General features: G+C 40.8%; 2 protein-coding genes across 7 annotated transcripts; both read right to left on the bottom strand.

Moving 5' to 3' along the window:
• Window positions 1–72,490: 72,490 nt before the first annotated feature.
• On the bottom strand, window positions 72,491–92,284 carry LOC130874605 (dimethylaniline monooxygenase [N-oxide-forming] 4-like). Of its 2 annotated transcripts, none has more exons than XM_057769995.1 (10): window positions 92,064–92,284; window positions 90,518–90,655; window positions 88,167–88,307; window positions 86,643–86,831; window positions 85,509–85,671; window positions 83,314–83,456; window positions 80,381–80,568; window positions 77,908–78,260; window positions 73,850–73,919; window positions 72,491–73,165 (listed from the first exon to the last, which is right to left on the bottom strand). In XM_057769995.1, exons 3-10 carry the CDS (start codon window positions 88,296–88,298, stop codon window positions 72,733–72,735), a joined length of 1,671 nt encoding a protein of 556 aa, XP_057625978.1. In that variant the 5' UTR covers window positions 88,299–88,307; window positions 90,518–90,655; window positions 92,064–92,284; the 3' UTR covers window positions 72,491–72,732. The 2 variants fall into 2 exon arrangements, with proteins under 2 accessions (XP_057625978.1, XP_057625979.1); XM_057769996.1 differs by having other exon boundaries at window positions 90,518–90,651.
• A 5,746-nt stretch (window positions 92,285–98,030) lies between these two features.
• On the bottom strand, window positions 98,031–133,315 carry LOC130874446 (flavin-containing monooxygenase 1). 5 transcript variants are annotated; one of them, XM_057769792.1, is made up of 11 exons: window positions 133,203–133,315; window positions 132,275–132,502; window positions 128,854–129,049; window positions 123,808–123,943; window positions 113,096–113,284; window positions 111,424–111,586; window positions 108,126–108,268; window positions 104,896–105,095; window positions 102,047–102,402; window positions 101,497–101,569; window positions 98,031–98,780 (listed from the first exon to the last, which is right to left on the bottom strand). In XM_057769792.1, the coding sequence occupies exons 4-11, from the start codon at window positions 123,937–123,939 to the stop codon at window positions 98,438–98,440; spliced, it is 1,599 nt and encodes a 532-aa protein (XP_057625775.1). In that variant the 5' UTR covers window positions 123,940–123,943; window positions 128,854–129,049; window positions 132,275–132,502; window positions 133,203–133,315; the 3' UTR covers window positions 98,031–98,437. The 5 variants fall into 5 exon arrangements, with proteins under 5 accessions (XP_057625775.1, XP_057625774.1, XP_057625773.1 ...); XM_057769791.1 differs by lacking the exon at window positions 132,275–132,502 and having other exon boundaries at window positions 128,828–129,049; XM_057769790.1 differs by lacking the exon at window positions 132,275–132,502.
• Window positions 133,316–137,300: the final 3,985 nt, after the last annotated feature.

The following is a 137,300-nucleotide window of genomic DNA, read 5'->3' as shown; positions in this document are numbered from 1 at the left end:
TCATCTCTCCATGCATGCAATTGGCAGGAAACACTGCACGATAAAGAAATACAATGTAATAAAATTGTTTTTAGAAAACATTGCTTTTAAAACACTTTTTGCATTAGCCTGATGACTCAGTGGATAAAGCATTTGCTGTGCCAGGGTTAGGACTGGAATTTGGATTCCCAGAACCCATATAACTGTCAAGTATATGTCAAGCATGGCAGTCATCTTTGATTACCATCACTGAGAAAACATACATGGGGTTCCCAGGGCAAGCTGCCATCTGTGTGCTCTGGATTCAGTTGAAAAACCTGCCTCAACGAATAAGGTAGAGAGCAATCTCAGACCTCCACATGCATGGCACACATGTGCACGTGTACTCATACACATGGCATGCATGTGAACACACGTACATGTACACATACCACATACATATATAGGTATGAACGTGTACACATACCAAAAAGAAAAATTTTTTCATATGGCCTCAAACTCAGAGAGATTCACCTGCGTGTGCCTCCTGGTACTGGGATTAAAGGTGTGCATGCACCACCACCTGGCTTGAAAAAACTTTTTTTTTTTTGGTGGTGTTGGTTTTCCAAGATAGGAGATCCACCTGCCCCTGCCTCCTGAGTGCTGGGATGAAAGGCGTAGGACACCGCAATTGGCTAATGAAACATTTGTACAACTCCCAATCTAGGTAAATTTACCACAACAAAAATGTTTTCATGAGAAATTAAAAGAAAACTTGTTTAATTCTCAGCATGACTTTTTAAGCAGTAATTTTAGGATAGCACTAAATTTTCGATTGGAAATTGAAAATTGAAATGTGAAATTAGGCAAATTGGTTTTCAATTGAAAACAAACTGACTCACCAAACAGTGGTGATGTGGGATTCCCCTCTGTATGCTGTGAATACCAGTGGTTAATAAAGAAGCTGTTTTGGGCCTGTGATAAGGTAGAGCAGAACTTGGTGGGAAAACTAAATAGAATGCTGGGAGAAAGGAGGTAGACTCAAGGAAGACGTGTAGCCCTGCTGGAGACAGACGCTGGAACTTTACCCAGTAAGCCACAGCCACGTGGTGATACACAGCTTAATAGATATGGGTTAAATTAAGACGTAAGAGTTAGCCAATAAGAAGCTAGAGCTAATGGGCCAAGCAGTGATTTAATTAATACAGTTTCTGTGTGGTATTTTGGTTCTGGGTGGCTGGGACGAACAAGCAGCCCTCCTACAACACAATAATTATCTATTTCCTATTTTCCTTCTATTTCCTAAGTGTTTACTTAGCTGGATGTAGTGGCACAAACCTTTAATCCCAGTGTTTGGGAGACAGAGTTAGGTGGATCTCTGTGAGTTTGAGGCCAGCTTGGCCTACATCTTGAGTTCCAGGACAGGCAGGACTACATAGAAAGACCCTGTCTCAAAAAAAAAAAAAAAAAAAAAAAAAAAAAAAAAAAAAGTAAGTAAAACTTAACTAATTAATTAAATGTTTAGTTTATCTTTGGCTTGTTCTAGAAAGCTGGAGGCACTAAAAATGTATGAGACAGTAGGTCACAAATAAAACAATCAAGATGGAAGTGGTGGTGCACACCCTTAGTCCCAGCACTCTGGAGGCAGAGCCAGGTGGATCTTTGTGAGTTTAAAGCCAGCCTTAATGTAGCAAGTTCCAGGCCTGCTAGGGTTATGTAGTGAAACACTGACTCAAACAAACAAACAAGCAAACAAACAAACTAATTAATAAGATGATGAAGACGGAATCCCAGCACTTGGAAACTTGGAAGGCGAGACAGGACAATGGTAACTGGCAGGCCAGCCTGGGCTATATAGAAAGACTTAGATTCAAACAAATCCACGATGTCTCATACTTAGTAAAACTAGAAACATGATCAACTGGATATAATTAAAGACATACTATCCAAACACTATATGAAAATGTAACCTCATACATGACTGCGGATGTTGCAAGTTTGGAAATGAAGACAAGAACAATATTGTCATTGGGGCTGGAGAGAAGGCTCATGGGTTCCTACATCTCCTCTAGTGAAACCCAAGTTAGGTTTCTAACACCCATATCAGGTGGCTCACATCGTTGGTGTGAGCTCCTAGCGATCTTCTTGACTGAGTACCTTGAACACGTGTGGCACACTTGTGCATTCATGCACACACACGATAAAATTTAAAAAGAAACTGCCTTTTGCCAAATATGTTTTATGTAAAGTGTTACAATGCATTCATATATATGCACACATTTACAATATATTTAAAGTAAGATAATACTTTTATTTGCCAATTATTAATTAGCAAAAACCCATTTTAATTGAATAAAAGATACATTTTGGCTAAAAGTATTCATTTGCCCATGCCGTGTCTTAATATATTCTGAAGTAACTGGCATTTAGTCTCCACTCAGAGTTTGCCTAACATCATCTTAGCTGAGAGAAGCTGAATTCTTGAGTGGTGAGTACCAAGTGAAGAGGGTTTAGTGCTGTTAGGGAGTGAGAACATCATCTGGAACGTTTAGTCCCTGGGGGCTGGAGGAGGAAAGGAGGGGAGGAAGAAGAGAGGGAAGATGGGGAAGACTTGATTCACAGTTTTGCCTTAAGCATTCTTAAGTGAGTTGGCCTGAGGCAGGAAGTGAGTCATGGTGTAAGACTGAGATCCAAAGGGGATGATCACAGAGAAGGGGTTCAGGTGGAGCAAATGCAGAGAAGAAAACAGTTGAAAGGAATATAGGTGGTAGTGATTGGAGACACAGAAACAAATGCTTTTAAAACATTTTTAGGTCAGAAAAGAGAGACTTAAGATAACACTGACGAGCCTTCTTCCTTCTGTCCCCTTTCTTCTTTGGGCACATAACACCATCCAGCTCAGTCTGTCTGGCGCTGGGGGCAAACCCTCAGGGCAAGTAGGCAGGCGAGACCTCCTTTGTCTCACTGGCCCGCCTGCACCAACCAAGGTAGGCGCTTTGTTTACGAACTACCCAACCTGCACGGAGATCTGATCTCGGCACCAGGAGAGACAGCAGGGCGGTGAGTTTGTGACCAGTGGCGGCGGAAGCAGCCCTGGACAGGGAACTCTGAAGTTCCTCATCCCCTCCCTATACTCCCCGGGCTCCCTGCAGGGGCTCTACCCCCCCATACTGCCTCTCTCTTCTTGTCCCACCCAGCTTGCATCCAGAACCCTTCTTCCTTCTGTCCCCTTTCCTCTTTGGGCACATAACACCATCCAGCTCAGTCTGTCTGGCGCTGGGGGCAAACCCTCAGGGCAAGTAGGCAGGCGAGACCTCCTTTGTCTCACTGGCCCGCCTGCACCAACCAAGGTAGGCGCTTTGTTTACGAACTACCCAACCTGCACGGAGATCTGATCTCGGCACCAGGAGAGACAGCAGGGCGGTGAGTTTGTGACCAGTGGCGGCGGAAGCAGCCCTGGACAGGGAACTCTGAAGTTCCTCATCCCCTCCCTATACTCCCCGGGCTCCCTGCAGGGGCTCTACCCCCCCATACTGCCTCTCTCTTCTTGTCCCACCCAGCTTGCATCCAGAACCCTTCTTCCTTCTGTCCCCTTTCCTCTTTGGACACATAACACCATCCAGCTCAGTCTGTCTGGCGCTGGGGGCAAACCCTCAGGGCAAGTAGGCAGGTGAGACCTCCTTTGTCTCACTGGCCCGCCTGCACCAACCAAGGTAGGCGCTTTGTTTACGAACTACCCAACCTGCACGGAGATCTGATCTCGGCACCAGGAGAGACAGCAGGGCGGTGAGTTTGTGACCAGTGGCGGCGGAAGCAGCCCTGGACAGGGAACTCTGAAGTCCCTCATCCCCCTCCCTATACTCCCCGGGCTCCCTGCAGGGGCTCTACCCCCCCATACTGCCTCTCTCTTCTTGTCCCACCCAGCTTGCATCCAGAACCCTTCTTCCTTCTGTCCCCTTTCCTCTTTGGGCACATAACACCATCCAGCTCAGTCTGTCTGGCGCTGGGGGCAAATCCTCAGGGCAAGTAGGCAGGTGAGACCTCCTTTGTCTCACTGGCCTGCCTGCAACAAGCAAGGAGAGACATCACTATAACACCAGGAGACTAGCACTGCAGAGAGCCATCACTGGGAAGGTACATCAGTAGGCAAGGAGACCTGATCCGGTAAAAGAAGATCCAGAGGGGAGCATTCAGAGAAAGAGATGGGCAGGCGCCAATGCAAGAATTCACCTAACAATCTGAAAAACTATATGAAACCACCAGAACCCAGCGACCTCCCAACAGGTGGACATGAACACCTTAATCATGAAGAAGTAGATAAAATTGACTTTATGAAAGTGATTGACGCCCTTAAACAACATGTAAAAAATGCCCTTATAGAAATGGATGAGAAGTATAACAGAAAGTTTGAAGAATTGAGTAAATCAGTGAATGATACCCTAGGAAACCAAGGAAAAACAATCAAACAGATAATGGAAACAGTTCAAGACTTAAAAACTGAAATGGAGGCAAAGAAGAAAACACAAACAGAAGGTCAGCTGGACAGGGAAAATCTAGGTAAACGAATAGAGACTACAGAAGCAAGCATAACCAACAGAATACAAGAGATAGAAGAAAGAATCTCAGATTCTGAAGATACCATAGAGAAAATAAACACGCTGATCAAAGAAAACAGCAAGGCCAACAAATTCTCATCACAAAACATTCAGGAAATATGGGACACAATAAAAAGACCAAACCTAAGAATAATAGGAATAGAAGAAGGAGAAGAAGCGCAGCTCAACGGTCCAGAAAATATATTTAATAAAATTATAGAAGAAAACTTTCCCAACCTAAAGAAAGATATACCTATGAAGATTCAAGAAGCATACAGAACACCGAATAGGCTGGATCAAAAAAAAACATCCTCTCGCCATATAATAATCAAAACACAAAGCATACAGAATAAAGAAAGAATACTAAGAGCAGCAAAGGAAAAAGGCCAAGTTACTTATAAAGGTAAACCTATCAGACTTACACCTGACTTCTCTATGGAAACCATGAAAGCCAGAAGGTCCTGGATAGATGTACTGCAGAAACTAAGAGACCATGGATGCAAGCCCAGACTACTATACCCAGCCAAGCTTTCGTTCACTATAAATGGAGAAAACAAAATTTTCCAGGATAAAAACAAATTTAAACAATACGTAGCCACAAATCCAGCCTTACAGAAAGTAATAGAAGGAAATTCACTAACCAAGGAGTCCAACAATGACCACAATATCTCAGACAACTAGAGACCCTTCACCAGCGCAACACAAAGAAGGGGAACACACAAAATTTCCAACTTAAAAAATGACCGGAGTTAACAACCACTGGTCATTAATATCACTTAATGTCAATGGACTCAACTCTCCTATAAAAAGGCACAGACTAAGAGATTGGATACGAAAACAGGATCCAACATTCTGCTGTTTACAAGAAACACACCTCAACCACAAAGACAGGCACCTACTCAGAATAAAGGGTTGGGATAAGGCTTATCAAGTAAATGGACCTAAGAAACAAGCAGGGGTGGCCATACTAATTTCTAACAAAGTTGACTTCAAACTTAAATCAATCAGGAGAGATGGAGAGGGACATTTTCTACTCATAACAGGAACAATTCATCAGGATGAAGTCTCAATCCTGAATATCTATGCCCCTAATATAAAAGCACCCACGTACGTAAAAGAAACATTGTTAAAACTCAAGGCAGCCATCAAACCGCACACATTAATAGTAGGAGACTTTAATACTCCTCTCTCACCAATGGACAGGTCAAGTAGACAGAAACCTAACAGAGAAATAAGAGAATTAATGGAGGTAATGAATCAAATGGACTTAACAGACATCTATAGAATATTCCACCCAAATAGGAAAGAATATACCTTCTTCTCTGCAGCTCATGGAACCTTCTCAAAAATCGACCACATACTCGGTAACAAAGCAAACATCCACAGTTACAAAAAAATATTAATAACCACCTGTATCTTATCAGATCACCATGGATTAAAGCTAGAATTCTGCAACAATGCTACCCCCAGAAAGCCTACAAACTCATGGAAACTGAATAGTCAACTACTGAACCATTCCTGGATTAAGGAAGAAATAAAGAAAGAAATTAAACTCTTCCTTGAAGACAATGAAAATAAAGAAACAACATACTCAAACCTATGGGACACTATGAAAGCAGTTCTGAGAGGAAAGTTCATAGCACTAACTGCCCACTTAAAGAAAACAGAGAAAGCACACATTGGAGACTTAACAGCCCACCTGAAAGCTCTAGAAAAAAAAAGAAGCAGACTCACCTAGAAGGGGTAGAAGACTGGAAATAATCAAACTGAGGGCTGAAATCAACAAAATAGAGACACAGAAAACAATTGAAAGAATCAATGAATCAAAAAGCTGGTTCCTGGAGAAAATCAACAAGATTGATAAACCCCTATCCAAACTAATCAAACGGCAGAGAGAGAATTTGCAAATTAATAAGATCAGAAATGAAAAGGGAGATATAACCACCGACACAGAGGAAATTCAGAGAATCATTAGATCTTACTACAAAGGCCTGTATGCCACAAAACTGGAAAATGTAAAAGAAATGGACGCTTTTTTAGATAAATACCATTTACCAAAGTTAAACCAGGACCAGGTGAACAACCTAAATAGACCGGTTAGTCGTGAAGAATTAGAAGCTGTTATCAAAAACCTCCCTTCCAAAAAAAGTCCAGGACCAGATGGTTTCAATGCAGAATTCTACCAGAACTTCCAAGAAGACCTAATACCTATTCTCCTTAATGTATTTCACAATATAGAAACAGAAGAGTCATTGCCAAATTCCTTTTATGAAGCTACAGTAACTCTGATACCAAAACCACACAAAGACACAACCAAGAAAGAGAATTACAGGCCAATCTCACTCATGAACATCGACGCAAAAATCCTCAACAAAATTCTGGCAAACCGAATCCAAGAACACATTAGAAAAATTATCCATTATGATCAAGTAGGCTTCATACCAGAGATGCAGGGCTGGTTTAACATACGCAAATCTATCAATGTAATCCATCATATAAATAAACTGAAAGAAAAAAACCATATGATCGTTTCATTAGATGCTGAAAAAGCATTTGACAAAATTCAACATCCCTTTATGATAAAAGTCTTGGAGAGATTAGGGATACAAGGGTCATACCTAAATATAATTAAAGCTATATACAGCAAGCCGACAGCTAATATCAAATTAAATGGAGAGAAACTTAAAGCCATCCCACTAAAATCAGGAACACGCCAAGGCTGTCCACTCTCTCCATACCTCTTCAATATAGTTCTCGAAGTTTTAGCAATAGCAATAAGACAACATAAGGGGATAAAGGGGATTCAAATTGGAAAGGAAGAAGTTAAACTTGCATTATTTGCAGATGATATGATAGTGTACATGAGCGACCCCAAAAACTCCTCCAAAGAACTCCTACAGCTGATAAACGCCTTTAGTAATGTGGCAGGATACAAGATCAACTCCAAAAAATCAGTCGCCCTCTTATACACAAAGGATCTGGAAGCAGAGAGAGAAATAAGAGAATCATCACCTTTCACGATAGCCACAAACAGCATAAAATATCTTGGGGTAACTCTAACCAAGGAAGTGAAAGATCTATTTGACAAAAACTTTAAGGCATTGAAGAAAGAAATTGAAGAGGATACCAGAAAATGGAAGGATCTCCCTTGCTCTTGGATTGGGAGAATCAACATAGTAAAAATGGCAATTCTACCAAGGGCAATTTATAGATTCAATGCAATCCCCATTAAAATCCCATCAAAATTCTTCACAGATCTTGAAAGGACAATAATCAACTTTATATGGAGAAACAAAAAACCCAGGATAGCCAAAACAATCTTATACAATAAAGGAACTTCTGGAGGCATTACCATCCCTGACTTCAAACTCTATTACAGAGCTACAGTAATGAAAACAGCGTGGTACTGGCATAAAAACAGAGAAGTCGACCAATGGAATCGTATAGAAGACCCGGATTTTAACCCACAAACCTATGAACAACTGATTTTTGATAAAGGAGCTAAAAGTATACAATGGAAGAAAGAAAGCATCTTCAACAAATGGTGCTGGCACAATTGGATGTCAACCTGTAGAAGAATGAAAATAGACCCATATCTATCACCATGCACAAAACTCAAGTCCAAATGGATCAAAGACCTCAATATCAATCTGAACACACTGAACCTGATAGAAGAGAAAATGGGAAGTACCCTACAACATATGGGCACTGGAGATCGCTTCCTATGTATAACCCCAGCAGCACAGACATTAAGGACAACATTGAATAAATGGGACCTCCTGAAACTGAGAAGCTTCTGTAAAGCAAAGGACACTGTCATTAAGACAAAAAGGCAGCCTACTGACTGGGAGAAGATCTTCACCAACCCCGCAGCAGACAAAGGTCTGATCTCCAAAATATATAAAGAACTCAAGAAACTAGACTTTAAAAGGATAATTAACCCAATTAAAAAATGGGGCACTGAACTGAACAGAGAATTCTCAACAGAAGAAGTTAAAATGGCCAAAAGATACTTAAGGTCATGCTCAACCTCCTTAGCGATCAGAGAAATGCAAATCAAAACAACTTTGAGATATCATCTTACACCTGTCAGAATGGCTAAAATCAAAAACACCAAGGATAGCCTTTGCTGGAGAGGTTGTGGAGAAAGGGGTACCCTCATCCATTGCTGGTGGGACTGCAAACTTGTGCAACCACTTTGGAAATCAGTGTGGCGGTTTCTCAGAAAAATTGGGATCAACCTACCCCTGGACCCAGCAATACCACTCTTGGGAATATACCCAAGAGATGCCCTATCATATGACAAAAGCATTTGTCCAACTATGTTCATAGCAGCATTATTTGTAATAGCCAGAACCTGGAAGCAACCTAGATGCCCTTCAATGGAAGAATGGATGAAGAAAGTGTGGAATATATACACATTAGAGTACTACTCTGCGGTAAAAAACAATGACTTCTCGAATTTTGCATGCAAATGGATGGAAATAGAAAATACGATCCTTAGTGAGGTAACCCAGACCCAAAAAGAAGAACATGGGATGTACTCACTCATAATTGGTTTCTAGCCATGGATAGGGGCCACTGAGTCTATAATTTGTGATCCTAAAGAAGCTAAACAAGAGGGTAAACCCAAGGGAAAACATATAGATATCCTCCCAGCTATGGGAAATAGTCATGACTGATGGGCAAAAAATTGGAACCTTGGGGGTGGGGTGGGATGGGGATGAGGGGTGATGGGGAGAGAAAAGTGTGAAGGAGAGGATGAGGGGAACTGGGGGAATCGGGGTGAATGGGGATAAAGAAAGGTTGGATAGGGGAGCAGGGAAACTCATACCTTAGGTAAGGGAGCCACCTAAGGGGTGACAAGAGACTTGAACTTGGAATGGCTACCAGATGCCCAGGGCAATGTCCCCAGTTAGTTCATTGGGGCACCTGAGGATAGGGAACCTGAAATGAACCTATCCTATAATCTTACTGATGAATATCTTGCATATCGCCATAGAACCTTCATCTAGCGATGGATGGAGATAGAGCCAGAGACCCACACTGGAGCACCGGACTGAGCTCCCAAGGTTATAATGAGGAGCAGAAGGAGAGAGAACATGAACAAGGAAGTCAGGACCATGAGGGGTGCACCCAACCACTGAGACAGTGGGGCCGATCTATTGGGAGCTCACCAAGGTCAGCTGGACTGCTACTGAAAAAAACATGGGATAAAACCGGACTCTCGGAATGTGGCGGACAATGAGAGCTGACGAGAGGCCAAGGAGAATGGCACAGGAACTTTCATCTGGCGATGGATCGAGAGAGAGACAGAGACCCAATTTGGATCAACCGTCTGAGCTCTTAAGGTCCAAATGAAGAGCAGAAGGAGGGAGAACATGAGCAAGGAAATCAGGACCACGAGGCGTGCACCCACCCACAGTGACAGTGGAACTGATCTATTGGGAGCTCTCCAAGGCCAGCTGGACTGGGACTGAATAAGCATGGGTTGAAACTGGACTCTCTGAACATGGCGGACAATGAAGGCTGATGAGAAGCCAAGGACAATGGCACTAGGTTTCGATCCTAATACATGAACTGGCTTTGTGGGAGCTTAGCCTGTTTTGATGCTCACCTTCCTGGGCCTGGATGGAAGTGGGAGGACCTTGGTCTTCCTGTAGGGCAGGGAATTTGGACTGCTCTTCAGTAGCGAGAGGGAGGGGGAATGGACTGGGGGGAGGAGAAGAGGAGTGGGGTTAGGGGAGGGGAGAGGGGGGAGGGGGCAATGTGTGGGAGGAGGGGAGGGAAATGGGAAACGGGGAGCAGTTGGAAATTTTAATTAAAAAAGAATAAAAATTTTTAAAAAAAAAAAAAAAAAAAAAAAAAAAAAAAAAAAAAGATAACACTGACGAATGTACTTACAGCGCTTAATTATTTCTGAAATTACAAGCCTGGCTGCTGCGTCTAGCATTTTTCCAAGAATAAGGATCCTTTATTTATTTCCTGCCCGACCTATTGTACAAGCAGTAAGCAAGTGAAGCTACCCAGTTTCAAATCTTTCCTGGCTCCATGGTAACCAGACATTTTGAGCGATGTCTTTGAGAGAAAAGGGAATTTCCTGTGCTACAAGTCTGTAGCCCATGCCTAGTTCAGTTCTTGTTTATTAGTTTCTTTGTATTCTCCATCCTTATTTCTGTTGGGGCTAATTAAATGGTTATTTCAGAAATACTTCTTTGAGTTGATTAGAATCTCATTGAGATAATTGCTTCAAATGGGAATTAGCTCAATACTCAGTGCGGCGCCATTGTTAACTTCACATGGCACACAGTCTCGGTTGGAAAGAAGAGAAAATGGGATTGGTGACTGAAAGCACTGAAAAGCTTTGTAAGTATCTAACACCCTGGGCAAATTAAACTCAACTGTAACTATTCATTCCAGTCTTCAGTATTGCCTCTGTAAAATTTATTTCTTTATTGTGTGTGTGTATGTATGTGTGCTGCATGTGTACAGGCAATCTTAGAGTCCACAAGATCACATATCATTGCATATATGAAGAAATCAGAGAAGGAATCAGGGTTCTCCTTCCGCTGTAGGTTCTGGGGACCACACTCCAGTTGTCAGGCTTACCTGGCAAGTGCTTTCGCCCACTGAACCATCATACTTTTAATTTTGGAAATCTCAGTCATAGTGACTAATAAAATAGTGATATACATTAATATACATGTAACTATGCCACCTACCCAACCTGAGAGGATGCTGGCAAAGTGATCAGCCACCCTGGCTTTCATGGAACCCTTCTGGTTTTAGCACAGAAGGTCTTATGACCCAAGAAACCCCTTGGCCCAGGGCAAAGCAAGACAGTTGTCTCACCTCCGATTCCTGCAGTGGAATGGAGGCAGGAACTGCAGCCTCAGGCCTCATGAAAAGCTCCCCTGTTTTTTGTTATCTGTCCGAAAATATGCTCTGAGATCACTAGCAGAGAGCTTTGTCTGGTAGAGAAAGGGCCTATTCATCCAGAGGTAAGCTGGCTGCAGAGAGTTGAGGAGGTAGGCCCTAGCTGCTCAAGGCAGCCATTAGACACACTACCCCATGCTTTGGTCTGGGCTGTCATCGCTCTATTAATTCCTTCTACTATCTTATAGGCACCAAGTTTTGAATGCCTACTGGTGGCCAACGCTGTGTGAAACCTACACGTGTATTTGATACACCAATTTGTAATACAGATTATAAAACCAAGGCTTAGAGATTAAATGATTTGCCTCAAGCTCAGACTGATGCTGGAGCTGGAGCTTGAGCCCGGGTCCAGTGTCACACATCCGCTGCCCGAGTCTCCGTCACCCCAGCAGCGCGTGTCCCATGCTTTTGTGGTATGGGCATACTTGGCACTTTTCTTATTGCCGTAACAAAATACCTAAAGTGAAGAAACTCAAGGAAGGAAGGAAGAATTATTAGGGTTTAGTGTGTTAAGGGCTATGGTACACTCCCTTGTTGCCGAGGGGCCCAGGCCCCAGTGGGTCAGAGAAACTAGAGAGGAGGTATGGATGAGGTGAGCTACTGCAGTGGACACACGGACACACGCAGAAACTTTATCTGGGGGCCAACACTTAGCTCTCCATTTTATTTTTCTCCTTTGGTTGTTCTTCCTGCTTGGTTCCTTCTCTGCCCTGTCTTTACCCGGTTGCTTTCCTTTTTCTTCCTCTCCTCACCTCCTATTTTTTTCCTGATGGTTTGTTTTCTTTCTACCGCTTCCCTGATGTTTTTCTTTCTATATCTTTCCTTTTTATACTTTCTATCTCCATCTCTTATTTTTCTCTTATCCTTTTAATACCTCCTAAAACAAAAATTTCTATGCAAGGAAAGATTATCTCACAGCCATAAGTGACATATCTTCCAAAAGCAATTTGAGATCCTTACATAAGAAAAAAAAATACATTGAGATCACCAGTTACACGTTTTCCTTTGAAGCCCACAAGCAGGTAAACATTGTTCTTTGTGTTAATTTTCCCACCATAACATCTTCACCCCAAAGCAATGATTCTTTTATGATTGATTAACCAAGTTTCAAACAAGCTAAGTCTATTTCAGCCAGTTCCTCTGTGCCATCAGGCAGCTGCTTGTGGTGGCAGTGGAACAGATTTCTATTCTTCATTCTCCTCTAGAGAAACTTTAAACGAGAGGTCAGTTTGCCATCTATTTTCTTTTACACACAACAGGGTCATTTAATTTCCTCTAACAACTTTGTTTTTTTCAAGGTGCATACCCGGGCCTGTGATTAAGTCTGTAAGTCACATGACCAAGGCACTCAGGCCTACCCTTGGGGGTAGGGATGTAAATGGTTCTCTTTAGTCATCTGCCTGTTTTTCACAGATATAATTTGTGGGTCTATAATGTTTGAAACTCCTTGGTCTTATTTTCCATCCATTACAAATCTCATATTTAACAAGAGGGAAGGTGACCACTAGCCTATTTTTGCTCTTTTTTTTTTAATATCTCTTATTAGAGCAATTGGCAGGATAATCTAAACCATTTCCCTAATCATCTCTACTATCTTAACCACCTGTATCTTTTAGGCTAACTCAGAAAGTCCAATTAAATCCTAGATCTAACCAATCATCATTGCTCTTATAAAAATCATCTTCATTATGATCTGGAAGTAAATTACCCAGTGAGGAGTGGGATTTTCTCAAGAATCAATCACACTATACTAGATACAGTGGGATCCTTTTACACAGTAATCACACCAGGCCAAATATGGCAGGAATACAGCCGCCTCAAACAGAAGGAAGCATAATAAAATCAAGGGATGTTCTGGAGACAACCCCCATCCCCAAGCAGAGGAGTTTGCCTTTCCAGGGTTTAGTTTCTTATTCCGTGATGTGTGTCTCTGTGTGTATCTGTGTATGCACGCATGGCAATCTGGGAGGATGTGGTGTGGCCATGTTTGAACAAAAGGGAGACAGTTGGTTAGTATATAGAGACATGTAAAGAGGGCCAGCAAGATGGCTTAGTTGGTAAAGATCCTTGTTACCAACCTTGATGACCTGAATTTGATCCCAGAAATCCACACCGTGGAAGGAGAGGACTAACTCCTGAAAACTGTCCTCTGCCTGCCACTCACAGGTCACGATATGTGCGCTGACCCCACACACAAATGAAGGAATATAATAAATTCACTTAAGAGAGGGTGAAGGACGTTCCAGACAGCGGGGATAGCATGTGGAAAGACTCCCCCAAGCCAGGCATATTTGAAGATTTCAAAGTATTTTAATTAGTAGCTTTGTGGTTTTGATCATAAAAGGGATGTAAAGGGGAAGGACAAAAGAATGAAACTTCAAAGATATTAAAAAACCAGATCCTAAAATATCTGACCAATTGGATATGCGTTGTTGAAGTAGAATAAGGTAGAAAAGACCAATCATTACATAGTGATTTGTTGATTTATTTAGTGGTTCACTTTAAACACCGTTTGTACTACTCAGTGCCTAGCAGACTTCACTGCTACCTGGAACAGAATGACCTGGATAAATAGCTGAAACAATAGGTCGTTGCCCTTAGCAACTTGACCATAAAAGCTTACACCTGTCAACTCTAACATATGCCTTTGAAAACCAAAAGCTCCCATGCTAACTGCCATATAAGCTTCTGCTTGCCTGTTCATCTCACATTGTGATTTTAGAATATTAAATTAAAATGTATCATGGACTTGAGATCTTTCAGGAGCTATCTCATCTTTGTTTCACTGGTGACATCTCTCTTCTATTCCTTTTGGTGTCAGTGTTCTTATTCCAGAAAGAGTCCCATTTCACCCCAGGAATCATAGGATTCTGATAGGTATTAATTGACTTTGGACTGTGTATTAGGTACTGTACTGGCTGCTGGAGTATAAGTGGTTGTAGTTTGAAATGTCTATTTTGTAGGAAGGTAGAGTATGATTTTCCTAGACACAGAAAATACAGCTCTGAGGATCCTGTGTTGATGATCACTACTCAGAGGGGTATGGATGCTACAGTCAGGATAGAGATTCAAGTCCTCATACTGTCTTTATTCCACAGAAACCTCATCAGTACCAGTCTATGAAACTGGGGAATTAGCTTTTCAGTGATATGATTGCAGAAGACTAAGAGTCTAAAATTCCTTTGCAGGAGTTTAGGTATAGAGGAAGGCTCAGGGGACAGGGGGAGGATCTGCCTAGGGAGGAAGTATAGAATAGATAGCTACGGATGGGTGGAGGGGAGGAACTGGAACAGGAGGATCCAATGGGGAGAGGAGGGATATTGGGAGTAGGGGAAAAATACAGGGAGGGACAGCTAAAGCTAAGAGGCCATTTGAAGTGTCATTTGAAAATCTAATATGGTAGAAGCATCTAAAAAATGAATATATGGAACAAGTCTAAGTGGAGTCACCAAATAATGGGAGGAGACAAAGCCCCAACTGGATATTTCTTGCCACCATGTGAAACCTCCAAGGCAAGAAATGGGTGATACCTAATTGAATTCTTAGTCAAAGGGGCCCCATGGAAACTCCCAAAGAACCCAGGAAATATGTTGTTTTTTACAAACTGGTGGTAAGATGAAGCATGGTCCTAAGTGGTCTTAAAACCAGGAGTCAGATATGGGGTAAAAACCTGGAAGATCAAAGATCTGGGAGCAGTTGCCAGTTGCTTCCTTCTCTCATTTGTCAGTCTAAAAGGCCAAGATCCTGCCTACATGCCACCTTATCACTTCCTGTCTCCACCTTCTGAGCGCTTGGATTAGAGGGGTGTGCTACCACTGTCCAGCTTCTATGATTAACTAGTGGTTAGCCCTGCCCTCTGATCTCCAGGCAAGCTTTATTTGTCAGAACACAAACAATATTACATATTTTCCCCCTTTTGGCTAAATAAAAAGCAAAGGTTTTAACTAGCATAGTAAAACTATATACAATAAGTACAGTAACTATATAAAAATACACATAGGCAATAACTACATTAACAATATCTAGTCCATTAACATTTGACAAATTCAGAGAAAATATTCCATCATCTATCCTATCTTTGTGAGTCCAAGGTGTTATACCTAATTCACTTTCCATCCTAACTTGCATTACCAACCCAAAACTATCTTTTTATGTCTCTCAACCTTCTACACTTTATACCTCTTAAACAAGACTAGAAACAAATATTTAGTATAACAACAATAACCTTGATTTTTGTGTCAATATAAAATATTTAAGACTAAAAGTTGCTTTTGTAGTTTAACAATAGATGTAATAATCTATCTTTTTATCCTAGTATATCTATATAAGACTCTACTTTGAAAATAACACTTATGTAACTCATTGAACACAGAGAAGTCAAGCTGATGTGTACCTAAAGCCTTCACCCATACTGACTACTGTTTATGGTACTTGGAGGCCATGAACACTACTTATCTCCAACTGAGACTCACTGGGTATACAAGCCAAACTTAAGAGCAAGTCCCATGCAAGTCAACACAAAAAGAATTCAAGGATATTTTTTGGAGGTTTTTGTCTCATAGTGGTTTGTATGGGAATTTTATTTTATTTTACCTTACATGTCTTTTACTTATATAATATGGTTTCTAGTTTTATGTCTATGGAATTTCTGTATGTATAGATGTGTGTCTCTTTGTGTCTATATGTGTGCTTCCCCCGCCCCTTTTTTGTTTGTTTTGTTCTGTTTTGGTTTGTTTTTATTCAATTTATTTTATATTTATTATTACTGTTATTATTAGAAGCCTGCTCCTTTCTAATGATAGTAAGAAACAGTGTGGAGGTGGGTGGGTGGGTAGGTGGGGGGGACCTGGAAGGAGTTGGGGGAGGTATCTTAGTTTGGATTACTATTGCTGTGATGAAATGTCATGACTAAAGCAACTTAGGGAGGAAAGGGTTATTTGCTTACACTTCCATAGCACTGTTCCTCAATGAAGGAACCCAGGACAGGAACTCAAACAGAGCAGGAACCTGGAGGCAGGAGCTGATGCAGAGGCCACTGAGGGGTGCTGCTTACTGGCTTGTTCCCCATGGCTTGCTCAGCCTGCTTTGTTATAGAGCTCAGGACCACCAGCCCATGGATAGCACCACCCACAATGGACTGGACCCACGTCATCAATCACTAATTAAGAAAATACTTTAAAGCTGGATCTTAAGGAAGCGGTTTCTCAATTGAGATTCCCTTCTGTCAGAAATCTAGCTTGTTCCAAGTTGACACAAAACTAGCCAGGACATGAGGGGAAACCATAATCAGAATATATTATATTAAAAAAGCTATTTTCAATAAAAGTAAAAGTTCCTTTGTAGATATGTGAAATGTCCCCTTCCTAAAATTGAACTGTTGGTCTCCAGAGGTAGACTCTGTGTTTAGAGTACAGTAGGGAAACTTTGAGAGATGAGGGCCTAGTTAGACAAAAGTGGGTTAGAGATGGCAGGTCCTGAAGCATATATTATCCCTGCTCCTGCCTGTATATTCTGGTTTGTAGTCTGGCCAATACCGCAGAGCATCTCCATCAAACCTTCCCTGCTATGGTGGACCAAAAGCCCTGAAACTGTGAACCAAAACCAATCCAGTATGCCTTTCCTTTAGTTATTTCTGCCAAGTACTTTTGCCACAGCATTGAGAAAAATAACTAATACACTATCACCTTTCAGTCTTTCCTAACAAACCATTTGTCTGATGTTTGTGGGTTTATAGCACACACACAATTGTTATTTGTCTGATGTTTGTGGATTTATAGCACACACAATTGTTATCAACCTGAGAAATGAGGGTTCTGTGTGTGGATGAAAGAGCCACCAGTAGGATGTGTTGCACAGGTCTTCTATCGAGGAGAAATGGTTTATTTTGTTAACTCTTGGGAATGCAGGATGAGAAAAGCTTTTGGATATGATCTCTGTTTAGAGTAAATGTCCTCATAAAAGGGAGCTGACTTTCCTGGGTTTCCCTCCCAGAGGCATACACTGCCAAGTGATTGGTTGGTGGGTCATAGAGGTATGGCCATTTCACCTCATCAAATGTCCTGAAGGCCTACCTCAGTTCCAGAGTTCCAGGTGGGGTACACAGACAATGGTCTGTACCCTGTCACTTATACTTTAAATAAATGCTGATTGGCTAGTAGCCAGGCAGGAAGTAGAGGTGGGACAACGAGAATTCTGGGAAGAGGGAAGTTTCAGTCTGCAGTCGTGACCCAGATGCAGAGGAAGCAAGATAGCAAGATGTAACTGCCTCACCAAAAAAGGTACCAAGCCACATGGCTAACACAGACAAGAATTACAGGCTAATATATGTTATAAGAGTTAATAAGAAGCCCGAGCTAATAGACCAATCAGTTTATAACTAATGTAGACTTCTGTGTACTTCTTTGGGACTGAACTATTGCAGAACCGGGTGGGACAGAAAGCTTAGTCAACACATTGGGCTGGCGTTGGATGCTAGATGAGCTTCTTAGTCTAATTCTGCTCCTTTCTATTATGGGACTGGTGTTCTCCAAAGCTCCGCGTGCATAGTTCTGTCTATTCCCTAGCCAGCTAAACCTGCAGTACCACTGTCTACACAATTTGCTCACACCAGAAAGCTGGGCAGTCCCCCAGGCTCTATTCTTCCCTCCATCTGGAGCATCCTCCACATGCAGTTAGTTTCCAGGTCTTTGTTTTTCCATTCCACTTGCCATGATTGTAATCCAAGTCACCATGGCCTGTCACCTAAGGCAGCCAAGGTGGCTGCTGACTTTTCCATCTTTACCTTCATCTAAATGAGTTTTTCCTTGTGATTTTATTGCGTTTTGTGGATTTATTGAGATGTATTTAACACTATACTGTGTAAGTTTAAAGTGTACAAGTTGGTCGATAGTGGCATGTGTGTACACCTGTAAAACTGGTACCATGCTCAGAATGACAAGTGTTTCTGTCCGTATATTATTATTTTAGTAAATCCTAAAAGTTCTTCAAACCACTTGAATATACATGTTCACACACACACACACACACACACACACATATATATTTGTGTGCACTATACACATACACTAAGGAAGTGAAGACAGAAATTCTACCTCCTTTCTCATTTGCATAATGTCTTAAAATTAGAATACAAACAAGTTTCTTCCTTTCTTAAATTCCTTTGACTGTTTCAGCTACCTTTGAATGAAGAAAAATTTCTTTCTCAGAGTTTAGTTTGTTTCCCATCCATCTTTAGAATTTCCTCTGGTAGGACTTTTTATTTTGCCATCTGGTTGGACCTTAAAACCAAATTATACAAAAAACAGAGCAAAACAACTTCTGCAGTATCTTTCCTTCTGGGCCACAGGGCCCTTCGCCTCTGTCTCTCCTGCTCAGCTCCATCTCCTCTAATGTCAATTTTGTGTGCTCTTAAATATTCTTCATGCATGAAGAAAACTTACATATTAATAAGTATCAATTAATTAATCAATAAAATATATTAATAAATATATTTATATATTGTTTTTTGATACAGGGCTTGTCTGTGTAGGCAGGCTGTCCTGGAACTCACTCTGTAGACCAAGCTGGCCTTGAACTCGGAAGATACACTTGCCTCTGCCTCCTGAGTGCTAGGATTAAAGGTATACACCAAAACCACCTGGCAATTTCAAATGAATATGAATATTTAAAATATTTCTTATTAATTCATTGGATGCCTGTTTCTTGTCAGGTTTGTGGAGTGTGTTTCTTAACTTTAATAACAGCTAGAACTGATGCGATCTTCCTTTGTTTGCAGATAGTAAACTGTTACTTCCCCTGGATCGGAAATAAACTCTGTCTCTGTACTGTCATCATGGCAGGTCTCAAAGAAACTGTGTCACTATCTTTGACAAGTGTCTGGACAATGTTCTATTTAATAGACCAAGGTAAGATACTGTTTTCAGGCTCCCTTATACGATTTTGCAGTTTTCCTTCTGTGTATTTACTGCTTTCACTATTAGATGTCTATCTTCCCTATAAAGCTAGCAACTGTATGAAGACAGAGACTTCCATCTGTCCCAGGGCCTAGGACACAGCATATGCATATCATATACTTCTTGAGTGGATACTGAATGGCAATATGCTATGTAGCATGTGCTTGTATAGTTTGGGTTTGAGGTCAGCATGGGATATGTGAGACTATGTCTAAAGAAAAATTACTTAATATTTTTCTTTTCCTTTCTCTCTTCCCCTTTTTCCTTTCTCCTTTGACCGCATCCATTCTATATACTGACCCTTTGAATCATTCTGAGACAAGATCTTGTCTTGGCCAAGCTAGCCTTAAACTTGTGATTCTCCTGCCTCAATCTTCTGGGTCTCTGGGATTACAGGTGTATATAACAATACCTGGCTCACATAATTTTTATTAATGTGCATTAACTTTTCACTTTAATCAGGCTTGATGTAGAAGTCCAACACAACTGAGCCTTCCCCATGTGCATCTGATCATTTGTATTTCCCTCACTTCATCATTCCTTTGTTTGGCTCCTTTGAGCTCTCTTGTAGTTCTTCATAAATACAGAGTAGGTTTCTCTGAACTATAATCTGTCTGTGTTGTGCAACACCAGAACCTGATCCTCCTATCTAGTGTACCCATTAGCCTGCCTCCTTTTATTACTTATTCATTTTTTAAGAAAGGTGTAACTCAGATGACCTTGAACTCAGAATCCTTCTCAGCCTCCTAAGTATCCCGGGATTTTGGGAGTATGCCACCATGTCAGTCTTATCCATGTTACCAACCACCCCAAACTTTTTAGTAATCACTGTTCTACATCTGGGTCATTTTTTTTTTCAAGTTTGGGTATGTGAGAGAGAACATGCAGTATTTGCATCAGTATCACCAGTTCCAACCATTTTTCTGCAGAAGGGTTTCACACTTCTTTATTGGTGAAAAACATTATGTGTGTGTGATTACATGTGCATCATATTCTTTATTCATTTGCCCCTTGATGGGCAACAAGGTTGGATCCATACCTCAGCAGTTGAGAAAGTGCTTCAGTGTACATGGGAGCACAAGGATCTTTGTTCGATTCCATTTGATTTGGAAATACACAGAGAAGTGGGGTAGATGAGTTATATGGTAGATCTACTTTTGGTCACGTACATTTGTTAAAAAATAAACAGGCACATTAAGTGAGTTTAGCAAGTTTAATTGATTCATGTGATTCATATGTTCAATGATTCATGAGTCAAGTAACACCTGGCCACAGTGAGTCACAGAGGAGGCACAACGGGAAATCTTTCATTACGTTTGCTGGAACAAGTAAAAGAAAGAAAACACTTGGTTGGTTAAAGTGGAAGTGGTTAGTTGGCGCTTGATGATGGGCAAGGTCCCTTGTTAGCATTAGTGAGCGATTCCTCAGTGATTAAAACTTACATTTCCATCCATTCTTTTCACTATCCATGTTGTTCTTGGCGTCCTTTCCTTCTGTAAGGATCAAGGTGCTGTAGCCTTCTCAGCCGATAGTCTCCTAGTTAATAACTCTAGGATTATGTTGAATTCTAGCAGGCATTTCTATGGGGACAGGGTTTATGATTGCAGTCTCCTTCCTTTACAAATCAAAGAATAAGGCAAAGCACTTTTAAAAAATGACCATTTCTGAGCAGAGCAATGTTATTCAGGAGGAAATGGGAGCAAAGCAACACAGACCAAAGCTGAGTGAGCCTCTGTTTGGTCCAGACCTTGGGTGCGGTCAGGTCTTATTGAGTTGTTAGTTTCTGGTTTTGACACATTTTATGTAGGATTACTGTATGTAGAGATTTCTCAATACCCCCTGGGCAATTATTCACACATATTCTTGGTGTTGTCCAGCAGAAAAATGACCTGGGGACCTGTCAGGCTAATAAATCTCTGATCCCACCTTCCAGAGTTTATGCTAAAGGGGTTGTTCTAGGAAATTCTGATTTTTGTTTGTTGATTAGTTAATGGGAATGGCGTTTAAAAAATCCTTTATGTGATTCTCATGAACCATTCTGAGGTAATGTACTGGCAACATTGCTCAACATCACAGAGATGCCGAGGAGAGGAATAAACATGACATGAGGAAAACTGGGTCATTTTTTGTCACTTTGTTTGTCACTCTGAGTGACACGAATGCATTTGCTCATCGCACCCCTCTACAAAATGAGGTCAAGTAACTGTTGATGGCAGTAAAGTAAAAATATATGACTGACAAAAAAATGTGTTTGTTTGAGTTCTGGTTTGTGGTTGGAAGAATACATGATGGCATAAACCCTGCTAAGGGGTGGTGAGTTGCTGGCCAAGAAAGGAGGAAATAGAATTGTTTAGAGAGATGTGCCCAGTAGGCCGTCCACATAGAAAATCAGGATTTCATTAACACAAAACAGTATTGATGAGTAGCTCTCTATAAAGAAAATGTTTGGACTTCACCTTTCCTGCAGACAATTCTTTGGCTTCCTTGAAAGAATTGTGGTGATAGAGGATAGGAGATGACTTCACTCATTCAAACATAGATGCAGCATGAATCCTGCTATCGATTGGGTCTAATATGTCTACTAGAGACACAGGTGTTAAGTCTTGGTCACCGGCAGGTATTAGTATTGATAGGTAGCAGAATGTTTAAGAGGCGGGACCTAGTGGAAGGGAGTTAGGCTGTTGGAGGCATACCCTTGAAAGAGACATTGGGACAATGTCTCCTATTCTCCTTCTCCTCTTCCTTCTCCTCCTCTTTTTCTTTCCTTCTTCCTTTTTCTTCCTGGTTACCATGAGGTAAGCATCTCTAAAATTTGCTCTGGCCATAATGTGTTCTTTACCATGAGACCAAAAGTTGTAGGCCAACTGAAAGCCAAAAATGCCTTTCTTTCCTTTAGTTATTCCTTTCGGATATTCTGTCACAGTGACTGTAAGTAGACTAACAACTTCTGAATACAAACATATACATTTGTAAAGGCAGGAAAGGAACAAATACAGATCAAAGGAATGTGTAAGATTGCTTTTGTCTTCTTCAGTTCCAGAATGTGGAATAATGAATGTTAACTGAATTTTTCATAACTAAAAACTTAATTTTTGTTTTTTTTGGAAAATTTAGTTTCACCATTAAGGGTAATCAACAAGTATATTTATTTTTTGTATGTATATGTGTTCATGGCAATGTGTATATGTATGCATGTGTGAATGTATCTGGGCACATGTGCATGCAATTATGTGCACATGGCTAATGTTGGTATCTTTCTCAATTGTTGTCTACCTTATTATTGAAGCAGGATTTCTTAGTTCAACCCAGATTACCCTAATTTGGTAAATATAGCTAACCATCTTGTTTGGGGGACTTCTTTTCTCTAATTCATGAACTTAAAATTATCCATCATACTCAATCGGTATTTATGTGTGTGCTAGAGGTCGGAACTCTGGTCCTCATGTTTGTACAGTAAGTACTTTCTCCACTGAACTACCTCCCTACCATCCCTAATTAACAAATATTACTGTGCTCCTATTGAGTGTTGACAATCAAAAAGAAATAAAAGCACTGATACTTTACTTTTTAAGCCCAAAGGCAAATACTTTATATGCTAAAGTTCTCTAATTTCATTAATGTTTTGTTTTCATAAAAAGGGCAATAATGACCTGCTGCCCTGCGATTTTTGGTTTGTGAGCTTTAAATTTCTAGGTGTTGAGGTTTTATTTTTTTTATTTTTTTATTTTTGGAGAGAATTTTATAGAAACTTTATGGAAGATGGTTGACTTGTAGTTGACTTGGTACAGATATATATATTTATTATTTTTTTTCCAGACAGAATCTCATGTCACTCAGGCTGGCTTCAAATTTGCTATGCAACAGAGGATGGCACTGAACTTCTAATCCTAATTCCTCTACATCCCAAATATTGTGATTAGAGACCTGCCCACCTCAGATGAGTTTAGGACAGACAGTTGACATAGGACTTTTGATGATGAAGTAACCACCCCAGCAAGGGGATGGATTCACTCAGTTTCAGATTTAGGTTGGTTTACTTTTGGATAAAAATTTCCATAATTGATCAAACACATTTTTCCCCAGAAAGAAAGTATGATGAGATATATTGAACCGATGCTGAGTAAAATCTCAGGAAGAGACAAATAACTAAAAATAACAGGACATGATTAATGGTTTTGATTCACAACCTATTTTTATTCTCTGGACTCTGAGCACCCAGATTTATATTTGCAGAGCAAAGAAAAATGAAGTAGAAAAATTTAGTTTTGAAATTTGCTTCTTTCTAATCTTTTATTTTTTTAAGTTCTTAGCTTTATTGAAAGATCATAATTTGAAAACTTGATTTGATTAGTGTATGCATAAAGTTCTGTTTCTATAGGACTAGACGTTGGTATATTTAAAGATTTGCCCCTAATTTTATGAAGTATGACAAAGTTAGTATGGTCATATTATTGTAGAAAAATCTTCATCTCTTAGAGATAATTGTAGAAACGTTTATAGGTAAAATGGTACGGTGTCCTGACTTTGCTTTAAAAATATTCCACTTGGCCTGAGAGATGGCTTAGCTGTTAAGAACCTTTGCTGTTTTTTACAGGGGACTCGAGTTCGTTTTCTAGCAACCACTCATTGGGTGGCTTATAGATAGATACCTGTGACTCCAGCTTGGGATCTGATGTTCTTCTGCTTTCCCTAGACATCCACACTCTTGTGCACACAAACACATAATTAAAATAAATATAGTCAGGCAGTGGTGGCACACGCCTTTAATCCTAGCACTCAGGAGGCAGAGGCAGGTAGATCTCTGTGAGTTTGAGGCCAGCCTGGTCTACAAGAATTAGTTCCAGGACAGGCTCCAAGAACTACAGAGAAAAAAAAAAAAAAAAAAAAAAAAAAAAAAAAAAAAAAAAAAGAACTACAGAGACCTGTCTCGAAAAAAAAAATCTAAAATTAAATTCCATTAAGCAAATAAAAATGGAAAATTAAGAAAGAAAACACATGGAATTAAGTGGCAGAATGTTGATAATAGTTCCAAGGGGGCCTGTGAATGCTTGGGAGTTTATTATACTCCCCTAGTTCATGAATTAAAGAAAAATTCATGATAAAGTATTTACATTTTTTTCTTTGTATCTTACTCCACACATTATTTTCACCTTCTTTTCAAAATTTTTCTTTTCATAAATCTTCTACCTTAGCCATCTTGGCCTGCTGTAACAAAGTATTGCAGCCAGGGTAGGTTAAACAACAGCTATTTCTCACAGTTACAGAGTGTGAGAAGTACAAGATCAAGGCTTGGGGCTAGATACATGGCTCAGTGGTTAAGAGCACTTGTTATTCTTGGGGAAGACCTGTTTTTGATTCTTAGCGCCCAAACAGTGGCTCGCTATCACCCATAACCCCAGGTCCTGGAGATCCAAAAGGTACATACATGGTGCACATACATGTAACTATTCCATATACATAAAATAAAATAAATATAAGAAGAAAAATTCACAAGGCAATTCAGTTCCTGATGAGAGCTTTCTTCTAAGTGTCTGTAGTGGATGTGGAAGATAGCATGGTTCTTCTTGTGGGGCCCTAATATACAGACAGGGCTCCTATCGACTCTTTAATTGCCTGTCCGGAGCCTGCCTTCTAGTTTTACCACGTTAAAGTTAACAAAGGAAATTTAGCAGGCACAGACATTCACTGCATAGTGCCTTGTTCTAGAAGCAGATCTTACACATAAGCAATAGCATCCTTTCCATTCTTTGTTCACAGCATAAATCCAGCATGCATTTGCTGCATCCTTTCCATTCTTTGTTCACAGCATAAATCCAGCATGCATTTGCTGCATGCTTGGTGCTTTGTGCAATTGCTGTGGACACAAGAAAATTCAAAGAAGTTCATGATCTGGTCACCAAGTACAAGTTATACTTTTAAGATTTCTTTATTTTTGTGGTGCTGGTGTTAGAACCCAAGCTTTATGTCTTAGGCAAACACTGTACCACTAAGTTCCATTCCTCTAGCTAACACACATTTGGTATCTTCAATTTCCTTATGGGAAAATGAGAAGACCAGACTCTACGACCTCAGCAATTATCTTTTCTTCTCTTTAGGCACAGCTTCTTGGAAATAAGACTATAATGATCCTTTGTTCAGACTGTGTAAAATAATTAAACACTTATACAGTGCGCAGTCTTGGTATGGCATCGCAGATCTGTTGTCATGGCTGGAAAGAAAATGGCCCCCAAGGGGAGTGGTGCTATTAAGAGGTGTGGCCTTGTTACAGGAAGTGTGTCACTGTGGGGGAGAGTTTTGAAGTTTCCTGTGCTCAGGCTATACTGAGAGTGACTCAGTTCACTTCCTATTGTCTGCAGATCAAGATTTAGAACTCTCAGCTCCTTCTCCAGCACCATGTCTGCCTGTATTCTGACATGTGCTACCGTGGTGGTAATAATAAAGCTCTGAAGCTGTGAGCCACCCCAATTAGATGTTTTCTTTTGTAAGAGTTGCCATGGTCATGGGGTCACTTCTGAGCAACAGAAGCCCGAACTAAGACACCTAAGCTCTTGGGAGGTTGAGTCAGGAAACTCCAGCATTTGAAACTAGCCTGGGTTACATTAACAAGTTCTTATCCCAAAACACAAAGTAAGAAACAGAAACCAAATGACCAAACAAACAACTACATGTGCACTTAAAAATATTTGACCTGTATTTATGGCTAGAAACCAAATATGAGTGAGTACATCCCATGTTCCTCTTTTTGGATCTGGCTTACCTCACTCAGGATAGTGTTTTCTATTTCTGTCATTTGCATGTAAAATTCAAGAAGTCAGTTTTTTACTGCTGAGTAGTACTCTAATATGTATATATTCCATACTTTCTTCATCCATTCTTCCATTGAAGGGCATCTCGGTTGTTTCCAGGTTCTGGCTATTACAAACAATGCTGCTATGAATACAGTTGAGCATATACTTTTGTTGTATGATAGGGCATCTCTTGGGTATATTCCCAAGAGTGGTATTGCTGGGTCCAGGGGTAGGTTGATCCCGAATTTCCCGAGAAACCGCCACACTGCTTTCCAAAGTGGTTGCACAAGTTTGCATTTCCACCAGCAATGGATGAGTGTACCCCGTTCTCCACAACCTCTCCAGCAAAGGCTATCATTGGTGTTTTTCATTTTAGCCATTCTGACAGGTGTAAGATGGTATCTTAAAGTTGTCTTGATTTGCATTTCCCTGATCGCTAAGGAAGTTGAGCATGACCTTAAGTGTCTTTTGGCCATTTGAACTTCTTCTGTTGAGAACTCTCTGTTCAGCCCCTTGCCCCATTTTATAATTGGGTTGATTAGCCTTTTACGGTCTAGTTTCTTGAGTTCTTTATATATTTTGGAGATCAGACCTTTGTCAGTTGCGGGGTTGGTGAAGCTAAATAAGAAGGTAAACCCAAAGAAAAACATATAGACATCCTCCTGGATATTAACCTTCATCAGGCGATGAAAGGAGACAGAGACAGAGTCCCACATTGGAGCACCAGATTACAGCCCCAGGGTCCAAACCAGGAGCAGAAGGAGAGAGAGCACAAGCAAGGAACTCAGGGCCATGAGGGGTGCACCCACATACTGAGACAATGGGGATGTTCTTTCGGGAACTCACCAAGGCCAGCTGGACTGGGTCTGAAAAAGCATGGGATAATACCAGACTCACTGAACATAGCGGACAATGAGGACTGCAGAGAACTCAAGAACAATGACACTGGTTTTTGATCCTACTGCACATACTGGCTTTGTGGGAGCCTAGGCTGTTTGGATGTTCACCTTAATAGACCTGGAAAGAGGTGGGAGGTCCTTGGACTCCCCACAGGGCAGGGAACCCTGACTGCTCTTAGGGCTGATGAGAGAGGGGGAGTTGATTGGGGGGCGGGGAGGGATATGGGAGGTGGTGGCGGGGAAGAGACAGAAATCTTTAATAAATGAATAAATTAAAAAAAATACTTGACCTGAGGCCAGGCGGTGGTGGCGCACGCCTTTAATCCCAGCACTTGGGAGGCAGAGGCAGGCGGATTTCTGTGAGTTCGAGACCAGCCTGGTCTACAAGAGCTAGTTCCAGGACAGGCTCCAAAACCACACAGAAACCCTGTCTCGAAAAAGCAAAAAAAAAAAAAAAAAAAAAAAAAAAAAAAAAAAAAAAAAAAAAAGTACTTGACCTGATGTATGATCTTTTTATGTTTTTTAAAAAATACAAAGAATATATTTTACTTCATCACTGAAAACAAAGACAAAATAAACTTGAAAGTGTTGCCAGATGTAGTGGTGCACACATTTAATCCCAACACTCAAGAGGTAGAGGCAGGCGGATCTCTGAGTTTTAAGTCAACCTGGTCTACAGAGTGAGTTGCAGGCTATGCTGCTCAAAACCAAAACAATACCCCTAAATCACCGCATGTGTATATTTTGTGTGAGAGAGACTCAAAAACTACTTCCAGCTTCACCTGGTTTATAATTTCATTATATATAGTCTGGAAGGCTTTCTTTCCTGAGTTAACATATTTTCGTAGTTATAGTAATCAAATACAGTAATTGCTACCACTTCTGACAGCATATACTAATAATGAACAAAAGGCTAAATTGCACTGTGCAATTAAGCAGATACATGTAGAATAAATACCATGGACTACATCAGTTAGATTTATTATGCAGAATATTTAAATGAAACTGTAACTTGTTCCGCATGAAATCACCCAAGATTAAGAGTTATTAATTCTGTTTACAGTAGCTATTTTCCTGAAAATATAGTCAACACTCATGATTTATATTTTGAATGATCATTATATGAAATGGATGTTTGATTCACACTTTCATAAATCAAGATACTTCTGTGTTACAGAGTAGTATTAACATTTTTCAAGCATTTTTTTCAGGTCCAAATATTTTACCATATGCATCTGGCTAAAGTCTTCAAGAGACACCTTCTTCCCCAGCAATATAACGAAACCAAAAGTACTAAGATATTTTGGCAACAACATGTTTTTCTGGTAGCATGAACATTCAAGGGGTTAAACATATTCTTTTTTTTTTATTTCTCAGGCAGGTTTCTTTAGGTAGCACAGGCTGGCTTTCAACTCACCATCTTTTTGCTTCAGCTCCCTGGATAGCTGGAGCTACAGGCATGTACCACTGAGGTCTTAAATCATCATTCATGTATGTGAAAAATCACAAACACTATAATTGCTTACAATTTTATTTATTAGTATTGCTTGTGTGCATGATATGTGTGTGTGTGTGTGTGTGTGTGTGTGTATAGGTCAAAGGACAGCTATGGTGTTGGTTCTCTCCTTCTATCTTCATGTGGGCTCCAGCATTAGAACCCAGGTGGCCAGGCTTGTGTGGTAAGTACTTTCTTTCACTGAGGCATCTCACTAAGCTATTTTAATTTTATCATAAAATAATTTTTATTCTTCTGAAATATCTATATGTAAGAAAAATTAAGTTACAGATTTGAGATTATTATTTTAATGGTATTAAATAATCAAAGCTTAGGTTATGAACTGTGGCTATGATCCATTTCAAAATTATATTCTTACAAATGATTTTCCCTTGTTTATTTATCTATTTAATTTTTTTTATGTGTATGGATGTTTTGCTTGTATGTATGTTGTGTGCCAAATGTGTGCAGTGCCCATGGAGTCCGGAAGAGTATGTTGGGTTCTGGAAGAGCAGTCAGTGCTCTTATCCACTGAGCTATCTCTTCAGTCCCATTGCAGGTTATTTAAGAAAATACAATTTGATGGGACTAGATAGATGGTGTAGCAGTTAAGAGCACTTACTGCTACTTCAGAGTACTGGGATTCAACTCCCAGCACCCACTGATCAACTCTCTACCTTTCAACATTCTCTAACTCCAATTCTAAGGGATTCAATGCTCTCTTCTGGCTTCTGTTGGCATTACATGCACATGACGCTCTTATGTAAACAAAGCACACATATATTTAAAATAGCTTAGAAAAATATACACTTTAGATAAAGTATTCTAGGTTTTCTGTAACCATTTGGTCCCTTGTAGTATATTCAATAACTATTTCCTCTTAATATACATATATATGCATACATATATATATCTCTATATATGGTATATATAGTGGTATGAGTATATGTGTATGGATAACATATAAAAGTATACATATAAATAATTAACCTTCAACTATTTTTAAGGATAATGCACATGACATTCTTTAAGTCACGATTTTAATGTCATTACTATCACCACCACCACACCATCAGCACCATTACCATCACTGTTTTTTTTTTTTTTTTTAAAGACAGGATTTCACTGTACAGCAGCCTAACCTGGAACTCATTACACAGACAACTGATCCTGAAACTTGCAGTAACCATCCTGTGACAGCCTCATGATACTGGGATTATAGGCAAGAATCACGAGTCATCACCTTAAAACATTATCTTTTTGGGCTGGAGAGATGGATGATTTAGTGGTTAAGAACAGAAGGATGCTCTACCAGAGGATCCAGGTTGAATTCCTGGTAGTCACATGGCAACTCATAACCATCTGTAACACTAGTCCTAAGGGGAGTTGATCTTCTTTTCTGCCCTGTACAAGGCACCACACACATACATGATTCACAGACACACATACAGATAAATACTCACACACATAAAATTAATAAATATTAAAAACACTAGAATAATTTTCTCTTTCCACAATCTGAGTTATAAAACATATATTTTCCAATAGGAGTGATACTTACTCAGAAAAAATGTCCAAATAATTAACAGTCAACTCATCTGTAAAAAATACGTTATTTACCTAAATAAATACTTCATAGAAATAGACTTTTATCTTCCAGCGTTCTTATCCTAGCTTGATCCAAATACAGTGATTTATACAAAGATCTCCAGCTAGCTTACTACATTAACCACAGCATCAAATTTCTTTTAAGCAATTAGAATGATGCTGAGAAGATTTGCTTGAAAGAAAACTAATAATGATTAAAAGAATTTTGTTTTTGAGACAGGATCTGACTATGCAGCCCTAGCTGGCACCAAACTCACAGAGATCCTCCTGCCTCTCCCTCTTCCTCCTAAGTATTAGGATTTAAGGTGCCTGGAACCACTCCCAGGTTTAAAACCTTACATATAGTATCAGAGCTCCATGAATTTTGCAAATTTCCTGCAAGGGTGTAGAGCTTTTACTGTAAAGCATTACTGTGACCTACCCAGAAATTAAGCAGGTTCCTAGACATAGGCTCTAATCTATAGTGGATGCTGCAGGTCACATGATCTTCAGCTGGTATCTCACACTGCCTGGGATCTTATCCTGTGTATGGTTACAGCCATTAAGGTCCCACTCATCCCTTGGTAGTGCCAGCTGCTGGAATATTTACTACGCTGTTGACTTTGTCCTCAAGCTTCAACAAGTGTGGCAACATGTCAAGGGACAGTAATTGTTTTTCTCAGAGCACCGACCCTGTCATGACATGTTACTCTCCACTCTCGGTGTGTTTTCATTTTGTCCTGCTGGAGTGTTAACATAGCTTGACTTTCTTTAAATGTACTTGTCCACTTGACATTGCTTTGATGTCCCAGTTATTAAAACGTGTAATGTAGTGTGATACTTACATCTTGATTGTATCAGGAGTCAACTCAAGCACACATCTGGGGAAGTCTGTGAGGGCATTTCTAACCAGGATTCGCCCTGGGGAGAGCAGAATACCTTTTTGGGGGTGGTTCAGATGTAAAGAGGGCCCAGAAAAATCAGTGCTTAGTCCAAATGCAATGGTAAACTCAATTTCAGGGACACAGGTTTTGTTAAGATTGTAAAAAAAATGCCTGTAGTGGAGCACACGGACTTGATGGCAAAGCAGTGACTGGAGACAAGCTGTTAAACAACCAAGACTTTCATAATAAAAAAAGAAAAACAGCCCTCCTCTAATACTGTTTATTCACCTTCAGCAAGACTGCCTCTCTTCTTCTAACTAGTTTGAAAGGGTACACAGTCCATCATGGCAGGGATGTGTGTGTGTGTATGTGTGTGTATTTGTGTGGGTGTTTGTGCATGTGAGTATAGGTTTCTGCCAAGGCCAGAGGTATTGGGTCCTCTTGGAGATGGAGTAGTTTTGAGCCACCCAAAGTAGGTACTGGGAATTGAACTCAGGTCCTCTTGAAAAGCAGTATATGTTCTTAGCCACTGGGTAGTCTCTTCAGCCCCGCTATGATTACTTTTGATCGTTTGTTGGAAGTTGAAACTAAAAATAAATATTCACATGATTTTTTTTTAATGACTAGGTAAGTTTGGAAAGTACTTCTTCCACCTGCATCTCAGTGAAGTCAGGGGAAGATAATAGTCTCTTCAGAAACACCCCGAAGTCAAAGACTGTGGGCAGGGGAATGCCTAGTTGCAGGAGGAGAGCTTGGTGTTGTGATCAGGTTAGCTAACTAAGACTCAATCGTCCTCCTAATCACTGTGTGTCAGAACTGCTCCTGCTTCAGTGAATCACTGTGCAGGCAGCGAGAGGATAAAATAGATGTGTCAAAATAATCTAATTCTCTTTTTAGGCTGTGTGTATCTTCCGAAGATCCTGCCTGGCTTTGCTTTGGAGAATGATGCTCAGCTGGGCACATCGCTTCTGTGCATCTGTTGATGCTCCTCATGTGAACCCAGTCTCTATCAGAGTTGCTATTGGCTCCTCGATTCAACCTAAAAATGACTTGTAAAAATTTCCAGGAGTCATCAGCCAACTTAAACTCACCTCTTGTGAAGGTCCTGGATGCGCATCCAGGGAATACTGTGAGACCTCCAAGGAACACCTTTGATGACATACACAAGCTGCTGCCGTGGGAATACCTTTGAGGTAATTCATTAGTTAACTACTGCTTCTTCTCCGGAAGGTAATGCAGCTGATAGGCGGGGAAGACGACTCTGTGGCAAACAGTCCTGCTCTTCTAGAGGCAGCAGGAAGAGAAAATTACGTGGCTAGTTGGTGGTGCTTTAAAAAATGATTTTCTCTATCAGAATCTGACTTAAAACAATGCAAATCTGCAGATACTCCTGCCTCAGCCTTTCAAGTGCTGAGATGACCGATGTGCACCCCAATGCCCGGCTGGCATGTCTTCATTTATTTAGCAGATATTTGTTTCTGAGGTTTCTGATCTTTCATTCTGGTCTGGGAAACATACTAGACGAGTGAATGTGTATAGAGATATTTTCAGATAGCAGTACACAACGTCCCAAGCAGGCCTTACTACATCCATAGTGGCATCTGATGGAGGTGGGTCATCTTTCTATCTGTTGTTTCATTGGTTAAGTAATAAAGAAACTGCCTTGGCCACTTTAATAGGACAGAAAATTAGGTAGGCGGAGTAGACAGAACAGAATGCTGGGAGAAAGAAGCCGAGTAAGGAGTCGCCATGATTCTCCCACTCCAGACAGACGCAGGTTAAGATCTTTCCTGGTAAGCCAGCTCGTGGTACTACACAGAATATTAGAAATGGGTTAGATCAATATGTAAGAGCTAGCCAATAAGAGGCTGGAACTAATGGGCCAGGCAGTGATTAAAAGAATACAGTTTCCGTGTAATTATTTTGGGGCATAAGATAGCCATGTGGGCGGCTGGGTGCCGGAGACGCAGCCCTGCCGCTCCTATTACAACAGGCATCCCTTTGTGTCTGTGAGTTCCGCATCTGTGCATTCAGCCAACATAGGATCAAAAATATTGGAAGAAAAATTGCATTGTATTGAACATGTACAAGTGTTGCCCCTTCTCATTATTCCTTAAACTGCACAACTTAGTACCTTTTTACACAACATTTATATTGTGCTGAGTAGCAGACACAATCAAGGGTTGCTTGAGAATATGTGGGAGAATTGCATAGGTTATAAGTGAATACTTTACTTCTTTATATAAGGGACCTGAGCAGTCACAGATTTTGGTATCCTCAAGGGTCCATGGACTCTGAGAGATGGCTGTACTTACAATTATTTACATTATTTTTAAGATTCTTTTAGATGTTGAGGCAATAGTTTGTTTCAATCACGCTCTTATCTATGAAAATATAATTTACAAAAAATATTCCTGAATATCAATTACTTTCCAAAGTAAGTTCACTTCTTTCTTAAAGAATGAGAAAATGTGAATGCTCATGTGGACACAGAACTTACAGTCTCAGTAAAGAATTTGGCATCAATGCTCAGCACCACACCTTCCACACAAGAAACAGGTTTCAATGGTTTGAGGGTCTAATAGCTGGGATATTCTTGCATCCCTAAATAACTTAAAACTTCACCCATGATTTCTTAAATTTTTTTTTTATCTATTTGCTCATTCTTTTAGTGTTTTATTCCCTATAAAGGAGCAGGAGGTGAGAGGATGGTGGTGTATGTGATCATGTGCATCCTGTGGGCTATTTGCATATGAAAATGGCATGCTGAGGGGGTAAGGGTGGTGCTTGTGTCTAAGTTGAAGGTAGCATCTGATTGTGTGTGTGTGTGTATCTGTGAGTGTGTATGTGTGAGTATGTGAATGTATGTGACTTTGTATGTGAGTGTGCGTATGTGAGTGTTGTGTGTCTGCGTATTTCTGCTTGTGTGAGTGTGTTCCATATTGAAGTTCACACATCAGAAGAAAACCAGCACAGCATCCCATTAACTATGGTTCAGTGAGGGCATTTCTTTACGCTTCTGTAACGAAATCCCAAGGGATATGAGAAAATGGTCCTGTTAGCCCAAAACATCGCCTTAGAAACTCATTTAAAAAATGGGCTGTAAGAGATGGATTAGCTCTTAGAGGCTAGACACACAACCAGAACATCAAGGATGGACTCTTAAAGTGTCTCTCCTTCAAAGACATTTATTCAGGCTGGATTTTGTTTGTTTATTTTTGCTTGTTTTATTTTATTTTCTTCATAGGAAACTGGGGGAAAAGCTGTTTACAGCTAAGATAATTTAAATCCCTCAATAAAAAATTGAAAATGTTGAGCTGGGCGGTGGTGGTGCATGCCTTTAATCCCAGAATTTGGGAGGCAGAAGCAGGCAGAGCTCTGTGAGTTCGAGTTGATCCTAGTCTACAAGAGCTAGTTTCAACACAGCTAGGACTGTTATACAGAGAAACCCTGTCTCGAAAAACAAAACCAATCAACCAACCAAACAAACAAAAAATTAAAATGTTGAAAGGGAAAACCTTTTAAAGTAAGGTTAAAATTTATCATTAGTTATACAGTTAATTTAAAGGTAACAAATTGTTTCAGGATATTTGATCACATTGTGCACCCCAAGACCATGCTATTTATTGGAAAAATCGGCTTCCAGTTGTGGTGTGGCTTAGCCATAGCACACACCTTTAATCCAAGAGTTTTCTAATTATTATAAATAGGGTTAAATAAAATCACCCATAGGTTGGGGCTGGAGGGATGACTCAGCCGTTAAGAGCACTGGCTACTCTTCCAGAGGTTCTGAGTTCAATTCTCAGCAGCAACATTATGACTCTCAACCATCTATAATGAGATCTGGTGCCCTCTTCTGGCTTCCAGGCATACATGCAGGCAGAGCACTGAAAAACAAACAAACAAACAAACAAACAAATAAATAAATAAAAGTCAACCATAGACCAAGAGGCAGAGCAAGCAACTAGTTGACCAGGTGGATGTATAGAGAAACACACAGGAAGTAGAAGGGAGAGATATTGAGGTTGAGGAGTCTTTTTGAGATGATGAAGGAGAAAGGTCTCTTTTCAAGATGTTGGCAGAGGAAGGTCAGCCAAATGCTTTCTCTGCTCTCTGAGCCAGCAGGTTTTCATCCCAGAATCTGGCTCCAGAGTCTTTAATGGTAAAATTGAATGACTGAGATTTTGATAAAAACAACAACGTTCACTCTCAGTATTGCTTTGAAGTATGATTTTAAATCAAATACTTGATACAACTTTTCTTTTATTGTAAAACTGGTGAGCCCCTGAAAGAAATGAAAAGTTATTTTGCATTTTTAGTTCAAAACAATTTTTAGGTAACATTTTTATGCCTTTCTATTCTCTTAGCTTGTTAATTGAATATGCCACCCCTTTACATTGTTTGCTTTATAATTACATGAGACTACTGATCAAATATCTATTTCTTGAGGTAAACAGTAATGATCCTTATGTAAGAGGTAGTTTCCACTGAGTTTTACATTAATGAACATTGGCATGCTAAGAATCAGACTTCTGTGTCTTCTCTGGTATATTTTGAAGGACATTTTCTTCAGAAAAAATGGAAAAGCTTTTAGGAAACAGGATCATTTTAACTTTTATTTTCTCCTTGTTTCCCTTTCTTCCTTTTTCCCTCCTTCTCTTTCTTTCTTTTTTTCTTTTCTTTCTTTTTTATTATTTTTGAGACAGGATCTTGTGTAGCTTAATTTGGTCTGGAATTTATGATGTAGTCAAGGATGTTGTCCTGGTCTTTCTGTTCTATCCTCCACATGCTGGGATTACATCATGATACAGGTCTCTCATTGCTATTTTAATTTGTATTCTTTTGATTACTAGAGTTTCTAAAATTATTTTTCATAGATAAGATATCAGATTCTTTCTTCGGTGTTTTTTCCAGTGTAATATTTTATCTAATTTTCAGTAATTTATTTATTTATTTAGGTTTTTGAGACACAGGTTCTCAAGTAGTCCTGGCTGTCCTGGAACTTGCTGTGTGAACCAGGCTAGTCTCAAATTCAGAGATCTGCCTGTCTTTGGAGCCCAAGTGCTGGGATTAAAGGTGTGTGCTACCAATACCTGGTCTGTCTTTTATTTATTGATTTATAGAAATTCTCTATATCTTCTATATCTAGAATTTTAGAGATGACAGATTTTTTTTCCTGGATCTTCTGTAACTCAGGCTATATTAGAACGTGCTTTGTAGCCCAGGGTAAATGCAAATTCCTGGTCTTCCTTCCTCTCTCTCCAAAGTGCACTATCATGCCAGGCAGGCATATAGTCACCTGAGCTGTTTCTTGTCAACTAGTTTTATGATATTCTTCTTTGAGAAATAATTTCTGTTTTTATGTATAAACCTATGGATTTCTGCACGGACAGCATCTTTTCAGACTTCTCCCACTAACACCTTATCTGAGTCAAGTCCACAATGATGCTCTCGCACGTGTGCCTTTAGTTTAGTCTCAGATTACAATTAACTTTGCAACTTACAGGGTATAGTAGGACTCAAATATCTGCCATTCTTTGTATGCGTTACAAACTGTTCCTTACAGCTCCTCAAGATTCCACTGGAATTTTGAAAATATAGTGTGAATATGTGTTAGTTTTAGAAGAACCTAGAGATTTCTGTTTTACATAAATGTGCTATATCTTTTCTGGCCTTTTAATATCTTTAACGAAGGACTATATTTAGGACTTCTGAGTATGGGACATGTTAGGGAAGCATTTAAAGATATGCTTACAAAAGCGAGGTGAATGTTTGGGTACTGTTTGCACGTCCAGCAACAGAAGATATTTTAAGGAAGGGACACTGGTGTATGTGCCTGTAGAGAAATCACACCCCCAAAGTCATTTTGGACAATCTTTGATGACACAAGGAAGATGTTACTGCTGAACTGTGACGTCACCAGTCGGCGAGATCAGGGGGACTTCAGTAGTCTTTATCATAGCTTTGCGGTGTGTCCAGATTTCTCTGAAGTGAGCATCCTCTATGTGCACGATTGTTTCTTTTTTTTTCTCTAAAGAAAATTGTTGGAAGGAAATAGGTTTTGCCTTCGCCACCATCTGACTCTGTATAGGAACACAAAGCAAACAGTTTTTGAACCATCTGATGAACTCATCAAGCGGCGTGCATAACTCATATGCAAATTTCCCAGCTTGACTTGCAGCCTCTTCCATCTGTCAGGATCTTCACAGTTATTTAAGCTGCCTGACTCAGCTAAGCATGAATGAATGTAACTTCACATATTTGCTTTTTTGTGTAACAAATATTTCATCATCAGCTTCTGCATGCCAAGTATTGTACCAGGGCCACCAAAGATTAAGGTACGAGTAAGTGACATTACCTTAGCCCCAAAGGGACTAACAAGACACACAAAGGGACTAACAAGACACACAAAGGCTTTTAGGCCGGCCTGTTTTAACTTCATATTTCTCTACCTCGGTCATCTTAGACTTGGTTTTCAGTTTCTGCTTGCTTCCTCTAACTTGGAATTTCTTCCACTCTCTGGTCACCTCTAAAATTGCTACCTGCTCCTCACAACTTTTGAGAATATCTCTGGTTCTCTGACTTCCTGTAACATCCCACTGGCATTTTAAATGCAGTGCTGACTTGACACAATCTTAACACTGTTTTTTTTTTTTTTAATTATTTTAAACTAATTTCTTGCCAAATAAAGATGGTATCATGGTTGCCATCTATGCTAAACACTGTATTTCTGGTCTCATTGGATAGAAAAAAAATTAAACTCAAGCACTCAGATTTTGAAAAACACAGTACCACAATTTACTATGGCAATGTTGGTCAGTAGTGGTAAATCTAGGGGAAATTGTCCTGGAAATCTTGGGCAAGTACCAGGCTCCATTAATCACAAACCACTTTGACTCTTTGAGTTCCTATCTGGCCAAAGAGTCGATAGAATGTTCAAATGAACAGAATGTGACAACTTTGGAACCAAAAGAGTTGAACCCAGAAAGCAGTGCTCAAACTGGTGGGGCGCTCCTGTGGATTCTACACTGGCTCTGCCCACCTGGAGAAAGCAGATTTTTGCCTTGTTTTTTTTTTTTTTTTTGTGCGGTTCTGCCTGTCCTGGAACTTACCTTGTAGACCAGGCTGGGCTTGAACTCAGAGAGCCTTTGCCTCCTGAGTGTTGGGATTAAAGGTATGTGCCACCACTGCAAACAAGAAAGCTGATTTTATTCTATTTCCCATAATGCCTGTCAGTCATTAAACTTTGTGTCTCAGGCTAGGCTCCCCTCTGAATTTCCCTGTTCCTTCTTGGAGCAGCAACTGAGCAGGCTCAGTTAGCTGTCACCAAGCAAAGCAATTCTCTGAGATTTTCTCCACTTCAGGTGCCAACTGACAACTATGCATTGTGCTGTGTGCTTCTGAATGACTTGCTGTAAATGGGGTTTCCCATGACTACCCTTGCTCTACTTGTTCAGTTTGCTAAGAGTGGCTCACAGAGCCCAGAGAAACACTTATATTTACTGTTTTACTATAAAGCATATAACTAAAGACCTTGAGGAAGAGACCTGGTCAGTTGTTGTCATCAACTTAGACTATGAAACCCAATATGGACAGGTTCAACAGAGCCGCCACCTATGGGCTGCCCATGCATGCTTCAGCATTGCTAGGGCATAAATTTCAAATTTCACATAATAAAACACACAGATGAAGAGCTAGATGAGGAGATGGATAGGGTAAGGGATCAGGCACAAGCCCAGGGCTTCCAAGCCCTTTCTAAGTACACCATCTTCCTAGTACCTCCAAGTATTCAGCAATCAGAAGCTTGTAACACCTCTGCATGAAGTTTTGGGCCTGACCACCCCTTGGAAATCGATGAGCGAAGCTGAGCTTTATAATCCTCTGACCTCTGTGGTTTTAGGCCATTAACTCCATCCTTATGTTTAGGGCCTTCTAAGTTATCCTAGGACCATAAACTCAGATGGTACCAGAAGGCTTAGTTAGGGTTTCTATTGCTATGAACAGATACCATGACCATGGCTACTTTATAAAGAAAAACATTTAATTGGGGTTGGCTTATAGTTTGGGGGTGTAGGCCATTTTCATCATGATGGGAAGCATGGTGGCACACAGGCAGACATGGTACTGGAGAGATCGTCGAGAATTCTACATCTGTGTCTGTAGGCAGCAGGAAGAAAGAGACACGCACAGGGCCTGGCTTGAGCATCTGAAACCTCAAAGCCCACTCCTAGTGACATATTTCCTCCCACAAAACCACACCTACTCCAGCAAGGCCACACTTCCTAATTGTGTCCCTCCTGATGAGCCTATGGGGACCATTTTCATTCAAACCATCATAGCTTGTTATGAAGAACATGAGATGCTCCCATCACTTAGAAAATTCTGAGAGCTTTGGTAGCTCTGCTCAGACCTCCTATATTACAATGGAAGGTACTCCTATCATCAGTGCCCCTCAGGAAATTCTAAGGGATTTAAGAATTCTGCATAAAGACTTTGAGATGATGTATCCATCTGTACCAGGGGCATGGTGGTGTATGACTTTAATCCCACCACTCACAGGTGTATCTCTGTGAGTCTGAGGCTATCCTGGTGTATATCACAAGTTTTCAGCCAGGCAGGACTATACTGTGATCTGTGATAGTCTGTTGCGAAAGGGTGTGGGTTCCAGGGATAGAACTCAGACACTCACGCTTGCAAGGGAAGTACTCTACCAACTGAGCTCTCTCTCCAGATTGCTTTTGTTTTATATAAGGGAGAAGCAACCCCAGATTTTAGTATTAGAGGAGATAGGTTGAGCAGTCCTGTGCCCAGTGCCCCATAGAGAGCAAGGAGTGACTCTGATTCTTATTATGTAGGGTCTGGCCCAGGCTGGAATGTCTAAGAAGAACCCTAAGAAACAGTGCAGTTTCTGCTTGAAAAAGGCAGGAAAGTCAAGGTTACTGGCCTAGAATCACCTAGGAGACAAGCTTCTGGGCATGCTCATGAAGAACTACCTAGATTAGATTTGTGGAGATGGGAAGACTCACCAGAATGTGGGTGGTACCGTTTCATAGTCTGGAGTCCTAGACAGAAAAGAAGGGAAACAGTGAACTGACTATAAGCATTCGTCACTCTCTGCTTCCTGACTGCAGATACAGCATGACCAGGTACTCAAGATCTTGTCTCCATTACTACGTCAACTGCAAGGGACTCTACCTTTTCACTAGGATCTAAAATAAAAGGTTCCATTGATGGGGGTTTCAATGAGAGCATCAAGTCAAGTAACTTGCACACTATTATGGAAGGAGGGGAAAGCTTGATGTGTTTAAGGAGTCTGAGATTCATTGTAAGTGGGAGGGGAAGCTAATGTGATGTTTGGAACAGGGAAATAGATTTTTAAGGGAGTATGGATCTCAAGGGCAAGGTTAGAAGCACAGACATAGATGCTTTAGCTCAAGTGGGAGTCGAGTGTGCAGATCTGCTTCCATCGGCACATTATGAAATCTGGAGATCTTGTGTGAGATGGGGGAGGCAAGTAAAAAGGAGGACAAAGGATGTATCTTAGGTTTCATCTTCAGAAGCTCCTGTTTATGCCTCTCAGTATGTGGTAAGATAATAATTTTGGAATGTTTCCCCCCCTTGGGATGTTATTGTGCTAATTCTTCCTACAATCCTATACTTAAAGAATTGAGTATGACTGGTATGTGAGATTATCCAGACTAACATTTAGTAGATGAGAAAACAAGTTCCAATTATAACACTATAATCTATTATATAATGTTATAAATATAATAATATTTTATCATCAGCATCAACATCTTAATGCATTTTTATGCAAATTGTATGTTTCTAGGGGCGCATGTACCTTTGTACACACACATGCACGTGCGCGCGCGCGCGCACACACACACACACACACACACGAGTATGACAAGACCAGAGGTGATGGAGGAAGGTCATTGGTTAAAAAATAAAGAACTGCTTGGCCCTCATAGGTTAGAACATAGGTGGGTGGAGTAAACAGAAAAGAATGCTGGGAGGAAGAGGAAGTGAGCTCAGACTCGATAGCTCTCCTCTCTGGGGCAGACACGATGAAACAAGCCACCAGGTCAGACATGCTGAATCTTTCCCGGTAAGACTGGTGCTACACAGATTATTAGAGATGGGTTGATTGGGATATGAGAATTAGCCAGTAAGGGCTAGAGCTAATGAGCCAAGCAGTGTTTAAAAGAATACAGTTTCCATGTAATTATTTTGGGTAAAGCTAGCTGTGCTGGCGGCCGGGCGCCAGGGACGCAGCCCTGCTGCTCCTTATTACAACACAGAAGTTGATGTTAGATGCCTTTCTCTGTTGCTTTCCACCTTATTTTCTCACCTGAATTCATCAATTCAGCTATCTAAGCTGGACAGAGAACTCCAGGAATCTGCTTGTCTTCATTGCCAGGGCTGGGATTACATATACATGCTTTGTTAGTTAACATGGATGCTGGGAGCCCAAAACTCAGGTCCTCATGCTTGCCTGGAAAATGTGCCATATCTCCCTCTGATTTGATATTCTAAATTAAATATTTGACCTGTTTAGAGAAGCAAAAAATTAATCAGATCATTTGCAACCAGGCTGTTTAGGGAAGTAACTATAATCCTATCCATTTTCAAGTTTGGACAATTCTATGGCAAAATGACACCCTCCTGGTACTTCTGAAGATGATGATGAATCCTTTACATAGGGCTTTACCTAGAGCCTTCATAGTCAAGTGCCTTGTTTGGGCCTGGAACCAGCTTCTCTGGAAGCTGATCTACGGTAACATTTGCTTTATTTTCTTCTTTTCTACATTTTTATCTGAACCCAATAGGCCATCCTAGAGTTCATTCTGTCTTCGAAAACCTGTTCCAGTCCACAATGTACTTATTTTTATATCTAATACAATTTATAGTTTATTCTGTATATACATGGATTTCATCAGATATAATCTGAGGATTTACCTCATCTTTTGCTCCAACCCCCAACTCTCACAATCTGACATAGCCACTTCAGATTTGGCTAAAGCCAATAGCTTATAGCTGCTGCTTGCAGGACTATGATTCCAAGCCACTAATCTTTCTTAATGATAAATAAAAACCAAGCTTAAAATAAGTAAATAAAACAACCTTAATGCAATCCATGAAATATGAAATAGATGTTTATCCTCTTTCACATGGGAAGATCACAGTCTATTTTTCTAATTATAGCTTGAAACTAAACTGGGACATTTGTGTTGAAGTATTAACAGCTTGATGAAACTATTGTTAATTTAAGACTAATGCGTTTGCCTTTTGTTGTCCAAGGGGTGAGAACACACACAGACAACTAAACTAAACTAAACTGAACAAAAATATAATCTATTTACTGTTGAGGGAGCTGCGGGCCTCTTCCCACAGCCCGGCTCCCGCATGGTTAGCTTTATACCCAAAATAACACACACATTGTATTCTTTTAAACACTGCTTGGCCCATTTTTATTCATGTGTGTAGCACCCCAAGGTGTGCTTACCGGGAAGATTCTAGCCTATGTCCATCCTGGGTCGTCTGCCGGGGAGAGGGGAGCATGGCGTCTGCTCCAGAGAGCAGAGCTGTCGAGTCTGAGCTCACTTCCTCTTCCTCCCAGCATTCTGTTCTATTTACTCCACCCACCTATGTTTTAACCTATGAGGGCCAAGCAGTTTCTTTATTACTTAACCAATGAAATCAACAGATTGATATATGACACTCCCACATCACTTCCCCTTTTTCTGTTTAAACAAAAAAAAAAAAAAAGGGAAGGCTTTAACTTTAACATAGCAAAATTACATATGACAAAACAGTTATATCTATTTTATCTTTAATCATAACAATGGAAAACTATAACTATCTATTCTTCAACTCCATCAAAGACACCAGAAGAATACAATATTACCTAAGCAAACAAAAAGTAAGCAATTTTCAAAACTCTAGAAATGACAGAGACATCTCGCTGCCTGGACAGTCAACCAAAGTTCCTCTGTACCGTTGGGGCATCCATCTTCAGCCTACAGGTCCATGGTATCCAGCAGACATTTCCATGAAGCAGGGAAATTCAAAGGCAGTCAGTCACTATCTGCTGTGTCCTGCAGAATGTCTCGCAGACTCTTTCATGAATCAGGAACCATGAAAGATCATCTCACCTTTAGGCAAGTTCAGCAGTCCTCTCTCTGCGGGTTCTTTGTGTCCAGTTTATGCAACAGTCCAGGCAAGAGCAGTTTCTTGCCCAACTGGCTATCAAACTCCATAAGGATCCTCTTCGATGCCCATCTTCTTCTGAAAGTAGATTGGTGCTGCCAGGAGCAGACGTGTCTCATTGTTTTGAAAAACCCTAAGTTATTAAAACACTTAAAATGCCCTATTTTATAATCTTTGAAAGATATGAAGAATGCCTATCTAAAATATATCTATGTACATCTAGAAAATCTAACATGATTACAAGCTTGACTATTATTGATAATTATCCATTAACAACCTATATACATTACATTTTTAAGCGAACTACACAATCACAATACCTTAATCAACATCAGAAATACATACACATATAATAAAATTGACCTTAAATTAATATCAGTAAACCAAGATTCATATCAATGCAAATTATTCACATCTATATCATCTCCCCCTTTAAATGTAAAAGAACATTTATAAACAATATTTGGGAATATGGACGTTGTTATTTCTCTCCAAACTGCTTCCTGCTGAATGGGGGCGCTGTTAATCAGGTCTTTCATGGTATAACCTGTGTGCTAGGTTCCTCTCAGTCTGCAGTTGAGCAAAGTAATTTTTTGAAGGTGTTCACAGCAACCCTTCAGGAGGGCGTGGTCTATAATACCATATTGAAATAGAAGCAATCCAAAGAGTCTCATCCTCTGTGAAAACAAAAGAAGAAACTCTTTTCCAAAGTATCATATCCTTAGATCCAAATTCTGAAGTCAAGGTATTTTGAAAATATCTATCTTGGATTAATTCAGCAGCATTTATAAACAAATATCTTTTAGCATCTGTTGCTCCTTCCTCAGCATTAAAACAATTCAAAGAGAGCATAATAGCATACAGTATCAAGATTCTCTGTGTATTTTCCATCTTTGTGCAGCTTTATTTTAACTCTATTTTGTTTACTTTTACTTTTATTTTATATTTTCTTTTACTTTTATTTTATATGTTCTGGAATAACTCTTTAGACCAGGCTGTCCTTGAACTCACAGAGATCTGTCTGTCTCTGCCTCCCAGGCAGTGGGATTAAAGGCGTGTGCTACCACACCTTGAAGTCTCAGAGATCAATCTCCCTCTGTCTCCCAAGTGTTGGGATTAAAGGTGTGTACTACCACACCCAACTACTTCCTTATTTTTGTTTTTTCACTTTTAAGAACTTTATCTTTCAGCCTGCATATATTTTTAAACACACTGTAAATCATTTAAAGTTTTCTTTGTCTTCGAATCTCTCTTTACTGTATATCTCTCTTTTTCTGACCACACGAGCCTTTAAATTACTGGGCAATATGGGTAGGATTAAAGCCGTGGCTTTGCCAGCTAAATCCAGCCCATTCCTTAGCTTTCCAGCCTCATGGCAGAGGTACCGCTGTAGCCATGTTTATCACCACAACTCTGTGGCGTTTCAAGGTCCTTGCCAGCAAACAAGCTACAACACTCAAATACAGAGGTAGCTGATCTCCTGCCTCAAAAAGTCAGAGTTTGCCCCGGCAGGATAGCCCAGAAAGTCAGCATTTTAAAACAGCACAACCTTTTTCCTGCTACAGCTGAAAACAAACAAGCATTCAGTCAGCTTTTATCAATACCATTTAAGTGTTTTGTAGCAGGACCTCTTAAGAGCTGCAGGGTTTTGCCCTAAAGCTGAGTCAGGAAGCCTCTCTTAGATGAGAGCGCTTGCTTGCCTCTAGCAAGCAGAGCAGACCCGAGAAATTGCTGCTACCAAGAAAACATGCTTTACTCTATTCTTTCCCAAGCTTTCTCAGGCTTTCTGTGGACTCAGTTGTCCACGTGGGCGCCATTCTGTTGAGGGAGCTGCAGGCCTCTTCCCACAGCCCGGCTCCCGCATGGTTAGCTTTATACCCAAAATAACATACGCATTGTATTCTTTTAAACACTGCTTGGCCCATTTCTATTCATGTGTGTAGCACCCCAAGGTGTGCTTACCGGGAAGATTCTAGCCTATGTCCATCCTGGGTCGTCTGCCGGGGAGAGGGGAGCATGGCGTCTGCTCCAGAGAGCAGAGCTGTCGAGTCTGAGCTCACTTCCTCTTCCTCCCAGCATTCTGTTCTATTTACTCCACCCACCTATGTTTTAACCTATGAGGGCCAAGCAGTTTCTTTATTACTTAACCAATGAAATCAACAGATTGATATATGACACTCCCACATCAATTTACTAAACACCAACTTCCTAAACTCCATGACTGTAGGATGATTCATATACCTAGTCTTCTAGGTTGATCTAAATGCTGCTTCCTCCAATTTCTCCCTAGATAAATTAACACAATATCTCATTTATTTTTCTGATCATCTCTTGTTACAGATGGCGACAGCCTTCTGATATAATGTGCCTCACAAACCTTTCAACCTGTTTCCTGTTTTGAGCTGGAAGACTCAAACGGTTAAGACCACAAACTCTGGAATTAGCTGGACTTAGATTTGAACCATGATGTGTTATACTTATATTTTAGGTTACTTAACTTCTTTGGACCTTAGTTTTCATGTCTGTACAAGAGGGACCATAATACTTATTAGAATACTCTGGCTTGAATGAGAATGTTGCAAGTATGAACTCGACTCATAATCCTGTGTCTTATTTGATTAGAAATTGCAGCAGTAGATGGAAATAAATGGGGAAACCCAACCCCAAATTCTTCTGTTCCAGAGACTGAGACCCTTCTGTCATATAGTATGTCCCAATAAATAAATGTGTGGTAGAACTCTTCTGTCTCAAGGGCATTTGAATAGTCTTGTGGAATAGTGGTTTCTAGTTTGTAACACTTGCTTGTGCTTTTATTCTGTTAACACAGGACCTAAGTGTGATCTCTGTTCTTCTTTTAAAGACCAGTTTTCCATTGCCACAAATCATAGACCCTGTATTCACCAGGTATTGAATTTAAAATTCTTGCTAGTAAGTTTGCATCTGTACAAATTCCAGCTGAGGTCTCTCTGGTAAATTTCAGGACAAGTAGGAGAGATGGAGGTGTGTTGAGCCCTGCCACACCCACTTATCACCTGATGAAATCACATAGCCTAGCAACAGCATAACATTGACGCTTTGAATCTGTGGTCAGGGATCTATTTTGAATGTGCATGCTTAAATGAATACATCCGCTAGAGATCTTGAAGCTAATGTAGAACCTGACTTTAATAGCATCACATAAGTCACAGTCAATAGATACTTAGTTTATTCAAAATAAAATATTTTGTGATATAGTATAAACTCCCCTTTAAAGTAGCCATTTCATGGGTTGATACATCAGCTCTTTCAACTGGGTATATGAAGGCCCTGCTAAAAGCATATGTACATACACGTTGCAATAATAATTTTATTTTAGAAATCACTACTGTATTTTCTTATTTTTTAAAGATTTATTTATTTATTATATATACAATATTCTGTCTGCATGTATGCCTGTAGGCCAGAAGAGGGTACCAGGTCTCATTATGGATGGTTGTGAGCCACCATATGGTTGCTGGGAATTGAACTCGGGACCTCTGGAAGAACAGCTAGTGCTCTTAACCTCTGAGCCATCTCTCCAGTCCTAAAGTATTTTTTTGGTTTTTCGAGACAGGGTTTCTCTGTAGCTTTGGAGCCTGTCCTGGAACTAGCTCTTGTAGACCAGGCTGGGCTCGAACTCACAAAGATCTGCCTGTCTCTGCCTCCCGAGTGTTGGTATTAAAGGCATGTGCCACCACCACCTGGTGCTACTGTAATTAATCTTATTGCATTTTTTCTTATTGTAAAAAATAATGTCTTAGACCAGTTTAAGAGTATTGGCTAACACTGTTGTATGTGTTCATAGAGAGGTAGTGTATTAAGGATTACATTTCAAAAATCAGTGGCTTCTCAGACCAATGGGGAACAATGAGATATCCAAAACTGCTTCTAAGACCCAATTATTTATAGGAAGACTTCATTCCATCTCACAGCACGGAAATTACACTAATTTCATGTTAGTTAGAGACTAAGTATAAAAATTCATACCATAGGGGCTGGAGAAATGGCTTAGTGATTAAAAGCAGGCACTGCTCTTGCCAAAGACCTAAGTTTGATTCCCAGTACCCATGTTGAATAGATCACAACTGCTTATAATTCCAGTTCCAGGTGATCTGATGCTTCTGGCCTCTGCTTGCACCTCCATTTATCTGCAAACACCCCCACCCATATATGCAATTAAAAATAATAAAAAATATTCCATATCATAATGAACTCACTTAAAACAAACCTTATGTCTTGGTTAGGGTTTCTGTTGCTGTGAAGAGACACCATGACCCTGGCAACTCTATAAAGGAAAACATTTAATTGAGGTGGCAACTTCCAGTTTCAGAGGTTCAGTCCATTAACATCATGGTGGGACATCCAGTGTGCAGGCAGATATGATGCTGGAGAGGTAGCTGAGAGTTCTACATCTTACAAGCAAGCAACAGGAAGTAGACTGTCTCACTGGGCATATCTTGAGCATGTAGGAGACCTCAAAGCCTGCCATCATAGTGACACACTTCCTCCAACAAGACCACACCCACTCATCAAGTCTACGACTCCTAATAGTGCCACTCTCTTTGGGGGCCATTTTCTTTCAAACCAACACATCCTACCTTGGTTATTTTCTGGGAGAGGCTATGGGAAGTGAGACATAAACAAAACACCACAGCTGGAAAACATAAGAAGAAGTAGGCTCACTTAAAACAGTGTTTTAGTGGTGAAAATGACCATAAACAAGCTGGGCGCACCTAAAATCCAGCTCCGGGGAGGCTGTTATAGAAGTTACATAGGACCTTAAATAGGTGTTAGGAATTCCATTACTAGTCGTTTACCTCAGAGAAGAGTATATCCACAGAAATATCTAAATATGGCAGTCTTATTTACAATAGCCAATGTCTGTGAACAATCCAGGTGTTCACCAGCTGGTGAATGGAAACAGCTTGTCTTATGTGTACTATTAGATTCCTCTCAGTGGTAAAGCTTGGAAAAACATTGGGGCACCCTGCAACACTGATGGTACCCCAAACTAAGGAACTACAAAAGTCTACATAACATAGGACTGTTCTTAGATGAAATTTTAGAAAAGGCGAACTACAGTCTCTTAGTCTGTTTTCAGTTACTGTAACTAGACATCCAAGAATACATCCTTTCCACAGAAAGAGACCTTTCTAGGATCATAGTTCTGGGGATCTGAGAGCATGGCACTGGTATCTGTTTGGCTCAGGGAAGACCTCCTGGTAGATGACAGCATAGTGGTGGAAACGTGTGTCATCAAGAGTGTAGATGGTGGGATTGATAGCAGGGAGCCAGGGAGGACCAAGTCTATTTCTTTATAGCAACCTCCCATGAAAGGAACTAACGCACTCCTACCAGGCCCAATCCACTGCTGAGACACAGCATTAACAGATTCATGGTGTCTTCATGACCCATTACCTCCTACTACCCAACCTTGTAAACATTCCAACACTTAAACACTCCCATACTGTGTGACCAGGCAAACCTCTTCCAAGCCTTATCTATGGAGTTAGAAATCAAATCAGTGGTTGATTTGGATGAGGGATAAGAAAACAAAGGTGCCCAGGACACCAGAGCACATTCTGAGGTGACAGTGCTGATGATTGACACCATGTAAATTAATCAAAATGGTCAAACTGTGTGCTTAAGTGGGTGAGTTACATCATAAGTCAATCATACTTTAGTATGATGGTGAAAACTACATGTAATATTTAAAATTTTAGAAACATGAATTAAGGGGGCTGGAGAGATGGCTCAGAGGTTAAGAGCATTGCCTGCTCTTCCAAAGGTCCTGAGTTCAATTCCCCGCAACCACATGGTGGCTCACAACCATCTGTAATGGGGTCCGGTGCCCTCTTCTGGCCTTCAGGCATATACACAGACAGAATATTGTATACATAACAAATAAATAAAAAAAGAAACATGAATTAAGTTGCCTTACTTTTACATTTAAGTCAAATCAGAAACATTGACAATGGCCTCTAAAGTCTTGGCTTATTTGACTTTAACCTTGGTTCTTCTGCTGTCCATTATCTTGGACCATTGGCAATGTGATAACACTATCTTTTGCTCAGGGACTTTTAACCTACTGTCCTTGGTTTGGAATACCCTTACTCCTCTGCTCTGTATCTAAAGAGCAACTATTTCTCCTTTGTCTCCTGTGTGAAGGGTCACTTTCCCAAATCCATTCCTCCATACATCCTATTCACTAAATGAGGCCACTGGGTCATTCCTTACTGCACTGTCCCTTCAAAGCCCGTCTCACAACTGTTGTTATTTATGACGATTCATTTAATTTTCATCTTTCTACTTGAATATAAGCACTCAGAGAGTAGAACTTATTACAGACATTTATCTCCAGGTATGTGTCTGCCTACTGAATTGGTTTATATAAAATGAATAAGCAGGTTAGTTTATTTACTCAGAATTTCTACAGGTAGAAATCAGAATATTTAAAAGGGTTTCCCATGGAGTGCTGTACCTGCTAATGTAAAAATGAAAACCATTCACAGAAACGGTTGTCTCTTTTTTCTTTCCCCCCTTTTCTGTTTCCTCCTCCTCTTTTTCTTTCTTTAATTCTTAGTAGTGGAACAAATTGAAATACTGAACTCAGAGACTTTTCCAGGCTTAAGGTAATTCATAAAAGCATATATGAGAGAAGTTGGGCTCTACTGATCTCCAAATGCTTGTGTGTGTGCCACAGAACTGACTGTCAAAGTGCACAGATCCTTCTTTAACTGCCCATATCTCTGTAGGGAGCAAATACCTCCCTAAAAAATTCCTCCAAGAAGACTGACTTTCAGGGTTCAGTTCTTTATTTCTTTACATGTTCGTTCATGTGCTTGTGTGAGTTTATGTGTACCACCTGCATGCAGGAGCCAGAAAGGGCTGGAAGAGGGTGTTGGATGCCCTGGAATTGGAGTCTCAAATAGGTGTGAGCCACTGTGTATGTTGGGAACTTTAAGAACAGCAAGCACACTTAACCTCCAAGCCATCTATCTCTCCAGCTCCCCAGGGAAGATTTCTAAAGGCTCTGAAACAGTCCTTCCACCAGGATCCTGTTTACTCACTTTGGTCTCTTTTGATCCTTCCTAGAATCACTTTCTATGATTTGTGCCATAAGTTAACACACAGAACCACATTTTAAGACACATTGCTGTTATGAATGTATTGTAGTCATGCATAATGTAAACTCTTCCTTGCTTTTTTATGAGTATTTACTTTCTCTCAAGGAATCCATGCTATGGGAGCACATTCTGCTCCTTCAGCCAATAGCATTTAAGATACCAGTCCATTTGGGCATGGTCTCTTATACTGTAAATGCAGCTGTAAAATGTGCACCTGCTTTCTTGCTTCTGGCTCTCACTTCCAGCTGCTAGACCCTGTTCCTGTTTGTACAGAGGACTGTTATCTTGGACAGTGATCTGTAAATTTCCCTTAAATAAATAACCCTTTACTATTCATAATTCTGAACTGGTGTGGGATTATTTTGTAACTTCTGCCTTCATATGGCACCCAACCATTTGGTTTTAGAACCCTCAGCTCTAACTACATGCCACTGGGCTTGGAGCACTCCCAGCTTGGCATGAGTCCTCCTTCAGCCCACCTCAGCTGCAGCCTGTGTGCAGAGCCAGCAGTTCATTTGGATATAGAATTCTTGTGCAGCAGCTCTTTTTATACGAATTGGCCATGGTTCTTTATATTCTCTCATTACATGCCTCAGAGCAGCTTCAAGTCCCCGCATGCTCTCCCTGGTGCCTGTGCCCCACTGTCATGCACTGCAGAAACTCAGACAAGACATGGGCTTTACAGGGTGCCTTCTGTTATCTTGTTATTCCTGTGCCCTTGTGGCTGCTGACAGATCAGGGCCCACCGTGGTGCACACAGTCTCTGATTTCTATTAAATAACTATTTTTAATCTGAGCATATCTTTCAGATTTTCACTCTAAAGTCAGATTCAGACTAGCTATTTACTCTGATCCTCAGGATCAAGCTCTTTATGATGACCACACCTTGTCCCTATGTAGCACAGCAGCTTTTAAGGCTTGGGACAGGATTCATGAACCAGAAAAGAGAGTTTAATCATATCTTAGAGTTAAACAGGGTCAGAGAGAATCTTTTACAAAGACTAACTAAGGCTGTACAAATAGGAGTAACTGACCCAGAAGCTAAGCATATAATAATTGAATCTTTGGCTTATGAGAATGCCAACATAGAATGCAAAAGGATCCTTGGGCTTTAAAGATTAGATCAGCACCCATGAATAAATGGGTCTTGCATACAATGAATGTCAAAACATTTGACTATGGTACTGAAGCTTGGGTAGGAAAAGCAATTTCCAATGGTAAGAGGAGACATCAAAATACCAAATGTTTTAATTGTAGTAGAATGGGACATATGAGAAGGGATTGTAGACAAGTGATTCCTAGGAATAATATCTCCTCTGGGAATGGTAGGAATAGGAGGATTCAGCCTTCAGGTATATGGAGAAGTTGTGGCAAAGGCTGACATTGGACCAATGAGTGTAGGTCAATGAAAGACAGACAAGGCAACTGATACCATTAGGAAGTTCCTTGGGGGGGGGCTTTTGCAGGGCCCCATGATGAACGTGGTTCAGTCATTCCCAGTTACTGTGGAGAATGTGTCTCACCAGGAAAATTTTAAAAAATCCAGTGCTGCTGTAAAAAACAGTACTGGTTTGAATGATGGAATAAATGTGGAGGATGAGTCAAAGACTCCAGTAGGACATAGGAAACGTATATTCTGGCAGACTTCTATAAATTATCAAAGACCAAAGCTAAGAGTGTGTGTAAATGACATTTTTATTGAAGGCTTACTAGACACAGGTATGGATATAAATTTCATTAATCCAGAATCTTGTCATCTGAATTGGCCTCTCCAAGAGGTTCAAGTCCTAGGAACTGGAACCCTATCTCAGGTAAAACAAAGCATGAGATGAACTGAATGCCTAGGGTCAGAAGGACAGACAGGAAGACTGAGGCCATATGAGGCTAATATTGAAGTGAATTTGTGGGGTCATGACCTATTGCAGCAATGGAATACCCAGATTAACATTCTTGTATCCCCCAAAACTTTTGTTTCTGGGAAAAATATTAGAAGATATTATTGACGATGATCAGCAATCATTTGGGCTGTATAAGAACACAAAACAATTGATAAAACTTCAGAGGTACTAATGGCCATGCCTTTAAAATGGTTAACTGAGAAACCAATATGGATTAAATACTGGCCTCTAGTTGAGAAGAAGTTGCATGCTTTAGAACAGCTTGTACAAGAGCACCTAGATGCTCGACACATTGAAGAATCTACCAGCCCTTGGAATTATCCTGTATTTGTTGTTAAAAAGAAATCTGGAAAATGAGAATGGTGATAGATCTTAGAGCTATCAACAAGGTTATTCACCTATGGGCCTTCTACAATCTGGAGTTCCTCTGCCTTCTCTGTTACCAAAGGGATGGCCTCTCATAGTTATTGGTTTAAAGGATTGTTTCATCACTATACCTTTACAAGAAAAGAATATTGAAAAGTTTGCCTGAACAGTACCTACTTAAAATAATTTTCAGCCTACTAGGGGATATCAATGGACTATTGTCTCACAGGGAATGCTCAATAGACCCACCCTGTGCCAATACTTTGTCAGCCAGCCATTGGAAATAATATGTAAACAATTTCCTAAGGTTATAATCTACCATTACGTGGAAGACATTTTGTTATCTGATTCAAATACAGATACTTTATAAAGGATGTTTGAAGAAGTATGGAAAGTTTTGCCTAAATGGGGACTACACATTGCTCCTGAAAAGATTCAAAGAGAAGATTCCGTTGATTACCTAGGTTATAGATGATTAGAACACAAAAGGCCCAAGTTAGGAGAGACCATTTGCAGACTCTTAAGAACTTTCAAAATTATTGGGAGACATTTCCAGTTTACGACCAGCTGTTGGGATAACATCTGATCTAATAATTCATTTAAACAAAACCTTAGATGGTGATAAAGACTTGAATGGTCCCAGAGAATTAACAGCTGAAGCAGAAAAGGAATTGACTATTGTTGAGGAGAAATTACAGGAGGCACATGTGGATAGGGTGAATCCAAATCTTACTTGTATTTTAGATACAAGTTTTTTTTTGTATTGCTTTCCAGAATTTCTCCTACAGGAATTTTAATGCAGAGGGATAATATTATCTTAGAATGGAGCTTTATACCATATAAACCAAGTGAAAAATTAAAAACATGTGAAAAAGGTCTCTGAATTAATTATAAAAGGTAAATTGATACTTTGTCAATTAGCAGGTACAGACCCAGCAGAGACTATAGTGCCTTTTACTGGTAATGAAATAAAAAAGTTATGGGAAGACAATGAACACTGGCAAAGGGCTTGTGCAAATTATTTTTTGGAGAAATTAGTAGCAATTATCCCAAAAGTGATAGACTTAACCTTATAAAGAGAACTTCTTTGATTCTTCCCTGAATTTTATATGATGCATCAATAACTGGAGCCTGTACATTTTATACTGATGCAAATAAATCAGGGAAGGCAGGTTACCAATCAGAAGAATTAAGCAAAATGTCCAGAAGGCAGAATTATATGCTATTCTTATGGTACTAAGAGATTTTAAAGAAACTCTCAATATAGTTACTGATTCACAATATGCAGAAAGAGTTGTCTTGAATATTGAAACTGCTGAATTTATACCAGATGATATGGAATTTACTTCATTACTCTTCCATGTGCAAGACATAATCAGGAATAGGCTTTGTCCTATATACATAACATACATCTGATTTCATACGGATCTGCCAAGTCCTCTAGCACAAGGTAATGTAGAAATTCATCAATTATTGATTGGAAGCATGTTGCAGGCCTCATAATTTCATAAAAACATCATGTCAATAGCAAAGGTTTAAAGAAAGTGTTTTCTATTACATGGCAACAAGCTAAGGAGATTATAAAGAGATGTCCTACCTGCTCTTTCTATAATCAAACACTGTTGCCTTCAGGGAGTAACTCAAAGGGTACTAAAATCAATGAGATCTGGCAGATGATGTGTTCCACTTTATGGAATTTGGTAAATTAAAATATTTACACTGCACCATAGACATGTATTTAGGTTTTCAATGGGCAACCACCTTGAGCTTGGAAAAGGCTGATTCAGTAATCATACATTTATTAGAAGTTATAGCAATCATAGGCATTCCTGCACAAATAAAGACAGTAATGGTCCAGCATATGTATCTAAAAAAGGAAACAGTTTTTTGCCTATTACAATATAAAGCACATTACAGGTATACCAAATAATTTTACAGGTTAGGCAGTTATAGAAAGGTCAAATCATACTATAAAGGATATACTGAACAAACAGAAAGGGATGGAAAATACCCCCAGAAATAGATTGCATAATGCATTATTAACCTTGAATTTTCTTAACACTAATGATAAAGGAACAACAGCAGCAGTGAGGCATTGGATAATGGAAAAAACTTCTGAATTGAATCAACCAGTGTATTCCAAGGATGTGTTGATCTCACAATAGAAACCAGGAGATGTGTTACATTGGGGAAGGGGTTTCGCTCTTGTTTCCACAGGAGAAGAAAAACTATACCATCAAAATTAATAAAGATTCACTTTGAAAAGGAGAAAATTCTTGAAAAAGAGAAATGGCAGCTCATCCACAATGGTGACAACCATACAGGTGGTAAGGAAAGCATATAGGGTTGGGGCAGGGTTCTGCTCTTATCTTTACAGGAAAATACACATTTTCAAATATTCAAGAGACCCTGGATGTTTGAATGCTGACAGAAGGAAAAATAAGTATCCACTAAGGATCATCCAGAAAAATGAATATGTATTATGAGGTCAGGTACTGTATACACACACACACAATTTATAGATATATTCAGCTGGTTTTGGAGCTGGACAATGAATGGCTCTGTACTTCTCTAAATCCAAGCTTGTTGTTAAAAGGTACATTCAGAGTTTCTGTCTCATATCAGGAGCCATGTGGTACGGGACAGAAGGAGGACTTTAGTAAAAATTTTACTTTCTCCAAGTCTATTTTGTCTATATCATATTCTTTATTGAATATATGTATCTATGAATAATGTTCAAGTTTTCCAAGATGAACAATAGATTTTCCTACAAATCCTTTTCCTGCAGTAATCTTTGAAGTTTTTAGGAAGAAGATGGGGCCCCTCAGCAACAACTCCACCTTGTTGACATAACATTGTGATGCTGATAGCACTACTATAAAACTGGTTTTTTGAATACCAGCTGCTGAAATGGTGCACCTTCTCATGACATTCCGGCAAGAACTCCAAATAAGAACTTTGGAAAAACCCGTATCGACTGCTCAGAAATCATTTGCAACTATACTAGACAGTAATTTTGAAACTTAACCATCATTTTACTTTTGCAGGATTCCATTAAGAGAACGTTACCCCCATGACTGCAGGAAGCAATTCTAGAGGATGATATCCCCTGTCCCACAAAATTTGTCTTTAGGGTTGGGAACATCATTTAGGGGTTGTTGATTATTACTTGTACTAGAAAGAGGGTTGGTATAAAAACTATATTTGTTCTAAAAAGAAAAGGATAATAATAGTAGTGGGTGAATACTTGTGAGTTATTATTTATGAATAATTTATATTGGTATAGTTTTGTATATTGATACAAGTTTAAATTATATTTGTTATTTTTGTTTACGTTATTTGTACACCAATGCTAAGTTATTCTGTCAGATTGTATACATGCATGTTTCTACCTCTGTTTAGGATATTATGTATATTGATACAACATTTAGGATAAATTTGCATATTGCATTATATATTACTCCTACCTCTGATCAAGATACTTATACATTGTTTACATTTTGAGGTCATTATCCTCATTTGTTGCACATTTGATTACATATTATTTAATTTTCTGACATGAAGTTTTAGTCCTTAAGTTATATAGGCATTAAATATTATAGGTCAATAGTTGTTTATGTTTGTTGTACTTCTAGTCAGATCAATTAGGTTCTTTAGATACTTAGAGATTGTATTCTGTCTATATAGGTAATCATCAACCACTTTAAGGATCTGTAGAACATGGCATTTAAACAACTTAGGGTTCTGTTGAAATGAGACATGATTGCTCCTGACAGCAGTAATCTACTCCCAAGAGCATGTTGAGCACCAAAGACACTCCACTCAGAGTTTGTTTTCTTTTTGGCATCATTGGACTTTGGACAAGGACCTGCCCGTATCTCAACGACTGACAAAGTACATGGTATTCAGAAATGGATAAGCAGGACACAAGGAAAAAGCATGTCAGATCTTGCCAAGACAGGGTAAGATGGTTCTGAAAAATTTCCTGCTTCTGAAAATGGTCTGTCAGTTATGCTAGGCCTTAGCCAAAGCTGGTTACTTTAATGTTGCAAATGAGACTTTGGGTAATTGCTCAGGTAACTACCTGTACTTCCTGCCTGTTCAAGTAATATTATCTTCCTTCTCAGGCCTTTGATGGGATTGAAGATTAGATAGCCATAGTTACTGTCCTCTTATGATCAAGCCAAGCCATCTCCTGTGCAAGACTTAGATTCCTTAGGATAGGATGTTTATTAAAACATTTAGCATATGTTCTTTGCTTAATATTGTTTATGCTGGTTGTAATTCTAATTATACTTGATATCTATTCCTAGTGTATATAGTTTTGTTTTGGGTTTGGAACTCTCTTTTTTTAAACAAAAGGGGGAGGTGCTGCAGGAGCACATTCTGCTCCTTCAGCCAATAGCATTTAAGATACCAGCCCACTTGGGCATGGTCTCTTATACTGTAAATGCAGCTGTAAAGTGTGTGCTAGCTCTCTTGCTTCTGGCTCTTGCTTCTGGTTGCTAGACTCTGTTCCTGTTCACACAGAGGATTGTTATCTAGAATAGTGATCTGTAAGTTTCCCTTAAATAAATAACCCTTTATTATTCATAATTCTGAACTGGTGTGGAATTATTTTGTGACTTCTGCCTTCAGCTCCACACTTGAATATCCAGCTACCTACTGGCTATCTGAAGTTGGATAATATATTACTGGGGTGAGAGTTAGCAAGATGACTGACTTTAACACTGACTCATGGAATATTTTTCTATTAGACTTTATAGGGAGGATGACTTACAAATTTTTAGCAGAGTATAGTTTTCTCCAATGAACTACTAGTAGGTGGGTCCAGGGTACCTTTAGTATGCAGAACATTCCTCCCCAAAGAATGCATGTCTTGCCCTACATAGTAAAAGATGCCAGATTAGCCTTTCTGAAGTTAATTCCTCAAGGTTATTTAATCTTGGAACAACCAATGTGCCAATCTAGTGTGATTTGGTATAGCTCCTTCACATGCCAAATGGTCTTTAGAAGGCAGAGTAGATTATTCCCTCAAATACTAAGGAGATAAAAACACAGCCTTCCATGGCAGCCATATGTAGTTGGTTATTTTATTTTTTGTACTTTTGGGGGGCCCACCACCCACTTCCCAAATAAATATACATGGAGATTTATTCTTATTTATGAATGTTTGCTTTTAGATTGTTTTGTTTCTTGCCAGCTTTTCTTATCTTAAACTATCCCATCTACCTTTTACCTCTGGGCTTTTTACCTTTCTCTATTTCTGTATATCTTTTCTTTCCTTCTTATTTCATGTCTGGCTGTGCCCTTCTTTTCTAGCTTCTTGTTCCTCTGGCTCTCTCTTCCCAGATTTCTCCTTATGAAACATGAAGGGCTAGGCCTGCTTGTTGGTGGGGTTTTCTGTCCCATCCAGTACCCCACAACTGTTTAGCCCCAAAGAAAATCACACATAGGTCTCCATAAATTATAAGCTTTTTGGCCCATTAGCTCTAGCCTCTCACTGGATGACTCTCACATCTTGATTAACTTATTTTTCTTATCTTTGTTAGCCATGTGGCTCAGTACCTTTTTCAGTGAGGCAGATCACATCCTGCTGCTTCGGTGGTCTGGGCAGGAGTGGGAGGAATCAACTTCCTCCTTCCCAGAATTCTCCTGTTCTCGTTACATCATTTCTACTTCCTGTCTGTTTTTCCCACCTATATTTCCTGCCTGGCCAATCAGCGTTTATTTAAAACATGAAGGACAGAATACACACAATCCTCCAGCACCATCCTCCTATTTATTCTCTCTGCCTGTCAGATCCACCTATCCCTTTCCTGACTAGCTATTGGTCATTCAGTTCTTTATTAAACTAATCGGGTGTTTTAGATAGGCAAAGTAACATAGCTTCACAGAGTTAAACAAATGCAGCATAAAAGATGCAACACATCTTTGTACCATTAAACAAATGTTCCACAGCATAAAAAAGTAACACATCTGAAAATAGTATTTTACAACAACAATATGCTGGGGACAAACATGATCTATGAATAGAACAACTATTTTTTTCTTGAGGAATCATCAAATGTTCTTCTGACTTGTCCATTAATCCTATCTCAGGATTTTTCAAGAGCATCATTAAAAAACAGGTCAGCAGGGGGCACTGTTTGCTAAAGTTCCTGTGTCACAAGTGGGTCCATTTCCAGCTTTCCTTCAGAGTTACTAATGGATTAATCTTAAAATCTGGGCAGAGTTAAAAATATTTAACTTTATGTCCTCATCTGTGATTTAAGTATTCATTACCTGAATCCATTCTTTCCTCATCATCTAATGTTTATCCTTTCTGGTTCTTTGTTCTACGTGCTGTCCTGTGTGCGTGTGCGTGTGTGTGTGTGTGTGTGTGTGTGTGTGTGATAAGATAGGATCCAAATATGCAAGAGAACATGCAGTTTTTTTCTTTTGGAGATTGTGTGACCTCACTTAATATTTTATATATATTTATATACATATACATTCATACTGTGTGTGTGTATAATCTGCACAGTCTTGAGCACTAAAAAAAGTCTTTCTGTTGGATTGTGTGTATAAGTTTATGGAAACAAAGCCAAATGGTGGTCCAACACTCATTGTGAAGTTGAAGCAATTCTCCTTTCTCAGTCTTCCAAGTGTGAGATTACAGGTATTAGTCATCATGCACAACACTTCATAAGTTGTTTCACTGTGTTTTTGGTTTCAACTACTTTTCATATGCAAATATTCCCATTTCACGCCTTCAACCCCGAATTCTCTGAGCTGGACTCTTGTGTCTAGTTACATGACAGCACACTATTACTTGTAGCGGAACTTGAAAGCTTCACGTGTCTGGAAAAGAACTCCAAGGAGCTTTGCTTAACACTTTTCTCACTCATCATTCAATGTTTTCAGTGAGCTCTTGCAATCTGGGTTTTCAGTTTTCTTGAAAAGATATGTTATTTCTTTGATACTTTATCCCAATTGTTCATTTCTCTTTCTGGAAGCCCTCTTATTCCGATGTCCCATTCCCAAGGAAATCTACTAGAAGATAGATTGGTTGGCCAGTGTGTGTGAGGCTCTACATTTGATCCTCATTATAGACAAAAGCAATAACAAAATGAAACAGACAAATCAAAAACCATGTTTTGTTTCCTAGAAGGGTACCCCATTCTTAGTTTTCTTAGGATTCATCATTTTATCTTTGGTCTCACTTTCTGTAGAATTCCTGAACTTTTCTTTCATTCCCATGTCTATTTTCTGTAAGTGCCTTCTGTATTGTTCTTGTTTTATAGATGTGATATACTTCACCCCTCAGAATACGTAGATCATAGTTCTTTTGTTGTTAGTGATGCGTTGTTTTTGTCTGTTTGTTTTTGACACAGCACTTTACGTAATCCAGACTGGCCTCATCGTCACTGTGTAGCCTAGGTTGGCCTTGAACTCCCAGTCCTTCTGCCTCTACCTCCCAAGTGCTAGAATCACAGGTATGCACTAGTACACCTGGCCTCAGTCAGGCAGTTTTTGCTGATGGGTTTCTCAAGTATTATTGAGAGCTGTTTATTTCTTTTGTGTGACCGAGATGTCTCGACTGTTTAGGTTGGAGTATCTGCTTCTCTCTGTCTTCTCTCTTGATTGCTCCTCTTTCCTGCCTTTGCCTCTTAGTATTTTTGTGCTGTTGCCAGTGGGTCATTCTATATTTTGAACTATTTATTTGTCACATGCCAGATAAGATTCTTTGAGGTGGCTGAAGGAGACATTTTTGTTACAAGTAAAGTGACCCAGGTTAACTTATGTGTAAATGTGTATGTATTTTTGTGCTTCTCCTGCAGAGTTAATGGCTGCATTGTGATTATCACTGCTCTGGAGACTAAAGAGTCACTCTGAACACAGCCAGTCTACACAGGTTGGAAGATTGAGATATTAGAATACATTCATGTATGCCCAAGTATAGTCCAAGAAAATAAAAATAGATGCTTTCAAGCTGAATTTATTTCCAAAGTTATTATATGCATTTTTGTTACAGTAAAAATGCAATATTTGAAGCTTAACATTTTTTTAAAAACTAAATTTACCCTTCACTTGAAGGGTTTCCTTTAGAGCAGATGCATTTCTGGAAATTGTCCAGGAAAGGTGAGTAACAAATGCAATGATGAACTTTGAGATAGTGTTTTGATATTGAGCATGAGATTTTTTTTTTTACACTGGTTTAATTTTAATTTCCTTGAGTGTGATCTTGCAAAGTTTGGTTTGGATCCATTTTTTGATGTTGCATGATTTCATTTGAACTCTGTTTTTTATGCTGAACTCTGTATGACTTTTGTGATCCTTGACAGGAGACAAAGTGTTTTTAATGATGTCATGGGCTTCTGGATTATCCTGGGAGTCTTCATTCTCAATGAGGAAGTGGAAGCACTCACAGCTGATTCTCTAATCCTTTACAAATGTCCAAGATCAGGCTCAGGTTCAGATTGGATAATAATCTCTCCCCGTGACTGTATGTACTGCACCCACACTTTGCTAACTCTTTCCCGACTCTGTGGCCTGCATAGAAACACTTGATCAGCCAAGGTTAGCTGGAGTGCAGTTGAGCGTCTCTAAGAAGAATGTCTTTCTCATCTCAGTTATTAGAATTAAAGGATTCCAGAAATTGGATCCTCAGCTGCATCCCACGCTTAAGTTGACAGCATACGACTTGCAGGTCACACTTCGCTTCTCATTGTGGTGTGTGGTTGAAATTGAAAACTCTGCCAGAAGAATTCTGTAACATCAGATGACAAATTTACAAATCGCATGCTTCTCTCCCTGCTCTGCACATAGGTGAGGGGCATGCATACCTGATTGACCTCTCATTCTAGTTTTTACTATTATTTTAGTGTGCATGTATGGGTGCATGCATGTGCTCAGATGTGTATGTGGGTGTGTATGTTTATGGGGGTCGGGGACAACCCTGAGGGGTGTTCTTGAGCTATTGTCTACTTCTCTTCAAGACAGGGTCACTTACTGGCCAGGAGCTTGCCAAGTGGGCTGGGTGACCTACTAGCCAGACCCATGGCTCCACCAGTTTCTGCCTCCCCAGTGCTCATGTTACAAAAATTCACACCTACTGGATTTTTTAATGCTGGTCTGGGGATCAAACTCAGATTCTCTTGCTTGCAAGGTAGGCACTTTATTGACTGAGCCATCTCCTTGGCCCTCATGCTGATTAGTTTTATTTAAGGTTCTCTTTTGTTTCCATATGAGAATCCTGGATCTTATATCTTGCTTAGGACAGAATCTAAGCAAGAATTCTGTCACAGAGCTACAGCCTCAGCCTTCTTGACCTTTCCCCCATCTCAGATTTGTGTAAGTAAAAGTAAATTATCTAGAGAGATATGACTAGGGAGATGATGCAGGTTCTTAATGAATAATAAAAAACCATCTCACGTGAATCAATTTCAGGTTTTAAAATATGCTCTCAGAAAAAAATGTGTGAAGATAATAATAAAATTATATAAAAATATAAATAATAAAATAAAATGTGTGAGGCTAATTCTATGAGAAAATATTGGTAGTTACAGATGAGAACATTTTCCCCTGAAGAGTTAAGCTGTGTAAATGCTATCAGTACACGGTAGAAAGGCTGAAGGGCAAATAAATGTATGAAAAAGAAATGAAATGAAAGGCAGCCTGGCTTTATGACAATCCATCCAATGGAGACTGATAAGTTTTTCTGTAACCTGGACAGAAGGCATTATGTGTCAATGGTAGTGTGAAATTCACGCAGAAGAAAACAGAACAGGTCTGAGCTCTAAAGTAAACCGTGGAGACCTACCTTCATTTCAGAGGCTAACTTTTATGATGTCATCAGCAAGCTGTCTCTCAGCTGCCACAGCAGCAAGCACAGGGACATTGGTTCATTAATGACTGCCACCAAGGGGAAATCTATCCCTCTAGTGCAGCTTCCAGTCATCAGAATATGCAAATCCTGATTTGACCAACTTCGTGAAGAGTATTGGGGAGAGATAAAAACTGTGCAGCAAGGTTCAGTGATGCATGCTTTTAATACCCACACTTGGGGTGGGGGCAAAGGCAGGTGATCTCTGTGAACTCTGAGTTCAAGGCCAGCCTTGTCCATATAGTGAGTTCCAGCCTAGCCAGATATCACCTTAAAAAAGGAATTTAGTGGAATTTGGAAGAGAGACAAAAATCTAGATTCATTGGTCCACCCACCTATTGTCCATCCACCTGAAAACTGCTCACCCACCCACCTACTTTTTATCCATCTTCAGTTGCACATTTTCTTTATTAATCAACACATATTTATTGAGTTTCATCTTTGTACACTGAATCAGATTTTCATAATGTATCAGGTAGAAAAAAGATATTGTCTTCATCTTAGTGGCCCTTTATAGCCTATTAATTGTGTTAAAATTTAAGTGACTGATGGCTATAAATTAGTACAAGAAGGATTTTGATGCAAAGTTACAGAATTCATTGAGAAGTGATAGAGGAACACTGGCTCTAGTCTGTGAATTAGGACAACTCTTATGATAAAGAGTCTTTGTCCCACACCATTTACATGTACTAAGCATTAGAAACAATGTAGAGGTGACTTAAAGTATATGGAAGAGTGTATATAGCTTATAGGCAAATTCTATGCCATTTATATTGTGTAAGAACTAATGTGATCATAGATTTTGTTACTATTTCATTGATCATCTGTATCTGACTGCAAGGTAATTCAGATCATGTAATGGAAATCAGGGACAAAGTGCCACTGCATAGCCTGCAATATAGGAAGGAGTTCATAAAATTGATGATGGTGACATTGGGGAAATGCCAAGCCACTGATAAGTTTGAATCTAGCAAAATTGAACCATATAATAAGAAATTTTCTATTTCTTCTTTTGTTGAAAATAGATCCCTTCCTCATACAATATATTCTGATTAGAGTTCTTCTCCTTATATTCACCCCAGCTTCTCCCCATCTCCCCTTTCCTCTCTTCCCCTTCCTTCACTTCTCCTCCCCTCCCCTCTGGGTTCACCCCTTTTCCATCTTTCATTAGAAAAGAACAGGCTTCTATAATATAACAACCAAACATGGCAAAAATAAAATATAGTAAGATGAAGCAAAAGCTGTCATATCAAAGTTGGACATGGTGACCTAGCAGGAAGATTAGAGTCCCAAGAACAGGCACAAGAGTCAGAGACCCAGTGGTTCTCACAATCAGCAGTTTCATAAAAGCACTAAACTAATAGCTATAATAGATACACAGAGGACCTGGTGAAAACCCATGTATGCTATGTGCTTGCTGTTTCAGTCTGTGAGTTCATGTGTGACTTGCTTAGTGGATTCAGATGGGCTTGTTCTCCTGGTGTTCTCCAGCCCCTCTAGCTCTTACATTCTTTTCACCTTCCCTTCCACAAGATTCCCGAACCCTGAAGGGAGGGATTTGATGGGGACCTCACATTTAGTCTCTCCCATCATGTTAATGTCTGGTTGTGTATCTCTGTATCTGCTGTCATCTGTGGCTGGGAGAAGTTTCTCTGATGATGACTGCATAAGACACAAATCTATGACTATAGCAGAATATCATTAGGAGTTATTTTATTGATATGATTTTGTTTTAGATAATAGTCTTTTATTTTCACTCTAGGTCTCTGGGCTATCTAGTCTCTGGTTCTTGGTAGAATGGATCACCCCTTAGGTATATGACCAAGAGCAGTATAGCTGAGTTTTAAGGTAGAACAATTCCACAATAACTGAATTCAAGGCTATTCCCCACACTTTCTCTTCTCTTAGGTTTAGTGTAACTGGTTTTATGTTGGAATTTTGATGGGAATTGTGTTTAATTTGCAGATAACTTTTGGTAGGATAGCCATTTTACTATGTTAATCATTGTGATTCATGAGCATGAGGCATCTTTCCATCTTATGATATCTCCTTCAATTCCTTTCTTCAAAGACTTGACATTTGTGAAACAGCTAAAGATATTTTATATTATTTGAGACTACTGTGAAAGGTGTTGTTTCTCTGATTTCTTTCTCAGTGAATTTTCATTTGTATATGGAAGGGCTATTGATTTTTTAGAGTTAACATTGTATCCAGTCACTTGGCTGAGAGTGTTTATTTGCTGAAGGAGTTCCCTGGTGGAATTTTTAGGGGCACTTATATATACTGTCATATCATTGGCAAATAACAATGCTTTGAGTTCTTCTTTGTTTTAGTGATTCTTTGTATTGTGCTCTTTATTTATATTTTATGGATTCCAGCCCTCAGTTTAATTATTTCTGGCCATCTACTCCTCTTGGGTGTGCTTTTTTTTGTTCTAGAGTTTTCAGGTGTGCTGTTAGCTTGCTAGTCGGATATCTCTCCATTTTTTAAATGTAGTCACTTAGTGCTATGAACTTTCCACTTCACACTGTTATCATTGTGTACTGTAAGTTTGATTATGCCATCTATTAATGTTCATTCAATTATAGAAAGTCTTTAATTTCTTTTTTTTTATTTCTGGCTTGACCCATTTTTCATTCAGTAGAGAGCTGTTCAATGTCCATGAGTTTGTAAGCTTTCTGTTGTTTCTGAAATCCAGTTTTAATCAATGGTGGTCTCATAGGATGCAGAGAGTTATTTCAATTTTCTTGTGTCTGTGAGACTTGTTTTGTGTCCAGGTATGTGATAAATTTTGGAGAAAGCTTCATGAGTTGTAGAGAAGTAGGTATATTGTGTTTGCATTAAGTGCTTTATGGATGTCTATTAGGTCAATATGTCTTATAACGTCTTAATCAGGTACAGTATTTTTCTGTTTAGTTTTTGTCTGGATGACTTGTACATTGGTAAAAGGGGGCATCTTAGTTAGGGTTTCTATTGCTGTGAAGAGACACCATGACCTTATAAAAGAAAACATTTAACTGGGCTTACAGTTTCAGAAGTTTAGTCCATTTTCTTCATGGTGGCATGCAGACAGACATGGTGCTGGAGAAGGAGCCAAAAATTCTTCATCTTGATCTGTAGGCAGCAGAAGCAACTGTGTCCCACAGTGGGTGTAGCTTGAGCATATTACACTTCAAAGTCCACCCTTTAGTGATTCACTTCTTCTGACAAGGCCACACCCATTTCAACAAGGCCATGCTTCCTAATAGTGCCACTCCCTATGGGCCAAACATTAAAACACATGAGGCTATGAGGGCCATAGCCAAACCATCACAGTGAGATATTGAAGTCTCCTACTATTAGTGTGTGTATGTGTGTGCTTGTGGGTGTATGTCTATATGGTGATTTAAGCTGTCGGAGTGTTTCTTTTACAAACTTGGGTGCCCTTGTATTTGGGGCATATTTGTTAAGAATTAAAATGTCAGCTGTGTTGTGGTGGTGCAGACCTTTAATCCCAGCATTTGGGAGGCAGAGGCAAGATGATCTCAGTGAGTTTGAGGCCATCCTGGTCTACAAAATGAGTTCCAGGACAGTCAGAATTGTTACACAGAGAAGCTCTGTCTTGAGAGAAAAAAAAAAAGAATTAAAATGTTATCTTGGTGGGTTTTCCTTTGGGGAGTATGTAGTGTTCTTCCCTAACTCTTCTGATTAGTTTTAGTTTGAAGTCTACTTTGTTAGATGGCTACATCAGCTTGCTTCTTAGGTCCATTTGCCTGGAATATCTTTTCCCAACCCTTAACTTTGAGGTAATGTCTGTCCTTGATGTTGAGGTGTGTTTCTTGGATGCAACAGAATATTGGAACCTGTTTTGTATCCTCTCTGTCAATTCGTGTCTTTTTATTGGGTAATTGAGACCACTGATATTGAGAGATATCAATGACTAATGGTTATTCATTCCTACTCTTTTGTTTTTATTGTTCTTTGTGTATGTGTGTATGTGTGAGTAAGAGAGTGTCTGATTCCCTTCTTTTGGTTTTGTTGATGTGATATTATTTATTTCCTGTGTTTTTCATGGGTGTAGTTAAAACTCTTAGGTTGGAGTTTCCCTTCTTGCCTCCTCTGTAGGGCTGTCTTTAGAGATAGATATTGTTTAAATGTGACTTTATAATGGAATATCTCATTTTCTCCATCCATGGTGATTGAAAGTTTTGCTAGCTATAGTAGTCTGGGCTGGCATCTGTGATCTTTTAGAGTCTGTGGCACATCTGGTCAGGCTGTTTTGGCTTTTAGAGTCTCCACTGAGAAGTCAGGTGTGATTTTAATAGGCCTACCTTTATAAGATATTTGACTTTTCCCCTTAAAGCCTCCAATAATCTTTCTTTGTTCTATATGTTTAGTGTTTTGATTAGTATGTGGAGAGAGGACTTTGTTTTCTGGTCCACTGATTTTCTGTATGCGTATTATACCTTTATTGGTATCTCCTTAATTTAGAAAAGTTTTCTTCTATGAAATTGTTGAAATTTTTTTCTAGACCTTTGACCTTGGTTTCTTCTCCTTCTTCTTTTCCTATTATTCTTAGGTTTGATCTTTTCACAGTGTCCCAGATTTTCTGTATGTTTTGTATCAGGAATTTTAAAATTTAACATTTTCTTTGACAGATGTATCCATGTTTCCTATCCTATCTCAAATAGCTCAGATTCTTCCATCCTTTGCATTCTTTTGCTGAAGTTTGCTCTGTAGCTCCTGTTCTAATTCTTATAATGTTCATTTTCAGAATTCCGTAAGTTTATACTTTCTTTACTGATTTGATTTTCATTTTCAGATCTTGAACAGTTTATGCATTTCCTTTAACTGTTTTTTCTTGACTTTCTTTAAAGGATTTATTTATTTCATCTTTAAGGAACTCTATCATCTTTATACAGTTGGTTTTAAAGTTTTTTCTCATGTTTCAGCTTTGTTGGAGCATTCAGGGTCTGGTGTGTTAGGACAGTTGCCTCTAGTGGAGACATATTGCCCTGACTGTTATTGATTGTGTTTTTATCCTGGCTTTCTAAGCATCTGTATATGGATTGCTATGGGATTCTGATTATCATTTTAAAATGGATTAAGTATGATGGCCATTTCCTGGTACTATCTGTACTGTAACGGGAGAAGCGGGGGCTCTTTGTTTGTCCCAGCCGCTTGGCTAGTTTAATCCCTGAAATAATCACACAGAAATTGTATTAGTTAAATTACTGCCTGGCCCATTATCTCTAGCCTCTTATTGGCTAACTCTCACATCTTGATTTAACCCATCTCCATTAATGTGTATCCCCACGTGACTGTGGCTTACCCACAAGCTTCTACCCAGTGTCCATCTTAGGCAGGAAAACCATGGCATCTGCCTGACTCGGCTCTTCTTCCCAGCATTTAGTTCTATCTATTCCGCCTAAGTTCTGCCCTATGAAAAGGCCAAGGCAGTTTCTTTATTCAACCAATGAAAGCAACTCATAAACAGAAGGACCTCCTACACCACTGTGCTTTGAGTGTTGAAGTCATGGCATGTGGTACCCACAATATTTAGAGATCTGGTCAAAGTGTAGCATTAGCAAGGAGGAGTGATTAAGCAAGGACAGCTCCCTGGAAGAGGCAATGCCAAGGTGTTCAGGTGGGGGCTTTATTCACAGGTAAATGGAGGTGACTGGCGGCAAAGGCATTGCTGTTCAAGGCAACCAGTGAGATAGCCTGGGCTATTGGGTCACAGATTCCTGAGTTTTCTCCTACTTGCTGCATGAACCACGAAAAATTATTACTTTCTGACTCTTTGATTTCTTCTTTGAAAATTTATACATAGAGAAAAAGCCAGGATATGATATATCTAAGTTACAATGAGCTAATAAAGACATCTCTGTACTGCTCCCTTCCTCCGGGACTTGCAGAGACTTAGCAATAGCATAGATAAAGACCTTTATCTGTGGTTGGTCAGTTTTAGCTGGTTTTGAAGTTGCTCTTTGCACTGGGGAGTTGTCAGTAAGAATTGAGACACATTAACCAGCTGCAAAAGAAGGGCCACTTGAATACTTGAAAACAAATTCTTTGTTAATGTTCACTTGTTGTTGCATGTCAGAGGGTGCTTGTAGGTGGTGGTGAAGGGGAACAGGGCAGAAGAGCAATCCTAGCTGGAAAGCTTTGCAATGGTGAATTCCTGAGAAGAGATAGTTACACCTCCTGGTAATACAACAGGAAAAAAAAAACCAACAGTAAATGAATGGTAGTTTTCTATTCTTTTCATGAAGAGAACAGAAAATCATTCTGCCACAATCAGCAGTTAATTTACTGGGAATCACACATTTTGCACATCTCAGACAAGTGCCGGTTGCCAGTGCCACCATTTTCTGGACGACGACACTGAGGCTGAGTAATTTGGCCAAGGTCCCAGGCTCATGATGGAGCTGGGACGGAAATGCAGGTACGATTCTCATTAGCTCTGGTTAGCTCAGGTTGAACCTGGTTAGTCCCTGTCAGCAGTACACCTGTCTCACGGTGGACTGAGCAGTTACAGTTCTGCTAACTGCCCCATGGATTGTCCTTTACTTACAGAATAAACATTGGTATCTTGTCCTTGCTTGTTTACAAAGCTTAGTTAATTTGAGGTGAGGCATTGATGTTGGCAGAAGAACGAAGATGGATGAAAATGTCAGCCAATGACGTAACTGTTTATTTCTCAAATAATGAAATACTTATTTAGAAATGCTTTGTATGAAGTAGTGCTTGGAATAGAAAATGATACTTTAGAAGGAGTTATCCTTAATTATGAGATATAAAATATCAAGTGGTAGCTGGGTTCAGTGGCATACTTTTCAAATTACAGCAGTCAGGCAGACTACTTATGCGTTCAAGACAAGCCCATGCTACACAATGAGTTATAGGCCAGCCAAAGCCACTACAGCGAGACCCTGTCTTAAACAAAAACCAAAACAAAATTGTTCCCCAACACAAAGCCCCACAAAAAGCATAAACTTCTCCAAGCAAAACGACATGTGGTTTTACATGTGATAAATACTTATAATTGTCATCTTTACAGAACTTAAAACCATCTTGAAATAGAATTTCAGGGCTAAATTGACCTATGTGCATGCCTTAACTTTTCTTTTTTTTAAATTGATTTTTATTGAGCTCTACGTTTTTCTCTGCTCCCGTCCCTGCCTCTACCCTCCCTTTCAATCTTCCTCCAAGGTACCCATGCTCCCAGTTTACTCAGGAGATCTTGTCTTTTTCTACTTCCTGTGTAGATTAGATGCATGTATGTCTCTTTTAGTGTCTTCATTGTTGTCTAAGTTCTCTGGGATTGTGATTTGTGGGCTGGTTTTCTTTGCTTCATGTTTAAAAACTACTTATGAGTTAGTACATATGATAATTGTCTTTCTGGGCCTGGGTTACCACACTCAATATGATGTTTTCTAGCTCCATTTATTTGCCTGCAAATGTCAAGATGTCATTATTTTTTTCTGTTGTGTAGTACTCCACTGCGTACATGTACCACATTTTACTCAACCATTCTTCAGTTGAAGGGCATTTAGGCTGCTTCTGGGTTCTGGCTATGACAAACAATGCTACTATGAACATCATTGAGCACACGTTTTTGTGCATGACTTAACTTTTCTGCTACACATTGTAATGCGGAACTGTGAGTAAATCCTCCCCTAAATTGTTTTCTGACAAGGTCTTTTAAAATAGGAACAGAAATGAAACTACAGCACCACAGCAAGAAAAGAACAAAAACAGAACAGAATAGTATGTGAGCTGTGGTCACTGCGCAGGAGTGAGGTAGGGGAGTGTGAGTGTTTCAGCTCTGGAGCTGCAAAGATATTCTGATGTATGGAGAAGTCAGCTTATACTTAGAGCTGCAATATGGAGCTCTGGAGGGGTAGAGCCAGAATAAAACAGTTCTGGAGGCTGGAGTTGCAAAAAGACTGCTCAGTCCTGGAGGGACAGGTGTCCTGACTTGTCAGGAAGCCAGGCTACCGGAAACTGGGTGCAGTGGGGAATGCGCTCCACATAGGAAATAGCAACCCAATTCTTCTGGAGAGCCGCCTCAGCTAAACTCTGCTCTGTTCCTCCAAGGAAACACCCTAGCAGAGCTCTCAGCTTCTTCTTCTTCAGCCTAAGCTGTTACTTCTGTTGCTAACACTCTGCTAAAGAGAAAGACCCTGCAGAAATGTAGAAATCTCCTCCAGCTCCAGGGAAAAGTTGTTACTCTTTCTACTCAGCATTGCTTAGCCCTCCTAAGAGAGAGTCTCAGCAAATTTCTTCTGTCCTGCTCTACTCAGCCTTGTTCAATCCCGGATTGTGAGCATCTCAATGAGGTTTTTCAGCTCAGTCCCCTAAGGGACCTCCAAGCTAGGTTCTATTCTGCACTGGTGAATGAAGATCGTCACCCCAGACTCTTTTGAGAAAAAGATTTATTTGGGAAGGAGAAATCCAGAAGTGTGCCTGCCTCTACCAGGGTTGCGGAGTAAAAGAAAGCCCCCAACGGAACAGGCAGAGAGGCTTATACAGAGCTTCTTAGGGGCAGAGGTTTCCCCTCTCTCTTCTCTGGATGAAGAAGGGTTGATTAGTTTTCCGTGCTCAGTGATTGGTTAGTTTAGTTGGTCAAGGGCAGAGATGGCTCTGATTTCAGAGTCAAACTGTGTTTCTTTCACTGGTCCTTTTTAGCCTTTGGCTCTCATCTTAGGACCAGAGCATATTTCTCTCACTGGCTCTGATTCTTGGAACAAAGTGTGATTCTTTGGAAATGGTGTCAGAGTCAGGGCATGTTTCTTTGGGTCTGGGTTCAGGGCTAATGGTGTTTCTTTCTTTGGCTCAGGCCTCAGATCCAGGGTGTGTTTCTTTCACTGTCTCTGGGTTCAGAGTCAGGGTATCAGGGATTGGTTGGTTTCCTGCTCCAGTTGACTCTTTGACCCTACAGGTGATCCTCTGTGTCTGGGAATTTCTGAAAACTTCACATACAGCAAGATAAGCATAGGAGGCTGTTAAACAATACCAGTGGGAGGACGTGCCCTCTGGATTTTAGTTGGATTCAGCCAAGGGATTGATTAAAGAAAGAGACTTTATTCCCTCAGGTTTTGATTTTTTTGGGGTCATCATGTTTTGCCCTTATCGCCTGGCTAAAGGGTACTTACTGCAAGTGTTAGATGCCTATTTCCATGGAGGCATATTTCATTTTAGTAATTGCTTTCTTCCTTTCCTTCTTTAGGTTCCAGGAAAGTAAACTCATTGTTGCCAGTCTTGGGAGGTAGGTATTGCATCACAATTTACCTCCACTGCCCACATCTTTTAGCTTGATCTCTATATTAAAACTTCACAGGCTGGTGAGATGGCTCAGCAGGTAAAGTCACTTACATTGAAAGCCTGGCATACTACATTCCATCTCTCAAACCCACAAAAATGAAGGAGGTGACCCAGTGTACCAAGCTTTCCATTGTCTACATCATATGTGCCATGGTACACATATGCCCCTTCCATGTCATGTGCACACACATATCCACCATAATAAAGATAAATACAAGAACTCCCAAAGGAGCCAATTGGAGTTCCATCTTGTTTCTAGCAGGACTTTGTTAGAAATAGTCACCATAGGTTAATTTAGAACAACTTTAGGTAAAGGGGCAGACTCTGCATTTTATTCATGCAAATGAAAGTACTGAGACCAAGTAGAAAGTCCTGGCATTTTGGTAAGAGCCACCCGGAAATGAACTTGGAAGATATGAAGGGAAAGAAAGGAGGCACACACAAGATGTTTGAGGTGGAACTGTCATGACTTGATACAGCCCCCACAACCACTGCTATCAAACCTCAGCAACCAGGAACTAGATATCTCAGGTCACTTTCCAGTACCACAACAGAATACGTGAAATGGGTAAAATGAAAGAATTTTATTTTGCTCATGATTTGTGAGGTCACAGGTTTCAAGGTCATAGTGGCAGCTTCTGGTGAGAGATTTTACTGTGTCCTTACATGGTAGAAGGTTGAAGGGCAAATAAATGCACAGAAATGTGATAAAACAAGAGGCAGCCTTGCTTTGTGATGACACAACCTATGAAAACTGACCCGGTATTTGAAAGCAGAGCCAGTCTGTTTATGAGGGTGCCCCAGATACTTCCTCCAATGTCGCAATGGGCACCAACTCGTCAATTCTGGTTGATGTACCATAGTATACGGCTAGGGAAAACTCTTCCTTGTAGTTTGTCTTGCAGCAACTTAGGAAAAAGTGAAGATTTATAGAAAAGTATAAGAGAGGCAAGTAGGAGAGATGCCCCCCAAACTTTGAAGGAACGTGACAGAGTGGCAGTCTCAGGGGACTTGGGAAGAGTCCGAGTTTTCAGTGGTTTTATGGTCCTGTCCCACTGGGTCAGGATGGCATTTCTGGCTCCATCCCATTTCCCAGGGCCCATTAGGCGGTATTGGTAAGGGGAACATGGTCCAAAATAAACTTCCCAGGCTAGTCTTGGATCCGTGAGGAACAGAAGTGGGATGTTGGGTTTTGAGCCTATGCACTGAGCGATCTCATCCATGTAGGAAATGAAGTTGATTTTGTCTTCACTAGTATCTTTAATCACACCCCTATGGGCAAAACAGAGAAGCAATATTCATCAACCAAGCCCTGGTCTACATATCTTGAGTTATAAGATTTACTCCTCACTCTACCATTTTGTTACTGCTATATTAGATCAAACTTTATTTTGGGAATGCTTTTCTATGAAAAAGAGTGAGCGAGGGGGCATTTATTTAGCAAATATATTGGCTAGGGCAAATTTGTTATAGAAAGTAGAAAAGAAAGCTTGGGGAGTTTGAGCATGACATGAGACTTAAGTCATGTCTGTCCAAACAAGATGTTGTCAATGAATGAACAGGATAAGAAAGCATTTTATATATAGACCAGGAAAGGAATAGTCCTAGCTACTGTGGGGGCTGAGGGATGAGGATTATTTGTGTTGAGGAGCTGAAGCCCAACCTAGAAAATATCACAAAAAAATGTTCATATACAGACAGCACAATTCTATGATGATATTTTAAATTCCGGGCCAGGATGAGGCCATCTGGGAGTGAGATTGAATTTTGGTGCTCATCCAGTTTAAGGAGTGTGGAAGATGAGACAAGCAAATCTTGCAAGGTTAGGAGTAAATGCGTACAGACTGGATTTCCTGTGAAAGGGAGACAGATAGACAGGGTCCGAGGCACGAGCCACGGGTAGTTGCACAGAACTTACTAATGTTTTCCCACAACGAGCTCTACCCTTCTTCATACCTTTTAATGAGCTGCTCCTTTTTCCTGGCTTCGGCCATCAGTTTCTGGGATGGAGGGATGTTACAGAGCCCTGTGAGCAAGACCAGAAGCAACAGGAAAGACATTAGCTTTTCTTCTTCATAAGTTCTGCATCCTCTCATTTCTGGCCTCTCTCTGCTTCTGCCTTGGAGGTTGGTGTGGAACTACACTTTACAGGGAACTTCCTGGAGGTTAAATCCCATTAACTAGGTGCCTTCATCGCCTGGTTCTCAGAGGAGTGTTGGGGGACCACCCAGTTCTCAGCTGTGCACCTGCACCAGACATCACTTCTGCTCCTGCAGTTGTTGGAGCTCTTCTCTACCCACTGCCACGCTCCTGCTTCTCCCTCTCAACACAACCTATATCACATCGTGTACCACGCCTGTGTGGTTCTTGTGTATGTGTGTGTGTGTGTTCAAGACATTTGTTGTTTAAAGGGACACATTGAGAGCCCCACTTTCTTAACCCTGCCAGGTCAAATGTGTTAGAAGAGGTAGTTTTCTTATTGGGAAGTCTCCTGTGTGGGCAGTGCTCAGCCTCAGAGGAGCTTTCTCTGGCGTGCTGTGAGGACCATCTCTGTTGTAATGTGATCCGGGAATTTAGGGTAACTAGGAAGCAGAGTGCTCGTGAGAGTGCTCCAAGAGGACCGGAGTCTCGCGACCTTGGTTTCTTCAAGGCATGGAATTGTTCTGTAATGTGTTTTCATGCTCTTCCCAGGTGTAGCGGATAGGGGTGAGCCTGCTTCAGATTATCCATTGTTGCTTCAATCAGTGTTTAAATAATCCTTTATATGCTCCATGGGAAAGAAGTTTGGTTTTCTTTTTCTCTTTTTTCTTTTTCTTTTTCTGCCACCTATGGCTGGTCCTTGTGATTGTTTACAGCTTGAACTCGTGAGAACTTATTCATATGACTTGTCTGTCATTTGCACGCTCTCTCTCTGTCTTGGTTTTTGAAACATGGTTTCTCTGAGTAGCTTTGGCTGTTTTGGAACTTACTGTTTAGACCAGACCAGCCTGAAACTCTGATATCTGCCTAACTCTGCCTTCTTAGTTCTGGGATTAAAGGCTTGTGCCACTACCACCAGGCACATGTGACCTTTCTTAACCCTCTGAGTATAACCTTTCTGAGGATTTGATTAGAGCTGGCACGAGACATTAGTCTGCCTTATGTATTGGCTCCATCCTCCCAGATGTCATCACTTCTAGAGAGGTGATAAGCCTCCTTCTCAGGACAGTTGCAGACCTTGAACCCTGCCCCTGCTCATCTTAATTTTAGTCTATTCTCACGGACTCTGACCTTTCTCTCTCTAGCAGCCCAGATCCCAGCATCTAAAATCTTATTCTGGGGGCTGGAGAGATGGCTCAGAGGTTAAGAACACTGGCTGCTCTTCCAGAGGTCCTGAGCTTAATTCCCAGCAACAACATGGTGGCTCACAACCATCTGTAATGAGATCTGGTGCCCTCTTCTGGTGTGCAGGCATACACGTAGGCAGAATGTTGTATACATAATGAATAAATAAATCTTTATAAAATCTCATTCTGTCCCTTTGTTTTTTTTTTTTTTGGAACTCTAACCTAGCCTACTTTATGTAAGGAACTTTACCCTTAGCTATTCCCTCCCACTCCAGCTTTCCTTACTGACCTCAGACTACTTGTGACCTTGGTAATCCACCCTGTCCATCATCCTATTCTGGCCAGTCCGGCCCTGACTGGTAAAAACTGGCAACCCTAAGGTGTGTTGCGTTATCCTCAGAGTAAGGTCTGACGCATATCTGTGCTGGGTTTTCTGCCAGGGTTTTATTGTCTTGTCAAAAACGAACAAGAATGTCTGCTGAGCTGCCTTTTAAAAGCTCTCTGGTGGACTGTGCAATTATTTACGTGGTATGAACCAATCCAGTTGTGTCTAGCCAACTGTATCATTTGAATAAATATTTTACAGTTCATTGTGCATCAACAACACTAGGTACTAAAGGATCTTCTGTGCTTTTACAGTTTTTGGATAGTGCCGTGAAAGCACTTTAATATTCTTTTAAAACAATACAAATTTTTGATAATTTAATGAAGGCTTGTGATTCCTTTTCTGCAATATAAGGATCTCATAAGCTTGTCTTATCCTCTCCTTCCATTCAAATAGGATTTTTGTAGTCAGGCCTTGTGGTGCAGGCCTGTGATTTGAGTTGCTCAAAGTCTGAGGCAGGAGGTTCACAAGTCAAGGCAGCTTGAAAATTTTAGTAAAAGCCTGTGCCAATAAATAAATAAATAAATAAATAAATAAATAAATAAATAAAAGCTGAGAATGAAGCCCAGTGGTAGATTGTTTGCTGGGCACATGCAAGGCTCTGTGTTCAGCTCCAGCACTACAAAACACATATTAAACAGAGCCACCTACAGAGTCAAATAATTAATACAAATTGAATATTTATTTATTTAAGAGAGCACAGACTGCTATAAAAATACTTGTTATTTTATGTGTATGAGATTCTGCCTATATGTATGTGCTGGATCGCTTGAAATTGGTCATAATTTTCCATATAGGTATTGGGAACTGAACCTGCATTTTTTTTTTTTGCAAGAACATTCAGTTTTCTTAGCCTCTGAGTTAATGCTTCAACCCTAAGCATGGGTTTTCAATGCAGGTTGATGTCTATTGCAATTACAGTGTGACATTACTTGTGCTTGTTTTTGTTTATTAAGGTTATCTGTTCGGTCCCAATGTGAATGCTGTTTATATTAAAAAACAACACAGCTAGAGTTCTTTAAAATGCTTGCCAACATAACTGGTGTGGTAAGATGCCAATAGTAAGAGATACAGTTATCGCCTAGTGAACTTTCAAGGCCCGTCAAGTACTCTGCTAATTGCTTTAAAAAAAAGTACCCATTTAAAAAATCCTTAAAAAAATACTACATAGATGAAAGACCTGAGCTCTTGAGAGATCTTTACGAAGCTAATAAGTTTCAATCTGGGACTGGACCCCACAAGCTGCATCTCCATGATTTTTAGCTTCTTGGAGCAATAACAGACAAGGAGTAATGCCCAGGATCAAATTTTTATAAGCATGTGTGAACAGTTATGAGACAAGATAGACAGACAGGGAAAATGATGTTGGCATGGAATTTGGTTGAAGCCTTTCACCAGATCAGAATCAAGAATTCCCGCACAGCTGACTGAGAAGCCAAGGACAATGGCACTGGGTTTTGATCCTATTGAATGTACTGGCTTTGTGGGAGCCTCGTCTGTTTGGATGCTCACCTTACTAGACCTGGATGGAGGTAGGAGGACCTTGGACTTCCCACAGGGCAGGGAACCCTGACTGCTCTTTGGACTGGAGAGAGAGGGGAAGGGGGATGGGAGAGGAGGAGGGTGAGGGGAGGAGGTGGAAATTTTAAGTAAAAATAAATAAATAAGAATTCCCGCACAATTAACAATTGCTGTGAAGGTTACTTTTCTGAAAAGCCAGATGTGTGTACTTTACTTTGTTCCCAAGAGCCTTGTTTGATAAACTCCAGGCCTGCTTCATACTGGCTTGTCCTGAAGTTCTTTCTGTGGTGAAGCCAAGGATCTTTCGATCCTTGCTTGGAGGACTTTGGGACTGAGAACAGCTTAGGCTACAGGTTGCAGCTTGGGGCAGCGTCTCTGCTCTACCCCACCTGATAGCCACTCTCTTGAGACCTCGAATTTCATCTCAGGATGTATTATTTCAATGTCATTCTTTGGAAGCAATATAATATTTTGCTTTTAGTGCCAAAAGGCAAGACTGAACTAGAGTAGAATGGGATCTTCAAACTTCAGTTAATCTAAAACATTTGATCAGCTCTGTTGTGTAACTTCTTTCCATCCTCAGAGTCAGCATAGCTTACCTTCAGTCAGATGGAATGACAAACACATCACATATAATGTCACACTAATATATGATTAATTGCTCATTAGTTAGCTTCTAGTATTTTATATTACTTTAGCTCATGTCTGTTTGACCAGGTAAATGGCAGGACAGTAACTTTAAGATTCAGTTGATGCATTTGTGTTTAATAGAGCAAACATACCTTTGAATACTCTTGTAGCCCACCGTGCCTGGAGCTCTGTGCCAGCTAAGATAGACCCCGTAAGGCTGATCAAGCCGATAATGGCTAATGTTGTTCTCTCCAAATTTGGGGGAAAGACTCGCTTGTATAGTATGATCCTCTTTGTACAAAGGCTTTTGAGAGGTTCTTCAAAAAAGGGAAAAGAAAATTCATATCCTGTACTGAAGATCACTGCATCAATGCTGACTTCTGTTGTCCCATCTTCAAAGATGATAGAGGATTCTGTAAAATCCTTGATGCCAGTTTTCATGGTGACTTTCCCACAGAGGATGCAGCTTGGTAGCTCATCATTCACGACAAATTTTGCTTCTTTCCTTTGAATGAGGAAAAACATATTCACTATAGTTACCTACAAGGGACCTTAGCAAATGATTTCTTCAGTCAGTTTTAAATTATCTGCCAAGTCAAGGAAGTGAGTTGACCAGTGTCTAGTTTGAAGTTGGCAATCTGATAAACAATAACTGTGTTTATAAAACATGCTGTTTCCTTGCTCTTTGTAGAAGGCATGTGGAAAATGACTCCCTCATAACTCAATTTGCCATTCCATTTTTAAAAATTACACACACACACACCAAACATGCATATATGCTGAGAGAGAGAGAGAGAGAGAGAGAGAGAGAGAGAGAGAGAGAACTTGCAGGAATTGGGTTCTTTTTCCTATGTGTTCTTGGTACTGGACCTGGGTTTTCAGGTTTGACAGCAGGCAACTTTACCCCCAGGCAGTGAACCAGCACTTTCTTTTAACTGGATTCACTGGAATACACTTCTAGAGCAGTGCTTTTGTTTCTTTTTCTTCCATTTTTTTCCTTTTCCACTTAGAAGATTGAACAAGGGCCTCACATATGCCAGGCAAGTGGTTTACCACTGAGCTATACCCATAGCACAGAAACACTTAAAGTATAAAGATAGAATATACAACTAAAGATTTGATGATCAGCTTGGGGTTCCATATCACCCAGGCCCCCAAATGTTATATTAGGTCAAGAGGAAATCAGTAGGAAACTATTTGTGTAAAATAAAAACATTTAACCTATTTACACGAATGGCTACTTTTGTTATTATACAATCACATCAGACACATGGTCTTTATAAAACTGACAGAGATCACACTGTCATCGGTGACTTACTTTCCTTATATTTTAAAATAGATGTTGCTGAAGAATATTTGACTTAGGCATATATTATAATCACATTTAATGACATCACATGAATTCATAGTTTTTTTCTTCCCAATATATAATTCTACAGATTAGTATATTAAGAAATATTATTTCAGGAAATCCCGCTTTCAGGAATTATTTCATGAATTTCCACCTCTAACCACAGTCAGACCAGACATTTATCCTCACACACAGCGAGAGTCAACAGTCTGTGGTCACTGATGCTGAGCACACTGAATTTCTGGGTGGCAGCAGTTTCAAGAAGCCCCAAAGCCAAATCAAATTTCCTTTCAGGTTGGAAATGAAATTTTAATCCTTACTTTTATTCTCACATTGTGACTTTACTATTTATTGTTGTTACTAAACAGAGAATATGCCTGTTTCAAGAACTGCTGTGGAGCTTTATGGGCAATGTCCCAGGGAAATAAGCTCGTAGCAGGAGGAATTAAGACAGTGCCGTTTAAGGCAGTGTAGTTATGGAACATGTAAAGATCTGGATAATACAGAATGAGGAATGCTGATTTAAACTCCCCATCAAAATCCCAATGAGACTGACAATGAGATGCTCACTCACTCCAGTTAGAATGGATATTGTTTTTCTGAAAACACGTGGGTGAATATATGGATAAAGAGGAATACTTGTGCTTTTGATGGGAGTGTAGACTGTGTTCCCTCCAAAACAGAAAAGAGCCTAGAGAGGTTCCAACACCACCAATAACAAAACTAACCAAAAAACAACAAATAAAAAAAAAAAAACCAAGACTACATAGCATCTGTCTATCTCACTTCTGGGTATAAATCCAAAAGTAATAAAACCATCATTCCAAAGAGAGGCCTGCATGCCTGTTTTAACTGTGGCGTTATTCACAATAGCTAAGGTATAGTCAGCCTCAATAATCACCAACAAATGCATGAATAAAAGTGTCACACCACACACACACACACACACACACAAGTGTTTTCAGCCTAAAGAAAAGTAAATTCTTCCAGCTCAGAAAAAGTGAGAGACGTGAAGAGTATGTTACATGAAGTACATAAAACAAAAAGGTAACTTGTTGCACTTTCATTCCCATATGTGGAAGCTAAAATCAGAATAGTGGCTACTAGAGGTGGGGAAGATATCAGAAGAAGGATGGAGGAAAAATAGGAGGTCAGCTTTGAATAGCAGATGCTCTATGCATGTATGGAACGCCACTGACATGTGAACTTTGCATATATTAGTAAAAATGGTGAAAACAAAACGAAGGTTTCCCATGAAATAAAAACTTAAGTACCCTTTTGCAATGCTTAATCCATAATTCTCATGGTTAAGTTGCTTCTGTGTACGCCAGTTTATAAAACATGAAGGCAGAACGCGTGCAATAAAATTATTACATCTTCTTGTGAGCATCATATTGAAAGGGTAGCCACCACCTGAAGAACGACTTAGAACCCAGGCACCACTTCTAGTGCTGAGAAACACCTGGGAAGAAGAGCAAGAAGGATAAACACATATCAAACACCTCAAAGTACTTTTTCCTTGATATGTTTCAAATTATATTCTGGTTTTCCAACACAGGTGACCATATGACCATATTTTATTCTTGTTATTATTACCCTAAAACACATCACTTGATTTATAGTATCTTCATTATATTATTTATAGAATTATGAAAATAGTTGTAATATTTGTAGGTACCATATGTTGTCTGGCTATGTGTGTTTGTGGTCTACATGGGCGCAGATATGTGTGAGTGTGTATGTACATATGTGCGGAGACCAGAGGTGAGCTTCTGGTGCCATGTCTCAGGTTTGTTTTTTGAGTCAAGATCTTTCACTTGCACCTGGGGCTCAAATATCAGCTGAGGCTGTCTGTCCAGTGAGCCCCAGGAATCTGCTTCCCCAGAAGTACACACAGGCTGGCTTTTTGTGGGGTCCCTGAGGATGCAACTCTGATCCTGATGTTTTTGTGGCAAGCGTTTATTTGTGTGACTAGGCTAGCTCTCCAGGCTCTGATCTGGAAACTTTTTTTAAACATATGAATAATAGAGAATTAAAAGGTTTAGAAAACCAATTGTATCCAATTTAAACATAAACCTATTCTTTGAGATCTAATAGTTTTCCTATAATACATGCATGTGTAATAGATCTCTAACTTGTGAGTTGTTCAGTATTTCTAAAATCATCTCACATACTTAAAAATTAAAGATTGTTTTTATATTAAAACAAAGAACAGATCTTATTTCTAGTAGATGAGTTGGAATTTGTTGTAGTCTGAATGTAATTGGCCCCCATATGCCACAGGGAGTGGCACTATTAGGAGGCATGGCCTTGTTGGAGTGGGTTTGACCTTGTTGTAGGAAGTGTGCAACCTTGAGTGTGGGCAGACTTTGAAGTCTCCTACGCCCAGACTATACCCAATGTGTACACAGGCTCCTTCTGTTTTTTGTGGATCAAGATGCAGAACTCTTAGCTCCTTCTCTAGCACCATGTCTGCCAGCATGCTTCCATGTCCCCCATAATAATAAACTAAACCTTTTAATCTGTAAGCCATTCCAATTAAGTGTTTTCCTTCATAAGAGTTGCTGGGTTACCTAGCTTCTCTGGAGCTGTGGATTGTAGTCTGGTTATCCTTTAGTTTACATCTGTTATCCACTTATGAGTGAGTACCTACCATGTTTGTCTAGGTAACAAGGAAGATCCTAGAGGGATGCATGAATCTCCCTGGGAAGGGAAAATAGATGAGATCTCCTGGGTAAACTAAGGGTAGGGGACAGTAAAGGGGAGAGGATGGGGGATGAGAACATGAGGGAATGGGATAATTGAGTTGGGGGAGGGATTGAATGGGAGAAAAATGAAAGAGATATCTTCATAGAAGGAGTCATTATGAGGTTGGGAGGAACCTGGCACTAGGGAAATCCTCAGAAATCCACAGGAATGACCCCAGCTAAGACTCTAAGCAATAGTGTAGAGAGTGCTTGAACAGGCCTTCCCTGAGTCTGGCTTCTCCCTGGCAATCCCAGAACTAGCAGAAATGGTACGTCCACCATTTTAAAATTGGAAAGAGGAGGAGCCAACATCCAGAGTAGAGGCAATCAAGCTGTTTACCATTTTAAAAGCTCTTTAAGGCAGTAGAGAATTACAAACAATGCAAAAGGACAGATTCAGACATAAAAGACCTCTAAATGGGTCACAATGTTGAATAAATGTATGGAGGCTTGAAGGATAAAAGATAAAGTATATGGAGATTTATAAAATAAAGTTAATGCAAAAAAGGGTAAAGTCTTTAAAGAGACAGAGTCCATTTTTTATGGTGGTATGCCTTGCTCAGCCTTGATGCAGGGGGGAGGGTCTTGGTCCTATCTCAATGTGCCAGGCTTTGTTAACTGCCCATGGGGGAGGCCTTACCCTTTGGGAGGAGTGGATAGGGGTGAATTGGGGGTGGAGGTGGGGGCTGAGTAGAATGAGAGAGGTGAAAGGGGGAAATGTGGTTGGTATGTAAAATGAATAAAAATTAAAAAAGAAAATTGAATCAACATTTCTAGCTTGTATATGCATTAAACATATAATAAATACATTTAAAATATTTTTAAAAAAGAGTTGCTGTGGTCATGGTGTCTCTTCACAGAAATAGAAACCCTAATACAGAAACATTTGCCAAACAACCTTACCATTGAGTTCTAACATGGGGTTTTGATAGAATTACAGAGGGTTCATGTAAAAGAAAGATGACTAGGTGTTGGTTGCCTGTAATCCCAGTGTTTGGGATTCTGAAGTAAGAAATTAATTAAGACTTGATAAGGTTGCATAGTGAGATCCTATTTCAATAAAGAAAAGTGAGCAACAGTTGTGGGGAGATGGACAGAGAGTGGGTGTGCAGGATGCAGAGATGAAGACAAGGAGACAGAGAGGGAGGAAGTGAGGGAAAGAGGGAGAAAGGATATGAGTGAGAGCTTCGTTTGAGTGAAACCGCTTGCCTAGTTGATCTTATTCATTGCACACCACCCAGGGCTAGGCATTCCCAGGGTTTTTCTGCAGTCCATTGAACAAAGTCAGTTTCTGTAAAGTGTGTCTCCTGACATGGCAGACCAAGAGTGGCTTTGGGTATGCCTCATTTCCCTAATGCCAGCAGAATTTACCAGTAGGAAAGTGTTTATGGTCTTGATAACTTCTCTGAGCCACTGTTCATGCTCATAAGGGCACAGACACTGATTTAGAAATAGTGTACCTGGGCTGCTATTCTACTGAGCTCCACTGCGATGTCTGCTCCAGAGTTCCCAAGACCAACCACCACGATGCGCTTGTCCTGAAAGGCATCCGGAATCTTGTACTCTTGGCTGTGTAGGATCTGTCCTTTAAACTTATGGATCCCTGAGGCAAGGAAGGATGAAATTACCTGAAATATTTCAGCTATAATTGTGCAGTACACAATGATAGGGAAATCCTAGAGACAGACACATGTTGCTTGTATCACTATTCAAGGAAGAAGACATGTGAAGAACAAGTCTTTTAGGAATTTGGTGAACTCAAATAGATCTGTTACAACCTGCCTTGCTAAAAATACTGATAACTTCTGGAGAGAGGACTTAAGATGGGTAAAGGCGCTTGTTGATAAGTCTGACAACCTGAGTTGTATTTCCAGCAACCAAATGGTGGAAGAAGAGAACACACTTTTACAGATTGTCCTCTGGATCTCTTTGGACACTGTGGTGTGAACACTGTGAATATACATGAATATAATAAAGGTTGTGCAAAATAAGCCCATAGGTAATATAATATCAAATGGGGAGAAGGTTGAAAGCATCCCTTATGTCTGGGGCAGAGCACAGGTACCTGTGATGATTACTTTTTAGTGTGCTACTGGAATCCCTAGCTAGAGCGATAAAGGAAGAGAAAGGAGAAGAGCATTCAGTTCGGAAAGAAGGATGTTTTCGTTGTTGGCACAGAAGATGATTTTATATACAGAAAATGCCATAGATCCCTCCAAAACTATCATAAGATTCATTAATTAAGCAAAACTGTAGGATACTAAACCAACATACAAAAATCAGTATTATTGCTGTATATTAATGGAAAAATATCTGATAGAGAAATGAATAAAATAATTCCCTTTATAATAGCTACAACAAAATAGCCTGGAATAAATTGTTTAAAAAGGCAACATATAAAAATATTGATGAAGAGTCATTGGAGGGTGCAGTGCGTTAGGGGACAAGGCATCAAACCTGATGATCCGTCTGAATTCAATCCCTGAGTTCAAACTGAGACAGCATTTAAATATTGCATCTTGAGAAATTAAAGGTTGAATTCTCACTCGATTCCTATACATATTTTTAATAGAATAATCCATTTATTTGTGATTGATTTTTTAAATAATATTTCCAAGAGATGGCTTACTGAGTAACAGTGCTTGTTATGTAGCCATGACGACCTGAGTTTGGATTCTAGCGTTCGTGTAGAAAGATGAATGTGGCCTCACTCATGCCTGGAACCCAGGTACTGTTAGAGGTGAAGACAGGATGCTTTCTGGGGTTTGCTGGTTTTCAGCCCAGCAGAAGGGTCAGCAAGAGACGCTATCTCAAAGGAATAAGGTGGCAAGTTACAGAGCAGAAGACCCAACATCTTCCTTTCACCTCTGTGAATCTTCACACAGGCACCTATACACACGTGTGTACACCACACTACAAATACTGTGATCACATACACATATAAAAATAACAGAAGAAAAGAAAACTTTACTTACTAATATCTTCCAGGGTCAGAAAGAAAACACAGACTAGGAGCAGTTTTATTACATTTCAGTAATCCTCACTTCCCTAATTTTTATTGATCACATCTGAATTTGAGTAGCTGTCAGCTTTTAAGATAACTGATTAGGACCTCAAAGACAAAGGTTTACCAATTATAAAAATGTTACAAAGAATGTGTCCAACTGTTTTCAAACGAGATTTTAAAATACCCTGATCTGAGAGGTGTAATAGGCAATTTTAAAGAGTAAATTTATTCATTTAAATTGATTTATGGTTTGTTTTTTTTAAAAAGCTACCTGTCCAGCTACTGCACTCTCTTACTTCAAGGTTTTGAATCATAGACAAGCCCTGATTCAAATGACCTCTCCAAATTTAAAGCTTCTTAAAAATGATAGATCTGATATTTTATGATTTAGTTGATCACTGTATTGAAGTGGACATGTATGATAAGGCTTCAATCACAGTATTTATATTAGTACATAAATAGTAAAACTATACACAAAGTAGGACTTTTTTCCACTCAAAATATTTTTGTGCCTGTAATTCCTAAGTAAATATAAATAAATATGACATTGTCTATAAGCCTGCTTAAGTATTTTTAATTATGAACAAGCCATTTTTCCTCTAAAAGAACCCAAAAGAGTACTGATGGTCTCAGGTAGAACTGACTCACCAGGGAAGGACTCCAGAGGTAAATGGGGGCTCAGGAATTGCCCAGTACAAACCATGACAGCATCAAATACAGCTCTGTGCTGTTTGCCCTCTGTCTCTGTGACAACATCCCACTGGCCGGTTTCAGAGAAGTCTGGACGTTGTGTTACACTGCGCACAGTAGTCTATAAGCAAAAGACAAACACTGTCTTTGACTCTCATACTGTGACTGATATATCAACTCATCTACTATTTTAAGTAGAGTAACTTATGATATAAACAAGGTTTGTAAGTAACAGTTATCTCATTCTTAGATAAATTAAGCATCGTGTATGTTCTCACAGGTGCTCCTAAGTGGATCATGACTTAGACATTGAAAGGATAAAACAGGACTTTTTATTGGTGAGAAGGAAATGAGTCATAGTTGATAATGTGTTGGGGAAAGCCAGGAAAGCAAACTCTCCTCCACCATACTTTCTGTGTTGAGGGTTGTAGTCACTTATTCCCATTGGGTTTCTGAAATAGAATCATTACTTTATTCTCAGGAAAACATTCTAAGTTGTATCCTAAATGCGACTGTGGTAGTTTGAAAAGGAATGGCCCACAGACTTGTGTTTGAATGCTTGGCCCATAGGGAGTGACACTATTAGGAGGTGTGGTCTTCGTGGAGTAGGTGGGGCTTTGTTGGGGGAAGTGTGTCATTGTGGAGGTGGACTTTTATGCTCAAGCTCCGCCCAGTATGGCACATAGTCTCTTGTGGTCTGTGGGTCAAAATGTAGAACTCTCAGCTACATGTCCAGCACCATGTCTGCCTGCATGCCACCATGTCCCCCCATGGTTCACTGTGATGATAACTGACAAATCCTCTGAAACTGTAAGCTAGTCCCAATGGAATGTTTTCCTTTGAAAGAGTTGCCATGGTCATGGTGTCTCTTCATAGTAATAGGAACCCTAAGACAGAGAGTTTGACATTTAGAGGAGAAATTAGGAAATTCAGGATTTTAATGATATGAGTAAGGAAGAGAGAGGAAATTAGCTATCTTATTCCTATCAAGAGAAAAATAAGAGAAAAGTTTATTTGGTCATCTCATTTCCATTAGATTACTGACTAGGCTAGCTTCCATTCACGAACTTTCCATGACCCAAGCCATCTTACCTTAAACTGGATATATTTCAGGAGGTCAAAGTGCTCGGCAAATTCCCTGAGATACTCCCAGAATTTCTTGTGCTCCATGAAATTGGGGTAATCTTCTTGGTATGGGAAGTCACTGTAAGATGACATTTCCTTGCAGACATTTGTCACTAGTGACTTGTAGACTCTAGTCATTCCGTCCTTGGAAGTTTCCTGTAGTGGAGGTATAATTAGCATGCAGGAAAGAAGGAACACATTGGAAGGGAACCTCAGTTGCCTTGATGCTTCCTGGTAGTCCAGATGAAAGGGGTTCAGAGCAATTAGCATCATATTTATAATTTTAAAGAGTTCTAGAAAACTGAGAATTGGATGCCCATGCTGTCACGGTAAGGCGTCCTTATTGGGACTGTAATGAGTAAGTGCAGTATCTTTGCCCCATCACAAACAAAGAAGCTGATGACAGTACAAAATGGTCCTTAAATGATTCCACTGATGGTCAGTCTTGGCTGGTAGCTTCTTCTTCACCTGTCATAGTGACTCCTTCCACTCATTCTGGACATGTCTCTCCTTGCCTTTCTCTAGGGAACTGCTTCACAATTTCCTTCATTACACTCTGTTCATATTTGCAGACTGTATGATTTTCATTGCCATTAAAAATATCAAACATTATAATTTTAGGAACAAAACCCAACCCCCTCATTAGCCTTTCCTCCCTCCCTCCCATCTCAAACATCAGAAAAGATTCAGCATACACTGGCAATCTCTGCTTCCTTTTGTATTCCTTAGCCCATTCCCTGATCTTGATTTCTATCACTCAAAAACAAAACAACAAAAGAATCTACCTTCTAGGCATCAATGAACTTCATATGTTTGAGGTCAACTCCATTTCCCTCTCAAGTTTCTTCTTTCCCTGTCCCTTTCTTCTAGAGGCCTTCTGGAACTCAGGGGTTTGCTGAAGGTAATTAATTGTGGGGCCCACAGCATTGGTGATCTGAATCTTAGAGCCTCTTTCATTGCATTACAAGAACCTCTTTACTGTGTCTGTTCTCTTTCTTGAGTATGTGGAGGGTGGTGAGGGTCCTTGCCTGTTTTGTGCATCATTGTATCCTGGCAGAGCGACATAATAAATACATTGTGAATGAATGATCCCCACATAAGATCCGAACAGTGTCTGGGAGTTGGGGCACTACAACTTTACTCCAACTTCATCCTCACAAGTGTGTAATCCTCTCCTTCTTCACCAAGACTGTCCAGCTTGCAGGATGTGGCACTCTGCAACCTTTAGAATGTACAAGTCCAGAAACCATCCCCAACTATGATGATATTATAACGATAACAGATCCCACTCTTTTTCCAGGCCCTTGACTATGCCTTGCCAATTTCTAAGGTTCCTTACACCTTAGACAACATCTCACACAGGGTTTATCATGGAAACACACACGTATTTAGCATGATTCAGTGAGCTCCTCCTGTTTTGGTCACCAAGTGAGCAGAAGGTGCATGTGACTGGATCATGATTACTGGGCTAGGAGGATGGGAACTACGCACAGCAAACTTCCACAGTCCCCCGAAGTCATCACTTCTCTCAAAGCAGGTGGGCTCCAGGTCTTCATCTAAGCAACACTTGATAGAGGACAGGCCACTCACGCCAGCTCCGATCACTGCGACTTTCTTGACCATGGTTATGTTCTGTGTGGAGGTCAAGGAAAGAAGAGAACGCTTGACAGAGGACTCAACCTATGTAGTGTTAGAAATACTCCTATTTACTCTGGGGGTGAAAGTGGAATCATAGTTTGATCAAACATTACAGGTTCTGGAATTGGGCCATTTTGATTTAAAAAGCGGTCTTAGCTCTATTTAGTTGTGTGACCTTGGAATTGCCGTCACTTTTCTGTGACCTTGCTTTTCTCGTCAAGAGAATGGGGGTGATGGTGAAAATCACTAGAGTTTTTGTGAAGGTTAAATGACTAGTATTTGTTGGAAGGGTTCAATAGTACATGTGTTACTAGCAAGTGCTCAATTAAATCCAGTTTTATTTTTATTACTGAGTGTAGTTAGTACATTTTACCTAGTGGGATTCCTATAGCCTCTCAGTATTAATAGAACCTTTTACTCTCATGTTGCTTTTCCAAATATTCTCCTAGAGAGATGACTCAGTGGTTAAGAATACTGATTCTTCCAGGGACCTCGGTTCTCTTCCCAGCACCCACAGGATGCCTCACTACTGTCTTTAACTCCAGTCCTAGAAGATCTAATGTACTCTTCTGCCTTGGTCGGGAACTTGTCTCACACATTTCACATACATAAATGTTAGAAAAAATGCTCATCTATACAAAATAATAAAATAAACAAGCTTCTAAAAGTAAAATAAAGCTAATTAATCTAAAGAAAATATTTTGAAATACACAAGATACTTCTATGCTTGCTATGTAAAATAAGCTTATAAATTAACAATAAAAAGGGAAATTTGTATGAGGAAAGAATCTATTTTCAATAAAAGGGAAAAATAATAAGACAAAATACCAATTGAACAAATTGACATGGTGGACAATTTATACAAGAAAAGCATAGTGTTAGTCAAGAAGTACATGAAAACCTGTTCGATCATATCAATGATACCAAACCCGAGGTACTATTTTCCAGCTTTCAAATATGAAGTTTGGAGAACGGAGCTGTGTTCCCTAAGTTAATACATGCACTGCAGTACAGCAACTCTGTGCATGCACCACTCATTGTGGTGGAATTTGCCTTGTGGGACCAGGAGCACACGTGTGTACGATGCCCACAGGTCCAGCCAAAGAAACCCAGTGCTCCTTACTGCTGATGTCTGCAATGCTCTGTGAGGCAGTCTACCCACAGGTGAGATTCTGGTGCTTGTGCCAGCGTGGGCATGCTCCTGAGCTGAGGGCTTGAGGTGTCCTGCGATCCTGTCACTGAGGATCTGCTCAGGTTGGAGGCATTTCTCAGGGCTTCCTGTTCCAAACATATTGGTGTTCAACTCTCTGTGAGGTTTGGTATCTCCATACCTGGCTCATTGCATTTCAAATCTCTACTTCTTCCATTTCTACCAAGTTCATTTGGGAGTCTTTTAGTTCAAAGTGAGTTATGGTGAAAAGAGAACGGACCTTAGAAGCAGCAAAACAAAGTTTGAACTTGGCTACTGAAGAAGAATGTACCCATAGGCTCATATAAATGAATGTTCAGTCACCAGGGAGTGGTGCTATTTGAAAAGATTAGAAGGATTAGGAGCAGTGGCATTGTTAAAGGAAGCATGCCGCTGGGGTTTCAAAAGCCCATGCCAAGCCCAGAGTGTCTCTCTCTCTCTGCTTGTGGAACAGGGTATAGTTCTCATCCACTGCCTGTATGCTGCCGTGCTTTCTGCCATGATAATAATAGACTGAAACTCTGAAAGTGTAAGCAAGCCCTCAATTAAATGCTTTCTCTTATAAGAGTTTCCTTGGCCGGGTGGCAGTGGTATGTGCCTTTAATTCCAGCACTCAGGGAGGCAGAGGTTGGCAGATCTCTGTGAGTTCGATGGCAGCCAGTCTACAGAGTAAGTTTCAGGACAGCCAGAGCTACACAGAAATATTCTGTCTTGAAAACCTAAATTAAAAACCAAAAAAGAGTTGCCTTGGTCATATTGTTCACAGCCATAGAACAGTGACAATAGCAGCTGCTGAAAAGTTATTGGACTCACCTCCCAACAACAACAACCAAAACACTCTCAGATAGACTGCTGGTAAAATAAGAAATATACCTATGCTAATGGACTGTGTAAACAATATCATATTATTTACATTAAAAGATCCATCACAAAATATTTACTTGCTGTTCATTCCTTCCTATCTTTCTCCCTCGGAGAGGTAGCTCCTGGAAATATGCAAACATGGCAAACATACCTGTGGATTCTCTTGAGTTGAGAAGAACACCTGGAATGCTTTCCACCAGGAACAAAACGGCCTTCACCAAGAAGAACACTTGAACTGCTCGGCCACTAAGAGAAGATCTGAAGTGGTCAGATCTCCGCTCTGCTCTGTCTTTCAAAGACACAGGAGAAGTGGTTGTTGATTAAATTGGTGAAGGGGAAAGTATGCGAGTAGAATAGACTACAGCAAAGGAATCTGGTCACTGCTGTGCCCTGGGGACACTTCGGTGCAGGCACTGAAGAGACTGAGCTGTGAGTGGAAATCCAAGTGAGAGAGCCTCAGAGATTAGATCTGAGAAATAAAGTCTTAGAGACAATGAAAGCAGCGAACCAGGCTGTGGCGTGAAGGAGAGAGGCAGACATACAGACGGCACATGTGGTAGGTCCTGTTGAGCAGCTGGCCCTGGTAAAAATCCTGACACAATGTCTTTGGCCCAGTCTGGAGTGGACCATGGGATAAAACTGGACCACAGCACCAGTCTTTCTAGTGCTGATTATTAGCTGATCATAGAGACACATCTGTACACTTCAATAGTAGTATTTGAGTACTGTGATCTTCTGATAGGGGTAGCCATTTGAAAATGTATCTGTATCAGTAAGGGAAGGTCATAAGGAAGATGGAGATGGAGAGATCTGAATTCTGCTTCAGTTTCTGCCTCTAAGCAAGTTCGTAACCTTGGCCAAAATTCTTGAAAAGGTACAGTTAAAGTAGTTTTCTCTTTCTATCAAGTTTGGAAGTATCATGTCTGAGACAAAATTACTCATAAAATAAAAACAAATCCACAAGAAAGGAAGGAAGGAAAAGAAAGAGAGGAAGGAAAAAATGAAGAAAGAAAGAAAGAAAGAAAGAAAGAAAGAAAGAAAGAAAGAAAGAAAAAAGCAACACAACCCTCAAACACAGCAAAAACCCAACAAACAGCCAAGGAAAATCCAGAGTCAACAATCAGTTATGAATTCTATCTTGAAGGGCTAAGAAAATGTGCCATCTCTGTCAATTCTAAAAACCCTAGAACATGAGAAATACTTGTATTACTCTCTGGCTGGGAGGCCTGAGTTTCTGAACTTGGACCTTTGTACAACAGTAAAACCCCACCTCATACCTGCCCGACCAGCAAACAGTTCTGAGATGTGGAGAAACATAGGTGACAGCAGATGGCAGAATCGACTAGGGTTTCTAGGGAACCGTCATTTGATGATGAGCTAAGCCAATTTACTGTCACTGTGCTTGCCTGTGTTTTCCTATTTGGGTGTCCAAGGGACATTCACTGCTGTATCATCCCGAGATCAAAACGAATAGAGAGGGATCACTGAAGGACCCATGGCTGTGACTGACACGGGGCCTTCTTGTTGGACGGCCTCCTCCAACTTTGCTCTACTTTCTGTCTCCTCGACATTATTGTGCTAGTCAACAACTCCAGGAGCAAAGCACACTCCTGCAAAAACACACTCTCCCTTCTGCATCTACACAAACAGTTTTTGGAATATTTCCTCTTGAAGGCAAAACAACCCAGGACACTTACCTTGCAAGCATAGAGCAGATTCTAGGATTTAAAGCCAAAACTGGGAAGTCAAAGGTGGTGTTTGTTTTATGACACAAGGAAGAACTTCTATCTCGGAGCCTTGTCTTAAGAAGAGAAAAGAGTGCTGATTTTGATCAAACTCTTACTTCAACACAAAAGCCAGTTGCATCTTCTATCGTGCTGTTGACAACAGCGAGTTGTGTTGAGAGAAACTTTACACTTCCGCAATCTCGGTGGAGGTCTGAGTGACAGCTAAGATTGCAACTTTCAGATTGGAAAGAAAGGAGTCCCGCCCCTTTCCCACACCCTCCTCAGCACAAGAGCTAAAATCCAAGGCACTGAAAGATCATGCTGTTATCATTGCTGCCTTTAGAGGGCGCCAAACTCTCATCCTTTTCAGCAACACCCTAACTTCATTCTCTGTCTTAATTATATATATTTATTTTTGGAGAATTTTTATATGTATTCAATGAAATATGATCATATCCACCCACTACTTCGTGACAACTTCCCTCTCCTCCCAACACAATGGCTTCATTTTTAGTTTGATAACTAGGAACACTTAGTAATACTCCCATATGTGGATGGTATGGGTTCATTGACTGGAGCTTGGGAAACCTCCCAGTGGCTACTTGATTCTCCTCTTAAATCAGCATAGGAGCTATGAAAATAAAAGGAAAGAAATAAAATATGAAGAATAAAATAATCTAGGCCACCACATTCTTCTATGCTTGTTGTTCTTTCTTTTTCTCCGTCCCTTCCTTTCTTCCTTTTATGAGACAGGGCTTTTCTGTGTAACAGCCCTGGCTATCCTGGAACTCACTCTGTAGACCAGGCTGGCCTCAAACTCACAGAGATCTGCCTGCCTCTGCCTCCAGAGTGCAGGGATTAATTCATGGCCACTGGTGTTTTCTAACTCAAGATTTGTGGTTTTTACTTTCAAGGTTCCTGAGTGGGTGTGTACCTCAGATTCTATCAGCAGAGGGGGCTGGTAAAAACTGAGGACATAAAATACTTTCTAGGCATTCACCTGGTCTCAGGAAGAGCAACTGATGAAGGAGCAGTGGTAGTAACACCAAGGAACCAGGTCTTGTTCTTCCTCTCAGTGCTTGGAAGTCACCAGAGTCATGGTGTCCTATCTAGGTTTGTCATTGAAGGATGTTCTCCGCCATGGCTCATTGATCATTTTCTGAACCAGAAGTCAGTTATGCAAACAACTGAAGGAGTAAGGAAGGCAACGTGAATAAAGGTGGACAGATAAGACCCGACTGGGAAGCCCAGTGATCTGCTCAGTTTAACTAAATGCTGTCCTTTGGGAGCAACAGCCCAATACCTCAAGGCTCTAGACTCATTTCTTTCTCATGTTTGAGACAGGGTTTCTCTATGTGCTCTGTCTTTTTAACCTTTCAAATTTGCTATCCTTGTGTGTGAACTTCCCCAGAGCTGAGATTATAATTACCCGCCCCCATCTGTGGCGTTTTAGCAGCAGGATCTAGCTGTACACCCCTCTGTGGTTTCTGTGAGCAAGCACCACTTATTATCACAGGGGGATTTGCCTTGTGAAACCAGGGGAGCATGCGTGTATTATGCCCATGGGCCCAGCAAGACAAACCTAGTGTGTGCATTCCTCATTCTGATATCTGTATCGCCCTGAGAAGCAAAGTGTGCCTACAGGTCCACCTCTGTCTTGGGAGCCAGCGCAGGTGTGCTCCTTAGCTCAGGTGTCCTGTGATCCTGTCACTGAGGCTCTCCTTTACCCTCTGCTCATGCTTGCTGTTGCACCATTAGGTGGGCTTGGGGATTGTGTCCCTGTGGCTTTGCAGCTTGCCTCACAATGTGGTCAGAAGCACCAGGTACAGACACAAAATGGGTTTACTGAGTGAGTGGAGCAAGGAGAGGTTCTGAGTCCTCAGATCTCCCAGACTCCAGGGGTTGTAGTGAAGGATTTCTCAGGCCTTCTGGTTCCACACTCACTGGTGCTCAGCCTGCTGTGAGGCTGGTGCGGTGGTGGGCCCAGGGGAGGTGGACTTCTGGCTCATTATGTTTTTCTAAGTCTGTAGCTTTTCCATTTCAACTGAGTTTATTTGAGAGTCTATCAGTTTAGAGTGAGCTAAGGTGAAAGAAGAATACACCTCAGAAGTAGAACACAGGGTTTAAACTTTAATACTGACTAATCTTTGGACCCAAAGAAAATTAGAAAACCACTCTGAGATGTAGTATTTGCCTAAAGGGGGGAAAAACCCAAAGCTGAGACTGATGATACAGAACCCTTGTCCCTGTACACATTGTCTGAAGTTAAAGGACTGTAGTGCATTTGAGACCAGTTTTGATTACATTGCTAGTACCAAGCCAGACACAGCTACAAAACAAGACTCTGCCTCCTAAATCCCAATGAAAAACAAAACAGGAAAAGAGAAAAAACCCCACATCAAAGGATTATGTATTAAACAAAGCGGTAAGCACAAGAATAGCTACTTGTCCATTCGCTTCCTTGCCACCTCCTGCCCTTCCTCCTCTCTAGAGTTATGTTTACCATGGAATGGGAAAACAAGCAGGCACTTCCAACCATAGACTCCCTGGAGTTGAGGAGAAGGCATGGATCGCTCCTGTGCTAGCTGGTTGTGTGTGTCAACTTAACCCAAACTAGAGCCATCAGCGAGGGAGGAGCCTCAGTTGAGGAGATGCCTCTAAGAGATCCAGCTGTAAGGCATTTTCTCAATTAGTGACCAATGTGGGAGGGTACAGCCCATGGTGAGTGGTGCCATCCCTGGGCTGGTGGTTCTGGGTTTTATAAGAAGGTAGGTTAAGCAAGTCAGAAGAAGCAAGCCAGCAAGCAGCTCCCCTTCAGGCCTTTGCATCAGTGCCTAACCTTAACTCTAATTCCCTGGCTGTTCTGGAACTCTCCCTGTAGACCAGGCTGGCATGGAACTCACAGAGATCTTGAGTGCTGGGATTAAATGCATGTACCACTACCATTTTGCTTGCCATTTTTATTCAAACTACCACAGTTACTGTTTGTGCATGGCCAAAGATTGTGGGGATTGTATAACATCCTGGGTCTTTCGTATTCATGAGGTAGGAATTGGGATTTTTCTGGAGAAGAATGGAGATCCTTTGTGGCAGGCAGACCTCCACCACTTTGGGAAAGTTCTTTTGCTCTTGTAATTTTGGAGATTGAACCCAGAGCCCCACACATGGCTCTGGGGGCTCTGCCACTAAGATACATCACTAGCCCTTTCAAAAATTATTTAGAGACATAGTCTCACTGTGCTACTTATTCTGGGCTCTGGCTTCAGCCTCCTAAATGGTTGGGATTACAGGCATGTGCTACTCCGTTCACATACTTTGTGTTCTCTGTTCACATGTGTAAGTTCGTCTGAAAGCCGTGGGGCAGCCTGGGGTGGCATTCTTCAGTTACCATCCTTACCCGCTTTCTCCAGTCCTCTAGTGCAAGTCACACCACACTCCCACCCCACCCCAGAGATACCAGGTCGCCTAGGCTAGCAGGCACACGCAAAGCACTGGTAAATGGTCCTCATCTTTAGAGGGAGCCAGACTCACAGTCTTCTCAGTGACAGTTACCTAGGTGCTCCACCCAGTCTTTTACTGTGCCTCCTAAGAGTTGTCAAAGAGGGAGAAACTTATTCAGATCACCAGGCTCTTCCATTCTCTTCTATTCCCAGAAATGCCATTTTGATTTTCAGGATTCACAAGAAATTCGAGTGGGTGTGTCAATCTGGATCAGCAGAGGTTGCTGATAAACTACATTTAGGAAGACTAGAAATAAGTTCTTTTCTTTCCCTAGACATTCATCTGGGTGTAGGAAGAGCAACCGAGGAACTAGCAGTAATAATACCAGGGAACAAGGGCTCGTTCTTATTTTCCCTCAATGCAGCCACCATAGTGATGGTGTCCCATCTAGGCTTGCTGTTGAAGGATGTTTTCCACCAAGGTTCATTGATCACTTTCTGAACCAGAAATCAGAAATGCAAACACCTGGAGGAGTCAGGAAGGCAACACAAATAAAGGTGGACAGATAAGTCCTGACTGGGAAGCCAGCGGTCTGCTCAGTTTATCTAAATGCTGTCCTTCAGGAAGAGAAGCCCAATACGCTGACACTTTAGTTTCAGCCTGTCCCTCCTCTCTTCCCTCCTTCACTCACTTCCTTGCTTCCTCTCATCTCTCCTCTCCCAGGTTTTGCTGTGTAGCTCAGGCTACCCTGAAATTATTGGGATCCCCCTCTTTCCCTGTGTGAGTGCCTGGACAGTTTCCTTGCCCACCTTTTGTTTCTCGAGTCTGTGTGCAGGGAAGACATGTAACGTGAGATATACTATCTTAAATTTTCAGGGAACAGTACAGGATTAGTAACTGTAGGGACTGTCTACAGCTGATTTATCCAATTTTCTTCTCTTACATAATTGAAACTTCATACCAATTGTATAACAACTGTTCTTTCCTATGGTTGCCCCTTAGCAACTACCATTGTGTTCTTTGTTTCTACAAATTAGAAAATTATAGATGCTTCACGTAAGTAGAATCATATGACGTTTGTCTTCCTATGACAGGTTTAGCATAATGTCTTACAGGTTCATCTATCTTTGTGGCAGATCTTTCTTTCTTTCTTTCTTTCTTTCTTTCTTTCTTTCTTTCTTTCTTTCTTTCTTTCTTTCGTTTTTATAGATAAGGTCTTATCAGGTAGCTCTGGGTGGTCTTGAACTTACTATATAGGCCTTGCTGGTTTAGTAACTGATTTGGTCAACATTACACAACTAGTAAGTGATAGCATCCATGGTCCCAAGGTTTAGGCTTGCTTCTCTAAGAATCCCTCCAAAGTTAGGCATGTGGAAAGACCAAGAGAATTGGTATAGGAAATGGGCATCTCAATTTAAGACTAGTCCAACAGGGAGTGCTGAGAGAGTATATGATGAACGATTTCAGAAACTATAAAATTGCCCCGAGAGACTGGTTACTTCAGAAGCTCTTCTGATTTACAGGGTCGGTAGAGCCAGAATGTGGTGCCACTGTGATCTGGGGAGTCTGTGACCTGTCTCATACCAGCCACTAATCAGCTCCTCCCCGATCCTCATTAGATTAAAGTTAAAGTATCAACTCCTCTGCGGGGCTCTTCAGAAGGTCTCCTGGATGTTCTCAGTGGGGACAGTTTTCTACTATGACTGTCTGTTTCCTAGTGAAATGGGTCAAGAGGGATATTAGAGAAAACCCTGGGAGCCAGCGGGGCAAGTTAAAGGGAAATAATCTTTATTTAATTTAGCTTCAGCACCCACTCTTGTCTGATGCCAGAGTTCTACTCGTGTGAGGTGAGGCTTCATATATAAGCCTATTAAATAGGTGAAAAAGCCCAAGCTTGTCCCTGGCAAGGTACCACACTCTTATCCTATGTGATTGCAAGAGGAACTGACTATAGTCTGGTCAAATACTGCTTTTGAGATGGTGTTTGCATTGATTTCTCTCTTTCTTTTCTTCCTAATAGAGATGTCTTGGCTGTGTTTTTTATCTAATGAGTTCCATTGAAATGGGTTGACTCTTAAGAAGAGGTATTCCCCCCCCCAAAGCAGCCTGATAAAGAACATTTGGAGCAGGAGGCCTATACCCCCTTGAAAACTGTCTAGCTCATTGACCTGCCATCTTCTTCTTCTTTTTTTAAAATTCCTTATTTTTTATTTTATGTACACTGTTTTTTTTCTTTTTTTTCTTTTTTCTTTTTTTTTTCTTTTTGCCTGCATGTATGTTGTTGGGCATCAGATCCCCTGGAAATGCAATTATAGACAGCTGTGAGCTGCCATGTGGATCTTGGAAATGAACCCAGGTCTTCTGGAAAAGCAGTCAGAGCTCTTAACCTCTGAGTCATCTCCCTGTCCCCCATCTTCTTAGGGACTTTATTCATAGCCACCCACATTCTTTATTCTTCCAGTCCGCAAAAAAGAGAACAAGAGGCCATTTGGTGGTATGAGTTTCTTCCACTTTATTTATAGTCAGTCAATACACAGAGAACCATTTGAGTGCAAACCAAGATTCTGCGAGGTAGGGGTTTTCATGAGGCTTCAGGAAAAGAGTGTTCAGGGGAAAGAATACTCAAAGTGTTCTTTCTCTGGGGCAACTCCTCCCTCAAAATGGGCCTGGATCCTCCCAGCGCTTTAAATGAACAAAATTGTTGGGTATTATCTTTTTGAATTAAACCCAATAAAGTTGTTAGAGGCTCAGAAATACCAGGGTGCCCGTGGGGTGAGCTGGGAAGGGGAGGACTTGGGTTTCACTCTCTGGACATGGTTTATGACTATGAAGGCAAACTTACTACATTAGAGGGGTTGGAGCATAGCACTCCTTGCACCTGAAAGGCCAGTTAGATCTTATACTTACAGGAAAACCAAGAAAACAGCCACAAGCAAGGCCAGAAAACTAAAGAGTTTGAACAAAGTTTCAAAGGGAGAAGGGGACTCTGGTACAATTCGAGTTTTGGTGGCTTTTAGCACCCTGTCCCACTGGGTCAAGATGGCATTTCTGGCTCCTTCCCATTTTCCTGGACCAGTCAGGCGGAAATGATATGGTGTGCATGGGCCAAAGAAGATGCTCAGAGCCAGGCGTGGGTCGGTCAGGAGCATGGCACGCAGATCCGGTTTTGCCTTGATAGAGGTCAGGAGGTCATCGATGTATGGTATATAGTCTGCTTGCAAAGCCTTGCAATAGCACAAACCAAACCTTTCCAACAGGAAGAAAGGGAAGAAAAGGAATGACAGTCATGATGATAATAATCCTAGAACAAGGAAATTAAATCTCTGTCCAAAGTAAACTCTGCCACTATATTGGGAGCAACCTAGTGTGATCTTACATTATGCCCATGGGCATCTAAAATGGTCTCTTCCTATTTCTTTTGTTACTTCTTTGAGACAAGGTTTCAAAATGTCACCAAGACTGGCTTCTTATTCATGGAAATCTTCCTGTCTCAACCTCCCTTGGTGTAAGAGGGTCTTCTGTTTGTATGTTGCTTTCATTGGTTGAATAAAGGGACTGCCTTGGCCTTTTGATAGGGCAGAACTTATGTAGGCAGAGTAGATAGAACAGAATGCTGGGAGGAAGAAGGCAGAGACAGAGAGCCACCATGAAGCTGCCAGGTCAGACATGCTGAATCTTTCCAGGTAAGCCACAACCTCATGGTTCTACACAGATTATTAGAAGTGGGTTGAATCAAGATGTAAGAATTAGCCAAAAAGAGGCTAGAGCTAATGGGCCAGGCAGTGTTTAATTAATACAGATTTCCGTGTGGTTATTTTGGGGGTTAAGCTAGCCGGGGCTAGGAACGTAGCCCCCTTCTCTTACTACACTCACTAGTGCTGAGATCACAGTCATGACTCACTGCACTTGGCTTCAATCTGAGAACTGAAGAACAATGGCAATGGGTTCTTGATCCTATTGCACGTAATGGCTTTGTGGGAGCCTAGGTAGTTTGGATGCTCACCTTACTAGACCTGGATGGAGGTGGGTGGTCCTTGGACCTCCCACAGGGCAGGGAAACCTGCTTGCTCTTTGGGCTGAGGAGGGAGGAAGACTTGATTCGGGGGGGGGGAATGGGAGGTGGTGGCGGGGAAGAGGCAGAAATCTTTAATAATTAAATAAATTAATTAATTAATAAAAAAAGAAGAAAAAAAACTCAGTTGTTTCTTCTTTTGTATAATATGACAAGCCACAGAATTCTGTAGAGTGAAATTCTCATACCTCTCCTACTAATCCTTTGACTCATTGACTGGCTTTTGTGACAGGAAGATTCTATACTACCCAGCAGTTGTAATTATTTACCCCTTGTACTGGCGTCCTATAATGTGACAAGACCATATTCTAGACTGAGCGTAAAGGAAAAACATCAGAGCTGGAGAGATGACTCAGCAGTTCAGAGTTCTTACTGTTCTTGTGGAGGACCTAAGTTTCATTCCCAGCACATACATGGAAGCTCATAACTGCCTGTAACTCTAGTTCCAGGGATTGGATGCTCTCTTGTGTCTTCTGAAAGCCTCTGCATGCAGGAGATGCAGGCACATATGTACACATATGTCCACCCCACCTTTTAGAGAAAAAAATATCTGCAATGTTTTTATTGTTTTGAACCTTAATGCTTAGACAAAGCTAGAGCAACATCTGAAATGAGACTAGTCACTTAATAAAATGTAGTAATTAATTTTAAAAAAGCCTTATTCTTAACCTCACATTGGCCAGAGTTTCACTATGCAGTCTAAGCTGGCTTCAGACTTGCAGCAATCCTCCTGCTGTAGCCCCTCAAGCACTGAGATGACAGGTATAAAGCAATGAATTTGGATAATTATCTCTTAGTGTGCATATACATGCGTGTGGCTGCATTTGTATATGCAGGCGTGTATGTGAATGTGTGTGTATGTGTATAGAGGCAAGAAGACAAGCTGGGATGTTGTTCCTCAGGCCCTTTTTTGAAAACAGCCTTTTTGAAAAATTTCCAAGTATGCTAGGCTGGCCAGTCAGTGAGCCCTAGGAATCTGCCTCCTCAGAAGTGAGAATTGAAAGCATTTGCCAGTACAGATGGCTTTTATTCATATTCTGGGGACAGAACTTAGGTCTTGATGCCCACAAGGTACTTTACAAATGAAATTATCTCCCTAGCTCATTTTAAGATTTCCCTCTTTCAAAAGTCCCCCATAGAACTCTTTAGATTTTCAAGTGAAGATTTGCTTGGCAGAAAGTGAAACAGATTAAGTCAGACATAATTTTGCTGTTTGGGAGCCATAGTAGATGATGGCAATGGCGCTCTTTGTCACCCATGTTCCTTCTCTTCCCTTTGGCGCTTGAGTGGGCATGAAGAGCAGAGCATAACCAGCACCCCATCCGAATGCCCACTGGAAATGCTAACAGCTTCTGTGTCTACTGTAGGACGTCTCCATGGCAACACAAGGACAGCCATTGACGACGCACAATGAGTGAGCACAGCTGCATTGCGACAAAACAGTGTAAGTCACCCTGGTTTAAATTGTATCTAACTTACAAAAACTGAAAAATCTTTATCATCAACAACTATTTGAAAATGAAAATGAGAAACTAGGTCAGTGGGTCTGTACCAGAGGGCAAGGTCAGCTGACTCTTGCTTTAGAGTAAGGACTTGGATGAAAAACAAAGGCAGTAGAGACCTCTTGAGTAAACAGAGTCTCTGGGAAAAGATAGCTCTGCCTGCTGATTGTGGACAAGGTGTGAGGTAACGTGCCTGGTCTGTGCGGGTTCCTTACTAGATGATTCTGGGAATTTAAAGATGCCTCAGTTGATCCCCTTGCCTGCTCTCTCTGAATACAGGCTCTCCTAAGTTTTTCTTCTGTCTCAGACATCTCTCTTTGCCTCGTCTCCACTTCACTGTTTCGTCAACTAGGCTGTCATTCATAAAGGCCCCCATTAGCACACTCACCCGCTGTGCTTGTTTTTCTTCCTTTCATTAACTTCCGCCATCATGACGCTTGGGGGTGGTACTGTGGTCGCACCTGTAAGATGAACACAAGGCAGCCCAGGTTAGCTTTAGCTCTAGGTTTTGGCTGAAATACACGGTTGCTTTCTCATTGCTGAGCTCTCATTTTTCTGGTACCCAGCTACTGTTTTTATGCAAATGTGTCAGTTGCCTGAGCCACTGGTGTGTTCCTGGCATTAACACTGTTGACTGAAGAGATGAATATTTGGCCCTCTCACTAGCTATTTAATGTGATAGCACGTAAAACCTGGTTTGATCAATGGTGTCATTTAATCATCTGAAGCTTCAATTTTTATTGAACAAGTTGATTCACTCAAAATAATAGGGAGGCACATGTTTTTCTAATTCCTGATTTACCATTTGTGCTGTGGTGATGTGTCACTATGCCAGAATAATTCTTATTGAATGGATTCCATTTTTAATGTCCAGGATTAAAGTTCACAAAGCAAACAACAACTTAATAAATGTGCCCAGCTATTTTTCACACAGTTACCTTTTAGAACCTGAACAACCCATCGAGCTTGTGTTTCTCCTGTGGGTATCATGGAGCCCAGGGGTTTGATGAGGCCAATCACAGCCAGAGTTGGTTTGGGCAGATGTGCAGGCAAGATGTACTTGTACAGTGATGCTTGGCCATCCTCAACTTTCACTACAGATTCGTCGAGGAAAGGGAAAGCAAAGGTATATCCAGTGGCAAAGACGATGATATCGATAGGCTCTTCCTTTGGGGTGTTGTTAAACATGACAGAGTATTCCTTCACCTCCTTGATACTTGGCTTGATCAATACTTTCCCAGTGAGGATACGGCCTGGGAGCTCATCATTTAGCACAGGCTCTCTCAGCTGAGTCCTAAACAAAAACATGAGCAGAGAGTGCTGTAGGTCAACCCTGGAGTCTTCTCTTTACTCTCCTTGGTGGGACCAGAGCCACAAATCTTGGACGAACCATATCCAAGAGTTAAGAAATATGTTTACCACTTACTGGAGTTTGAAAGCCAAAGAGACGGCCAGGGCCCTCTGCAGTCTCTCTTTCTTATGTTGACTTTCAACATTCGGCTACTGCTATCATTCTAGAGACAGCAGAATGCTGAAGGACCACAAGGGAAACCAGGAAGAACTGTGCAAGGAAATCACCATTGTGTGCCAAAGGAACACAAAGAGCATCATCTTTTTCTGAGAAAATTTTTTTCTTTTTGAGTAGCTTTGCTGTGAGTTGAACATGTTTATGGTGAATGCACAGAAAGAGAGTGTATGGTAAAATGGAAACAGAAGAGAGTAGGAGCTCACAAGTCTCTTCTATGGGGTGTGAACTTAACACAGTTTGGGCAAATCAAATGGTCCTTAGGGATTTCTCTTGTTCATCTGAAAAGTACAGATACTGACACCTGAGTAAGGTGAGAAAGCATACGAAAAGGTTGTAAGTGGGAATTTTAGAAACGGAAAAGGACTGACTACATCAAAGAGAGACGGAATTGTACGTCTTCAGTACTGTCAGTCACCTAGATAAAACCTATGGCAGCAGATGCTTTCGTGGAAAGAGCTAGGGCTCTCAAGAGGTCTAGAGGGAGTAGAGGGAATAAGGAAAGATGTGACAACGGTAGAGGGAAGCAGCAAGAGGGCCGCACACAGAGAGAATCCCCGCCCATCACCATTGTGGTCTGGGGCCACCCGTCCATAGTGGTCCTGAATGAAATCTGGAGGCGACCAGAGAGGGTTTGCAGGGCACCTGGCAATGAATCTGAATTGTTGTGATGGTTATTCTTGGCTGTCAATTGACCACATCTGGAATTAACAAAAAACTCAAGTTGCTGGGGACATTTGTAAGGGATTTTTAGGTAATTGGATTACTTGAGGTCTAAAGACCCATCTTAAATCCAGGCCATGACTTCTTGTGGCAGCTAAAAGACAGAAAAAAGGCTTTGCTCTTTGCCTGCTTGTCTTTGTTCTGTCTGGTAAGTCCACTCCTTCACTGGAGTTAGAACTTCCTTATTTTAGATTCTGACATATACTGAAGTCCATCTGAGACTTTCAACCTTGTAGACTGAATAACTTCCGTGTTTTTGGTCTTTCCACCAGTGGACATCTATTGTTGGACTAGCTGGACCACAGCCTATAAACCCCTCTAATAAATCTCCATATTTTCAAATGAATGAAAAAATACATATCTGTTCTCTTCCTCTAATACAATGGTCTCAACTTAATGAATGACAAAGTGACACTTAGTTCTTGCTAATGGGATAAGCTGGAGGTTTTTAATTAAAGGTTAGACTGAAATCAAAATGGTCACAAAGGCAGGAAGGCCCTGTCCCTACAGAGACACCTTAGGGTAACTATTAGACTCAGCCCACCCCCAAGTGATACAATGCAAGTTGCTTTTGTCAACAGTCAAAGACAGATTAATCTTCTGTTTGCTGGATCTGAGGCCCAAACTCTTACTAAATGAGCTAGGGCAAGTGACTAGAGTTTTCTGTCTTAACTTTTCCACCCCAATAGATAGAATATAATAATACTTACTTTGAAGAGTCATTGGCAAGGTGGAACACAGAAAATTGCCTACAGAGCACTGGCTAGTTCACTCTTACTGTGAGTAAACTTTTTTTGGTACCTTTTTTGTTTATTGTAGCATTACTCACATTAACCATGCCTTGGCAATAACACAAGTTTCCAAGAAAAAAAATTACTAAATAAAGAAATGTGGTTTATGCGCACAGTGGAATATTGTTTACTCCATAAAAACAAGGAAATCCTCCAGTAAGCCAGTCAGAGAAGGGGAAGCACTACACAATACCATTTATATGAAGTGTCTGAAAATACACTCATCCAAGCAGAGAGCAGAACATTACCAACAGGTGGAGAGAGGAGAATTGGGAATTACTGCTCGATGGTGTCACATCTCTGCTACATGAGAGAAACGCATGTATCTGTCAGGGAAGGTTTTTAGTTATGCTTTGTTTTTGAGATTATAATTAGGACATTTTTTCCTTCCCCTTCTTCACTCCAAACCCTTCCTACTCACCTTCAAATTCATGGCCTCTTTTAACACTAATTACTATAACATGCATATATGCATATGTAAATGTATGTGTATTTACGTATATTGTCTTTTTGTAAAAATGTGCTGTATTTTTTCTTTGTATTTATTTTACATCCTGGCTGAAGTTATCTCTCCCTTTTTTCCTCCCAATTCCTCCCCCTTTACCTTCTCTGTTCCCACCCCCCCCAACCCACTCCTCCTCCTTTTAATGATAAACTTGTATGAGGTCTTTTTAACACTCAACCTTCTCACTGCTATTGGAAAGGTCAACACTCTCTCGTCATAATACCCATCGTCAGATCCATTTACCTGTCTTCAGGAGCCACACCGTAATTCACATGGTTGAACCAGCTGTTCATCTTTTTTGACATCAACCAACTCACAATTGGAGTTGGGAGAAAATTTCTGAACATGTTCTGAAATCGTGTCATGAATATCATGTCCCACGGGTAACCTGAATCAAAGACACGCCTGATTACCCATGTCCCTCCGGTGGTGCTGAGGAACACCTGGAACCAACCAAAGAGTTACAGGGGTGAAGACTGACATAATATGTCTGTTACTGTGAAAACACACACCTGACAAGATAGTCTTGGTTCCTCCCATAGTTTGAATTTACAGAGCATTAAAACATCACAGGATGTTCACCAGATTGAGAGATGATAGCAACTTACAGAGAGCTTTAAGTCTCATATGAGAAGGCCACAGGCTTTTGGCTGTAATTTTATACACTCACTGGAGGCGTAGGCATTGAGAACAGGGTACAGCAGAAATGGGGAGTTGTCTACAAAGGTGATATCAATATAAGTACTGGCTTGACCCCAATACAACTCATTAAAGTATTAATTTGGGTGTTCTCTCCCTCCCTCCCTCCCTCCCTCCCTCCCTCCCTCCCTCCCTCCCTCCCTCCCTCCCTCCCTCCCTCCTTCCCTCCCTCCTTCCCTCCCTCCTTCCCTCCCTCCTTCTCTTCCTCCCTTTCTTCCTCCATCTGTTCTTCTTTCTCAGCCATACTGGCCATTTGACCATTTTCATTTATCTTTTAGCTGATTAAGCCAAGAAAATAGTGTTTTGATATCCACACCGTAAGTAATTTTCTGGATAACTGTTCAGAAAGCAAAACATTTGCCTACCCAATCTGTTGTTTGCTGATCCAAGCAGACTGAACACATTGCTTCTTCTCCTACATAACTGAGGCATGAAGGCTACAGCCAGTGTTGTTACTTTTGTGCAACTGTATTACATCATGGACAGTGGGCACAGCCCTGGAAATGTGGTACGAGCCTCAGGCCCATCAGAGGTTCTGATAGGAGCAAGTTGCCCTTTGTCATGATACAGCATGATAGACATCACTTCTACTTCAAACCAGGGGCACAGACATTTCTTTGTTAATTCAAAAGTGACAAGATAAATGTCATAGCATGGTTTTTGATTACAGGAATTTCCAGATAATTAGAGAAGGAGAAACAATGTTAACACAGGTGGAGACTGTAGTGGCCCCAATCCTTCTAAGTTTTGTTTTCAGAAGTTCTTTCTTTTTCTTCAGGACAATGTCACCAAATTGCTAAGTCTCTTCAAATCAATTAACTGATGTTTCAGTGAATGAATCATTCATCAGTTCCTTTGTCTAAAGTAATGGGAGAATCTCAAAGCTACACACCCTCGATATTTTTCTTCATGCTTTTCCCCCCACTTATTTATCTGGCATCAGTTTCTGCTACAGCTTCGTGCTCCATGAGAGTGGTTCTTGGTTTGTTGGATTGGTGCATCCTGAGTAGGGAAAGCTCACTTTGTACCAAATATAAATGTATTTTTTCAGTATAAGAGAGAGAGATCATGCTGGGCGGTGGTGGTACACGCCTTTAATCCCAGCACGGGAGGCAGGGGCAGGTGGAGGATCTCTATGAGTTCAAGGCTAATGTGGTCTACAAGAGCTAGTTCTAGGACAGTCAGAGCTGTTACACAGAGAAACCCGGTCTTGAAACACACACACACACACACACACACACACACACACACACACACACATCTTTGCTCGTGTGGCAAAGAGGAAATAAAGACAAGGAAGTGGAAATGCCAAAATCAGCCCTTCAGTAAGAATATAAATGGAAGATTTGAACTAGATTATGGAGTGCTTTCCATAATTATGACATTTATCACAATGTTTGACATATATCATGATGTCAAGGGAACCTCAACTGAAGAACTGCCTCAATCAGGTTGGCCTGTGGTCACATCTGTGAGAGACTGTCCTGATTGATGATCAATACAGGAGATCCCAGCCCATTGTGGGCAGCAGCAGCGTCCCTGAACAGGAGGGCCTAGGTTGCGTAAGAAAGCTAGTTGAACATAAGCCAGGGAGTAAGTCAGTAAGCAGTGTCCCTTGGTGGTTTCTGCCTTCACTTCCTGCACTGATATGGACTGTGACCTGGGAGTTTAAGCCAAATAACCCTTTTCTCCCCTCAAACTGCTTATGATCATCAGAAAGCAACCAGCACAGTGGCTTTTCAAAGGATTTGTTTGTTGGTGGTGCGGAGTCTGCACGGTTTGTTAAGAGTGGGAGAGTGGACTGTTGGTGGGGCTGTCAGGATGAAGGGCAGATTCCTAACTCGTGGACTTGGGTTTGAGGACTTCCTTGAATACCAGGCAGTGGCATGACTTTATGCTCGTTATGTCTCTCATTCCTGGTTTACTGGTCTGTAATCAGGGGTATGGGCAGTACCTATCTCAGTGACTTGTTTCGGTGAAGTAATGGATCAAGGAGCATCTAGTGCAGTACTTGGCAATGAGTAATCCAGGGAAATACTAACTGTCTCTCCAGTTTGTTAGTAGACAAGGAGGCAGGCTCAGCATGAGATGGTGGGGACCTGGGAGAGCAGCAACTAAAGAAAGAGAAGGGTCAATGAGAGCCGTTAGCAAGAAAGCCTTGCCAGGATTGAGGGACCCAGGGGACTGGGTGAAGAAAACATTTCCTGTAGCTCTGTTTGGATGGTAAGAAAAGTGACAAAATTAAGTGTTACAGAATCAAGGTCTGGAGCAAAGGTGGCAACTGGGATCCACAGTAGAGAGTATGGTACTCAGCCTAAGCATTGAGCTGGGCATGATGGTGTGTGCCTATAATTATGGTACTGAGTGGCAAGGGGAATAGGAGTTCAAGGTCATTGTAAGCTAGACAGCAAGCTCTGGGCTAGCGGGCTAGCCTGAACTACATGAAACCTTGTCTTGAAACAAGCCAGAAGTCCTTCAAAAATCTGTTGTTAGCTGGATCTGGTAGCATAAGCCCGTAATTTCAGCACTCAGAAGGCAGAAGCAGGAGGATTATTACAATTTCAAGGCGAACCTGATCTATGTATTGAGTTTTAGGCTAGCAGGGGTGACATAGTAAGAAAGACCCTATCTCACAAAAAAATAGTTTTCTGTTGGGCATTTTAGTCTTTTGATGTTTATCATAATGTTTGACATTTATCATAATGTCAAGCACTGTTTGACTAAAACATACATGTTAAGATGAAGGTTTCATTAGGTAATATCAAGAGGGGTACCTTTTTTGCTAAATGGCTGGCCTCCACAGCAATATCTGTGCCAGAATTTCCCATTCCGACCACAAGGACTCGCTTGTCCTTAAATATGTCCGGATGTTTATACTGTCGACTGTGGAAGTACTGTCCTTTAAAGTTTTTTAGACCTATAGAGAAAAGAAGAGCACACAGAGAACTTATAAGTTCAGTAAATGAAGCATAAATATTTCCCTCTGGTAACACCTTGAAAGATGATTTAGGCTTCTTTTATTAATACTAGGAAACTCTAGTTTAAGAAAACCTGGAATATTCATATACAAGTTCACATAATGTTATCTGGCAATTATTTACTTAATTGCTTATGTGATTGTGGGGAAAAGGGTTAATTATTTCACTAGACAGAGCTCTCATTGTGTTCACCAAATGATGAAGTACTAATCTGAAGTACTGAGACACAGAACAGGCTGCACAGACCTGCGAGGCATTGTTATCATATCAGGGTAGACGGATGCCAATGGGAGGGGCATGTTCTACTTGGCAGGGGATTTACTTATGTTGTGTAGCTTTTCATAAACAGGAGAAAGAGCAGAGAAGGGAATCACTGATTTCATTCATCAAATTTTTGGGGGGCCCTGACTGTGTGCCAGGCATTGTACTAGATAATATGTGGGAATAAGACCCGTGAACTAGGGTTCCCACTCACAAAGGTTATGTTTGGAGATGTTTGCTCACGGTCCACAGTTCAGGCTGAGCTCGCTGAGTCAGAGTTTGCTCAGAGAGAAAAGGTTGGGTTTGACATCAGGATCACAGCTCCTGGGCTCGTAGCTAGCTCAGGATGTTGGGGCCAAATCCCATTGAGACATCTCAATGCAAACAGAAGGCTTTTGGAAAATCCTCTCAAGGCTGCATTACACAATCTGCGCAACAGAGACCCTGGCTTATCACTGTAGAAGAATGATGAGACGTCTAGGCTCTCAGGATAAACACTGTGACTGCAGGAAGTGGTTGTCTTAAGACTAGGCAGCTCTGTAGTTCACATTGGATCACGCACACTCTGGCATGAATCCTGGTCAAAACTTAGGCACATTTGAGATCAGTTAGTATTTGGTCCAGCTTTTTACAAAGTTCAAGAATGAACTCAGTTCAGGAACTCTATATAGTTCAGAGACCTTTCGGGAAAAGATAATTGGAAAAGGCCACGATGGATCATAGAGTTGTCTCTTGATTCGTAATTACCTTAGAATATCTCTCCCTCAGTCTGTTTGAGATACAAATGAACAGATAGGAGACAAACCACAGGCATCTCCTCTGGATCAATACCTTCCTCTTTTACCTCCCAGGAGGACAGAGTAAGAATTTACAGTAGGTAAATATATCTGTGTAAACAAATGCCAGAATGTATGTAACTAAAGAAATATAACTAGTTATTTTGGGGAAATGGCACACTAATTCTAATTGTGATACTCATTAGTTTTTACCAAGACTCTTGACAACTCACCATTTGGAATCGCTTTCAAAACCTATGATAAATATTTTGGATATCCTCACTTAAATTTTTGTCATGGTTCACAACCACCCCAAAGTAGGAAGGAAATGGCAGAGCTGGGAAGCCTCCATTTAAAGTCAGGATCAGAGTCTTGGAGCTCAGAGCCTCCGGGAGAGCTGTGGAGCCAGGGATTTCAAATTGGCAGTGTCTGATGAAAATGATATTAAGGGCTGTAGCCTTTACGTAGCCCTCTTCCCTTGATTTGTGATACAAGCATTTGGGTAAAATGAACTGACTTCTTCAATTTGTCAGCAACTCAACACACATGGAGGCTGAGAAAAGTGATGGAAGAGGCTGAAGACTGTTATCTGGTGAGCCGTGGGGCTTAGTTTGTGCATTGCAGATAGGCAGCTCATCCAGTTCAAACGGAACACAGTGGCTGGCCTGCATTAATAGTCTGTGCTATTCCAGTCTGATATAGCTCCCAGGGCAGACTCAGAAAATGGCATCTCTGAGTTTGGACTACTGCTATTGCTCCAGGTCTTATGTGGTTTGTGATTCCTATACCAAACCCTATTTATGCCTTTAATACTAGTCACATGTTGAACTCACTTCTGTGTTATCAACGCTTAGTGTAATATATTGTGAGTACTGAGTACATGGGTATTTTTTTTGGGGGGGTTGTTTTTCTATACTTTGAAGCTTCCTGGGTTCTTGGGGGTGATCCTATACTAGGAGATCTTTCAGAGATATTTGAATGGCTGGCTGGCTTTTTAAGGCTTTGATCTGCAGGCAAGAGTGCCAAGTGTTAATGTTGCCTTGAGGGCTCACGAGAGTCTCTTACTGAATGTATTCAAGCAAAAGCTTGGAGATCTTTGCTTATTTTAGGATGTGAGCGTGTGTGTGTGCACTTGGCTGACATTACATGTGCCCAGAAAGCACCTTTTCTTACTGAGCCATCTCACTGGCCTAGGCTTGGGTTGCTTAGGGAAGCTTCCTGAATTAAGAAGATGTCTGCCTAGGTTCTTTTCAATTTAGCAATTCTGTCATAGGGAAGTTTTGAGGGTCTACTTATCATAATCTGACTTGAGCTGAGTGAGCTCTGGGTTGGATCCAGGCCAACTGGAAGTAGGTGAGATAGTGTAAAAAGGATCTTGGGATCACTTCAGGTCATGTCTAGAAGATCTGGAGAAAAATTTCCTTGTCTAACTTTTGAAAACTTACTGCAGATGAAATAAACTTCTAAGTCATTGAATCTTCTATGTCTCTGAGTTGATATAGAGCTGAAATTTGGCACAAAGTAGCATGAATTATGGTTGCAAAAGCTAGGTAAAGGAACTGAGACCTGACAATGTCTTAACTTGTATCCTGAGATTAATTTCCCTTTTGGCTATTGTTCCAGTGCCAGGAAGCTTTTATTTGCCCACTCTGAGGGAGGCAAGCAAGCATAAATCAAGTTTCTCATTCCATTATTCCAAGACTACCTTTTGTGTCCTTTAAACCCAAATTTAGCAGTGTGCAGCAGCTGCTGAGGTGAGCAAGTTGTGTAAGCATCCCAGATTTCGGAAGGCTAAGTACTGCCTGTCACTTAGGGAGGAGCACGGAACCTCAGTGAAGCAGAAGCCTGCTTAGCATGTCACCCACGATTCTCATCTGCATTAGTAATTTGTTTGAAAGTCAAAAAGTGTCTGGTTAGAAAAAGTTCTGCTTGGAAAAAATGTTACATCACAATTTTAACTATTTAATGAAAGAGCCCTAAGAATTCATCTGGGGACCAACCATGTATCAGGATGGGTGCTTGAAACAATTCAAGGTAATTGGTAGAAAATTCTGTACCTGGAAAGGAATCCAGTGGCAAGTAAGGATTAGTTAGAAAACCAGTGCAGACCATGACAGCATCAAATATAGCTGAGCTTTGCTTCCCTTCATGGAGAGTGACCACTTCCCATTGTCCAGAGGTAGCAAAATCCGGGCATTTTGTTACACTGCATACTTTGGTCTGAAAAGAATCACAGACATGATTAGCAGATGTCAAGTTTGTTTTTAGGGCTGACTGATTCACTAGTGGATTTTTCAAGAGGTCTAGAATAGAAAGCCCAAGCCTACTTAAGGAAAAGAACCCTAGAATCCCAGTCAGGCTATCAAACCCAATATGATGTATTAGGTAGAAAGCTTTTAAGTTTGAAAAAGTGAAAACCAAAGGCATTGAATGATTCACTCGAATTCTTATTGGCAATGATAGAACCTTGGGAGTAGTCCAAGGCCCAAATAATCTATTTTTTTTGTTTGTTTTTTTATTGAACTCATATATGTAAATGAATATTAAGGGTTTTTTGTTTGTTTGTTTGTTTGTTTTGTTTTGTTTTGGTTTTGGTTTTCTGGGACAGGGTTTCTCTGTAGCTTTGGAGCCTGTCCTGGAACTACCTCTTGTAGACCAGGGTGGCCTCATACTCACAGAGATCCACCTGCCTCTGCCTCCAGAGTGCTGAGATTAAAGGCATGTGCCACCACTGACCGGTTATGACTGTCAAGTTTTAATTCATTACTTATGTTCTGCTGCTCAAACCCAGGTCTTCAGATGTGGTGTGCTAGGCAAGCCCTCTATTCCAAGTCCCAACCTTATAATTCATGTTTCTGATGAGGCTTGAAAATTATTATTTCTGTTATGCAACCTTGCTTATCACAGAGAACTTTCTTTAACAATAGTTTCTTTAACAGAGACAATGATTATATATCATTGAAAATAAAAATTGATCATAGTTATCTTAGCATAACTATGCTTAGCATAAAGTTTTAGACAAAACACAACCAGAGATTGACTGCTAACCTTATTGCCCTAATTATTTAGGAGTATTCCAAGGTATACAGATAACGTATTATTTTGTTTCTATCGAATACACATATGCATATGAGTATTAAGTTCTGATTTATTGATTGTGTGCTGGGGAGCAAACCCAGGTCTTCAAATGTGGCATGCTAGGTAAGCAGTCTACTTCTAATCCCAAGCTGTTTATAAGAAAATTAATACAGGCCAAACTTCAAAGTAAAAATTGCTCACTAACCAAGAGGTTTTGCTGTCTTTCTTTTTTAAAACATCAGAAGAAGTTGAGTTTTTTAAGTTCTTTTGACTGACTTCATTGTTTGCTTTAATATTCAAATGCCTTTGGGCTTCTATATTTGTTTTCTTTTTTTATAAAAATACTTTATTTTTGTCTTGTATTTTCTTTGTATCTTGCTTACAAAGTTATGAAGTTAATAGCTTTTATACCAAAATGTAAGAAAGCTGCTAAGAAATGTCTTATACCTTTGCATTAGCTATTCTGTGTCTCATAATCACACAGGATTACGAGAGTGATTGGAGTTAGGAAGATAAACGATCAGATCAAAGGCCTCATTACTCTTACCAGTTCACTAGCTCATCTCCAGAACGTAGGACTGTGCTACAGAGAGGGGATAGGAGATAAGTCAAAGAAAGCTTCCTGCCTTCTAATTGATGTGCACATCTTACCTTGAACTGAATGCATTTCAGAAGGTTGAACCGGCTTGCATATAGCTTGAGATATTCCAGGAACAGAGAATTTGGCACAAAGTTTGGGTAGTCTTCTGGGAATGGAAAATCTGAGTAACAAGACATCTCTTTGCTACTGTTAGAAACCACAGACTTGTAAAGACTGGCTCTGCCTTCTTCAACATGTTCCTGTGTAAACAGAGCACATTCATGAGCATCACACACACCACACACACACACACACACACACACACACACACACACACACACACAGTGTTACTGTTTTTGAAATCCCAAACATTGTCTTAATTTAAGCTAACCAAGATAACACGCATTACCTGTAACTTTTAAAATAGAATTTGCATTAGGGAAATAATGAACATTGGACCCCAGTGTAAACTGCTTGACCACAATCATTATTTCAGTTATTATGTGGCTCAAATACATCTGGGAGGACCTCATATTCACGCAACACCACAGCAAAGTGCAGGAGAATATAGAAACATATGGGCAAAAGCCTGGACACAGGCTTGGATCAAGAAGACTTGCTAGTTACTTTAGCTTCATGGATTACTCTTGGAACAATACAAGGGAAAAGGATTTGATTTATGAAGGCTTTGCATAAGAAATCTAAATCTTTTGGATATTTATAAGAAGCTTGTAGCAACATAGAAACAACTCACATTAAACTTTGAAAATATAGTTTTGGTTCTACTAAAGAACCAATCTAACAAAGAGATTATGGGGTGTGAGAATGACGACGAAGGAATCCAGGGAAGAACCTAAGAGACAAATTTTGATTGCTAATGGGGGTCCAAGCAGAGGTAACGGCATTGGGACTGAGAGAGTTGGCACTTATATGATGGCAGTGAGATAAATCACACAGGATTACGAGAGTGATTGGAGTTAGGAAGATAAACGATCAGAGTTTCAAGACTGGACAACCGTGTTCATGGCTATAACCAATTTCTTATCTCAGTTTGAACTCAAGTAATTAGTAACAGCAATATATCACATAACTCCTGCAAGACTGAGGGATGTGTTTTAGTAATTCTTTGACTATATGTAGCCTCTGTCTTGTGGGTGGTATTATGGAGAACTGTTAATTTAAAAGAGAAAGTCCTTAGTATTATAACACTATTTGTAACCACACACACACACACACACACACACACACACACACACACACACACACACAATTTCTTTTTACAGAAAGGTAAGTTATTTTATTTATATGGATAAGTGGACAAATAAACACATTAGCACACACCGTTCAATATGGATAGGCTCACTCTGTCCCCAGAAAGCATATGAATCTAGGCACGAACAAAATGTAGAGCTATCATAGAGAATATAATTAAATATGATTAAAAGTTAATGTTACTGGTTTAAATTAGTGGGACTGGTCCATATCAATTTATATGAGTTTATTGCAACTTGATATGTGGTTCCACATCTGGCAGCTTCATTTTAGCTGCCTAAAAAGACCTGAACAATATTACCAATAGAACTGCTAATGCAGAAGGGAGAAATCCCAGGGTGTGCCACTCTAGACAAAGAACTCCAGGCCACTGATGACTTCTGAGAGAGGAAGAATTAGCCTCTCCTGGAGATAAGATCCTTAAATTGTTATCCAATACAAAGCGGTAAGTCGCACTAAAGGGACTCAATGGGTTGTACTGATACACTTAGGTGTTTATATCATATATGTGAAACAATAATAAAAGGACTTTCACATTGAGAGAGAGTAAGGGAGGACATAGGAAGGGCTGGAGAGAGAAGAAGGGGAGAGTGGTGTAGTTATATTTTTAAATTATAACACCCTTTCCTTCACTTTGGATAGCAGTTTTTAAACAGAATAGTATGAGCCGATAAGGCTTTAAAAATTATCCATTTCAGTCAATATATCTCTGAGACCTTGGTTTCTCTTCTTAGAATGTAACTAAGCAATAATTAGGCATAGTCCTTTATCCTCATGAGAAGGATATTATCATCCATGAAATCCAAACTAGGTATGTTAACAAGCAAGAAGCAAGCTTAACTGTCATAACAAAAACCTTGAATATTGGGTTAGGGTGTATCGGTGTGAGAGCATTTGTCTACCATGCTTAAGGCCCTGGGTTCCATCCTTAGCACCACTAACAAACAAAACAAAACACCCTTAGACATCAATGCAGCCTCACATAGTCAAAGTGCCTGCGGTTGTTTAAGATGAAGAACTGTTATTTCACACAAAATATTTTCTTCAGCTAAAAATTACAAGCATAGTCGTGATACTGCCTATGCATAAACTTTCAAATAAAAATACATCTTCTTTTGGTAATTGTTATGTTTAACAGAATTTACTGAAATTAGTTTTATAATTGCTAACTCAATAGAAATGATCATATTTTGCACAATTTTTACTTTTGTTTTCTTAAAAGTTTATTTTTCTTATACTTTAAAAGTCAACAGTCTATAATTAAGTGTAAATCAAGCAAACCCAGTGGTTCTAAGTTCTGGCAACACTGTTCTCTACAGTTACTTTAGGATTAAGGTTGCTATACGATCTTATTAGCCCATCGCCCCTGTTTCTGCACGTCTGGGTGAGCCTGAGAGTCTGAGATTTGAGATGAGCACAATCATATGATTAGTTTATGTGCTACTGTGCATGGACTGTGTTTGAGTAGCAAGACTTTACACTAACCAACAGGAATGTAACAGAAGCTTTATTTAGAACTTCTTTTGAATAACCATACTTTAAAAGACAAGTGAAGGTTATTAAAAATATGCTTTACCTAATTAGATATGTATAATATTATTTCAGCGTGTAACCAATCTAAAACTATTAATGAAGTGGTTTGCTTTATTTTTCCATATTAAGCTTTCAAAAATTATCTCTATCATCTATCTATCTATCTATCTATCTATCTATCTATCTATCTATCTATCTATCTATCATCTATCTATATATGTTATATTTTCTTAGTATTGTCTCTGCCAGTTGCCCCAATACTCTGTGAGATTCTGTGCTTTCTGAGAGTTAATGGGACCATTTAGGAGAAAAACTTTGTTTTCATGAAGGGGAAAAAAAGAATGAGAGAGGTGAGGGGAAGCTGGGCTATAGAGAAGGGGAAACTGGATCCACACATCTCAGTTCATACAATATGATTAGAAATTTTATCAAAGCTAATTGAATTTTGAATTGAAAGTAGATGAAATAAAAATTTAGTTCTTTCCTCATTCCAGCTGAAGTGCTTCCTAGCTGTGTGTGGATGGCAGAGTTTAGGAAGATCTTTAAACTGCAGGTGGTCATGGGCACTAAAAATAAAGTTGGTTTGTTTTACTCAAAACAGCAATGAGCTTCCCTCTGAGCTATAGGAATAGGAGCTAAAGTCCTATTAAGATAAGAGTGAGAACAAACTACACAGAGAAGAAGCTGCACTGTCAGAAGAAAAAAAATGAGTGTAAAAATTTGAGGATCAATTTGTGTAGGGCCCCAAACTCTCAAGTTTCTGGCTTCCAGGAATCTCACAACTATATTATTGCTAGTACAGACAATTTTCAGTAAAGATAAATCACAAACACACACACACACACACACGCACACGCACACACACACACACACACACACACACACACACCACAGGCTTGTGCCTGCATAGAGGTGGGGGAGAGGAAGGGGGAGGGAGAGAAGGAAACGCTCTTTAAGAAGGGGAGAGCTACATGCTCCATGAGGATTTCCATAAAAATAGCCCCCAAAGTTACAGCATTTTAATTACATGTTTACACTCTGGTGGGGGGAGGGGGTAATAAGGCCCACTGGAGCTCAAAGCAGCCAAGCTGCTCTGTATTTCATGAACTCTTGCAGCAAGAGAGCAAACAAACAAAAAGGGGAGCGGGGAGTGGAGAAGTCCTCTATTTTGTAAGGCTTAGAAAATGCTTACAAAGGCAGAGAGAGAAAGGGAGAGAAAGAGGGGGGGAGGGAAGAAGAGAGAGAGAGAGAGAGGGAGGGAGGGAGGGAGGGAGGGAGGGAGGGAGAGAGAGAGAGAGAGAGAGAGAGAGAGAGAGAGAGAGAGAGAGAGAGAGAGAGAGAGAGCTTCCAGGAAACACTGAAGCCTGTTGTGAAATAATGTATCACAGATGTTAGCCGCAGAGAGTACGCTCAGCCCTTCGGGTCGAACCCATGGCGAACTCTGTTCCCTTCTCTCTCCTCTCACCAATTGCTCCTCCTGCATAAACACCAGGGCTTACACATGTGTAGTGAGCATGGGTCCATGTCACCAATCAATGCTATTTATGGGTGCTGGACCAGTATTTGCCACTGTGATTCCCCAGTCTGCCCTAGTAATTCCCGAACTCTTTGGAAATGTCTCCAGACAATCCCTCCCTGCCAGTGGCAGACAATCCTCTGTGCTTCTGCTCCTTGCCCTGGCACACAGTGTGGGCAGTATATGTCTGCTGAGAACTGATGGGGGTCATTTAGGGGAACAATTTAGTCAGTTCTCATGAAGTGAAAATATGAATGAAAGGGATTAAGGGGAGAGGGGCTTTGAAGAAAGGGACAAAATATAGAATGAATGGAAGGGTTTTGGGCTTCTGGTCCACTTTGGTTCTGCAGCACGGTGGGATCTGGGTGCTTGGTAGGACCTTGCACAACTCAGGATTCGCCTGACCTTTGAACTGTGAAACACACTAGAACTGCATGGCATGCCTCCCTAGCAAAGGGGCAGACTGCGCAAGTTCACGTTTGAACTCTTTATTTTTACTGGCTGGTCTTTGGAATTTTCTTACCTTCTCTCAGTCTCAGTTTCCCCAATGTATGGAGGGACAGTGGTATGCACCCCCAGGTCTAAATGGAAATGGTAGTGGCAATTCCTGAAACAGCTCTGCTGAGCTTCTCATTAATGTTAACTATTAGCCATGATATCTGAGGGACAGCTCAGGAGAGCTGCTGGCAACAGAAGTGCTGTGGGTCAAAGGTCCTTTTCTATCTCATTTTGAGAAAGAAATTGGGTGGGGAGAGTATCTGGAGGGACTTGGGAGAGGGGAAGAATAAGATCAAAATGTGTTTAAATCTAAAAGTTGCTTTGAATAATCAAATATGATGAAAAAGCAAAAAGAAATGGGGTTTGGAACTAAACTATAGGAGGGATGGCTAGCTTTTAAGACCTTTCAAAAAAGTCATATGAAAACCTATAGTGAAACTTCCTAAAATATGTACACATAAACAAGTACAAAGAACTATCCTATGATGAGAGGATAATGTCCCTAGACACCATAGGCTGACAAATAAAAAGCCCAGTGTCAGGAGTGGGCTATCTCTTTTAAAAGTTGTTTGCCCTTGTGGATACACAGACCCATGAACATTATAGGCCATTGCCAGTACTCGTTTCCCCTCTAGAATTTGGCAGTAAGACCCTGTTGCTAAAGACACTGCATACTTGAGTCACAGAATATGGAGAAATCAAACTGGTATTGGCCTAGATGCTTCATCCATACTGGCTAGCAATCAGAGCTGGAAGGTGCTATGCAGGCTACTGGAAGAGAAAGGAAATCATCAGTCTTACCAACTGTGAACCCTGGGAGCTACAGGAATGACTGGAGTTGCAAGACAAGCTCACTGTCTTGCAATAGTGGCACAAACACCATGGCGGTAACCACCACTTTCTGATTGGGTTTAAGCCCCACTCTATAAGATGCAACCCTTATCTTATACCTTATAGGGCCAAGAGTTAGTCCTAGAGATTGAACAATGCGCACCCCTCAAGGGTCTATCTATATCACACTCCCTCCTCCCAATTTTCAGGGATCATTGTGGAAGAAAGGGTGGAAATACTGTGAAAGCCAGAGTAGTGTTTTCAAGACACAAAAAGGCGGTTGCATTTATGAATTCCCAGGTGTTGTGATGACATGTGCAGAACCTATTCTAGCTCAAACCAGAAGAGTTTCAGCATGAAAAAGAAAGGTGGGCATGAAGCCCAATCCCTAGGAGAGGAGCTATTGGGAGAGAGAGACTCAGTTTTCATTAAAGGTATAGCCCCTGGTAGGTTTACCACGGTAAAGCAGAAGGTCACACATTCAGGAGTATATGGATGGCACAAATTGGACTTGATTGTTAAAAAAGAGAACATAAGGGTGGGTAGAACAAGGGGAGTAGATCTGGAAGGAGTTAAGGTGAAGGGTGAATATGATCAAAACATATTGTATGAAATACTTAAAGTACAATGAAAATGAGAAAAATTCCCTCAAAGTATGAAGTAAAAAATAAAGGAATTCATTTGAAATATTTTTATTAACTCTTCAAGAATTCTATACATTTCTTTATTTTTTATTATCTGCTAAAATTTTAATTAAAATTAAAAAAGAAAAAGATGGTAATAAGATTCCAAACAACTGAGATGTAGCTGTAAAAGTGAGAGAACTTGTCACCATTTCCCACACTTCTTCCTGGTGACAGTCACTCTCTCTGAAGGACAGAGGCAGCTATGGGGAGCTGGAGAAACCTTTGAGAAAATCCGCGTAGTCCAAGAATCTAAGCTCGGCTGGGGGAGAGGTTTGTCTAGCATACTCCAGTATAGATAACAGAAATTCAATAAATGTTATTAAAATACATGAATAAAATGAAACCCACCAAGACTACTGAAGTTTTAGAATTAAGACTTTTAAAGAAAGTTTTAGGGCCAGTGAGATGGCACGACACAAGTTTGGTGACCTGAGTCTGGTCCCCAGAACCCATGTAAAGGTGGATCCATAAAGGTGTGCTCTGACTCTCAAACACATACATGCACGCACGCTAATACATGAAAATGCCTTTTGAAAGATTGTAGGAATTAAGTTAGCCAACAACAGCCACGGAACAATTCGGAATTGAGGAATGACCTATGTTTATGCTTCACCTCCCCCCCCTATTGAAAACAAAAATGGAGAAGTGCGTAGTAGACTATCAATAAAAGTTTGCTGAATAAATGAAAGGATGCGTGTGAAGATCCTGATGTACCGACAGAAGGTATCATCCTCAGGATGGTGGTTAAGCCCTGGAATCTGTCTCAGGGTGTGCATCAGCCAGTACTGTTAATTCTCTCTAGGCAATGCTGGGGTGGTTTACTCAAAGACTGCTTCCCAAGTTTCCTTCTACAGTCAAGTTCTATAAAAGCAATATCCATTATTAGCGGCAAGACAAACCCTCACTTTCTTTTCCTTGAGCTATTTTATTGTTTTGGGAGGCAGGGTGAGAAGTAGCCCGGGTTGGTCCCTTACTACCTAACTGAAGATGACCTTGAACTTCCTTCTGATCTTCCTATCTCTACCTCCCAAGTGTTGAAGTCACAGGCATGGACTACTCTGCTGGTTTCTGGGGACTGAACCCAGGGCTTCATGTTTCCTGTCATCTAGCAGCTGAGTTCCAACTCCAACTATGATTTTATAACTGAGAGCATCAACCAATAGTGCTCGTGGTGCCAGAGAGGCTCACCGTGACAAAGGTGTTCCATATTCATGCTTTCTGTCCACCTTAGTGACAGTCAGAATTAGTCTCTACCAAGGTGTTGCTTTTTATTTTTTTAATTAGTGATTCCATTGGCTCCTGCTTCAGTCTCCGATGCCCGTGCCTTTTTACCATAACCTTTGTCTGCTGTGGTAGCTAAGAGGACCAGAATCACGATCCTGGGAGTGACTAATTAAATGAATTCATTCCTGATCTTTATATTTGTGCTCTTTTCCTATTTGGGAATAGAAACTGTCTGGGTTTTTTGACGTTGAATGGGGTACCTTTCTTTGAATCCCAAGATGTTTTGGGCTGATCTTTGCTGTTGATGGTGTTAGTTGGTGGTGTGTGTGTGTTGGGGAAGGAGGGGGAACAAATATCTCAGGGAACTCATAGCACCCTGGAGCTGGAAGACACCTCTGAGGTTGCCTAGTGGAGGGACATTCAGAGGTGCCTCCAGGATACTGCATACAAAGAGAGATGCTAGATGACGGGGAAGGTTATCCCTAATCCCAACCTTTGGGAATTTAGCATTAATCTGTTTTTCAAACTTAGTTTCATTTTATAAATGAAGTCATACAGATGAAATATCTGGTTGCCATTTTAATGCTAGATAATCTGGTTAGTCTTTTTTTTTTCTGATGGTTTATCACATTTCCTCTCTCTCTCTCTCTCTCTCTCTCTCTCTCTCTCTCTCTCTCTCTCTCTCTCTCTCTCTCTCTGTGTGTGTGTGTATGCTATACCTGTGGAGGACATAGCTCGATATCTGGTATATTCCTCTATTACTTTCCTCTTTATTTACTTTTTGAAACAGGGTCTCTCACTGAACACAGAGCTCACAGATTGGCTCTGCTGGCTGACCAGCAAGCCACCAGGGTCCTCCTGCTTCTGTCTTTGCCTGATAACCCTAGGATTATAGGCTTGAGCTGCCACACCAGCTTTTTCCATGGCTTCTGGGGATCTAAACTCAGGTTTTCATGGTTGTGCAGCAAGCACTTGACCCACTGAGCTCGCTCCCAGCCCTCTCCCACAAATGACTGTCTTCATTTTCTATTTCTCTGATTCCTTTTACCACCCTACACCCTCCTTCCCCCACAAACTACTGTATTTTCCAGTAAGAACCGAGGCCTCTGATATGAGCGCTCCTTCATCTTCTTACCTCTCTGCTTCAGTGTGACTGCCTGTGCTCCCTCTCCTGTGTGCGCTCCCCCGTGCTCCCACTCCTGGTCCTCCAGTCTTTGGGGGAAAGAGTACAACTTATGTCTTGGCCTTGCCTGGACTAGCTCCTTTTCTTGTGCCTGGAATCCCACTCCTTTCTTTTCCTGTCAGTGTGGTTTCTCAGCTTGGACTAGAATATTCAAACACTTCTTGTTGTTTAGGGACTTTGAGTCTTCAGGTACAATCGTCTTTGAGCCTTCCTGTCATGCATATATTCAAATACATCAATAACAGCAGCAGCAAAGAATGTCCTGCATTGCTGTTAAAGTTGCCCAGACGTTCATCCACTCTTTTCCCTTCTATTACTCCTCTTATGTGTACTGCATGCACCAGAAACCACCTTTCTTTTCTGAGCATGCTCTCTTTTGTTTGTTGGACTCCTTTGACGCCCGCCACAGGCTGTCCATTCTACACGGCTTTTCCGGTTTCCCATCAGTGGCTGTGATTCTGCCCTCATTTCAACACCTAAAGCACTGCCTGTGACTTGCGCCATCTTTCGCCTTCTTTCTTCTGCCAACAGTTCTCTGGAGCGGGGAATTCTCATTTTTGCATCCCCTACCGTGCTCTTTGTGTAGATGTTTGACTTGCTCACATCAGCGGGGCACAATTGGATCGAGACTAATTTCTCTTGATTCTTAGAAAAATGAATTTTAGGGTTAATAGTTACATGACCTCCCTGAAGATTTTTGTCTATCTAATGTCTCAAAGGGCTAAGTACAGCTTCTGATCTTTGGGCTCACTTTTTATTTTGACTGAAATTTACCTTAGGTAAGTAACTCTGAATTTAATTGAACAATTTTATTTTTTCAAGCCAGTTCTCAACATTTACTGGTCAGAGGTACTTATCTGGCATACTGATGGTCATTATGGAAAGGCAACTGTTTGATTAATAATGCCTACAATGAATGTGGAAGAGGAGATTTACCACGGAAGGGTTCGCTCTCCTTTCAGATAATGCACAATTTAAACCATGGGTATGGGAGTGCTTCTTTATCAGACTATACATCAAAGATCATATCTGGTAGCCAGGCACATTTAAGACTGACAGGGTTTTTATGTGAGCTGCGCCTGCCGGCACTGGAGGTCTCTACCTAAACACGCAGCACTGGCTTCTCTGGAGTTGTGCTCTCTGATTTAGAAAAGAATTACTTTCTTTCAGTTCCAAGTCCCTGGCTCCTATAATGGGGAATGTTTCCCAGGGAATTCGAGGCCAGGCTATCGAACACTCATTCCGTTTCCCCGGCTCCTGACAGCTTGCTTAAATTTCGTGGGAAATGTTTTCACTTTCACCTAGAAGCTGCAGAGCGTTAAAAACAAAACAAAATGCTTCCCTGGCAGAATGCTGGAACCCAAAGAATACTGCCTTTTTTGGCTTTGGGTTTTCATTGACCCCAAAGCAGGGCAGTTGTGACCCCCCCACCCCCCAACCCCCGCCTGAGGGCTCCAGGCCAGCCATGGGTGGGCTTTCCAGACAGTCTCGTTCACATTAGCACCCCGATTAGTTTAGATCCCAGATTCCCATTCTCTACTGTTAGTTCCTGGAGTGGACGACCTTTGGACAGGCAGCGGGATCTTGGTTACCGAACTCCTGCTTCACTGAATCCTGTGTCACAGATGAAGCAGAATCGGGGAGACTATGCAAGCAGAGGAGGCTCAGTTTCTCTGCAGCCTCTGTTCGGTGCAGACCACCCACCTCACCCCCTCGGACCCCACTCCCCCCCTCCCCCCCTTACTCCCAGTCCGCACTCCTGCCCTATGCTTTCTTGGTCAGACTTAGGCATTGCTTTTCCCTCTCCACTCTGTGGGCTTCTCCGGGGGTATTTCTTCCTCCTCACCTTAGACAGTTAGAAGGCGGCTGGAACCCCTGTCTAGACTCTGTAGGGTAGAGCTCTGCCCGTGTTTCTTGTATCTCTTTATACCATTCACAATTTCAGGGTCCCTCCTGAATGATCTCCATTCGCCAGACATTTCCAATTTTTTCAAGACACTCTCCAATAGACAGATAAAAGCCCGTGAAACCCCTACTTACAGTGAATCTCCAAAGTCCTCCCAGGTCATCGCTCCTCTCAAAGCAGGTGGGTTCCAGTCCCTCCTCCAGGCAGCATTTGATGGAGGCCAGGCCACTGACACCGGCTCCCACGATGGCAACTCGCTTCACCATGTTCCTTGGTGGAGGGAAAACGAAGGAGAGTGTTTTTATTCACAAAAGCCCCACCCAGGCCTTGGCTACTCAACAAACCAGGAAAAGAATTTGGAAGATTAAGAGATTTTCTCAGTTTGAGTCCTCTGTAGACTATCTGTGCTGTGTGAATGCGAGAAAGAAAATGTACAGGTCATCGAGTTAACCCCTGTGCTGGGTTGTGTCCCCACCCCTTGGCCAGAGCTGGCGCTCAGTCCACTCACTCGTGGTCTTTAATGCAATTGTAGCTTCTGGCAGAGCGGCTGAAACCAGACCCTCTGGTGGGCAGAGTCTTGCATTCTGAACTGGCTTGCCTCCATCCTCCGGCTCCAATCCCAGAGCAGGCTGGAGCAGCAGACAGGACAAGGTGGCCCTGTAAAACCCGCTCTTTTTTTTTTTTTTTTTTTTTTTAATTACTTTAACACTGACACACCGATTGGTTTGGGGACATCAGAGAAAACTGCGCAGCAGCTGGTAGGGTGGGGTTGGGACTAGAAACCCAGACACTTGTGGCCACCACAGGTGCCACAGCCCTGCCCCTCTGGGCTCTCTCCTGGCATTTTGCCAAGGCCACAACAGTGCTGCTGGAAGAGGATTCACCACTAGTCACCAATGGAAGAGAGGAGGTGGCTGTAGGGAGGATCTGAGTGGAAGGCAGGATGGGGTTCTCTTTTGTGGAGCACAAGCATTGGCGCAGGCTTGAGAATTTCGGGCCATGTGTTAGTAGCATGGACTTGTAAGAACGCTGTGAGGCATTATAGCATGTTGGGTAAACAGGCAGCTCTGTCGGTTCAAACTGTGTGATCTGAATCATTCAGATCCTCTGGGCATCGCATAAACAGAAAATCTTGTAGCTCCTTTATACTGTTTTCTGAGGATCAAGTGAGCTGACGTGTTTTATCACGTGTCTGAGAAATAGGCCCTGGCACATAGTAAATGCTCAATAATGTAAGCTATTTCCAAAGTTCTGTAATTTTTCTGAATTTCTGACCAAGCGCATACACATTCAGCATACACTAAATAAAATATTAGAGATTGTTTCCTAATATGTTTTCTGGGGTAATTTTATCTTAAGTTTATATATATATATACATATATACACACACATATATATACACATACATATTTATGATATGTATATGATTTTTTTGAGACAAGGTCTCACAAAACTAGGCCTCAAACTCATTATATAGTCAAGGATGACTTTGAACTTCTCATCCTCCTGCCTCTACCTCCTGAGGGCTGGGTTGACAGGCAAGTGCAGCCACCACACCCTGTTTTTGTGGTCCTTGGTTTGGTACACGTTGGACATTCACTGCACCACAGGCACCGAAATCCTACCCCCAAGCGCAAGGAAATCACCAATCATGAGGTTTCCCTGAACCTTTCCTATTTTCTTGTTGACCACACGAACTGTCCTCAGAACTGGGTGTGTCGTGTATCGTTTGTGTCAGCAGGACCGGAAACCCAAGAGAAGCAGTTCAGCCATGGAGGCTGAGACAGTTTTATTTTCTGCTGCGTGCTCTTTCCAGGGAAATACTGAGGATACAGTGGAATGGATACAGAACTATCTCTTGACTCAAAAGCCACCCCCTTCACCTGTCTGCAAAGGTTTTGTAAAACTGGTTACTTTCTAAAGCGGGTGGCTATGAATGACCAGGGAAGTCGAGAGGAGTCCTCTCAGAAAAGACAAGCTTTAGACCACAATGGATACTGCAGAGTGGTGAACTTATGATTTCCCATCTTCCTGGCTGCCAGAGGTGTGCTGTGACCCGACATTTAGAGAGGGAGCTGGAGCTTAGGTCCTGCATGAAGATACATCAGTGCCGGGTCCCTTTCAGTTATCTTGGTGACGTGGGAAAACTGCTCATCTCCTTTGACTGCCAGTTTCCTCATTGTGGCACAGGGCATAATGTTTATTTTCCTTATGGGACTTAATAGTCATCCAATGAAAAGTAACTAGTGTTATGAAAAAAATGACTCTAGGGAAAAAGAAGGGAATTGCATATAAAAATTGACATTGAAAGCCATGTGCAGAAGTATACTGACTGTAGGAAGAGTGTGAGCAGGCCAAGTGGAAGCAACACAGGCTGCATTTTACTCTCTGAGGAGGTGAGGAGCCCTTTATGAGAGCTGACTTAAGAAAGAGGGAAGGTAATTCCCCCTATGGCTTCACTGAAACTAGAGTGGAGGTCAGCAGGGGGAGCATGGCAGCAGAAGAAAGAATAAAAGCTCGTTAGTAGGGCTTGCCTTTCCTCAATACCCAGAAGAATGTGCACTCAGATGTCGAGACCTGGTCTATATCCTTGTCTAGTGTGTCGATGTTTCAGGTCTAACATTGCTGACGGAAAGAAATAGGAACAGATTGATCCTTTTGTTAGTAGAGGTAAAGGGAGGAAGCCAAGGACTCGCTCTGCTTGTGAGCTGATGGAGTCTTCGGGCAAGAACTTGAATCAGGTTCACTTTGCAAAAGAGCACGTGCATAGTGACTCTTTCTTGTTTTTGTTCCAGACAGGGTTTCTTTGTGTAGCACTGACTGTTCTGGAACTCTCTCTGTAGACCTTGAACTCATAGAGGCTGGCCTTCAACTCCCAGAGATCTGCCTTCCTCTGCTTCCTGAGTGCTAGGATTAAAGATGTGCGCCACCACCACCTGGCACGTAGTGACTCCTAACTGGAGGGTTTGATACAGCCCTGTAAACAGTTGCTCTTATCTCGCGGGATAAAGGATTAGAATCATGGTTAGTGATGAAATAGAAATGGTAACTAGTTCAATATACACATTTACCAATAGTTCAGGCTCTGAGATTGGCTTTCCCTAAGTGGAGTCTAGATGACAAAGTTTTGGAGTCAGTCTAAGTAGGAGACAAATAGTTCATGTGGAGGGTGGAATCAGAGGCCCTCGTGGATCCTAGACTAGATTCTGGAGTTTATTCTTTGATTAATTCAGGTATCAAACACCCACTGAGTGGTTTCTTTGTTGGTGACACTGGTATTTTAGGTTTTTTTTTAAGCTTTGTCTAGAGCAGTGATTGATTTAGTGGGAAAGTCAAACTTGAAAAGCAAAAATCTCAAACTGGGTAGTGGTGGCTCATGCCTTTAAGCCCAACACTTGGGAGGCAGAGGCAGAGGCAGAGGCAGAGGCAGAGGCAGAGGCAGAGGCAGAGGCAGAGGCAGAGGCAGAGGCAGAGGCAGAGGCAAAGGCAGAGGCAGGTGGATCTCTTTGAATTTGAGACCAGCCTGGTCTACAAGAGCGAGTTCCAGGACAGGTTCCAAAGCTACAGAGAAATCCTGTCTCAAACAACCAAAACCAAACCAAACCAAAACTAAAAAACAAACTCAATATTTTGTAAAGCACCAAGCTGTTTCTCTTGAAGCTGTAGTGCGAGCAGGGAAGAGGAGAGTGAGGTGATGTTACAGTGTCAGGACACTGACAGAGGGAGCCTAGGACCTCAGCAGTCAGAGGAGGGAGGCAAAGGCTCCAGAGTCAGGAAGCAGCTCAGGGATGGCAATGGTCCCATGAGGCGTATGTGTCTTTCTGACTACATGATGTACCCAACACTCTTGGGCTACATATGCGCCCACAAGGACATATTACATTTATTATTGATTATGTTGATCACGTCTGTGGGTCTTCTTTCTGCACAAGGCTCTGCTTCCCCAAAGTAAGGTATTTTCTTTGATGTCTCAGTTCCCAGCATGATGCTTGCGCTAAATATTTGGCAATGGGTTGATTTTTTGTTGGGTAGAATGAATGAATTGATCATCTTGTATGCTTTTCAATTAAAAAAATTAACAGAGCAAATATTTATTGGCAGTTAATGTCCTGAGTCAGAGATTGATGACTTATAACCACCTTTTATCAATCATGCAATGTGTAGAACCCCTTCCTCCGTCCAGCAGTCTGTCACTGTAACCCAGTGTGAACCCTATTTACTCAGCAACCCTGAGCAGCACATTTCCTTGGTGACTCTAGCTAGGGGGTTACAAATTGGAGACCAGGATTTGAATTTTAGAGTTGGATATTTATCAATATAGGGAGATAGTTTAATATTTCTGTGTCTCCATTTTCTCATCTCTAATATGAAGCTACCTGTATATCTGGTCTCAGGTACTATACAAATCCCTCAACCAGTGTACAAGCAGCACTTAACTCTTGGGGGTATACCAGGCCCCAGAAGAAAGCAACTGCTGTCAAACATGTATGTTGCAGTATGCCTGTAATTCCAGCACTGGTAAGAACACAGTAAGACATTTTATTAATGGAAATAACACACTCATGTTACTTACTGTGGTGCTAGTTTACATATTGATGCAAACATAGCATTTATAGTATTATTACTCTTTAGACTATTCAGTAAATTGAATTATTAGTTACAGGTTTTAAAAGAAACCATGAAGAGAGCCTTGTCGTGGTTAACTTGACTATGGGAGAAGTAAGTTATACAAATTAAGAGTTCATAGTGAACTTGCTAAGTTGATGTTACTGGGGGAATGGGAATTTAACAAAAATAACAAAACAATTAAACCGCATTAGATTTCCAAGTGAGTTGGGAAATCACTGTTGGCTGCACAAAGGTGGCTAATGTTTACCAGCAAGGTCAGAAACCACTGCATTTCCCTATGGATTTTGTCCTGTGTCCTCTACATCAAGGAAGGAAAACACCAATAATTAATTAGATGAGGTTAGGTTGAGTGTTCACCTCCAATTTTGAGAGACTATTTGAGTGTGGGGTTCTCTTCCCAAACACAGATGAACTTGAGTTATTTAAGAATGTCATAGAGAACTCAGCGATACTCAAGTGTTTGAATCTTATTTAAGCTGTCTCAGGTGTGGGTGGATTTTTTTTCTTTAAGACAAGGTTTCCTACTTTAGCTTAGACTTGCCAGGACTCACGATGTAACCCAGGCTGGCCTTGGGCTTCCGCCAGTCTCCTAAGTCAAGCTCCCGAGTGCTGGAATACTGGCTTGATCCTGGGTCATGTCACACTGTTTTAACACGAGTCAGGGCTGTGTTCCATTCAATAACACCTCGTGTAGTTACGCAAAGCAGCTCTTCAGGAGCTTCTGTGGTAAAAGGTGGCAAAATCGAGCTGGAACAACAGATGAGGATGTCATGTCTTCGCTGATTCTGAGCTTTGAGAATTCACACAGGGCACAGCACTCCCATAGCCCCATTACTGATCACGATTAAGAGTACCCCTTTCTGGATCAAAGGGATTCAAATCGGAAAGGAAGAACTTAAACTTTCATTATTTGCAGACGATATGATAGTGTACATAAGCGACCCCAAAAACTCCAGCAAAGAACTCCTTCAGCTGATAAACACCTTTAGTAGCGTTGCAGGATACAAGATCAATTCCAAAAAATCAGTTGCCCTCCTATACACAAAGGATAAGGAAGCAGAGATGGAAATCAGAGAAGCATCACCCTTCACGATAGCCACAAATAGCATAAAATATCTTGGGGTAACCCTAACCAAGGAAGTAAAGGATCTATTTGACAAGAACTTTAAGTCAATGAAGAAAGAAATTGAGGAGGATACCAGAAAATGGAAGGAGCTCCCTTGCTCTTGGATAGGGAGGATCAACATAGTAAAAATGGCAATTTTCCCAAGGGCAATTTATAGATTCAATGCAATCCCCATTAAAATCCCATCAAAATTCTTCACAGATCTTGAGAGGACAATAATCAACTTTATATGGAGAAACAAAAAACCCAGGATAGCCAAAACAATCTTATATAATAAAGGATCGTCTGGAGGCATTACCATCCCTGACCTCAAACTCTATTACAGAGCCTCAGTATTGAAAACAGCTTGGTATTGGCATAAAAACAGAGAAGTCGATCAATGGAACCGAGTAGAAGACCCTGATTTTAACCCACAAACTTATGAACACCTAATTTTTGATAAAGGAGCTAAAAGTATTCCATGGAAAAAAGAGAGCATCTTCAACAAATGGTGCTGGCAGAACTGGTTGTCAACGTGTAGAAGAATGAAAATAGATCCATATCTATCACCATGCACAAAACTCAAGTCCAAATGGATTAAAGACCTCAATATTAGTCTGAACACACTGAACCTGATAGAAGAAAAAGTGGGAAGTACTCTACAACATATGGGTACAGGAGATCACTTCCTACGTTTATCCCCAGCAGCACAGACATTAAGGGCAACATTGAATAAATGGGACCTCCTGAAACTGAGTAGCTTCTGTAAAGCAAAGGACACTGTCACTAAGACAAAAAGGCAACCCACTGACTGGGAGAAGATCTTCACCAACCCTGCAACAGACAAAGGTCTGATCACCAAAATATATAAAGAACTCAAGAAACTAAACTTTAAAATGCTAATGAACCCAATAAAAAAATGGGGCACTGATTTGAACAGAGAATTCTCAACAGAAGAAATTCAAATGGCCAAAAGACACTTAAGGTCATGCTCAACCTCCTTAGCGATAAGGGAAATGCAAATTAAAACAACTTTGAGATACCATCTTACACCTGTCAGAATGGCTAAAATCAAAAACACCAATGATAGCCTTTGCTGGCGAGGTTGTGGAGAAAGAGGCACACTCATTCATTGCTGGTGGGAATGCAAACTTGTGCAACCACTTTGGAAATCAGTGTGGCGATTTCTCAGGAAATTTGGGATCAACCTACCCCAAGATCCAGTAATACCACTATTGGGAATATACCCAAGAGATGCCACATCAAATGACAAAAGTATCTGTTCAACTATGTTCATAGCAGCATTGTTTGTAATAGCCAAAACCTGGAAACAACCTAGATGCCCTTCAATGGAGGAATGGATGAAGAAAGTGTGGAATATATACATATTAGAGTACTACTCAGCAGTAAAAAACAATGACTTCTCGAATTTTGCGTGCAAATGGATGGAAATAGAAAACACTATCCTGAGTGAGGTATCCCAGACCCAAAAAGAGGAACATGGGATGTACTCACTCATAATCGGTTTCTAGCCATAAATAAAAAACATTAAGCATATAATGTGTGATCCTATAGAAGTTAAATAAGAAAGTGAACCCAAAGAAAATCATATAGTCATCCACATGGAGAGGGGGAAGTAGACAAGATTGCAGGGCAAAAACTGGGAACTTGCGGGAGAGGTGGCATGGGGCAAAGGGGAAATGGGATGAGAAACATGAGAAGGGGAGGATGGGAGGAGCTCGGGGGATTGGGATGGTTGGGATATAGGAAGGATGGATACGGGAGCAGCGAAGTATATATCCTATCTAAGGGAGCCATCTTAGGGTTGGCAAGAGACTTGACTCTTGAGGGGTTCGCAGGTGTCCAGGATTATGTCCCCAGCTGGTACCTTGGGCAACTAAGGAGAGGGAACCTGAAATGACCCTATCCTATACTGATGAATATCTTGCATATCACCTTAGAACCTTCATCTGGCGATGGATCGAGGTAGAGACAGAGTCTCAATTTGGAGCAACGGTCTGAGCTCTTAAGGTCCAAATGAGGAGCAGAAGGAGGGAGAACATGAGCAAAAATTCAGGACCACGAGGGATGCACCCACCCACTGTGACAGTGGAACCGATTTCTTGGGAGCCCACCAAGGCCAGCTGGTCTGGGACTGAATAAGCATGGGTTGATTCCGGACTCTCTGAGCATGGCAGTCAATGAAGGCTGATGAGAAGCCAAGGACAATGGCACTAGGTTTCGATCCTAATACATGAACTGGCTTTGTGGGAGCTTAGCCTGTTTGGACGCTCACCTTTCTGGACGTAGATAGAAGGACCTTGGTCTTCCCGCAGGGCACGGAATTTGGACTGCTCTTCAGTATCGAGAGGGAGGGGGAATGGAGTTGGGGGAGGAGAAGAGGAGTGGGGATAGGGGGAGGGAAGTGGGGGGAGGGGGCAATATTTGGGAGGAGGGGAGGGAAATGGGAAACGGGGAGCAGGTGGAAATTTTAATTAAAAAAGAAATAAATAAAAAATATAAAAGAAAAAAAAAAGAGTACCCCTTTCTGAATAGAAACAGAGGAGTGGATGGCGGAAGGTGGGAGGGGGGAATGGAATGAGAGGAGGGAGGGGACTATAGTTGGGATATAAAATAAATGAATAAATTTAATTAATAAAAAGGAGTGAATCAAAAATGCTATTTTCTTATAATTGCTTTATTATTCGTACAGCCAACTTCAGTGGTTAGAATATATGCACTGAGTCGTTTGGGGCTTGACTACTTAATAAGAGGGATTTAGGCCTGGGGGCGCTGTGAAGGAATTGCTGCTGCACGAACCATACCTTAAACCTAGGACGTTTGGAAACCTCCAGGCAAGGTCTTACCTTTTAAAAGTATGTTTCAAATGGACTTGAAGGCCTTATTGATTGTTTCAGGAAATTATCCTGTAGCTGCTTTCAGCGCTGGATTAGCTGACTAACCAGTGTGACTCTCTTACGTAGTTTCTAAGCAGTTATCCGTATCCATGCAGGCAGATACCCGCACATTCCTCTTGAGTGTGTGCAAATTTCTCAGAATAATGACAGGCCCAGGCTGTCCAACGAGAGCAAATCCTTAAAGGGGTTGTATGATTTAAAGTGTTATCAGTTGTAGTGGATTCAGATGGATAAGAAGGGGTGGCTCAAGGCACCCATAGCCTACATAGAGCAGGCACAGTATCCAGAGGCTAGCAGAGCGCATAACTCAGAGCAGATAGAGCAGGCACAGTATCCAGAGGTTAGCAGAGCTCATAACTCGGAACAGAAGCTGCTGAGACCTGGGTTGGAGCAAGAATATGTTCTGGTATCTTTATCGTCTTAACAGTAACCAGTCACTTCCTCAAGCCTAACCCTGACCCACCCACCACACATCACAAATTCTGCCCCTTACAAGGTTTTTGTCAAGTTCCCCCAGAGACCAGAGACTAAGAAAAGAATCAGATATCGAGATTCAGTTTTTCTAAACTAAGACCTATGGGATTAAACTGGCTGTATAGAAATTATTCTCAAACTCTTGATATTAATACTTGTGGATTTAGGAATAGCCGAAAAGATCTAGAAGTAGTCTAAAAATCAAGACATTTTAATCCTATGCACAGAATAGAGCAGGAAACGCAGCAACAGCAAATGATGATGTGCAAACCCTAAGTTAGTCGAATTTCCAGAATGGTTTGCTTTTAGTTTCAGCTTGTGCAAAATGCCAATACTTGGCAGATAAACCTTCCAAACCGTTAGTTCACACTATGTTAGAGGCTTCCGAGGGAAGAGAACTTACCAGTGAACACAGAAGTTTAGTAATCTGACTTTATGCTCCCAGGACAAAGACCCAGCTCTCTTCCTTACTGGGATGGCAGCCCAGTTCCTCCAGGGTCACTGGCTGAGGGAGCTGAGCTCTCCTCTGATGGACAATAACAAAACAGGAAGACCTCAGCTCCACCTACTGCATCCAGAGGAGGAACCAGAGATTTTTATCAGGTCACTTGCTTTAAGTAGCTGTATTTGCTCTTTCTAATGGCACTGACACCATTAGAATTCCAGAGCTAGTAGAAGATCAAAATAGTCTGCGAGCCAGTGTTTGGCAGTTCCCGGCTGGCAGGACGAACCTGGTCTAATAGATAAGGGATGTTACAGAAAAAATGGAAACCCAAGGTTAGCTGTTGTTTGTATTTTAAATTGATTAATTGCAACAGAGGCATGGCTGGTGATATGTACTTAAATCCCATCATTCCATGGGAAAACCATAAATTAAATGGGGCACTTAGAGGGGCATCCCCCACTCCACTCTTTGAGGGGCCAAGGATAAAATTAACAACGGCTGCTATGTCAGATTGCATTTCTAAGACTTTTGGCCCATTTCTCATTCAGAGAAAATTATTATTTCTAAGAGCATATACCACACATCATTCAATACAATTTCTAAAGCTTGGGAAACACAAGAGAGACCTATGGAAAGAACATAGTCTTTTGTAGGAGGAGAGAGCCGCTTGTTGGTTCCCACTACCCAGTTACTGAAATAACCACACAGAAACTATATTATTTAAAACATTGCTTGTCTCATTAACCCTAGCTTCTTATTGGCTAACTCTTACATATTAATTTAACCCTTTTCTATTAATCTGGGTATTGCCCACATGGCTGTGGTTTACCAGCTAGTGTTCCAGAGTCCGTGTCTGGTGGCTAAATGGCTTCTCTCTGACTCCTCCCTTCTTTCTCCCAGCATTTCGTTTAGTTTTCCCCACCTAGTTCTATTCCCCTATAGTTCTGCTATAGGCCCAAAGCAGTTTCTTTATTAACCAATGATATTCACAGCACACAGAGGGGAACCCCACATCAGTCTTTGAATTCTTAAATCCTGGTTTCAGTGTCTTCATCAGCTCTATTATCAAAAACATTTTTGGAAAAAAATTGTATGTTTTTTTCTCAGCTCCATCTTTATCTATTTGAAATAAAGACAGACTATAATGCCTGTTTCAAATAGTTATTGTGGAGTTAGGAGTGGCAATCTATGTGAAATGGCCATGGGCATAGAAAACTCCCAGTGTGATGCATTGATGCATTGCCCATAAGAATTGCTGATTGGTTCCCAGCTGAAGTGAGTTCTTATAGGCACTGAAAGAAAATTCCAAGAGATACTGGGAGACTGAGGCAGTGAAAGACTCTTGGCAGGGCAAATCTTTTCTTTTGGTTTAATACTATTTCAGCATGGCCTCTAACCTCCCTTCTGGAGGACCCTATATATTACCAAATATTCTGCTCATTTATTGGGCTCAGCTCTGGCTTTCATGATTCATTAAATGTTTGGCAAGGAGCCAGCATTGCTAGCTGTGAGTTGTTAGTTCAGCTATCCTCCTGCAGCTCTGAAGATGATATTCAGTGAATGATTTAAAACCTAAATTTTACCATAAAGTAGGCCTGCAAGACTATTGTTAGTCTAATAGTCTAATATGTCTTTGAATGTCTGAAAACCTATGGCCTTAACTCAGAAGCGTCTTGAGAGTTAGGACTATGTTATTGTTCCAAAGTTTATACCCAAACAAATTACTTTGATATGTACATGGAGAGCACTAAAGGAGCCACTAGACTCTGGGTGAGGACACATTGCACACAAGGGACCGTGGGCTGCTGACTGAACATAGACACGATCATTTTATTATACTCTCTCATTTCTATAGTTGCCAGAGACTTGTGTTAATTATGAATGAATGAGGCATCTGGCCTTCATTGGTAGTTTCCATGTTGGCTTCTTGTAGGGCTTGATGTTAATTAGCCATAGGTAAGAACACAGGATGAAAGAAAGCTCTCTAGCCTGTTATTCAAGAGAGTCTGAACCCTTAGAAGCCGGATTGGTAGCCAATCATGCTCTTGAGGAAATAGCACGGACTTGCACTGCATGGCCCCCAGTGGCTGGTTGGAAACATAATTATTCTGCCTGAATAACTATGAGTCAAAGTTAATATATGTCGTTCTGAAAAAAAAAAAAACAAACAAAAACAAAATATGTCCTTCTGCGCCGTGGCACTAAAATCCCAGAACAAGTTCCCATATGACTTCCTTTGTCTTCAGCATGGTAACCATTGATTTTTCAAGAAAGATGTTCTTCTGTTTTGGATAACATAGTGATTAAGAAGTTCTGAGACATCGCCAAAAGACCCCCTATGTCTAAGAAAAATTCTGTTTTGTTTCCAAGTATGGAGATTTGGTGATTGCGGCTAACAAATTGTGCCCAGTCGCCACTAACCAAAGCATTAGTATGTCGTTTGGCTGGATCAATTATTATAGCTAGAAACCATTTTAATTAAAAAATATTTTTATTTTTAATTATGTATGTGAGTATGTGCACAGGTAAGTGCAGGTGCCTACAGTGTCTAGAGGAGGGCGCCCAATCCCTTGGAGCTGGAGTTACAAGAAGTTGTAAGTTATCCTATGTGGGTGTTGGGAACTGGATTCAGGTCCACTGCAAGATCAGTACTTGATTTTAACTGGTAAGCCATTTCTCCATCCCATTGTCTTAAATCTCCTTTCTGTTTCCTACTTTGATTCATTCTTAGAGCCACAGAATTTTAGGACTGGGAAACTGCACAGGACAGTCTAGACCTACCCAGTATATTGCTTTTCTTTAGAGCCATGCAAAAAGCAATGTTCAAATCTATGCAGCTCTCCATTCCTCAACCCCTCCACACAAAGTACCTTTCCCGTGCTTTACTAAGACAGCACGTATTCTTAACAGGAGCCAGTTCTCTCAGGCTCTTACACATTAAGGTTATTCTATGTTTTTCCTGTGAGAACCTGTCTGCAGAATGGAAGCTATGTACGTCAATATACTTTTATTCTATGATATCAGACTTATTAAAGCCATTCTAAATTTTTTCTTGACAACCTGCCCTTCATTTCCCTCTTTGATGCATAGAGATGAAATAAGCTGATTGATATGATATGCTAATTTTGGATTTTAGGCAGTTATTTGAAAATACAAAGATATAATGACTTTGTTATTCTGTGTACCTTCACATAGTAAAGATTGAGAGTGGGTGATCCCGGCTGTGAAAGCCAATGAGCTCATGCAGGTCACATGACGTGGGTGAAGGAATTTACTTGGATGGCAGTCTTAAGACAGACTGCTATAACTAAATATAATTATGTAAAATTGAAGCATTTATGATATACAATGGCTCTGAGTATTTTACCAGGTCACAAAGGTTGATGAACCTTGAAATGGTTCAGCACCAAGAGAAACTGATGCCTTTATACAATCATCTATCTTCTACCTGCCAATGACTTCAAGTATAGAACTACTTAGCAACAAAACTCCTCATTGATGTAAACAGAATCCTGCCCCAGAATTTGTACTGTTTCCAGTTAGGTATCTAATTAGGTCATATTTAACAACTTCAGAAGTACACTTGTCACCCCACAGTAGGGTGACCAGACTCTGTGATGGTTTGTTTGGATGCATAGGACAGAAATGGTGGCTCTTCTGGACCTTTCGCACAACCTGACAACTCGTGACCTGAGGACTCTCCCTTACATTGTAGTCTGCACTGTTGGCCTCTGATCTTTCTTCCTCCTCTCCTTCACAGACGACGGACCTTGTACTGTGGGCCGATAACTCTTGCAGCCGTCCCAGGCGCTCCTCTTATTTGCTGACACAGATATTTTCCTTAATAAAACCTTGCACGTTTCATCTGGATTGAGAAGAGCCTTATCCTAAGAGGCCTTGCATTAGCTGCTTTGATCTATTCCTGGGTCATAAGGCAGTGTGGACAAGTGAGCACATTGTAGCTCCTGGAAGCAGGCCAAAGCTGTTCCAGGTCAGGAGCAGCCTCCAGGGTGAAAGGCCAGCTTCAAAGAAAATTATTCCTCTGGGTTAAGCTTT

This window comes from Chionomys nivalis, chromosome 5 (assembly GCF_950005125.1).
Source record: "Chionomys nivalis chromosome 5, mChiNiv1.1, whole genome shotgun sequence".
Lineage (NCBI taxonomy): Eukaryota > Metazoa > Chordata > Mammalia > Rodentia > Cricetidae > Chionomys > Chionomys nivalis.
Note: the sequence above shows the minus strand (reverse complement) of the source record. Positions and strands in the feature narration are given on the sequence as shown.

What these genes read in the sequence shown, in the direction of transcription:
- LOC130874605 (XM_057769995.1), bottom strand. Translation starts at nt 88,298, where the DNA reads ATGGTCAAGAAAGTCGCAGTGATCGGAGCTGGCGTGAGTGGCCTGTCC. An exon ending in TGAAATATATCCAGTTTAAG is followed by an intron (nt 85,672 to 86,642) that starts GTAAGATGGCTT and finishes TTTTGCTTATAG; the next exon opens with ACTACTGTGCGCAGTGTAAC. An exon ending in GGCTACAAGAGTATTCAAAG is followed by an intron (nt 73,920 to 77,907) that starts GTATGTTTGCTC and finishes TCTTGCTCACAG; the next exon opens with GGCTCTGTAACATCCCTCCA.
- LOC130874446 (XM_057769792.1), bottom strand. Translation starts at nt 123,939, where the DNA reads ATGGTGAAGCGAGTTGCCATCGTGGGAGCCGGTGTCAGTGGCCTGGCC. An exon ending in CCAGCCATTTAGCAAAAAAG is followed by an intron (nt 105,096 to 108,125) that starts GTACCCCTCTTG and finishes GGTTGGTTCCAG; the next exon opens with GTGTTCCTCAGCACCACCGG. An exon ending in GGTTGTTCAGGTTCTAAAAG is followed by an intron (nt 101,570 to 102,046) that starts GTAACTGTGTGA and finishes TTCATCTTACAG; the next exon opens with GTGCGACCACAGTACCACCC.